We start from the raw sequence: 118,899 nt of genomic DNA, 5'->3' as shown, positions 1-118,899 counted from the left end.
ATTTTCTTACACAGAGCAAGAATACCCCATCAATCATGTGTTGTAATAATTTCTTACACAGAGCAAGAATACCCCATCATGTGTTGTAATAATTTCTCACACAGAGCAAGAATACTCCATCATGTGTTGTAATAATTTCTTACACAGAGCAAGAATACCCCATCATGTGTTGTAATAATTTCTTACACAGAGCAAGAATATCCCAACATGTGTTGTAATAATTTCTTACACAGAGCAAGAATACCCCATCATGTGTTGTAATAATTTCTTACACAGAGCAAGAATATCCCAACATGTGTAGTATTTTTCTACAAAGAGCAAGACTACTCCAACGTGTTTTCTTTATGAAAGAAACGTGTGACTTTACAACAGATTTTGCTACTATGATAGAATAAATCAAGGTTTATCATTGTTTGTATTTAGAGTAAATCATTCTCGATTTGAAACAACAGTTGTAGGTATTCATCAAATAGATTTTGTTTATATAAAACTGTGCCAAACATTAGACATACATCACTATATATTTCACTAAGAAAACTATAAACTAAATCTCAATTGTTGATGTTGTGAGCGATGCAATGAAATACCAGAAATAATGTCTTCAGTCGAGTTCAGCCGATAAAACAGGGAGGTATTTAATAAGAGTTATCTTTATTTCAAATGATAATAAATTTGAATTTGAATAACGTTTTTATAAATCTCTTAATCGAACTTCTGTGTGTTTTTGCTGACTGTACGTCTAAACCTTATAAATTGGACAGGAGTTAATATGCAGATAGACATACATGTTAGCAGACTAAACGACAGACAGATTAACAGACCGAAATACAGAAAGGAATGCAGATAGAATGTACAGATGTGAGTGTTTTCGAAAGTGACGCAAAAAGTTTACATCCAATACAAATATAAAAGAAAATCACAAAAATCTTGAACTCCTAGGAAAATTCAAAAAAGAAATTCCCTAACTAAATGGCAAAATCAACAGCTCAAACACATCAAACGATTGGATGACAACTGTCATATTCCTGACTTGGCACAGGCATTTTCTTATGAAGAAATGATGGAATAAATCTGGTTTTATAGCTAGCTAAACCTCTCACTTTTATGAATTAAAAACTTTCTGTATGTGCCTGCACCATGGTTTTCTTATGTTGTACATTTTTTTTCGTCCATTGTTTTGTATATAAATCAGTTCTTTGAGTTTTCTCATGTGTATTGTTTTACATTTGTCATATCAGGTTCTTTTATCATAAGATATGAAGCATGTGTTTTGATCATTGTTGAAGGCCGTAATAGTTACTACATATTGGAATTGACTCATTAGCAATCATGTAACATCTTTATAACAGAACGGAATAAAACAAAACTTCGACATTCCCATTTTAAAACTGAAGTCAAGAGTGTTGATATTTACATCCCCGATTTTGTGTTGAAGGCAAATTGTTGTATGTCTTTCATTCTTTTTATTTTTGGGGATTTCTTTCTTACTTCGCTTTTCGGTATTCGATACCCCCCAAAAAATCTTGTGTCTTATACTATAGTGCGCGTAGCTCCCTATACGCCAACACGCAGTTGCGTGCACATCGATTTGGCATGCAAAATAAAATTGCAAAATAAACATTTATAAATTAAATGTTTAAAGGAAACACATATGTTGTCACTTTTTTAATTGATGAAATGTCATTAAATAACGGCATTTGGTTTCAAAATAGAAGTTTTATTGAATATCATGACAAAATCGGACAGTAACTTGTATCTTTTCATGCTTTTACAAGATTTGAATTTGTTATACTCAGTCTAAGACATGTAATTTCGGAGCACATTTTACAGAGTACGGTTTATCTGTTTGGAATGAGATGTACCAATCGGCATTACATTTATCAGAACCATTCGATATCGTTAAAAATATAACACGGCGATGTGTTCGACAGACTACAGAGCCAATCACCCTGCAAACACGCCAAAACAGTATTGGAAAGTCTCATTATAATTTGCGTTTATAGACCATATGATAATGGAACTGGAGAGTGGAGTCGCGTCTGGTATTATCAGAAAATCGCTTCTTTGTACCGTATCTGCTGCTTCGTGTTGTAGGAAATATAACAAACTAACAAATTTCAACATTTTCTGAGACATACGTACCTGACCTGGTATGTAATTTGACGAATTCAATTGGGAGGTCGCTCGATGGCGAATACGTACGTTGCAGGTTTATAACATTTCGTAAGTGCTACAATGGAAATCTATCAGTGTACTACGTCTGTTGTACGATTAACAATGCACAGCTATCTAGCATTACTGCATATTCATCGGCGTTGCAGTGTAAATATTGACAAAGTAATAGAGAAGTTCGTTTTTGCCTAGACCCGAAGAGCAGATTTTGGACAATTTTTAGTAAATTCTGTATAAGAAAAATGTGTAGTTCATGTTTTCAACTAACCATGACTTACTCTATTCAGAAGCTTTATTAATAGTTTTACATTCATAAATTGTTTATAAGTCCTATCTACATGTAGCTCCTCTTTCAACTGTCCTATAACCGAAAAAACATTTTTCTGCGTAAAAGGGCCCCAAAAATTTTTCTTTCTAGCTACGCCCCTGTATACAAGTGTAACAGTAAAAGGATACCGTGCGAGGGCTGTGTAGCCAGTCAAGGTCGTTAAAAACTTCCATAATAATTACAAATTAGATAACCAATAACCATAAAACACCATAAAACACCATAAAACACCATAACTTGAAAGATTTTGTTTGAATCCATGATATCTCACACAGACGCCCTCTGTCGATATTTTAAGTAGACAAAATAAACCATCTTCTTGTAAACAAATCTAGTAAGATATGATGTAAGTAATCCCTGGATTTTTGTGACAGTATATTTGTACCTAGAATGATGAAAACGTGTAATTTAGGTCCAAATCTGTTCCTATGGACATTTGTGTCAGTTTTAACCAGTAGTTAAATACATTTTCTGGTCGTGATATATGTATATTTCATTTAATGTAATGTATTTTGTTTATTTCTCCGTAAAACATGCCAATTTATTAGTAAATCGTTTTTTTTAGACCCTAAGGGTTTCTAATTATTAAACCTTGCGTAACCCTATGGTATGACGTGTATTGTAAATTGACAATCCTGCTGAGCAAAACTAATTATATATTCTCCGTTTTTATTTAAAGGAATAATAGAAATATTTCAATTTCAATTCGCATGCAATAGAAATTAAATTTTTAGTGAATTAAAAACGTTTAAAGACTTTTTAATACGTATATGTTAGTTATATTGTGTATGTTTTGTAAACACATCTCCTTGTAACTTAATCTTGTATTACATTGCAATATTTAAAAGAAGAAAAAAAGACCTCTTGTGAATTATTACTTTTGTCAAAAATAAGAATTAATAGTTTCTTATAAAAAATGACATTTCATATCAAATAAACTTTATTGATAATACAATCTCACAGATTTTATCTTAATATTTTTTTCATCCTCGAAATTATATATCTGTTAGCAATTGCACACTTACTTAAGCAGTGGTGGTATACAGTCAGTAATCTGTTGACGTAGGTTGGCAAGGGGGCAAAACTCTTTCGTGGAGATGACTTCGACACAAATATTTTCCTTTAGAGAATTGCGTTTTTCTACGTTTGCGGTTTTTTTCTGTGAGACTTAGATTTAGAAATATTCCATTGGTATCTGTAAATTGTTGAAGGTCAATTTTGTTATTTTAAAACTTGATACATTCTGAAGTAAACATTTCATCTCGTAAAACGTTGTAGAATTTGTTAATTTACTACAGTATAAGACACAATTGAGAGATTCTACAGTATAATACACAATCGAGAGATTCTTGCATCATTTATTTAATTCATATCATGATCCAAGATTGTATTAAATTGCATTAATCGATAAAATTATCCAAGATTGTTGTAAATTGTATAAATTTTATTAAAGAAGTACTAAATTGTATTATGTGATTCCCACTAAAATATGTGTTGTTTTAATACCTACAAGCCATATTGCTTTCAAAATAAAAAAAGAATATTATGTTGTGTGCAAGTGTATTTTGTTTATGACGGATGAATAGATGAACTCTAAATACATAAATGTCTTTAAAAGAAAAATCAAAATAGATATAAGAAAATGTGGTATGAGTGGTACGAAACAACTCTCCATTCAAGTCATAATTTGTAAAAGTAGTCCATTATAAGTAAAGGTTCGTTATACATTTTACGTAATTTATACTTAATAGATGTGCTTGACGAAAACCAAAAATACTAGCTCATACGAGGATATGTTCAAATGAAGGTTAAATTTTTTGAATCCGAAAACCTTCAGTTTTATCTATGCACGTTCACCCCAAAATTATGGGGAATTCACGTGTCCCGTATGATTCAGCATTAAACTAAAACTGTTTTTGCAGTTCAGTACTGATGTTGGCCGTTCTTTCTAAGCAACCGGCATGCATGAGTAATGATAATGTTGCTAGGGTGTTATGGTGTGCCGTGAACAGATACTTTGTGAGATAGTACAATAAAACTTCGCCTAAACGCACAAATTTACTGGTACCAACAGTGTTCATACTTATATTTATTCTGGATCTTACCCTGTATACTAGTTTAAAGCTTATACCTTCTGCATGTTTAATGCCAATTCATGCACACTGTGAGATTGTTCCCTCAGTTTTAAGTAGGGTTCATATTGCTCAGGCTTTGTTTTCTATGTTTCGTTTTGTATACTATTGTTTGTCTTTATCTTTTTTAGCCATGGTGTAGTCAGCTGATTTTTTACTTCTGAATTTAAACACTCCGTTTAGTCCTCTTATTTTTGGTTCCGGTTATTTGGTGAGATAGTGTGTTCTTTTGTTGATGGTGAATCCCATCTTGCTTCCACTTACAACCATAAAACATTGTATTCTTAAATTTCAATCAGCCTGTACGAAAGAAACACAACGTTCAAATCTGCACGTAAATATAGAGTGCACGTGTTAAACGAAGGGATAACATTGTACATGCAAATGCACATGTTAATTATAACCGCATCTTACTCTAACGGAACCATATATCGATTGATTTTATGTTGCTTCCTTGATAAGTTCATGAATATTCAGGACGAGAACAAATTAACAATTAAAACAACAGGTGTGTTTTGCAAGATAAAAACCGGAAGAAAGGAAAGTAGAGCGAACTTGTCGCCCTATTCTAGACATGGTATGTAAATAAAGCTCTACATGCAAACTTCTTATACGTTCAGGTATTTCATATCCAATATTTTATGGAAATATTTGTTATAAAGCACAAAGGTGTCAGTATTCACCCCAGAAACTAACAAAACCTTTGAATAGACTTATTAAAAAGGGATATAGTTACGATACTGTTGTCAGGTCATTAAATATTGCATATTTTGGTGTTAATATTGATTCACTTATATAGGGTCTTTGCATCGGAACTAAACACATTTATTAAAAAAAAACAGTTGTTGGCATGACACGGGTTATGTTCCTCTCATATATGCTATGATGGTATGATACTAAAACCCTAACGGAAAGGATTGTGCCTGATGTTCATATGATGAAATTGTAATCTTTCAGTCAGTTTAATTGAAGTCTGGAGCTGGCATGTCAGTTAACTGCTAGTAGTCTGTTGTTATTTATGTATTATTGTCATTTTGTTTATTTTCTTTGGTTATATCTTCTGACATCAGACTTCTCTTAAACTGAATTTTAATTTGCGTATTGTTATGCGTTTACTTTTCTACATTGGCTAGGGATATAGGGGGACGGTTGAGATCTCACAAACATGTTTAACCCCGCCGCATTTTTGTGCATGTCCCAAGTAAAGAGCCTCTGGCCTTAAGTCTTGTATTATTTTAATTTTAGTTTCTTGTGTACAATTTGGAAATTAGTATGGCGTTCATTATCACTGAACTAGTATATATTTGTTTAGGGGACAGATGAAGGAGGCCTCCGGGTGCGGGAATTTTTCGCTACATTGAAGACCTGTTGGTGACCTTCTGCTGTTGTGTTTTTTTCTATGGTCGGGTTGTTGTCTCTTTGACACATTCCCCATTTCCATTCTCAATTTTATCATTTTTAACTTCACTATTCTGACCATACCTAAATACATATTTATACATTCTGCACAGTCAAATGGTCGCCCCAGTTTACCAACGGACAGAAGAAGTCAAATGATGGCCATATGTTTTATACCACAGTAAAGTCTTGGTGGTGTGGAACCTAAATAAAAGTTTTGTTTGAACTCATAATATTTTCGTTTAACCTATACACAAGACAAGTAAATATTATAACCAAGGCCGATGTCAAAGAATCTACGTCGACAACCACAAATATTTATTTTTCGCTGCAGTAATATAAATCATTATGAATTATGTTTTAAAAAGAACCTTGGTTTTATTTTTTACTGGTAAATATAATATAAAAAGGTGAATAAAATATCAGGACATTTCTTTAAACTTTTTATGTGGCACTATAATTGAGAGAAAGAAATTTTAATAGAGATGTACCCTTCACCCGGTTAAAGATTTGCGAGGATTTCACAAATAAAAATTAAGATATAAGCCATGAATCAGAAGCTTCATAAATTGTCGTTTATATAGTCAATAGACCAAAAACCACTTCAATATAGTTGTTATTTAATATTATTTAATATATTATTTAATAGCAAACGACTTTGAAAGCTTGGAAAGAAAGTTTGACAGCTGCTTCTCCCATCTAAATAAATTTATGATCGTTTTTATTGGCTGTTCGTTCAACTGTGAGCAAATGTAGACGTCTTGTTAGCTTTTTCATGTGAATTAATTTTGTCACCACGTTTTAGTTAAGTGTATATATTGCTATAACTGCTTTACGAACCATGAAAATAATTATTTACATAGTCCCTATATGATTTAATAACTTTTAAAATGAACATGATAATTTGCCTCTAAAAGTATGAGAAAGGCAGAGAGAAACATGACATTATGTTGTCGCTATTAATAAACAAAAAAGTTCAATGAAAGTCAAACGTGAAAATTATTTGTGGTACATGAAAGTAATTATGGAAATACGGTTTTTAACTTTGATAAAGAGGGTTATGAACTTAGTGGTCAAACCTTGTTGTATCATATCCTTTGTTGATATTTATAGACCCCGTTAGAGAGATATGAATCTGAAAGTAACAAAGCTTTTTAGAAAAAAGAACTTTGTTTTAACCCAGTTTGAGATCGAACCCACGATTTCCCGCACTCGGGGCGAGCACGCTACTACAACACCAACGAGTCGGTAATGGAGTTTTGACAATAATACTGATACTTGTCAATTATAAGATTTAGAGTAAAAAACCGGGAGAAATTACTACAATTAAGGACCATAAAACCCAACAGCCGAGGATCCCATCATAAATTGGAGTTCTACTAAGATTTTCATCAGTGAAGAATAAGAATTTCCTGTCTCCATTAATTACACCCATTTTCTTGCTCAATAAATGAAGATGAAAATGTCGTTCAGAAAAGAACACACAATATTTGGCAATGCGGTCATATACAAATGGAAGAATATGTTGTTGCACTAAATTTTTATCATGGCTCATTGTAAATTCGTCACACAAGTCGTGTTTTAGTGAATATATACGAATATAAATTAACACAGGCTTCACAAGTGAGCAGAGTGAAAGTTTAAAATTTGAAACAATTAACTTTTCTTATATATGAACACTTGAAATTTCAAAATAGCTTTCAAGTCAAATGAATGAGTAAAAGATAAATAGTGTGGTTTTTTTGGCAATGTCAAAATATCTAAGCCTCAGTCACACTGTCACGTTTTACTACGTTTTAAAATATTACGTTTCAACTACGTTTTGAATACATATGTCCCGTTGTTTTGATAGCTATGTTTTATTAGGTTTGTGCTACGTTCTTTTCACGTTTTGTTACGTATTGGTACGTGTAGACCCACGTTTCCACCGCGCATTGATACGTTTCGATACGAAGTAAGCACGTTGTGTTATGTTCTTTGATACGTCTTTACTATAGGTTTCTGACTTCGTTTAAATTTTCGCTACGTTTGTTATTGAATTTTCCTAACATACAGGGCAGATCCCGTTTTGAACAAGGGATCACTTCGTTTCGTTACGCTTCGTTACGTATATTCCCGTTTCGATAAGCTTTCAAAACTAAGTAAAACGTAGCTCTTAAAACGTGATAGTATAACTAGGGGTTTATACTTTACATGTTGACAGTATGACTAGGGCTGGGGTTTATACTCTACATGTTGACAGTATGACTAAAGGGTTTATACTACACATGTTGACAGTATGATTAGGAGTTTATACTTTATACATGTTGACAGTATGACTAGGGCTGGGGTTTTATGATATTCTACATGTTGACAGTATGACTAAAGGGTTTATACTATACATGTTGACAGTATGACTAGGGTTTTGTTAATACTTTACATGTTGACAGTATGACTAAGGGGTTTATACTATACATGTAGACAGTATGACTAGGGGTTTAAACTATACATGTTGACAGTATGACTAAGGGGTTTATACTATACATGTTGACAGTATGACTAGGGTTTTGTTTATACTATACATGTTGACAGTATGACTAAGGGGTTTATACTATACATGTTGACAGTATGACTAGGGTTTTGTTTATACTATACATGTTGACAGTATGACTAGGGGTTTATACTATACATGTTGACAGTATGCCTATGGGGTTTATACTATACATGTTGACAGTATGACTAGGGTTTTGTTTATACTATACATGTTGACAGTATGACTAGGGGTTAATACTATACATGTTGACAGTATGACTAAGGGGTTTATACTATACATGTTGACAGTATGACTAGGGTTTTGTTTATACTATACATGTTGACAGTATGACTAAGGAGTTTATACTATACATGTTGACAGTATGACTAAGGGGTTTATACTATACGTGTTGACAATATGACTAAGGGGTTTATACTATACATGTTGACAGTATGACAAGGGGTTTAAACTATACATGTTGACAGTATGACTAGGGGTTTATACTATACATGTTGTCAGTATGACTAGTGGTTTTTATTATACATGTTGACAGTATGACTAGGGGTTTATACTATACATATTGACAGTATCACTAGGGGTTTATACTATACATGTTGACGGTATGACTAGGGGTTTATACTATACATGATGACAGTATGACTAGGGGTTTATACTATACATGTTGACAGTATGACTAGGGGTTTATACTTAATACATGTCGACAGTATGACTAGGGGTTTAAACTATACATGTTGACAGTATGACTAGGGGTTTATACTATACATGTTGACAGCATGACTAGGGGTGTATACTATAAATGATGACAGTATGACTAGGGGTTTATACTATACATGTTGACAGTATGAATAGGTTTATACTATACATGATGACAGTACGACTAGGGGTTTATACTATACAGGCTAAGGGGTTTATACTATACATGTTGATAGTATGACTAAGGGGTTTATACTATACATGTCGACAATATGACTAAGGGGTTTATACTATACATGTTGACAGTATGACTAGGGGTTTAAACTATACATGTTGACAGTATGACTAAGGGGTTTATACTATACATGTTGACAGGATGACTATTGGTTTTTACTATACTTAATGACAGAATGACTAGGGTTAAATACTATACATAATGACAGTATGACTAGGGGTTTATACTATACATGTTGACGGTATGACTAGCGGTTTATACTATACATGTTGACAGTATGACTAAGGGGTTTATACTATACATGTTGACAGTATGACTAGGGGTTTATACTATACATGTTGACAGTATGACTAGGGGTTTATACTATAAATGTTGACAGTATGACTAGGGGTTTATACTTTATACATGTCGACAGTATGACTAGGGGTTTATACTATACATGTTGACAGTATGACTAGGTTTATACTATACATGATGACAGTATGACTAGGGGTTTATACTATACATGATGACAGTATGACAAGGGGTTTATACTATACATGTTGACAGTATGACTAGGGGTTTATACTATACTTGTTGACAATATGACTAGGTTCACTATACATGTTGACAGTATGACTAGGGGTTTATACTATACTTGTTGACAATATGACTAGGTTCACTATACATGTTGACAGTATGACTAGGGGTTTATACTATACATGATGACAGTATGACTAGGGGTTTATACTATACAGGCTAAGGGGTTTATACTATACATGTTGACAGTATGACTAGGGGTTTATACTATACTTGTTGACAATATGACTAGGTTCACTAAACATGTTGACAAAATGACTAAGGGGTTTATACTATACATTTTGACAGTATGACTAGGGGTATATACTATACATGTTGACAGTATGACTAGGGGTTTATACTTTACATGTTGTTAGTATGACTAGGGGTTTATTTTATACATGCTGAGGGGTTTATACTATACATGTGGACAGTATGACTAAGGCATTTATACTATACATGTTGACAGTATGACTAGGGGTTTATACTATACATGTACACAGTATGACAAAGGGGTTTACTATACATGTTGACAGTATGACTAGGGGTTTATACTATACATATTGACAATATGACTAAGGGGTTTATACTATACATGTCGACGGTATGACTAGGGGTTTAAACTTAACATGTTGACAGTATGACTAGGGGTTTATACCATACTGGTTGACAGTATGACTAAGGGGTTTAAACTATACATGTTGACAGTATGACTAGGGGTTTATACTATACATGTTGACAGTATGACTAGTGGTTTAAACTATACATGTTGACAGTATGACTAGGGGTTTATACTATACATGTTGTCAGTATGACTAGTGGTTTTTACTATTCATGTTGACAGTATGACTAGGGGTTTATACTATACATGTTGACAGTATGACTAGGGGTTTATACTATACATGTAGACAGTATGACTGAGGGGTTTACTATACGTGTTGACAGTATGACTAGGGGTTTGAACTATAATTGTTGACAGTATGACTAGGGGTTTATACTATACATGTTGAGAGTTTGGCTAGTGGTTTTTACTATACTTAATGACAGTATGACTAGTGGTTTATACTATACATGTTGACAATATGACTAGGGGTTTATACTATACATATTGACAGTATGACTAGGGGTTTATACTATACATGTTGACAGTATGACTAGTGGTTTTTAATATACTTAATGACAGTATGACTAGGGGTTTATACTATACATATTGACAATATGACTAGGGTTTATACTATACATATTGACAGTATGACTTAGGCATTTATACTACACATGTTGACAGTATGACTAGGGGTTTATACTATACATGTAGACAGTATGACTAAGGGGTTTACTATACATGCTGACATTAGACTAGGGGTTTAAACTATACATGTTGACAGTATGACTAGGGGTTTATACTATACATGTTGAGAGTTTGACTAGTGGTTTTTACTATACTTAATGACAGTATGACTAGTGGTTTATACTATACATGTTGACAATATGACTAGGGGTTTATACTATACATATTGACAGTATGACTAGGGTTTTATACTATACATGTTGAGAGTTTGACTAGTGGTTTTTAGTACTTTTTACTATACTTAATGACAGTATGACTAGTGGTTTATACTATTCATGTTGACAATATGACTAGGGGTTTATACTATACATATTGACAGTATGACTAGGGGTTTATAATATACATGTTGACAGTATGACTAGTGGTTTTTACTATACTGAATGACAGTATGACTAGGGGTTTATACTATACATATTGACAATATGACTAGGGTTTATACTATACATATTGACAGTATGACTAAGGCATTTATACTACACATGTTGACAGTATGACTAGGGGTTTATACTATACATGTAGACAGTATGACTAAGGGGTTTACTATACATGCTGACAGTATGACTAGGGGTTTAAACTATACATGTTGACAGTATGACTAGGGGTTTATACTATACAGGCTAAGGGGTTTATACTATACATGTTGACAGTATGACTAGGGGTTTATAGTATACATGTAGACAGTATGACTAAGGGGTTTACTATACATGTTGACAGTATGACTAGGGGCTTATACTATACATGTTGCCAGTATGACTAGTGGTTTTTACTATACTTAATGACAGTATGACCAGTAGTTTATACTATACATGTTGACAATATGACTAGGGGTTTATACTATACATATTGCCAGTATAACTAAGGCATTTATACTATACATGTTGACAGTATGACTAGGGGTTTAAACTATACATGTTGACAGTATGACTAGGGGTTTATACTATACATGTTGACAGTATGAATAGAGGTTTTTACTATACTTAATGACAGTATGACTAGTGGTTTAAACTATACATGTTGACAATATGACTAGGGGTTTATACTATACATATTGACAGTATGACTAAGGGTTTTATACTATACATGTTGACAGTATGACTAGGGGTTTATACTATACATGTTGACAGCATGACTAGGGGTTTATACTATACATGTTGACAGTATGACTAGGGGTTTATACTATACATGATGACAGTATGACTAGGGGTTTATACTATACTTTTTGACAATATGACTAGGTTTACTATACATGTTGACAGTATGACTAGGGTTTTATACTATACATGTTGGCAATATGACTGAGGGGTTTATACTATACATGTTGACAGCATTACTAGGGGTTTATACTATACTATACATGTTGACAGTATGACAAGGGGTTTATATTATACATGCTGAGGGGTTTATACTATACATGTTGACAGTATGACCAAGGGATTTATACTATACATGTTGACAGTATGACTAGGGGTTTATACTATACATGTAGCCAGTATGACTAGGGGTTTATACTATACATGTTGACAGCATGACTAGGGATTTATACTATACATGTTGACAGTATGACTAGGGGTTTATACTATACATGATGACAGTATGACTAGGGGTTTATACTATACATGATGACAGTATGACTAGGGGTTTATACTATACATGATGACAGTATGACTAGGGGTTTATACTATACTTTTTGACAATATGACTAGGTTTACTATACATGTTGACAGTATGACTAGGCATTTATACTACACATGTTGGCAATATGACTAAGGGATTGATACTATATATGTTGACAGCATTACTAGGGGTTTATACTATACTATACATGTTGACAGTATGACAAGGGGTTTATATTATACATGCTGAGGGGTTTATACTATACATGTTGACAGTATGACCAAGGGATTTATACTATACATGTTGACAGTATGACAAGGGGTTTATACTATACATGTTGACAGTATAACTAAGGGGTTTATACTATACATGATGACAGTATGACTAGGGATTTATACTATACATGTTGACAGTATGACTAGGGGTTTATACTTAACATGTTGACAGTATGACTAGGGTTTATACTATACATGTTGACAGTATGACTAGGTGTTTAATAATATACTATACATGTTGACATTATGACTAGTGGCTTATACTATACACTTTGACAGTATGACTAGAGGTTTATACTATACATGTTGACAGTATGACTAGGGGTTTATACTATACATGTTGACAGTATGACTAGGGGTTTATACTATACATGTTGACAGTATGACTAGGGGTTTATACCATACTGGTTAACAGTATGACTAAGGGGTTTATACTATACATGTTGACAGTATGACTAGAGGTTTATACTATACATGTTGACAGTATGACTAAGGAGTTTATACTATACATGTTGACAGTATGGCTAGGGGTTTATACTATACATGTTGACAGTATGACTAGAGGTTTATACTATACATATTGACAGTATGACTAGGGGTTTATACTATACATGTTGACAGTATGACTAGTATGACTAGGGGTTTATACTATACATGTTGACAGTATGACTCGAGGTTTATACTATACATGTTGCATCATTATTAATTCACAGAGTTCAGCATTGATACGCTCCAAAAGCTGAGAAATTGTAAATTTGTCGCACTAAAATTTTTCCCAGTCAGCTAACAATTATCATGCTTTAATTTATTTTTCAACGTTGTTCACTTCTATGTATGTTAGACTCACATCATATTTTTCAAGTTATCTAAAAGTTTGCTAAATAAATGCTATTAGTGTTAACAACATCTTTGCCTGATTAAACACAGTATCAGCGACCAGTACAAGATACCACTAGATTATATCTGCTTGTTATGGCAGAACAACACGCATTACTTAATGTCTTTCTCGTTAAAATATAAAATAAGGTGAAAATAAACATCAAATATATAGGAGAGACTGATTGGTCGGATACACTCATGATTAATCTAAGTTTTAAAGAAAAAATTGTGCATTTACAAAATTGCTTACAGATTATGGTTACATGTATATATATGGCTTTAGTGTCATTTAAAAGACGTTTCTTTTTTTTTTACAGACAGACGATGTATTTGCATTTCTTGTGATTTCGAGATAATCTGTAGCCTTTGAAAAATCATTGATATAAAATATAGGTCTGAGAGAAAGTCCATTTAAAACTGGAAGGATCTAAAGGGATTGCTCGAGATCTTTGTTAAAACAGATTTCAAGTGGAAATAACTTATAACTAAGATTCCTACTTCATTGACCGTACCTGCATGGTTAAGCTTTTGTGTTTTATGTCTGTGTTGATCATATAGCCATAGCGTTTCCTCGAATTAATACAACTGTGATTTTCGATTTGCTTTGGTGAGAGCGTTTCTGATGAAGGTTAATCCAGAAAAGCGTAGAAATTAATAAATACGTCTAACGTCACAAACGATTTCTATTCAAACATTTTGAAATCAAATAACCAAATGTATTCTTGCCGTAACACCATCTAACAATGTGAAACGAAGAAATCCGGAGAGGGCAACAGCAGAATTTATAGGGCAGTGATTACGGCCAAATCCAAGAGAAAAGCACAACAGTTAAATTAAGTTTGTCAAACAATTTATGTTAAATTCAATAACTGTTGCATAGAATTTTTTCTCTTTTTTTTTCTTGTTTTTTTCTTGTTTTTTGTTGTTGTTTTTTTTAAATATTATCGTCCCGTCTGTTTACATGAACATACAATAGGTTCAGACTAGATATAGTATGATTATGTTAGCTTTTTTTTCAATTTAGATAATTATCTTTCTTTCTATAAGTAATTTACCATCATACGACATCGTCAGGTTAAACTGAAAGAAACATGAGAGTAAATTTCTTCTCGGGTTTACTTCTCCAAATGAAATCTTTGATGCACATGTATGAAGGGTTCACGTTTCAATGTCTCAACTTCGTAATTATGTCAACATGAGTGCAATTACGTGTTTGAAAAAATGTAAATCATGGTTAATAACCAGTACAGACCAAATATCACATGGCTAATGATTTCTGAGCTCTGACCCAAGAGACACCAGAGATGTTCCGAATTTAACGTCTCAATTAGAATCTGGAATGTATATCTTTTACCACAATCATTTTCTTTGTTTTTACATATCACGTTTATTGAAATTACATTTTTTTTCTAATTAAGAAAGAATATTGATTTCTATCTAAACATGTTAAGTTAATTGAGACAAATGAAATCTGACGTATGATTTGGAATGATCATTCATTCGAAAATGTGTTAATTCTGAGGTTATGTTCGAACTGTACAATAGTATAACTTAGGGTGAACCGAAATAAAGAACAAGCCACTGAGGGGGCAATTCAAATATGAATGGAAGACAGAAAGATTTAAAAAAGGGGGGTAAGGTCAAATAAAATTCTATATTCATCACGTTGAAACTTAAACGATTGACAAACTCACTCCCACGTAATCATGATGTACCAAGAAAGGCTTGATATTTCCTTCTGTATTATTGACCTGTTTCTCATATGCTGTATAGTTTAATATAATTTTCGGTATAAATAAGGGTTGTTAGGTCACAGTCCTGGTATCTGCATCTGTCCGGAACCGGAAAGGGTTATTCCGTTTCCGGTTTGATAATAAATCTTTTTAATTTCTTGTGAATGCGGGTGGCGGACGTTAGAACATAAGTTTCCATGGAAACTAATAAAGGGCGTTATGTAAATGTTTACAGGTCATAACTGCATTTGTTGTATTTAAGGTAGCGCTATAGCTGTAGATGTAGTTTAATACGAATTCGATGATAACATACAAAGGACCAAAAATATTGTCTGCCAGGGGTATAGAAATAAAAATTTGGTGGGGTTGAAAAATATTTGTGGCCGCTCAACCTTCCCTAAACTTTAAACAGTGGTTAATTCAAAATATAAATACTATATAAATCAGTTCGGGAACGCTTGACTCATCAGATCGGCGCTTATAGTTTATTTGTTTTCCTGGATAAAGATATCTGCATATAGTATTTGATAGGATACTATACTTCATCTTGTTGTAGACCAAAAGTCCCCACGCGATGACGTAAACACAACTATCCTGCATTAATGAATGAAATTAAACAGAATCAATACAACTTTGAAAAAATATTTGAAAGTTTTAACATCTTTGTAATTAGCCACATAGATATAATAAGATGTGGTATGTATGAGTATTAATGAGACAACTATCCATCAAGTAACCATTTGTAATAGTAAACTATTATTGATCACAGTACGGCCTTCAACATTGAGACTTGGCTCAAACCGAACAGCGAGCTATAAAGCGGTTCCCAAAAATGACAAGAAAACAAAAACCATTTGAACAAGAAAAACAACGATCTAATCTATATTAAAAACGAGAAACGAGAAACACTTGTATGAACTTCGTAATTTAATATTATATTTATACATTAATTTTTACCTGTTTAGCAGTATTGATTTAGATTAACCCCTACAAACGAGAGGTTTGAAAGTGGAGTATTTCTCTGAAAGATGCATATAAGAAATTGCATAAGCTCTTTTTATATAAAAAATTCTTCAAACGTGACAGTATGACTAGGGGTTTAAACTAGACATGTTGCGTCATTATTGATTTACTAAAGTGGTCTGATTGTCATTGGGACAACTATTCAGCAGATTTTAAAATGACAAAGCCTAATAAATACAATGCCACCGTACGGCCTTCAACAATGAAAAAACCCATACCGTATAGTTAGATCAGGTTTAAGGTTTAGTCGCACGATACGTCTGTTCTGGCTAGTTCTGAAACGGTGTCGAAATTAAAGAACAAACCAAATAACAAAGAAATTGAAAATTATTCAGTCCCCAGTGATTGAAAAAATAAGAAACAGACGTGAGCTTGTTATAATTAGGGTCTTAGGCGAGTAGGCATGAGCCTTTTTGCTGGAAAGTACAAGAGGCGTTCTATGTCTGTCAGAACATGAGCCTTTTCGGTGGAAAGTTCAAGAGGCGTTCTGTGTCTGTAAGAGCATGAGTCTTTTCGCTGGAAAGTTCAAGAGACGTTCTATGTCTGTCAGTATTGTAACTGTTAAAGCTAACAGAAGTTATCATAGGTTTAAAAATTTACGAACATAGAAAAAAAGGACTTTCAGAACAATCATCTCAGAACAAAAACATTTATTGACACCAAGATGACATATCAAGTAGGACTTTAATGTGATTGTATATCCTGCAAATAGTATGTTCTTTCTTGATATATAAAGGACAAATTTATAGAAAAATCACAATTTATTATTTACATCTCAAATTTTGCATTATACATATTATTTTTCGTAAAAATTAGATACACCCAATCGCTATATCGACCCTTCATGTAAGTATCTGAAACGTAAATAGGAATATTTATGTTCTAAGCATGTGTTTTCATTGTAAGTGAGATTGATGACAGGCTTATCTTCTATGATGAATTGAATAACGTTGGTTGATTGGACACAATGAAAATATAGTGAAGCAAAGGTGCCGTTGATAGTTATGCACATCAGAGATTCAGCATGCCAAAACATGTTTGAAACTTGCATTATATTGTTTTGTGCTCAGTAAAGGTGAATAAAAAATGTTTAATTTGATGGAAGATTATGTGCAGAACAAAACAATTCTCATTAAATATTTCGCAAATCTGACTATAACTTGTAATTTTTTGGCATAAATAATCAAGAATCTCAACCGAAGCTAGGTCGTCAGCTCTGCGTTTAATTGTCGAGTATATGAGCTTTTTGTCTTTTTTTTATGGAAGTTGATACCTCATGTGTCATATGATTCCACAACCAACGAACATTGAAAAAAGATATGTTTTGTTTATTCAGCTTTTGCGACTTTGTGAACACCTCCAGTTTTTGGCAGGTTAAGTGTTGCTCAGTCGTTAGTTTTCTATCTTGTGTTTTGTATACTATTTCTTTGTCTTTGGCCGTCTTTTTTCTGTCATGGAGGTGTCAGTTTGTTTTCGACTTATACATTTAATGTCCCTTTGGTATCTTTCGCCTCTCTTTTAATATAGTTTGTTTGTCTGAAAGAACGTTTTATCCGATTTTGGTACAGCTTAATAAGGAGATAAAAGAATAATATCTGACAAAAGCAATAAATATTTGTCATTCATACTTTATCGGGATACATATCTCATTTACTACCATAATAATGGTTTCAGCTGTTAAGAAATTGGTGAATATAAATTTGTAAACCATGATTAATAAAATATCGTTCAGAAAGGCATTCCGAATGGCGACTACATACTGTTTAATAGCCGAGCTAAATATATTTACTTTGAACAAGGGGATTGAGAAAGGGAATAAAATAGAAAATCCTCTTAATACGATCTGTTGTAAATATTTTGATAGCTAAAGCAAATACGGCGTAAATTGTTGATCATAAATTTCTAAAGGAATGGAGGGGTCTTACAGACACTTAAACAAGGATTACTTAAATTGGTTTCGTTTCCCTGACCTACCTCGATACCGGGTTTTATATAATATTGGTGTTTCGAAGGATAGAATATCGAATAGGCTGTGTGGCAATATTTCAGTTTGACAGTCAATAACGTAGGGACCCTGCTAGGAATACGGCCATTAATAATGATGTTCTATACATCTATATTCAATGCAGTGATATTTGACATTACAGTCTACTGAAATGTCCTATTTAATGGTCTCATAAAATTAATTTATTGGCTAACCGCAAAAAACAGTATAATTTTAAGATGCAGAATACAATCAGTTTTGCTACACTATAAAAATATATGACATCATATTTTACGATTTTTATAAATTAATTTGATAATAATTTTGAATGTACATTCCACATGCTTCCCTTATTGTTACGTTTGTAGCATAAGAATGTAAGTTCCTTCTATAACTTTCATATATAAGTTTCCTTCACCTTTTCGTTTTTAAGATATAAAAGAGATCTTGTGTGATGCTTATGAGACAACTAGCAACCAGAAACCACAGTATGTGAATGTAAGCTACAATAGCACGTCTATCAAATAACAGAATCTATGTTCTGACAAAGGGTATTCAACAATGAGCAAAATCAATATCATTTAGTAGGCTATAATTAATTAATTTTTTTTACAATCTTTGCATGATATTTTAATTAAGCGTTGCAGTGCATTTACTTATCCCTGGCTTAAGCCTTTTTACTCGCTTATCTTTGAGCGTTCCTGGTGCGGCGGATGAATCCAACACACGAAAAATATGACTTATGCATATTACAGAAAGATGTAACTTTATTCATCAGCGGAATGTTAAACACAGACTATATTATTTAAAAGTAACGAAACATAGGCAAAATTTAAAAAATGTCATTGCAAATTAAATGTAAGCACACATTAACCCTTTCCATTCACGATAACGATGTTTCAGTGTTATCAATAATTTTAGAAAAAGTCAATATAAGATGCCATAATTGAAAAATAAACAAACTATTACAAGGAGGCTCCTATGATATTATGTTTGCAGTGTCTTCCTTATCAATCAAGCTATTCGTGTCAACATATTTCGACAGTAATGGGGCGCTTTAATCGGTTTGTTATTAAGGTGGTCGACATGCTATAGGTAGCAGTGTGTTAATACCTATATATTGTAAATACCAACCCATTTTAACCAACTGTGCGTTTAATTCAAACGAAACGTTAATTATCATTGAGAGAAGGGATTTTAACAGACGACAGGAGAAGTGACCGATTACAACGAGACATTTGATTGGTTGGAGTGCTCTTTCGGTTGATCTTTGACCTCTTGTCGTTTTTTTTATCATTCATTTATTTTTTCAAACGTTTGCACCTGTCCAATGATACACATATCTTTCGAATTTAGTAGTATATTGAATGTGGAAGTCCCACGCAACAAAATCGAGCTGTGGAGCATTTAAAGGATTAATTTAATTTATTTCGATGGATGTTTCGTTGCAGAACCTTTAAAACAGAGGCACATTTTCAAGTTATAATGTTTTTACTTTAAAGTGATTTTTAAAAAAGAAATAAAATGTGAATTTTATTTATATTAACTTGGGATGTTTATTTTCTCATTACAATGTTGGATTAATTGTTTACTATGATGATTCAAGAGATAATTTCCACAGTATTGTTACTAGCTGTGATAAAGGTATGGTAAAATTTATATTATTTATTTTCAATCAAAATAATACATTTATTTGATATTTTTTATTTTTAAATGTTTGAAATTATTTTTGTATTGGACGATAATTGGGAAAATATTTTCTCTTTTTACATGACTATTAAATGCATGCTAAAAGTACATTAGTTGAATGTCTGGTTAAATGCTTGAAGCTCAACTAAATAGGTCCGTGATGTTTAGGCATTTCGCTGTCGGTATTTGCGTGCAAAATAATAGTTCTTCCATTTTAATCAACTGAAAGATAATAGTATTTAGTTTCTATACAAGGATCTATTTGATTTCGCCTTAGCAAGTCTAATTATTATCAGTATGTTTTTTACATGTTTGCACAAAACTCTTTTTAATCAATATAACAGACTATAATATAGTTGACATTCTTGTGTGATTTGTTAAATAAAAAATCGACCTGCAGTTTAAATGTCTTGTAACTACACTTTTTTATTTCTCCAGTAAAATCATATTCCATGCATATCTATTGATTGTGCTAGATATCTAAGGGATAAATTAAATTGATAAGCATACCAAAATGAACAAATAGTGTCTGGGCAGCCAGTCTGCTAGCAACACTTTTAAAATCCAATCTGTAACCAAAGAGATCAACTTTAATGTACCTTTGGCGCATCTTACACACATATTTGCATTCATGACAGACAATACCAGAAATGCCAAACAACGAAATGCATGTATGAGAAAATAAATAGAAAAAAGATTAACATTTACTTGGCATTTTATGTTGATTCAATTGACATTTTCATTTGAAATACAGTTGAAGATTAATTGTCATTTAAATAGTGCAGGGATTGACATCTTTTCTTTCGTTTATGCAACTAAATGTCACGTTTGAACGACACTCTGCAGATTGTATGGTAAAAAATAAGGAAAACTAAAAATAATTAATGATATCGATAGCATGAAGAGGAAATGTAGTATGCTTGTCATTGAGACAACTATCCATCATAGTCTATATTTGCATTGATATAGTTATTTTATTTTCCTAATATTATGATAGAAAGTAAATGTGATCATATAATATACATACATATCAATTGTTATCTTTATTAGTCATAATTTTATTGTAGTCTTCTAATATGATTAGATTCTATGATTATGACTTCAGTAATCATAAGCAAATTATATTTTTATTGTAACGTGAAATCAGGGTTGATGCAGACTTAGTGTCAACAAGCCTAGAACTTTACCACAAAGCATAACCTTCTCATGCAATAAATTCAAATTGTTGCTGATTATATCAGTGGATAAATAAAAGTTACATGTAGTTGTTAAGACCACCCCATTTTCGCATCCAATGCAAATAAAATGCGCCATAATTTAAAACACCGAGTAGAATAAGATTAGCCAGGACCCCAGGCTAAATATTGTTCCAAATAATACTGTTGAGAAAAGAAGATTTGTTTACGAACACCACATTGAATAGTTAACCTTAAAAACCTTCATTGCCTTTTTTGTTTTTTTTACAATATACCGTATATTCACACTTTATTTATATATTAATTGATTTTTAGGTAGAAATATAGAGAAACCCTTTAACATATACTAGCATGCAAGGTTCGAGTTAATGTTCATTTGACAACTTGAGAAACAGGGGACAATATGAGAAAGAGTGTGACTTCTTAAAACTGAGAAGTGTCATTTAATTTTTAATTGCTCAATACATTGGTTATGTCAAATCGTCTGAAATCTAAGGTTGTACAGCCTTCTCGGGCAAAATTAAGTAAAGGTAGTTGTGGCTGATCAGTTTATATCCTTTAGCTGTTATGCCCCCATTGAAAATAAAACTGTATAGATGTATCTGAAGCGCTTTTCTGTGGTTGCTTTAGACAAAAAAAATGAAACTCTTTAAGATATTGAAGACTAGATAAACGTCTTACCAATCTTATGTGACAAACACATGGTGTCTAGGCCGAAACACATGAAGGTTATTTTACAAACACATGTTATTTGTAAGGAAATAAGTACTATACGAGTTCTTTAAATGTTCGTATAGTCTTACATATGTTTTTTTGCACAATAGTTATAAAGTATACGATTGTTTTTACCTTTTGACATAACATATAAATGAATTTCGTGTGTGTTCAATGGCATTTTGTCTTGTAAGAACAACTTGAACGAACTAGAAATGTGTTTGTAGTATTTACGTATAATGAAAGAATTTGTCAGTTGACGAAACCAATAACAAAAGTAAGAAGATGATAGCGGTAATGACAAAAACAGGCGCGTTTCACATGATTTATAATGGTAAGATGAAACGAAATGATTTATTTCCAACCAAAATATTCACTTTATCACTAGAGAATGGTAATAGAATTGAAGACTTTAATGACTTATTTCATCAATTATCGCCATAGATTATAGATGCCAAGTAGATTTTAATGAAGAAAAATTCATATTTTATCATGTAGATTATTTAAATGGGCAACACCAGAAATATGAAATATATATTTTGATTTTTATCACTTATGTGAATTTATCAATAAAAATTAAACATATGCAAGGAGTCCAATGCTATGAGTCCATCCTCAAACCTCGAAAAATATAACACATCTGGTACCAAATGGTCAATTTGGCCATGACAAAACGAGGAATTGATTGAAAATGTGTTATTCTCTACAAAATGTTTTCTCTTGAATATTTTGACCCTCTCAATAAACTGTCATATCTGCTTTCAATAATCGACTGTAGTGATACAATAAATTGAACGAATTTAGATAAAAAAAAATGCACTGTATTCCATTAAAATCGGAAATAGATGTTCAGTGTTCAAATTGAAAGAGAATAAATTATGTTATCCCTTTTACATCTAATTTTCTCTTTCATAAATTATCAACAGAAATATTTCTGAGCTTCAGTGATTTTAATCAAATTTCATACCTATAATTGATGTGCAATCTCATCGTTTCGCCACTTAAAATATTTTGAGTAAGTTAATTATCTTTCTGGATTACACTTTTACCAATCTGAAGTTGTACTTCTTGACCTTGTTTTTCTTTAAAACCGCGATATGAAGCCATTTAAAGATATTATATACTGTTGATTACGGTTTATTTTCATTTCTTATAAACTGCATATCATTCTGTATTATTAAGATAACAGATCTGTTTATTTTCATCAAAGATATGTATATACAAGCACTTTATAGACTGTCAACGTGTGACTCGACCGTCAAGTGTACTAAAAGGGTTTTGTGTATATAAAAAAAAGAGCCTTTGTTTTCCAACATGTTAATTAAAAGTCCAAATTAACTTTGTTGCATCTTCTTTATTGGGGGAAGGGTAAAATGGTGGTTGACGACATACACTGTTAATTTTAAAATCTCAGCCCTCTCATATGCTGTTGACAGTTCAAATTTAATCGGCTTTGATAGTTGATATTCCAATTATGCAATCAGTCATACTAATAGTTCATAATTATTCAGTGATACATCATAATATATATCATAACGGATGTTTTGAATTGTAAAAATATCCAATAAATTAAAATATGGTTTATTTTAAAATAATGAATGTACTAACTAACTCCGACTGTAACTTTTTCACATAGAAATGCCATGTTTGTAATATACATTCTTGTATCATATTCAACAATACAATTGTACCGAGTACGTGCTAAATTGACAAGAACCATATTGAAATAGTACAAGACTTTAGAAAAGCCCATCTCAGTTAACAAGATGACATTGCGATTCAGACAATAGTATGACTTCTTTTTAGTCAACATAACCAAAAGATTTCAATTCAAAGATTTAAACGATCTTTTAAATACCATATAAATCTTTTAATCCAATTTCATATTTTTTATACCTAGGTCAATTAAAAGTGAGAAATTTTCAACACCAAAATATAATCTTAAAGAATGCCAGTTTCTTCGCTTTGGTAAACTAACTTACGAACAAAAAATATTGAAAGCGTGTGAAAAGCATCGCTTAATTTAAGAGAACAATTGTGTCAAGTTTCAATTGAAAATGAACGCGAATGTTGTATGGCATTTTTCTTAAATTACGTGTTAAACGGTTTAGAATAATATTTACACAACCAAACGCGAATAAAAGGAAAGTAGAATGTAGGTATTTAATAAGACATTAAAAATAGTATGAATATTTAGATTAATAATGTTTGTCGTAATAATAGAAATTTACGTTATATCAATATGTACTGGTTATTATTCATTTACTACATATTTGTCATTATTTGTCAGATCTAGGAGATTTATTTCTATTTATTTAGACATAAAACTGTCCCGTCAATATTGTTTCTTGTTGAAACATACATTACATACTTAGTGCTAATTTGATTTGTAATAATACGTCGGTGTATTTGTCGACACCGTAATATACATTTTCCCTTTTATTATTCATGTGTAATAGACTTAAGAAAACCATTCTATTGGGCTGTTCAATGAAAATTCATAGCGTATTATTCTGTATAATTGGAGCTCTTGGTATAATGTGCAAGGTTCCAAGATGTTTATTGTTTTTAATTCCGTTTCAATTATATGTAAATTGTGTTTTTGTTCCTTGTAACAGAGCGCTGAAAGTACAGACAGTTAATGTACATTTATGTCGTCTTCGCAGCGGTAAGAGCGAAATGATTTATTTGAGGGATTGCATTGGATTTGTCCTTTTTGTAAATATCAGTATAATGTCTCTTTATAAAAAAAAAGTTTGACCAGAAGAGCAATCTTTTGATAACCAGTATCAAAGAAATGGTCACAGTTAATCATGCGTTATAGTCAGATTCGTGGTTTAAGTTTGAGAACGCCTGTTTATTAGTGTAGGTTTCTGTAAACCTCTTTAAACATCTCTCGTTTGAGTTGCAAGGTTGCTGTCTCATTGACGTATACACTGCATCTCCTTGTATTTTAATCCTAATCTTCATATATATGCAGTTTACTTTAACGTTATTAAGAAGATCCGGTTTCTCCTAATTCATTTACAAACTTCAAAACACACAACTGATCTGTTAATCACGTTCTCTTAATTCTGACAACATGCGTCTATTTATTGAATCAAGTTTATAATGCAAAATTTATCTGCAGATTCGCATCAGGGAGTAAAATTGTCAAAACTATCAAATGTGCAACACAGGATGTGTTTCATCTGTATACAACCGTATTTCACCTCTGTCTGCGGATAGTTTGGGTTCAAATCTAAACCTGTTCTTCATAAATAAAGTTCACGAGGTGACTAATTAATGGAACTGCATCAAAGCAGATTGTTCTGTTGTATCTTCCTTTAATCAAAAACTACTTGGCAAAAACATACGGCGAATCACATTTTATTGCTTCAAATAAAAATACTTAAATCTAAATGCATGCAGCTAAATCTCATTAAATGTGGAATATTGGTGATGTAACAATCACGAGTTATCTGGAGATTTGTGGCAAACTCAAATGTACTTTTAGTATATAGGTAAAAGACTTCAAAAAAGTAAAAGAACACAAAAGTTAGACAATATTTACATATCTTGATAAATAATCTATGATGCAGCTTTGCGTATGTTTGTTTATTGTTTCATTGCCATACTTATTGTGATATTTGTTTACTGTCTTTCTGCATGTCATTAGTGTAAATATTATTAACAGCAATTACTATTCCATTTGCTACTCTAAAATACTATTGGTATGAGCTTCAGTAGTTTTACAATGCAATACTCCTACTTTCTGAACCATTTCTAAAAAATTTCTAACAAGCATTTCCTTGAGTAAACTTGGAGGGCCAGGGAATTTGTAGTCAAGGTTTTTTCCATCCTGTAGAAAGGTTGCTGTCCTGAGCTTATTAATAATTCTGTCCAGGTTTGTTTTCGAAGTTGATGAGTTTTCTTACTGGGCTACGACTCTCATCTAACCGACTATTTACCCATTGAAACATATCATCCAATGTTAGTCGTAGCAGGAATACATACAATTTAGTAATATAAAGAGTATAAATGGCGGCTGAATTGGAATGTTTATATCGAAGGTCAATGTATCATGTATTGTTTATATATGAATTAGATAAGACAACATTAAGCTTATCTACAACACTGCTCCACCTGTCAGTGTGTCAGAATATATCGGAAGCCTTTTTACTTAGGGTCGTATTACGCCAATAACTTAGATCCATGTTACAGCATATACATAATGAAATAAAATAATATGATCTTCGTTATTTGGCTGTCATGATTGATGTGCATGTCTCTGATAACTGATTGCTGAACGTTTTTGTTGTAGCCAAAACTAGAATAGTATAGGTTTAGTGTGAATTAAAAGGTTCGGTTATACAAAGAAATGTCATTTGAATATTCAATTTGACTCGTGTATATGTACTCTTTCCTTTTATTACTTTTTCAACAGAGAAATTAAGTGTGACATGTAAATAAAAAAGTGTTTGAGATTATCAATCTCTCAGTTAAATTATTCATCGATTCTGTTACATTGAATATTAGCCCGAGTTCATGTTATATATACACCAAGCATAATAGCTGTATCATATAACCTCTTTGGGCAGACGAATAGTGCTCAAGATGTTCATCTCTTTCTCTCTTGGCTACTGTTTTGTCTGATTTTATTCCATGTATGGCATTAGGCCTCAAAGTACTGTCTTAACAAGTAGCCTCGTCTCACACCAAACAGCAAGCTATAAAAGGCTCCAATAATGACAAGTGTAAAACCATTCAAACGGTTTAAAATATACATAAGGAGAAACGAGAGACCCTAATATAATGAACCATACCAACAAACGACAACTACTGAAAATCAAGTGCAAACAAATGCAGCTTAATACACTAAAAATGTATATAACTATATAGCTTTTCTGTGATTGCTATGAATGGTTGCTGTCTGACCGACATATCTGCAATACCAATAGTTATGTAGTCTGCTTGTTCTTTTATCACTATTGGTGACAGGAAGGCAAAATAACTTGAAACCAAAATGTCAAGCAGTTTAATTTTTTTGACAAAACACCTTTAAACAATCCAGATGATATCAGATAGATGATAAAGTTACCAAACTGTGTATTTTATTACATCATAAAATACAAGCGCCAAACTTTGCAGTCATACTCAACTGTTTTATATCATTTTAATGAGAGTGTTGCGTTTCTGAAGACATTAAGTATACTTAATATGATATAATAAATGCATACTATCGACCATATTTGTTATAAAAAGCTCAAAGCTGGGATAGCAATGAAATCATCCTATCATACTTAAATGACAAATATAATACAATAAAGTGTGAAGAAACACTTGCAGTTTTAGACTTAAGAGTTTGATTGTCCCTTTGGTACCTTCTCTTTTTGTTTAAAAAATATAGATATCACATGTGTAATTGGAATAATAAAACAGAACATGAACAACACGCTACGTTTATCTGTATAAATGTAATTCACGGATATACACCACAATACTATGTCAGTTTGTATGGTCTTCCTCTCTTTGAATTTGCATTGGAGTACGGTTTTTCTATGTATAGATATATTATTTGTTACAAATAGAAATGATGGTCAACCAACACAGACAAGTAACTGAGGTCATCACTTCACGAATTCTATGGTCGTCAATTTGGTTGAGTGCTACATGTCCAAGTCCAATATTTAGGGACATGCTGAGATTTGTGCAATGCAGACTGTCTTCACAAATATTTAAACGTGTGATTTATGACCAGACTAGTGTAAATTAGACATATATATACTTATTCATACAGTTGGTTCAAGAAAGGTCTTTGATCGTATGGTTTCCTTTAACAATTAACACGAGAAGCAAACTTTCAGTTTTAATTGTCTGCGTTCATTGAAGTTTATCTTTAAAAGTCGAATCTACTGGTTAGAAGGGCAGGGGTATCGACTGTGTAATAATATAATTGGTCTAAAAAAGGAAACCATGTATTACCCTTCATCACTTTGCTCTTTGTACAATACATATTTTAAAGATAAACAAATGATATCCGTCTTTGAGATGAAAGCAGAACGAAGATAAACGTACAACAGCGTGATTGTTACACAACTGTAAGGGTCATTAACATGATCTAATTCGCTTTCATAAGATAAGATTTATGTGGAGTCAAATTGGAATACTCATTGTTTGGTGAAAAATATATAGCTCTCGGTAATTATGGTATAATTTCAATAAAACTCCCACTTTATATACTTATGACGAAATTTAGTTGTGATTGGTTTTTGTATATGAAAGTTTCTACATGTGAGTTGAAGGAATTAATATATTTCTGTTATATCTCTCTCCACTTAAACTATAAATTTTGTTGTATTTGATATCTACATTAATGATCCCCAAAATCGTACAATGACTAATCGATGAGTAAAATCGGGTATACGAGTATTCTATAAGTAAAAAAAAGAAGATATGGTATGATTGCCAAAGAGCCAACTCTCCACAAGAGACCAAAATGACACAGAAATTAACAATTATAGGTCACCGTACGGCTTTAACAATGAGCAAAGCCATTAGCGCCAATCAGCTATAAAAGGCCCCGAAATGACCGAAATGACAATGTAAAACAATTCAAACGAGAAAACTAAACACTTCATGTAATATCAAAATAAAGTCGAATCTTTTATATGCATATAGTGAACATATAAAGAGTTCATACGAGAAAATCAAAGCAATCTTTAAAATATTTGAACCCTATAATGTCAGTTTATGTATAATTATAGAATTTCTGTGATTAATTTGATAACCGTTTTGAATAAAACTTTTGATCTATAAACGTAAAAAATTACAACAAATTAACGATAAAATTCTTTCCGACAAGCCTTTTTAATAGGAATTTCACAACCATTTTTTTACAAAGAATATTAAATTGCAATGCATTCATTCACTAATCGTCGCTTTATAGAAGTCTTAGATAACGTCACGTTCCATTTTCTGCTTAGTTGATTCGATTTCTTTCATTTTATAAATGTTGGTAAATGTTTTATAATTTTATGAATGAAATCGCTGAAACCTAAGAAAATTGAAAGATATATTACGATAAAATGTAAAATGTCATAGTGCAAAAATTTGTACTTTTGATTCGGTATGCAGAAATCTATAAAATGAAAACATTGTGTACATGATTCAATGTGTATCAACCAGACATGTGTATGTTACAAAAGTCACAGCATTCATTTTAAGAACACGTACAAAACGGAAATGAATTGATTGAACTTGATCAAGGTTATTTGAAGGTTAATTTCAGAATTTTCAGACAGGTTAATTAAGCTACTCAGATATTAAGAAAAGCATACCATTTCAAAAATTAAAGGGATACAAACAGTAGTTTTCCACTGACGAATAACAATCCAACACAGGTTCAAGACTTCAAGATTCTGTATATAATTACTCATTTGATAGAAAATAGTTATTTGGTGTTTTGTAAATGTGAAGCGAAATGATACCTATTTTTTTTTTTACATATTTTGCTTTATGCTGACGGTTCGTAAATTAAAAGAAGATGTATAAGAACATTTGTCTGATTGTCGTGTCATATAACATCCAGATTGGTTACTAATCTATAAGATATAGAAATGAATTAGTTTCCCCAATACCTGCTTGTGTCTCTCATTACGTTTTCGTCCATGGAGAAATTATTTACCTTTTGTTCAAATGCGTTTGCACCTGGAAAATGTTTTCTTTCATTGAAAAGAACATACGAACTACATGTTTGCCATTGTAAATAAATCTCTTGGATGTTTATTTTGAGCAGTAATGAATAGGTTAGGTTACAGTAGATCGCCTTGCATTATACCGACGTCACATAAATTATAATCTCGTTTTCAATGTAATTTCACAAGGGGTGGTTTGTTTTTTTCTTGAGTATATCGGGTTACCTACACATCGAGGGTGAAATTTACAGTTCGGTTTGCTAAAAAATATATCGTTTTTATGTGTTTAAATTTTTTTAAGACTTCCAATATATTAACGTACAAACTATACCTTCCCAGATTGCTTTTAAAACATTTTTTATAGGCCAAGCATACAGCGTTTTAACTTTGTCCTTGGAAGTAAACCTACATGTAATATTCGTGAATTTTCTTTGCTACGTTTTCAAACACTAGATTTAAGATCAATAAACATTATAAACGCAAATATAGTAGTTTTTTTCTGGCTTTTGGAAAATTCATTCAGTATTTGATAGTGTTATATGCAATCCCTAGTTCAAAAACTTGAGTTTCCCAAAGAATATATGATTTGGTGCATAGCGACACATGCACCAAACTATTCATCTTTGTTTTTGCTTTGTTTTCAGTGTTTTTGTAACATTAAGTCTTCTTATAATATATTTCTTAAATAGTAAGTGATTAAATAAAGATAAGAACATTTATTGACATCTTATCACCTTTTGACATCATTCATCATACATCTATTCAATGGTTTATTTTATGTGTTTTGGTACTTATTCCTTATTGTTTCAAGTAACTCTTTACGATTAAAAAAAAAAGAACCGAAATAGTTTCATACTGAGCGTTAATATTCGAATTGCTATAATGTTTGTAAAGCATATGTAATGTTGATACTTACAGCAGCTCTTGACATTCTACATCTATTACGGATAAGTGTATCTAGGTTTTATTGGACAAAATTTGCAATTCCGGGCTGCAATCAATTTGCCTGTCTTCTTTTATCTCGCGTTAGAATACTTATCAGTAATTTGTTATTTAGGCATATCAGCAGGTTATAACGGAGAAATTAATAATTTTAAGCTTTTATAAATTACCCAGGTGTTCTTTAATTGTTAACGTTTATATAGATATTTTTTTTAAGATGCCACACACACAAGTTTATTTAATTTGTTTCTATGCTGTACGCATGCACGGGTTATGATCATAATGTGGTGATTATTATTATACAAGTACAAGTCAATAAAACGCATTCACTGCATAGAAGTCTGTAAGATACCAAATTATAAAAGTAGGAACATTGAATAAGGTGATGATGTCCGAATCGTGTCGCCTTCATTAATCTTCATATGGAAATGATGTTAATCCCAGTACTAAGTCAGAAATATAACAGTTGTTTTCCATTCGTTTGATGTTTTGATTTTGCTATTTGTTAATGAATTTTCTATTGTGACTGATTGTTGGTGTTTAACGCCACTTTAAAGCATCACTTTTGTGCTATTTCTGTGTTGGCATTTGCAATGGGTGGAGGACGCCGGAGTGCTTGGAGAAAACCACCGACCTCCGATGGGAAAACTGACAATACTAGTCAATTAAGATTAGAGTCGAGTGCACCCATACGAGCGGGGTTCGAACTCACACTTTTTTTTAATTTTCCTCGGATTTCGTTTCATTGCGATTGTGTTGATTATTTCCTTTTTTAACAAATTTCAAAGCTATATATCAGATCCGAGATTAAATTCAAGCTTGGATTTTATAATACTACTAATGAATTATAATGCAGGCACCTTATCATGTGTTTTACTTTATTCTTCATCGAACATGGAATATCAGCAATATAATCTGACGTTTTTAAATGAAGAAATAGGTTATTGGTTGCAAGGCTCGCAGCGTATACATAATATATTTTAAATTACCAGCTCTTGTGAAATGCATGCAAGTATGGTATTGTGCACAGCGATTTACTGTATTCCTGTCAATCAAAAGTATTAAGTTGTTCGTTGTAAACATTACTTATAAACATGAGCAAAACTGAAAAAAATGGTATTGAAAACAAATAGTGAAAACAACAACTTCGTGACACCCTTCTCCAAAATAAAAACAAATAACAACAATAACAAAACCAACTGTTTATGATTATAAAACTTCATTATAAATCAGAAAAACACAGTCTTACTTCTGTAATGTGAAATTATAAAGACACATTATTTGATTTAAAATTAAACTTTTTTCTGATTCCCTTTAGTTTTGATGTTTTATATCAAATAATCTGACTAACAATATTAAATTTGATGAAAACAATATCTTTGCTTGTAATGGAAGTCTAGACGAAACATTTCTAATCATTAGTATTCTTGTTGACTATGAATCAGCAGAACTTAATGTTTAAAATCAGTCTCTACTTTCAAATAAAAATGACTAAACAAAATAGTACAACTGATTGAATTAAAGACTGTTTAAAACCACATGTATTGTTACGTTTCGAGATAACAGTAAACTATTTAAACTATTCATTCAAATGAATTACATAGGCGTAAAAGAAATTTGTTAATTTTTGTATACTTTAAATCTGTAATTGAAAGGACAACTAGAAATCTATTCTCTTATATTATAAATTGACTTTTTAAATTGAAATTTTGTTTTTATGTTCTAAGGTATTGTAAAAAATCTAAATATTTTGTACACAATCAATACTAGTATATATGTATAGGACAAGTCAGGTTGTACAATAAAGATACCAACGTCACCTTAGTAAGTAAGAATTCAAGTTATATGCACACCAAGAGGGAAGATTTATAAAAGACCCTTTAAACCCAGAGTTTACAAAACATTTTACAGAAAACACAAAAAGTCAAGCTTGAACAACAAAAATACATATTTTCAAGAGCAAACATTCATGCATCGTGTCTTTAAAATACCTATACATAATACTTCAATACTAGTATGTTAAGGATTACCAGACTATGCCGATTTCAGTCACTCCAATGACCTATTTCATTCACTCCAATGTCTTTTCCAGACATTCCAAATTCAAGGTTGAAACACCATAAAGCAAGACAGAACTGCGCAAATTTTGCTTGATCCTTGCCTTTCAATAATCTGCATTAATCGATAATACTTTTGGTACCCAAGGTACTTGATGCAATGAAAATCTTATTATAACTTTATTGTTCGTCTTTCATAACACATCCCTGTCTTGGCTGAGCTTGTTTTCTTATACTCATGAGTTGTTTCAAATGACAAAATCATGTTTTGAATCAATATTAACAGTATAAAATTACGTTTAAATCAAATTTTATATCTAAGTTAGCTGTCTTCAATATAACAGAAGAAGGAAGATTATTTAACTGTTACTATTAAATAGATTGATTTTGTAATTGTTAGAGACTCCTGCCAAGTTTAACGTAGATCATATCAATTGTTTATGTTTAGACGATTACTCAAAACAAAGGAGAAGACATCATATGCTTGTTAGTGTTTATAATTAATGACTTAAGTGCGTGGACGGACATTCATATCAAATATATATGTTTTAGGAACAAGATAGTAATCAAATAAATTTATTAGAAGGTTACTCAAAGGTGACATTTTAAACAAGTCCCAAAAATTTATGTATACATAAACAAACGGTTGTAATTCGGAAATGTCATGTCCTGTACGAATCATTGTTAAGTTTAGGAGGCATGCAGTTTTCTTTATTTTTGCTGTGCGTCACTCTAAAAGATGTTTTCCTGTACAAATTATTGTCAAGTTCTGTCCGAAGACATGCATTTTTCTCTCTTTTTACTGTGTGTCACTCTTAAAGATGTTAGAATGTGTATGTTTGAAAAGAATCTATTTAATATCAGCTTACGTGTTCGCTTGAGAGTACACAGCTTTTAACTGAATAAATTGTCTTTACATCGTAGTCAAACAGCTAGTTCATCGAGTGATTTCATTCATAAAATAAATTGAAATTATGGTTTTCATTTTCGTTAGTACTTTGGTAGAGCAATGATTAAAAAACACTATACTTTCAATGTTTCATTAGAAAAAATGTCTTGATGACAGCATACAAGTTTCATAAGTAAAAAAGTCTTGATGACAGAATAAAAGTTTCAGAAGAAAAAAGTCTTGATGACAGCATAAAAGTTTCATAAGAAAAATGTCTTGATGACAGCATAAAAGTTTCATAAGAAAAATGTCTTGATGACAGCATAAAAGTTTCATAAGAAAAATGTCTTGATGACAGCATTAAAGAACAAACAGAAAGATCCAACATCAACACATTGTAGATTTAATCGCATTAACAAGGAGATAGCTGACATAGTCGACATGTGGTTGATTTCTTATATACCCTCCCTAATGGATTGTATACGTACTTAGTCAAAGTGATATAATTTGCCATATAATTTTGACAAAGTAGTCCAGAGGTCTGCCAAAATTTATTTTTCACTTAATACGAGTGGTATGTCAATACATAAATTTCAACTTTATCGAAAATGGAGATTTTTAAACAGCTTTTAATTCACCCTTCGGAACACTTGACTTTTCAATTTAAATAAATTGAAATTTTAACTTTAAGTTTTTATGACCATCATGGAATTTTAAAGGCACCTGATAAATATCTCACTTTTAAAATAGCAATGCACATTATATAATGCTTATTATTCACAACATTCGTTCATTTAATAATATTTCATAACTTTTTTCGATTTTAAGATATTATGAGGAAATAGATAAATAAATCACTTGCATCAATACATTTGGAATGTTTAAAAACGTAGCAATGTTTGAATATTTCGTAGGCGTTCAAAGAAATTTTGATTTATAAACTGTCATGGTCTTTATTAATATTCAACAATAAAATTATATTTCTTTGACGCACCTGTACAATCATTAAATTCAATGATTTATCAAATTTAACTAATTATTGAGTACTTTATTAACATAAATAAAATTAATTTGATTTCAAACATAACATGTGGTCTAATCGACTTTGACGTATCGGTGTCATCATCGGTACATGTAAAAGTCAGAGGTTAACCGAAAAGATCTATCGGTGTCATCATCAGTACAGTAAGAATCAGAAGTAAACCGAATCAGTGTCATCATCGGTACATGTAAAAGTCAGATGTAAACCGAATAGAGATCTATAATAACCTGATAACATGGCACACTGCTCGCTTTATAGCGACTCTAGGAAATAAGATAACAGTGTTCCCAGACTACTTTGATAACAGAGAAGCAAATACCGAAAACACACTTGACAATTCGAGATACAGAGCAGACAAAAACAATTACATATAAAAAAAGATTGCATTCTTTCAGCGGAGTGATTATGAAAAATATACATCTCAATGTTTCAAGCTTGGCATCCTTGGAAAATAAATTAACAAGCAAAGATGCTATGAAAACACGACAATTACAACAATGTACTAACAATTATACACAATTTTTTTTTGACAAATCCACCCCTTTTATTTGAAGTTTCTATTTAGGAGGCAAATTCATATAACTGATAACAAACATAGTTTTACATGATTTTGTAGTGTAGATATAGAGTACATACATTGCTGAAACATAACGAGCTTGACATAAATAGTAGCATAAACTAGAAAATTTCAATTAAAATTCATTACCATCACTTGTAAATCAGTTAAGTTAATGTGAAAACCTGATTCTTTAAGTTATGGCTGACTATATAATTTGACATTGTATTTAATAAATTGCTTTTTCGATGAAAGCAATTATTATTTTTTCTAATTTATGAATACAACAATGCAATGCATTCATAAAAAACATAGTTTATAAATACACTAGTTGCATATGTTTGAAAGGTTTAGAACTAGTGTCCAACAATCTAATTTGCACTAAAACGAAAATGTCATTTCCTATTAACTAACATTCTTGAGGAAATAATAAAATATGCATCAGTGCAATACAATTTACAATGAAATATATTGTCCGTCTATTAGCACATAGTAAAAAGCTTTCACGGAAGAAAAACGTTAAAAATAACAGTGAAACAAGAAGTAATGACAATAAACAAGACATAATGATGTATTCCATCTTTTGAGAGTTTGTTGTAATTACTTTTGTATGTTTAGATTATGCAACGTGTGATGTTAAAGGCAGACAAATATTTCACCATTTTAATGTAACAGAAAAACGTTTTTCAGACGTGTTGTTAGAAATTTGGAAAATGTACAGAATTATACTAACACTGAAATAAACAAAAAAAGCATGTAGTAAACGTATTTAAACTATGACAGAACATGGAGATGCAATTTAGCATCGGGACATGTATACAATTGAATTTTAGATATACCGCATGGCCGTTGTGTATCCTTTCGGCATTAACTTTGGATTTTTATAAGGTCCCATTATGATTTTTTTTGGATCCGCCACTGGTTTAGATGTTCATAATCGATTCATAATAATCTGAATTAGGTAAAACATATCCGATTCGTATTGACCTATTTGGTAAATGACGCCCTTTATTTATAAGTGAAACGAATATTATCTTTCCTTTTGCGTAACAAAAATATATTTTCCCATACTTCTTAATAATATTCCGGTGAAATATATAAATTACAAAATTTAGATCAAGTGATGTATAATAAAATTAAATCTTATAGCTGATTGATTTACACCGGGTTGTAGTTTCCTATACTATCAAAACCCATTTTCAAATTAGAATTAATACAAATATAGAAAGTGGCTTTAAACTTGAATAAAACCCAAGAGTACATATAATCTCCTTGATAAAACCAACGAAAAACACAATTAAGTAAATAATGTTGATCTTTTTCTGCAATAATGCATCTGTTACATGCAGCACAATTCGTACATCTTTTTGTACACTGTTGTACTGGACAACATATATTATAAGTATGATATCCAAGCATGGATGTGTTGTATACACGTAGATAATGTACATGTATTATAAGTATGCTATCCAAGCATGGATGTTTTGTATACACGTAGATAATAAATACGAGAGGATGTCAAATCTATAAATGATATAATCTGTCAACAATGGCCATTGTAAGAAAATCATCGGGAATAAAACTTTACAAAAGGATTCTTTCATTTAAAACAAATACAAAACCATTCTTAAATAATAAAAAATATATTTCAACACTTGAATTTTCTTATGAATAGAAAATGTTTTAATTTTACATTTATCCTCTAGAATACTACAGTAATATTGTTGATTTAGATTCTATATACCCACCGTTATTATAGTTTATGACATAACTATTATAAACCTCGAATTTTTCATTTATGTAAATTTTTCCCATAAAGCAAAATGCATTCCAAAGGATCAGATTTTATTTTTTTGTTTCATTTTTCTCTCCTTTATAAAAACTTTTTAGTGCGAAATATAACCTTGATAACAGGGTAAAGAGGGTGTTAAAGGGTTATTTTCGTGCAACGTGATTTCCGATTTTTATTTCACGTTCAGCCGTGAAAAAGGTTCGTGAAATCGGTAAAAAGATCAATGTGCAAGAAATTAAAAAAATTTCAGTCATCGTGAAAAGGCAATTTTATTTCGCGTTCTCCCGTGCAGATACCCCCTTTACGCCCCTCTGTAAAAAGATATGTTTGTCACAAGAGGTTAGTTGATACTAGACCACAATGTGATAAACATTCTAGTTACTGTCATCTTTGACAATGTTAAACAGACATTTTTACAGGAGATCAATAAAGATATAATCGAATTTCCCGAACGACACCCGACGACAAATTTTACACCAACCACAACATTAAACGCATTGAATCATATTTCTTTTTTGTACAAATTCTATTCCACCCATCTAGCTCACCTTTCCAAAACGACCATTGAAGATCATTGAAGTTTTTGTCATCACTTGGCGTCTGTCGTCCGAGTCGACTGTCTTACCAAACTATGAGCCTTATTGTTTTAGTTTTAATAGTTTTGTTAAAGTCAATAGTTTAAAAAAACTCATCTCAAAATGGAGAGCAAAACTAGCATCTACGATCCTACATAACCTATGCTTAATTCTTAGATATTCTGTTCAGAAAATCTGGAATAATTAGTTTTTGGTTTAAACTATCTTCATTGTCGTTTGCACTTCAGTGTTTCTGTTGTTTTGTTGTTTTCCTCTTAAAGTTGATGTCTTTTCCTCAGTTTTATTTTGTAACCCGGATTTGTTTTCTCTCAATCGATTGATGATTTTTCAAACAGCAGTATATTACTGTTGCCTTTATTGATATGGTCATACGTGGATTTGTTGCGATTGGAAATCCGAGATGGTCAAAAACATGTCCTGCATGCATGCAAGAAGGCGTTCATTATTTGAAAACTTTAATGCGGCGGAGAATTTTCTCGAGATCTGATCAATGTTGACTATGGCTTCATTTGTACTTTGATTGACAGTCACATTTTTGCTTGTCTTGTGTCCTATATTTTGTGTTGCGTTGATGCTTATATAGTTTAGAATGCAAATCCATAATTATAGGTCATTTGTCATCGAGAAGATATCATCCCCAGCCAAGACTTTTCTTTTTGATATTGATATTTTACAAAATTATCACAAGATTTTAAATAAATTAACAGAATAAAAGAATACTGAATAACGTGGGTACGTTCTGTACTTGCTGTGGTTACCAATACTAAGCCTATAGTTATGGTAGTGGTCACTGACATAAAAAAGAACACTCCTTAACGATTTACACCGGTAGTTAAAAATTGCCGTCTGCCCAGCGCGATGACCACAGTCTCCAGTAGAGTATTATTCGTTGACTTATATGTTTCGGTTTAAGGCTTATGTAACGTACTCTTTGACCTGGTTCTGTTCTTATCTTAGTCAGTCGTGCATATTTTAAGAAGCGACCATCTTTAAGTTCAGAGTAAACTCTTCATCTTTGTTCTTTTTGTTTTATTTCCTAGTTTGATTTTGGATACGAAAACTAAAAAAAAATGATAGTTTGCATTAAGAAATTTGTGTAATTTTACGCTTGCTTTGAGTGAAAAAAACTGACCTGGAGTTAAAAATGTAAAACCCCGCCCATTTTAAAGTTTAATTACATAAGTTTTGAAAAGAGCTTTTGTGCTCAACATTTTCTCTTTTATCAACATCTTGTCTCATTTGTTGCTGCACATTGATAACCATCTTACGACCAGGAATGTTGTGGTGAATATTTTTGGGTAGTTAGTTATTCTTTTATTAAGTCACCGAAGGAATTCCTTTTTACTTACAACAATACCTGTTTTAAACAAATTCACATGATCATAGTACCCTAGGTTTATACGTAACCACCATAACATTTACCCTTAATATTTAACTCATTCATAACAATTAAATGTGCCATGTCTGTCGATCGGAGATAAAAAGAAGATTTAAAATACTAAATGTGGAAAGTGCCTTTATTTTCGACTAAATACCCAAAAGAAGAACACTCCTTTTTTCTTTAGTCCCGTATTTAAGGTGACAATAAGAATGTATTACCACGTGATAAAAATCTTTTATTGTAGTTTTTCGATTGATTTACGAGAGAAGACGATCTTTAAGTGTAAAAATATCCCCCTGTTTCAACTTGTTAAATAAAGGGATCATTTAAAAATTCACGATTCATGCCATAAAAACTCGAGTAAAGTATAGAAATTTAAAGTTTAAAAATCTTTTAACTCATTAAGAAATCAGATTAATAATTTCAGATCGTGTGATTTTTATTTTTATGATAATAGAGATAATTTATCTCAAAGTTGTGTGATATAAAAAACAATATTGAAATTCGCACGATTTGTCGTATTCATTATTTTTCAATCGTATTGTTATTACTAATATTATTTAATTGTAATAAACATAAACATTTATCGTTCGTGATAATTTCATGTTTTTCTAATTTTTTAAAACCTGTGATATTATTTGTACTTATGTTCGGCAGAGATAAAATAATAATCTATGCTCGAGAATCTATGATGCATACATAAATGTTCAATCGGTTGATCATTAGTTTTTGACGAAAAGAACCGGAAGTAAATCTCAAAAAGAAAGAATACCACTGGAACTGGAAAGAAAATTTGCAGCTTCGTTTACCAAAAAATAAGATTCTTTGACGTAAAAATAAACACTGAATTCACCTAACAGTCACTATCTTGTTAAACGCAGGGAATATTCCCTAATAATTTACATGTTTTCTTCATAAATATTCATAAAAATTGGCCAATGAATGTTGAGCACACAATAACCAATCAGTTCGGACAACGCTGTTTTTAGTCTACTTATATACTGTTATGTGATCATATGTTACAAAAACTTGAAATTTGCTTTATCATTTAAAAATTAGAATACATGCATTGATATTGTCTCCTTGATTTTGTCAAAGTTGGTACAAGGGCATGGAATGATCTACCTTTTGGCTTTGTTATCGGAACCAGTAATTAAGCATATTATATATCAATGTTCGTGAGCATACTTCTGCACCAAACAGCGAGTTAAATTTGGGCTTTAAGATGACAATTAATAATTCGGATATCTTGTTCTTGCTTTCGAGAAGAAGTATTCCTATTGCATTTTTGAATCGCCTTTGTATTTTACTGTAGCGGTTGAACTGGTTACGAGTTTATATGTTTCTTTGCTTAAAGGATTCATCGTTGCAAAAATAAGCATAACTAGCAATATGTAGGAGTATCCATAATAACTAAGATAAATATTTATCTATATAGATATAATAGAATAGAAGGATCATGGCTTCTTTAAGCTAGTTTAGGATACTATCAAAAGCCATAAATATGCCAATGAAGAGCTGATAATATCAATTCTAAGTTAATGCTATAAAACCAGACTAATATAGTTTGCGTCAAATTAGGCAAATAAATGACGTGAATTATTAATTAAATCAACAGAAAGGACATAGTACTGTACTTTAAGAAAGTAAACATTGTTTATGAATGCATTTAAATGGATAAGATTTCATTCATGGTAGTAATTCTAAACAGAAATAGAGATCCATTTTAATATTCATTTGTAAACACATTCTCATGATACCAGCTTAAGTACCGCAGTTGGAGGTGTCTTTTGGGGGATATTTGTAATGTTGATTACACGATGCCAACATCTCTTTCAAACCAAAATGAGAACTTACGTGAATAAACGAATTGGAATCCAAGAATAGATCGAAAAACTAGTTGAAAACCTCGTTTTGAACTGTAATTAAACCTCCCTATAAAGAATGCTGTCGGTAATCGGCAATAAAGTGGTTCAGTATTATTCTTTCAACTGGATAAATTCTATATAAAGACATTGTAATTTACCTTCAATGTAGGGGATAAAAGTATTGAAAATTAAGTCACTTATGGTTGATCTATGTATTTATCCCCCACTGAGAAAGATATCTATCTTAACTACTTTTATTTTGCTACTTTATTTCAATTTTTATGTTTAGGAATGAAAATTGAGAAATAATTAGCAAATTCTCTCAAAGCGAATCACTGGAGATTAACGTATTGGCACGGGACCAGAGGTTAATTATTTTATACTTCTCATTAGGCTTAACTCATGTGTTGACTAAATATGACATAAACTCTATTACGGTTAAATGTTCATTGATTACGATCAAGCGATCAACCTATATATTTTGATATATATCGTCAAAGAAACGCGATCATCTTATCTTTAACATATATCACAATAGTTTTGATAGGTATAAGTGTATATTGATCAGTAAAAAAGATATATAGGAAAATATCGCATGTCTCCTTTTACTTATATTTTAGACAATAGATATCATCTTTAATTTAAATATTTTAACAATGAATAAGCACATTTATGGTTGCTCTTCACATTTCTGATGGTCACTTTTTCGTACACTGAAATAAAATTGCTTATTTATAAAAATAAACGTTTTGAATAACATTGGAGACATTCATAAAACGTTCGGAACTTTTGTAATGCAAAAACATAAAAACAAATACAGATTAAACAACAAACAACAAAACCATTTCCTTAAGAAGTTAAGAACACTACAATTTATATTTTTACATCTTTGAACAACATTTGATATGGATTTAGATATAGGGTTGAGTTATATATCTTTTGTTTTATTTGATGGCATATAAAAAAAACTTATAAAAACCCTCCGATGTAAGTGTAAAAGGAAGTGCATCTGATGATATACCAAGAATATTCTTCAGTATGTTTATATTTCTGACAGAGCATATTGTCTTTATCAAAACGTTGGCATATTTAAAAAAAAAACATTACAAGGATCTGTGTTTTCTTATTTAAATACAGATATGAGAAGATGAGATAAACTGTTTGTGTTGGAGTTTTTAAAATAATATGAGACGTGCCGAACGAACTCTAATACACACAAATACATATACATGTCTTATATAGTAACCTACGTCTACTTCTACCTCTAACTGACAATACAAGTGACATCTGGTTGACTTTCCTCGCACCACCTAAACTTTGCTTAGCATGCTGCTTTGGGGTTGATTTCAGAACTAGACGACCCTAGTAATGCACACATTTGTGTTTTCTTTTTCATACTCTCTTATATTTGCCTCTAGCGACATAATAGTGCTGCCTTTCATTGTGGTTGATTTCAGAACTAGACGACCCTAATGCTCATTTTTGTTTTCTTTTTTATACTCTCTTATATTTGCTTCTAGCGACATCGTAGATTTTAATGGGGACTTGTTGCATATTCTGAGTTAATTAAGTTCTAATAACTGATGAAGAAAATCAATTGACGTTCTATTACGTTTTAATACTGTAATCAAATAGCTACAAATGTCTAAGCTCCAAAGTTAGGTCGGACATGGAAATGATAGATTCCGTCACAGAGGAATAGTTAATTATGAATAAAAAGGGTCTTCTTACAAAGAGAGTGTATGACATTAATTCACCTAATAACAGTTAATAGGACATAAAACTGTAATCAATTTCACACTTTTCTCTGTGGTTCGTTTTTATATTAGCTTTCTATTGCTCGTCATTAATTCTAAAAATTCTTGGTTGCTTAAAATATGTTCTTTGAATTACGGAGTGCACTTGATCATAAACAATAAAGTAAAAATTTGAAGAATTTTAATTTCTTTTTGCTTATGAAAATATCAATGCACCAAATCGTAAAAGAGCACTTTTTTAGGAACAAACCATCTTCGCTGGCCAAGGAAAGTGGAGGGGAGTGGACCGTATTCCTTGGCTAGCGAAGATGGGACCACACATTAACCAATGGAAATTCTTCCTCCCACGCACATCGTTGAGAAAAATAGTGTATCAGAACAGAGCGGAATGCGCTCGGAAAATGTCTCCAAAGTTTTATTAAAATACATAACGGATTTTTCACTTTAAATTTTCCTTATTTGTATAATACATTATAACGTAGCTTAAACTTTGTTTGTATAACCATTGTCCATTATCAGTAAAAAGAAGACAATGAACAAGTTCCCGCTGTGTATTAAAGGTCATCGGGTGTTTAATACCCTCTTCAGTGGTACTAGATAGGCGTAATTAATGTATCCATTCAAAGTCCTCAGCGAGTGGTCTAAGGATACACTATAATTATGTGATAATTTAGGTACTTCAGACTAGTATTTAGACTACGATATGTTGACTTATATGATAGTATCAAACAAATAAAGTAGCCCAAAACATAGTGATTATGTCTTCTGAACATATGAATCGAGTAACGCAGGCTCTCTGTTAAATAGTCGGTCATCTCTAATACATTCAGATTTTTTTCGTATCTTGATTGTAAACAAACTGATTTATATCCTTATATAGATATAGGAAGATGTGGTTTGAGTGCCAATGCGACAACTCTTACTTATGAAAGTAAACCATTATAGGTCAAGGTATGCTACCTTATATGTTTGGTAGTATATATAAAGGCGTTTTTATGAGATTACCTACTTGTATATATAAATGTAGATTTCAGTGTTGAAAAATTAGTTCACTGGAAAAGTTAAATAAATACTGCTGAATGCAATTGTCAAATGAATGTAGAGTTCCAATGTTTTGCCCTATTGTCATCAAAGTAATTATGGAAGAATAAATCCTAAAAGAGAATTAATAACAAAGATATGAATGAACTGTGGATGTTTAGCTTATAGTAATGTGGGATGTATTTGTCGTTGAATAGATAGGTTCCTAAAGTTTTTCTTGGTTTTATCTTTGTGTCTTAAACAAAACATGTATAGCTGCCTATGTAACTGCAGCATATGTAGCAATAGAAGATTAGTCGGAGATCGACAATATATAATAACTAACCTTATTTTGGGCTATTATAAGACCCCCTTGTAATGCTGCAATGATTTTGAATTTTGAGAGTTGTCTCCCTTCTACATTTGACAGGTTTTTTTTGCGTGAAGTAGGTACATTTGAAAGGTGCCCGACAAAACTATCGTTTATATCCTATTGTTTTCGACAAAACTGCAAAATAAACTACAGGAATCTGATGTACAGTAGTTGTCGTCTGTTTATGTAGTCCATACGTGTTTCTAGTTTCTCGTTTTTATATAGAATAGGCCGTTGGTTTTGAATGGTTTAACACTAGTAATTTTTGGGGCCCTTCATAGCTTGCTGTTCGGTGTGAGCTAAGGCTTCGTGTTGAAGGTCGTACCTTTTATACGTATACTTTTATAACTTGATATTTGAATGGAGAGTTGTCTCGTTGGCACTCATACCACATCTTCCTATATTTATTATGAATCATGATGCATACGGTACGACTTTCCAGATATTTTTTTTACAAGAATGATTATTACATTTTGACACTCCGAATTTAAATTAAAATGTAATATGTTAGATAAATTATCATCCTTCTCCCGGAGACATTTTATAGGAACGGACTGAATTGATATTGGTAAAGTTAAACAAACACTGAGTTTGATTTGATAAAATTGCAACATTGTTGGAACAACCTCCAAGAAGAATATTACATTTTCTTGAAATAGACCATATTTTCATTCAAGAGATTGGTACGTCATGTTTTCTTATTCTAGATCCTGATTCATAATTATTTGCAAAATTAATGTACAAAAGGGAGTTTCTTGTAATTAAAGGGAAAGTAATTCACTATAAATTAGGAAATTCGTATTTATACATCATAGACATTGGCAAGTGTGGAGTCATATATATGTAAGCAACGATAAGTAAGGACAGGTGGGCCATACCTTCGCTAACTTTATTTATTCTCATTTATAGGTTTATAATTCATCTTAAATGTGTTTATCTTCAATGAAACGTTTGAAACTTTGAATATTTTTTTTCCTTCTAAAATATGTTTATGTTTTCGATAAACATATTCCTGCATTTGACGAAGTACCAACAAAGGTACACGATATCTGTAACAGTAGTATATATAGTTCCGTCAAAAAGACCATCAGATGAAATTGATCACTCTTAATTGTTTTATAAATGTTAATAAGAACTATGATCAAACAATATCATTAGGCGGATCAAACACTATATTGATGTAATTTCTTGTTAATATCATTAACAGACATGTCTAAGATGTAAACCATTGATAAAGAACAAGGCTAGGCATTGGTAAATGTTTGAACTCCGTGGCTTCACAACTACTTAACAGGTGCTTGAAGTAAATGTATAAACAATTTCGGTTCTAGTGCGTATGTCGTTACGGAAACTATTGTTTTAGTTGGTAAATTGGAGTCAACGCCCCCATTTGTGAAGCGGGGTTTGATGAGACTGAATGGCCGGTCCTTGTTGTGATACTCATGCCGATGTTCGTCATTTAGTCACCCCGAAACCCAAAAGTTGATATCATATTTTTATATTATTTTTTAGTAATAGATTGAGTTTAAGGTTCAGCATATAGCCTGTTGAAAAGCAGGTTGCATAAAGAAACTTGTTTTGCGTGTAAAATATCTCAGCTCATTCTGCAAGGTCTATTTAATCCCAGGTACTTGCTCCTTAATTCCTTCCTAAATCCTTTGTGGTCTTACTGCTGCTTCCAAATGTGATCGCGCCCATTTAAATGTGCGCTGATTTCCATAGATATTTGAAGCAGGGACCAATTTTTCTCTGCTTTTTACGTGTAGATTTCCAATCGTGTCTGCCCTTTTCAAAACAAGCCGGCAGGCGTTGCATTAAAACTTTAGCTCATGTTATGGTAACAAGTGAAATTATAATATAATAAACCGAAACGATTAATAAATTTGATTCAAAATATCTTACTTTGTCTCAGGTCCTTGTGATAAAAACAAGTTTGGCAGTACCAGGAATGATTTTGATATACTAGTATTTCAATTTTATATATTTTAAGTAGCTATATATCCATGTCTGCATATTCACTTGACGATCTAGAGATCAAACGTACGTCGTATTATTATATCAGACTAAATGTTTCAAATATACATTTTTTTAGCTATTTATGGGTAAAATTCCTTCTGCTCATGAATGCACTAGTAAATAAATCACTGATTTTTTTTGTGACATTAAATTTTCTTTTTATTGGATGTTTACGACAAGAATAATGGAAAACACAGAAAAATATGTACAAAACAGAGACATTTGTACATGTAAAAACATTTAGATATGTAAAAACATTCGTGTAAATTGATTTATTTGTTTGTTTTCAGGTAACTGGAGCAAACAGAATTACAATCGGTAAAGATGCAGAACTAAAATGCAAGGTATGTTTATACATTTATAATTGACTTACTTAAGTGTGAAGGACACATCACACTCTTGATACTAGGCCTAAATATAAAAGGAGAAGATCTGGTATGAATGCCAACGAGACAACTCTCCACAAGAGACAAAATGAAATTAAGAACTATAGGTTATTATTTAACAACGAGCAAAGCCTATACCGCATAGTCGGCTATTAAAGCACCGAAATGACAAATGTAAAACAATTCAAACCAGAAAAGTAACAGCCTAATTCATGTACAAAAAAAATGAATGAAAACCAAATATGTAACACATCAATAACCACTGAATCACAGGGACAACGGTGTAAGTTGTTACAGTACAACATAAGAACGAACTATATGGAAATCAGTTGAAAAAGGCTAAACTCATCAGATGAATACAAATAGAAATACATAACAAAACACAGAGTGGACGTGGCCGGGTAGCAGTATATCCCAACCACAACAAAAAAAAGTTTTATAACCTCGAAAAAGAGCCTAAATGATTACCAGCGTGTCCCAGTACCTATACCGTAGAGTTATTTAAAATAATTTAACTTTAGTGATTTATTACAATGATTATATTTTAATACACACAAGGAAGATTTAAAGATACTGGTACGTGCATGCAGCTGTCTTTATTGGATAGTATTTTAATAACTTTGCAATGTCTCTATATTTGTGTATTAATCGAACTATCTGCACTATGTTCGGAGAGTCATTAATGATCAGAACCTACCTGTGCTGAACAGACATAATCAAAGATCGTTCACTGCTATCCAGACTGAGTTAAGTTATGTCTTAGTCATAAACCTTACATACTTGGCCAAGTACCCGTCTGGTTCGGGAGATTATACGATTTTTGAGAAAAGTTAAGATTTTGTCAAAATTTGCAATTGAAGACAAATAAGTAAAATTCTGAGTTAATAGTTATCGATTATAATGCAAACTTTAAAAGATGCGCTGAGTTACAATAAGACTTTCTCAGATTGATGTGTCAAGTAAAATCCAGACGTTTCAGAAACGTTAGAGGTTAAACTCTACTTATATTAGCTAACTTGAAATATTTCTGTTACGCAATTTGGGCAGCATAACTCGAGGTTTTTTCAATAATATTTATATATTCAGGCTTTCAGATTTTTAATTGTGTTTTTATGTTTTTTTCATGGATTGAATACATAATCTTAATTATTTCATGAAAAAGTTTGAAGGAGTATCTTCTTATTTTTTTGTATGGATTAATGTAAACAAGAAAACAATGTTACATTCACCCTCATTGGGAAAAGCGTTACATTTTGATTTTTGTGTCTATGATGGCAAATAAGACAACTATCCACCAAAGTTCTAATAAAGCTGATGTAAGTAATTATAGGCAAGCGTGTAGTATTCAACAGTGAGAAAAACTCATACTGTATGAACATGATTCTTTGTTTACAACCACACAATTTACGAAAAACAAATATGACAGTCATGAACAAACGACAACAGCTGAACTACAGGCTCCTGACTAGGGACAGACACATACAGAATGTTGCTGGGTTAAACATGTTGTGAGCGCTTAACTATGGTCGTTTGTTATTATGATATCCTTTATTTCAGGAATGGAAGAAAAGCTGTACTGAAGGCAGTTTATGTGTAATACAACACCTATCATGGCCCATGAATATGTCATTTCCCATCTGTGTCCCGGAAAGTGAAATCTCGGGTATGTTGATACAAGGTAGCTAGAGTTTTTGTTTTATTTTATTTTATTTTCATTATTTAGTCATTATTTGTTACTTTTCAGTTATTTTTTTTTTCTTTAGTTGAGTTTTGTTTTATGTAATTTTAATACATTCTTGAAATTATTTTTTTCATTTAACAAGTATTTTACGTGTTGTTTCTGTTCTTTTTTCGTCTTTCTTCTTACGCTTTTTGCATGCTTCTCATATCTTATTTTTTTAGAATAACGCTAATCGTTCAAAGAAAAATAACTCTATATCTATCACAAGGACTTGAAAAGTTAAAGGATATAAAGAACTAAATGGTGGCCCCGTTGCCGGCAATGCTATTTTTAGCAATTATCTCCTAATACGTCGTTTTCATTAAACTAATTATGGAAAATCTGTTGTTGTCTAATTGAAGCTCTATATCTATTTGTGATTTTACCGCACTCAAATATATATGGTCCCATGGCTTTTCTTGGTGAATTTTGGGGTTTTTCACGATACCTGACGATTTCGAAGAAAATTTTCCCTAATTTTGAGCAACATAAAAAAATTATTTTCGGCATTTCATACTATACATTTTAGGACAAATTTGTGCTTGCATGAAACTTCATTCATAATGCTTTCCAGAAGAAAAATTTATAAAAGATATAACAACCAATCACAGAGAGCCATCTATTTTTATCTCTATGTCATGTTCCCTTCATAAAATGGCTGCGCCCATGTAATTTTATTTGGTACATTGTAACCTATAAGGCAAAACCAAGTAATATTAATGAATACACAATTTGTGATTTTGTACAAAATGAGATTTGACTGAGATGCTATGTATCTTGATTTTTTATAATCTGACCAATTCCTTCGTTGACATTACAGTGTAACCGAAAATTCTGGACAATCGTCGTTTACTTTATTTTTCTCCTTTATGTTCTCACTATATATTTATTTGATATTTCATTTTGTATTCTTTTATAGTGAAATTGAGAATTTGTCAAAAACCTCCTCAACCGGGAAACTGTGGCGCAAGATGGGTACGATGGTATTTTAATACTCACATTCAAAAATGTAGCTGGTTTTATTTTCAAGGTTGCAGAGGAAATGAAAATAACTTTAAATCAAAGACCGAATGTGAAAGTGAATGCATGCCTAATCAACAGACTAATGTTATACAGAAACCTATAATCGGCTTAGGTTCAAATGAACCTGTGGTTGTTACACAACCTATTAAGTCGCCTGACTACTCTAATTATATAGACAGAGGTTACTTAGTCAGATCACACAAAACTAGTGGTGATAACAGAGAAGTAAGGCGAAAACGCAGACTTGAAAAGAGGCGTCAAAAACGCATGCGCAAATTGATGCGGAAACGCCGCAAGAGTATGCGTAGTAAAAAGCGAAGACGCGAAGGTAAAGTAAAGCCAAAAGGAAATAAAAAACGCAAGAATAAAAATAAGAAAAAGAAGAATAAACGCGGAAGACGTGGCAAAAAAAACAAAAATCAAAAATCAAAAGGTGAAAAATCAAAAATTACAATCATTCCAGGAGAAGATGATGATATTACCACCACGAGTGATTTAATGAACAAACTTGTTTCACAAGAGATTTCTAAGAAGGACAAAAAGAAGGAGAGAAGAACAAAATCATAACATTAGTGACACTATTTATTATTGCATTACTGTGGTGTTTGTTTTATTGATGTCTTTTCAGTCTTTAACAGAGTTAAAACATAGCGGTAAAGCGGGTTCCTGCAATGTATAATAGCGTACTATGCTATAACGATGTTTCAATAACAATTCAATAATTCTGAAAGTGAAAATATAACAGTATTTCTTTCAGGAAACTGGAAATGCAACTTTGTTGCTTGGAAACTAAAAACAATATGAAATCATGACAAATGCTACTTACCACGTTTCCATTCAGTATTTAAGGTTTCATAGTTCCACAAACTTCAACCTTTACAATGTTTTTACATCGCGTTAGTTATTTCTAAATGCAATATTTTGTAGTTTAAGGGATAAAGTAGTTGTGGTACTTTTCAGCAACAACATGAGTGGCTCTATTGATTTTAATCAATAAATTGGCAAAGAGGCTCAACAAATAGTGATTGAAACACATATATGTTGTATCCATGCATTCGTTACGTGATGTTATCAATGCTTGCTTTTGTTATGAATACAAGAACAGTACAGACATGATTGATATTTACAGGTCTATAATGCACTAATAGTTTAAGCTATCATTGTATATAGATGTCAGCGGTCATTTAATTTTACTGTAAATATTTCATTTTTGAGTTATTCTTTTTTTTGTTACATAATGTATTTTCTTAAGAAGCCACTGAGTGTAAAATATCGTTGAGTAAAGCTGTGGCCAATATTGTGGCATATTTTGACCAAAAACTGTGCTCGGAATGCCTCTTTCAGGTTAGATATGTTGTTTCGATATGTTTATAGCGTCACTACTGACCTTTCTGCACTTCAGTGTTCAAATTATATTAACCTGTTCAGTTAATAATTAAATCAACATAATTTTGAGAGGCCTGATTACATTTACAATTTTTGCCATTTCAAGGGCCACAAAATTACCCTTATCGTACCTTCTTTTTTCCACTGTTTTGTTAATTTCAACTTTTTATTCTTTCACTTTATTTGTGACCCTTTAGAAACATATTAATGGCAGCAATGTATGGATTTTTCAATTTCGCAGTAAACCAGCTAATTTGCGCTAGGACAGATTGAATATGAATGAAAATATGGATAACATCTTATTACAACATTAGCGGTCTTTTATCAGATTTTTACAAAAAAAAGAAAACACGGTTTAAATTAATCTAAATAAAGAAATATGGTAATTGTAAATAAATCATCCACAAAAGCCAAAAGAAAGGAAATAAAGATATTTGAAGGGTAGCAAAATACCTTCAATAACCTACTCTTTATGTTAAACTCTATAAATATGTCTTGCGTTTCTATTGATGTCACAAAACAGTCTTTGTTTTGTTCTGAATAAGAAAATCATTTATATAATTTCTGTGAAAAGGAAATACTTTCTTTGAGGGATACACCTTTGTTGCTTTCAAATTAACAGATATTATCACAAAATATGATATGAAATTACAGCATTTAGGTATCTTATTTCTCTCTGTTTTCAATGTGAAACTATTATAACATTAATTTTGTAAAATTATAAATCAAGAGTTTTGTCAGTAAGGAGAAAATAAAGGAAATTTATCGGTTTTAATTTTTCTTTGTTACTTTTTGTTTATTCATTTTACATCAGCTTAAAACTAATCTCTCGTTTTCTGAACCAAGTTAAAACTTTCGTGGGAACATTAAAAGCATGTCTAGCTATTTTGTCCTTTAAAAAATATGACATTTTCTGGTATAATGGTAAACTTGTTTGAGTGAATGTTGCAAATACCTTAATGATATACTGGTAATGATGTTTGCACTTAAGGGCCTTTTACTTTTAAAAGGCCTTCACCTGCCCAGAAATCTTATTTATTTAAAATTTTCAGCATTTTGCTTACTATTGCTTGTATGTAAATAATATGTTTAAAAAGTTGACCTTTTTTGTCTGTTTTCAGGGTACATGTATTAATTAAATATCTGAATTTGTGATATGAAGTTTTGATTTGGATCATCTATGTTATAAAAATTATGAAACTTTGCATAATAATAATCAAAACAAAAATTTTCATTGTATACTATTTGAAATGTAAAATAAAAAAATTAAGCCAAAACTTTATCTTTTTTTCTATATATTTAAAATTAGCATTTGTTTTAAAAGGAAAAACAAGTAGTCTGATTCAATAAAACCTTACATGAAACAAAACAAGATATAATGACAAAAATAAGGATACTCCACATATGACGTCATTACTTGAGGTCAAACAAGTTCCCGCAAACAAAAACAAAATGTGCATGACGACAGAAGGTTATTCACAGACAGATTTAAGATATCTGACATTGGGTCGATGCTCACGAGGAATACTTACGAAAACATAAAGATAAAATAGTGACACACACATTCTGCTCTATATACCAATGTAAAGTCGAGAATGGAACAAAATGTAGCCGAGTTGGAATTTCAAGTCATTAACGATAGAAAATCTCAAGCAGTATATCATATTGCAGTGGTCAAGTAACAATTACACAATACGGGCGGAGCAGGATCTGCTTACCCTTCCGAATAACCTAAGATCACTTCCAGGTTTTGATGGGGTTCGTGTTGCTTAGAATTTAGTTTTCTATGTTATGCCTTGTGTGCTAAGGTTTATCTGTTTGTCTTTTCATTTTTGAACATGGCGTTGTCAGTTGATTTTTTATCTATGAGTTTGAATGTCCATCTGGTACATTTCGCCCCTCTTTATTACCTCTATAAGGAGTTATACCATAGTGTACCGTTTTAGGAAATCATTCACTGTACGCATATTAAAATATGTGAAGCATACAAATAATATGTGAAGCATACAAATAGACAAATTTGATTTTAGACTATAATAATAATTATTTGTAAAAGTAAAATGCAACATATGAATCATAACCATTCACAATTTTAGTTATATTCATAAACTATAGGCTCTTAAGAGCCTGTGTCGCTCACCTTGGTCTATGTGCATATACGTGTGGAGCAGGATCTGCTTACCCTTCCGGAGCACCTGAGATCACCCTTAGTTTTTGGTGGGGTTCGTGTTGTTTATTCTTTAGTTTTCTATGTTGTGTCATGTGTACTATTGTTTTTTTCATTTTTAGCCATGGCGTTGTCAGTTTGTTTTAGATTTATGAGTTTGACTGTCCCTTTGGTATCTTTTGTCCCTCTTTTAAACAAAGGACACAGATGGATTCATGACAAAATTGTGTTTTGGTGATGGTGACCATTTTGGTCATGTTGACTTATTTGTAGATCTTACTTTGCTGAACATAATTGCTGTTTACAGTTTATCTCTATCTATTATAGTATTCAAGGTAATAACAAAAACGGCAAAACTTCTTTAAAAATTTCCAATTGGGGGCATCAACCAACTAACTAGTTGTCCAATTCATCTGAAAAATTCACGGCAGATAGATAATGACTTGATAAACAAATTAAACCCCTACTCAGATTGCACTAAATGCTTTGGTTTCAGAGTTATAAGACAAAATCTACATTCCCCTTTGTTCTATTTTTAGACATGGCGGCCATCTTTGTGGTTGGCTGGGTCACCGCACACATTTTTAAAACTAAATACCCTAATAAAGATTACAAAAAATTACGACAAATTGGTATACAATGATTATAAAGGGCAATAACTCCGTAAGGGGTCAACTAACATTTTGGTCATGTTGACATATTTGTAGATCTTACTTTGCTGAACATTATTGCTGTCGACAGTTTATCGCTATCTATCATAAAATTCAAGATTATGACCAAAAACGGCAACATTTCCATAAAATTACCACTTCAGGGAGAGCAACCTAACAACTAGTTGTCCAATTCATCTGAAAATTTCAGGGCAGATATATCTTTCCTTAATAAACAATTTTACCCCATGCCATATTTACTCTTAATGCTTTGGTTTCAGAGTTATAAGTCAAAATCTACAATTTACCCCTATGTTCTATTTTTAGTCATGGCGGCCATCTTGGTTAGTTGGCCGAGTCTACGGACACATTTTTTAAACTAGATACCACAATGATGATTGTGGCCAAGTTTGGTTCAGTTGGCCTAGTAGTTTCAGAGGAGAAGATTATTTTAAAAGTTAACGACGACGGACCACGGACGACACCGGACGCCAAGTGATGAGAAAATATAGAAAAGAAGATGTGGTATGATTGCCAATGAGACAACTATCCACAAAAGACCAAAAAGACACAAACATTAACAACCCTTTGGGTCAGGTGAGCTAAACAGCATCGCGCGTAAAAAACCAAACAAGGAACGAATAACATACAAAGTATATATACAAACCGACAAATTAGAGAGAATCATCACATCACCTTCATTGTCACGTGCAAGATCTTTTAACGTAGGAATACAATCATCAAATATACTATGATAATAATTAAGTAAGACACAGGTTCGTTTCGTTTACGTACGTTTATTTTGTATCAGCTGGATAGATATTTCATTGGCAAAAGAGAGACGAACGATGCCAGAGGGACGTTCAAATTTACCAATATATTATAATAAATCTACAACGCCATGGCTCAAATAAGAAAAAGAAAAACAGGCGAACAATAGTACATATAACACAACATAGAAAACTAAAGACTTATTAACACGAACCACACTAAACACTGGATGTGATCTCAAGTGCTCCGGCAGAGACAAGATCCTGCTCAAAATATGGCAAAGTCGTGTTGCTCATGTAAGTAAAAATCCAGTAATAAATATAATTCGGTAATTCACATTCGAGAGAAGGGGACGGTATCGTAGTAACGAAATTATGAGCATATATGCTATCATCTAAAAAAAAAAGGATATTCCATTACGATTAACAAATTAATTAAGGGATAATTTCATTTTCACCATTTATTACTCTTGGTTTAATACCTTCTTTATGATAGGAAGTACTAGCCCGGGATATCGTATCAATTAAGATATATATTCTCCGTATGCTCGCGCTGCCTGGATATTGCTAAATAAAAATAGGAAGTTTACAATTGGGAATGCTGAAATCATCTCTATTGTCGTTAAGTTTTGTTTTCTACCGACCCTCATTGTCAATTTCTAGATTTAACACAAGATATTTTGCAAACTTAACTGTATCTGCTGTATCCTTATCTCAAGTTGGATGGGATATATTCGTTCAAAATAGTCACCAAAGTTTGAATTATGACATCGACCTCTAAAGAATAAAGGGACAAGTCGGTAAGAAGAGGGGCACAGTTGATTCCCATGGAAATGCAGATAGTTAGTTGAAAAAATGACAAATATATCGTCAATTAAGACATGAAGAATATTGATAATGTCAGTTTCAGAGAGTTCTTTAATGAATCAAAGTGATTTTGACAAAGTAAGATTTATCACTCCTCAATATCGGGTACTTTTAAACCATAAGTACATTCCTTGTAAAAGAGACAAATCATTATCAACTCTTTCCATTTGTCTTCCAGATAGGAATGGGGAATACTTGTTTAAAGTGTAGAAAAGTCAAATGTTTTAATACTACTGCAAAGATAAAAGAGTCTTAGATTGTGTGTACTCTAAAAGACCTTTGGATTTTTGAGTATCCACATCAGATTCACGACACCTCTAGGATAGTCAGTGTCACAACCACTGATCTAAAGTTTTTAGTTAGATACAAATATAAAAACAAATATAAAAACAAATCTAAATATATGATTAGAGAATATCTACATTTTATTGGAGTTATAATTAATGAAGTATAGGCATTCTTTTGAGTTAAATGAAACCCTATAACTCGTACAGTGTAAAACAAAACAGCAGTAGTTTATCGATGTTCAAATTTATAAATAGTTTTAACAATAAAAAACTGAGGAATTATCATAAAGCAGACATCTCGACAGGTAAACATATCACTGATCCCGGGCTTATAATTTTGTACGCTAAATACCACGACTAATCAATGACGAACGAATAAGAAATTCAAAAGACGAAATAGTCATTGAGAACCCAAATTCAGTTTTTCCAGATACAAATAAGGTAAGTAACTCCTTGGTAGCAGAACAAACCTACGCAAATCCATAAGGAGCAACAAGTTTACAAACGGATAAAAGATGATATATGTTGACACATACGGTAAAGATAATAGTTTTACTTTTGTTTGAAAAGTTTTTTTTCAACATATTGAATCCGTCAAAAGTGTAAAATTATTTAGCAAAACAAAAAGATGTAAAACAGTCTATGATAAATGTCATGTGTAATCCTAGATCACGGGGAATTTAAAAGAGAGCAATGTGGCACCGTTAAAGTCCACAATTCCTCTAAAGTCCACAACACGAGCAACTATTACAGTTTATATAATGTTGGTTTTTGAAACAAACTTTCAATACTATTAGAGAATTATTTGAAAAGGTTAAGATAGGATAATTTTAATACAAAATTGTCCTTAAATATTTTGAAATACTTTGAAATATGAACCGATCAACAAAATAGTGTACGAACACCCAAGAATAGACTTTATATTAACTGTACAAAGTTCTATAACCCTAATATTACTTAAACTCCAATTAATATATGTTCTTATAAAACTTAACATAAAATAAGCAAATTGAAGACGTGTCTAAATAAAGGCAGCAGTACTTTTCTGATGTTCAAATATCGTAAATCTATAAATAAGAAACATTTTAGGACGTACAAAGAAAAACAGAGGGAATTGTATAGTTTTAAAAGTGAGAATATAACACAATCAGTAAATCTACAGTTCAAATGACCTTTCTCTTGTCAAATATCTTTGAATGAAATTTTAGTGTTATATTTAACATTACCATAAAATCGCGAGGTGGTTTGGCTAGCCACAAAACCAGGTTCAACCCACCATTGTTTCTAAAAATGTCCTGTTCCTTTGTCAGGTACATGACAATTGTCATCTTGTGGTTCGTTTCAATGAGTGTTGCGATGTCGTTTGTTTTTGTTGCATTTCAGTGTTTCTGTATTTTCGTTGTTTTCCTTTTGTGGTTGATGTGTTTACATCCGTTTTGGTTTGTACCCGGAGATTTTTCTTTCAATTGATTAATAACTTTCAAACAGTGGTATACTACTGTTGCCTTTATGTAACATAATAAGAAAATGGGATAACACTATTTACTTCTATAGAACTAAAGACAAAACCGAGGGTAAGCATCGGGTGTTACCACAAAAAGATGATTGATTTTGTATCGAATCTGTTTTTTTAGAGATGGAACAACCTTCAAATTGAAAAAAAACATCTTTTTTTTTCATGAATGATGAAAAGTTGTCAAAATCTGTCAAGATTGCAGTTACGTGTAACGATGTAATCAATCCCAAAATGAGTAAGAAGCAACGAACTGATTTGATATATAACAAACCTTTCTACAATTGTTGGTTTACAAGCAATTAAGAAAATAATTTTCAGGTTTCAACTGCCTCAGCAAAAGATAGACCTGCAATGCACGACCAGTAAACATATAAATGAAACTTGAACTAATTACAAACAAAAAGGAACATAAAGATTTTATTTTTGTTTATTTTATCCTAATTACTCTGTATGTATTATGTTGTTGGTGGAGGTATCAGATGCACTCTTTTGGTAGACTATAATGGCACCTCCTTCTCGTCGACCGTTTACACGTGCAACTGTTACAACCACACTGGAAATGTGCATTTACCTTGTGCACTATACCGTCACGTATACAAGTACCTGCGAAAACAATACAAGTATTCATAGTTATCATACTACTGAAGTAAAACACTAAAGAAGGTATTTCTGGCACCATCTAAGATAAAAGATAGACGACTTCCACATTCGTGTATTCACTGTTCATTTTGAAGTCACAATGCGTATATCACAACGTCGCGATAAAAGTCATTTGTTCGATTGCGTTTTTACATCGATTGACCTTGTGTAAACCGATGCAACTAATTCATAAAACGGAACTGGAAATTGATCTATTTGTTGTCAACAAACTTTGCTCGATACTGTCATTGACAGATAAACAACATAAAAAACAAAAATATACTTATGCATGTTGAAATGAAAAGCTTCATAGAAATTAATGGCTGGATTCACATGCCTCTCATTTTGAGACCTACGTCACATATGAGACAAAGATGATAACTTAGATATAAGAACTGACAAGGCTTCCAACTTGGAAAAATACATAAACAAACTTGTTTCACATTCAAACTACATTCTTTTGCAAACAAATTGTATTGTTTATAAAATAAACTTTTTTTTTGTAACTTACCAGAAAAGATGAAATATTTTCATATGTAGTAGTTGAATTTCGAATTAAAAAAACTATTGAAATTAATATTCGATATAACGTGTGTTTGTGTACTTTTATATACCCACCTTTATACGATTAATTGTATTAATTTGACCGCACAAGATACACATTTCGAACCTTAATGACCATTCAGGTTCATGTACTTACCTTTACAGTAAGGGCAACCAGTACCTGGAATAATAGGATCCGAACAGTCAATTGGAGGACAATCCCATAACATGCAGAATTCTAATCCATTTGACACATAATGACATGTTCTACCATACCGGGCACCTTTTGGAATGGCTGATACACTTCCCTTATAAACGACACATCTTCTGCTCAGTACATCTGCAATCTCTAGGCCTGCAGGAAAATTGAAACAAAGGAATAAGGACATAATTTTGTAATGTACTCTCAAACAATAAACATATTTCAGTCATAAATATACAGTCAAACATGCTTTATAAGTTGTATTCTCGAAAACATCCAGGTTCATAGATATTAACTTATACATTCATGACAGATACAAACGTTTGTCTATCCTACTGACATTATCCTTACCTTTACATAACCTGTACGAATTAGGCAAAACACTGTTAAACTGATTATTGAATTGCAGATCCTTAAATTTAGCCCTCTTGGATATCATTAACATTTCAGCCGTCTGATATCATGTCTGAATCCCGATTGTGACATTTAAATCAACGTCGATTGATATGGCTGGTACTTCATGAACAACAACAGATGCTTAACATGTCGATGCGATCGGAATTGTGGTTTTTTTGCAGTTCATGCGAATCCTTCCTAGTTTGTGTTTATCTCGATTTGTATTATCTGAGTGGATGATATTTGATCATTGGTAAATTAAACGTTATTTTTTTTTCTTTGAAATAGAATTGTCAATGCATAAATATTTTAAACTCATGTAAATTTTATGAAAATATATCATACAAAGGTTTATATCCAACTAGAAGGAATAATGTACAAGACAATCAATAATCTCATTGGACATTAAGATTTGATAATTACCAAAAACAAAGATTCTTTATATACTAGTGAACCAACTTATTTTCGCGGATACTATATTTCACGTTTGATCCTTTCTAGTCCACTTCGCGGCTATTTAATTTCGCGATTTTCCAGCTGACTTGGTGTATTTTAATAAGGTTACAACAGAGTTTTACATATTCGCGACGATTTATTTTCGCGTTATTTTTCTACTCGCGAAAGTCGCGAAAATAAATCGCTCGCGAAAATAAGTTGGTTTACAGATATGGATTATATAAAATTGAGACAGTGTAATATATATAAAATCTAAATATATAACAATGAAAATTTCAATGTGCGTAATATTTAGCTATTTTTTAATTGTAACGTTACTAAGAGTAAAATTTATTTTAAAACATACATAATTTGTTATATCAGTATTATTAACAATCTCTAAAGCAACTTCTAATTTAAAAAATAAAAGACTCACCAACCAGGAAGCAAATAAACCAGATCTTCATTTTCTCAATTATTATTTTCTTCTATATCTGAAACGTGAATATATTAATATATAATTTTAACAAGTGTCGTGGCAACAAAAATCTTAATTTGTCTGTGTACTATGTTTCTTTTTATAGTTGGCTAGGATGTTGAAGATACCGCCTTCGGGATTTTGGATATGAGCGTTTCAAATTAGTCCAAAACAATCCGAACTCATGTTGTTTTTATTTTGTATACATTTGTATTTATATTTTACTCAATTTGGAAAGTGCATTTGCCTCATGTATAACATACTGTTCTATCAACAACACAATGTGTTTTGTTATCGTCTTTGTCAAAAATATATTTATGTTTGTTTGGATCTTTACAGATGGTCTTGTGGTATATCTATGATGCATGTTTAAACAAATTTGACAGCAGAATCAATAGATTATTGACATGTTAACCAAAGATCTCTGTTTGGGACTCGCCGCGAAATAGCCTTTTTGTGATAATTTGGCGTAAAGCAATCAACAATCAATCTGTTTGGGATTCAAACATTTTTAGCAATATATTTATACAATAAACAAATGTAATACATAAAATGTGTTAGCTACCTATGAAACCAAGTTTATCTATCGTTTTTCTCCGCAAATTCGTGTACCAATTTCGAATTATGACAGTTGTTTCACGATCGTTCTATTTGTTCATATAGTCGAGCGTTTTGTTTTGTTAGTTGTAATAGACGTTCTGCTCATTAGTTCACCTTGGAGTTTCCATATTGACTGAATGTTTAAACAAAATCTTTCCCTTTTTTGTTACTAACACTGTGACACAAAAAGAAAACTAATAGAACAAATTTTCGAAATTTTCACGTAATAGATCAACTACTGCTTACCACGTTTAATTCAATACATGCAGGCACTTCTCTTACGTAATCAATGTTTTTTCCGTAATTTTATTTCTAATTTGCGATAAAGGAAGAAACTGTTTTCACTTTCCATCTAAACAATAATTTTTTTAAAAAATTATAAAAAGAAGTAAAAAAATATTTCAAAGAAAAAATTTATCGCGCATATAAAACATGGATAATGCATGCTTAAAATCTTAAAATTGTCAAAACAAAAATATTCAAAACATTATAATTGTATTACCTGTTTTTAGAGACACTCCAAATGTTAGAGCTTTGAGAACTCTATAAGAAAAATGTTGAATACGTATATATACTAGTTAACAATGCATTTATCGATTAGAGCATCGACCAAATGTATTGGTTGAAGGAAGTAAAAGTATATATGAGTGCATGCTGAATAGTCGAGCTTAATGATGGCAGCTGTATAAAACATTGAAAATATGTGCACTCTTTGTTACATAATCCTATGAATATGTCGTTCTACAGGTTTAAAATCACTATACATGTACATATACATAATAATCAACAAGTACAGGGATTTACGACAATATGATTTTGTATAAATTCATGGGATTTCCGCATTGCAACAACAATGTAGGATCCCAATAAGGATAAATCTATTCAGTGGACAGTGGTCAACTTTAATTAGTAACTCTTTGTATTATCCGTATAAATAAAAAGGAGAATAGAAGTTTAATTACCGAAATAGTAACCCCGTAACAAAACTACCAAATAAAGGCAACAGTAGTATACCGCTGTTCAAAACTCATAAATCCATGGACAAAAAACAAAATCGGGGTAACAAACCAAAACCGAGCGAAACGCATTAAAAGTGAATGTAAGGTCTCGATAAACTATATCATGAACTGTGATAGGAAAAGGAAATATCTATTAACATGTGAAAGCTTTTCTAGATTTCGAAAGAACATATAACTAGAACCGCTTCAGTTATACGGAAGCGGGAGATAATGTAGATATATGCAAAGCCATGACACAATGGTAAAAAAACCCAACGTAAAACAACAAACGAGTCTACGATACATAAAGAACTGAAGATTACAGACCCTATCGTAAAACTAGAAATGAAACAAGGAAATTCCATTGGCTTAGCAGATCCTTCTCAACATGTGACAGTTGTTGTGTTGATATTGTATTTACACATGCTCATTCAGTGATGCCACATTCGATAAAAAGAGGACGGGATTGTGGAAACGACAAATTGAACATATAATTATGTCATCATTTGTGAAACATATAAACTAGAGGCTCTAAAGAGCATGTGTCGCTCACCTTGGTCTATGTGAATATTAAACAAAGGACGCAGATGGATTCATAACAAAATTGTGTTTTGGTGATGGTATTGTGTTTGTACATCTTAATTAACTGAACATTCTTGCTGCTTACAATTATCTCTATCTATAATTAACTTGGCCCAGTAGTTTCAGAGGAGAAGATTTTTGTAAAAGATTACTAAGATTTGCGAAAAAAAATGGTTAAAATTGACTATAAAGGGCAATAACCCCTAAAGGGGTCAACTGACAATTTCGGTCATGTTGACTTATTTGTAGATCTTACTTTGCCAACATTTATTGTTTTTTTTACAGTTTATCTCTATCTATAATATTATTCAAGATAATAACCAAAAACAGTAAAATTTCCTTAAAATTACCAATTCAGGGGCAGCAACCCCAACAACTAAATAAGGCCAATCTTTCTTCGATCTAGTAGATTTATTTCGACCCCCACTCATAAGTTATGAACGTGAAGCATCTTTCGCTGTCTTAGAAGTATTATGTATGCACTTACATTGTCGATTCATCTGAAAATTTCAAGGCAGATAGATCTTGACCTGATAAACAATTTTAACCCACGTCAGATTTGCTCTAAATGCTTTGGTTTTTGAGTTATAAGCCAAAAACTGCATTTTACCACTTTGTCCTATTTTTAGCCGTGGCAGCCATCTTGGTTGGTTGATCGGATTATCGGACACATTTTTCAAACTTGATACCCCAATGATGATTGTGGCCAAGTTTGGTTAAATTTGGCCAAGTAGTTTCAGAGGAGAAGATTTTTGTAAAAGTTAACGACGACGGACGCCGGACGCCGGACGACAAAGTGATGGGAAAAGCTCACTTGGCTCTTCGGGCCTGATGAGCTAAAAAGCAGATGTGTTATGATTGCCAATGAGACAACTATCCACAAAAGACCAAAATGACACAAACATTAACAATTATAGGTCACCGTACGGCCTTCAACAATGAGCAAAGCCCATACCGCATGTAGTCAGCTATAAAAGGCCCCGATAAGATATACTAGTACTCCATTATTTTAGCAATTTGGTGATGGAGTCAGTGAAATTTTCGAATATATCTTTAGATTTACTACTTTGCGCCCTTTATTTGATAGACTTTTCTTAATCAGAAATCCTGTATCAAGAATATTAGGATAAAAACCAAGCTCTGCAATATCGTATTTTCTGAAAGACGCCACATAACATTAGAAAGACAGAAACTGGTAGATTTAATAACACTTAATTCGATATTTTGTTTCCACAATGCCAATTTCTAGTCAATATATATGATGTAGGATAAATAATATTTGAATATCCTTATTTAAGTTCGATTGGATTGAATCAATCAACATAGCCAAAAAGTCAAAAGATAGCACAGCCTCATTTCATTCTTCATTATGAGCTTGTGTATGCATTCTGTCTCATATGAAAAAAATAACAAGTAGAAAATAAAAGCAGCACAGCTGGTTTCCTTAGGAATTCCATTTTTTGGATGGATGGATGGATGGTTGTTTAACGTCCAGTGGCAAGTCAGATGCATATTCAGGACGAGAACATGATAATGATAAATGAATATTAACCCCGCTTTGTACTAGACCGACACGCTAAGCCGGATTTTTAACGTGCTAGCTCACAAGGTCACAGTTCGCAGGAAGACATGTCACCTTACCCGGACACATTATTCTGACTCCGGGCCGACCAGTCTTTGCTCTAACTCCTTAATGCCGCGTGCTTGGCGGAGAAGCAGCAAATACCAATTTTCAAGTCTTTGGTGTGACCCGGCCGTTTTTTTTTTTTTTTTTTTTTTAGTTTTTTTTTAGTTTTTTTTTTTGGACGAAGAAAGAAGTTTTATATACGTAGACGTAAATGTTATCTAAAAATAAGAAAATCAAGCATAACACAATGTCAGTTTCATTTAAAATATTGTTTGAATCACAGCGATCTTTAAAAAGAATGTTTCATTGGTTTATGGAAATTAAAATCTCGTTATTCGATTAGGAGACGAGTCAAGATAACAAACTCAAACAAATGGAATCGGGTGATTGAAGATCCAGTTCTACATCTTTTGTTGAAAGGAGCTTAAAACAAATCTTTGATAATTAACATGTGAACCAATAGCTGCTTATCAATCCCGAGCACCTGAAATAACACCCTGTTCATTGTTGGAATTCGTGTTGCTAAGTCTAAAGATTCTTGTGTTTTGTTATTTTACGGCTCAAATTTGACTTTTGATTGTTTTCAAAGTTATGTTTCAAATAAATTGATTTGATTGATAAAGGTTTGTTTGGGCCATTTGATAACACGTTTTGCAGTGGTCCATAATGTGCTGCAATTCCTAGTTATCGACTATAACAGTCTTCTTTTTGTCTACGGCGAGGTGTTCTATATGCTGATCATTATTGAAGTTATGCATACAATTTTATGGAGATATAACAAAATACTCAATTAGATTTTTCCCCATGTTTAACGCTTAGAAAGCACCTTTGGTCGAAACTATTTTTCGTGGCAAAGGTTGTCGTGCTGTTGATTAAACATTAATGCATTAATGCACGATACATTAAAAGTCAAGTTTAGAGTTAAACTAAAACGAATGTGTTTTATCGGAATTGAAACATATCTTTAGAGGTTACCTACAGTACAACTACAATGTTCTGTTGGTCCAATCTCTTAAATAATAGAAAGAAACTTTCTTCAGAAGCTTTTCTTACATAAGGAGCAGTCACTAAAAACCTCACTTCTTTGAAAACATATGAATAACATACGTTGAGCACATGGCATCAATAATGGAATGCTTCTTAAAGAATTGCGAAGTTTTAATATAAATTTGCTGTCAGTTCCATTTGTATCCAAATTTATATCCATTGATTCCCAGCGGAAAGCGTATCATTCTTGTAACGAAATCACATTATCCGGTGAAAACAAGTTTCTAGGCCACCGAACTGAGGCGTATATATATTTACAAAAACTAGGTTTAGGTATTTGGGTGAAATAAGATAATATCAAATTTTTAATAAAATTCTTTACTTCCAAGTTTTACTAAATCTCGAAATTGAATCATTTTTTCTCCGGCAATGATCATCGCGATACCAATTTTGTACAAATAGGTTCCAGTTGATATGTAAACCTGTAGTAACCATTAATTACAAAATATCGTTGCCTGTATATTGCATATTGCATGAAGTTGATGCTTTTTTGTAAATGCTGTTTTGTTTTGAGATTGTAACACAGTGATGACTGCTGTAGCCATATTTTGACTATTTTACCCGTTGTGTCTGTTTTCTTCACGCATCGTTGGAAATATAACGGAATTTGATGCAACTGTCATACAAGTGAGATGTTAAGCGCTATAAACCCAGGTTCCATCCACCATTGTCTGCATATGGAAATGCAAAGTCAGGAATATGACAGATGTTATCAATTCGTTTGATGTGTTTGATCTTTTGATTTTGCCATTTGATGAAGGACTTATATCTAGAAATTGACTATGAGGGTCGGTTGAAAACTAAACGTTACGACTAAAGAGATAATTTAGGCTTCCCAATTGTGAATGTTTCATTTTTAAACTAAGAGTTTTCAAATTGTGAAGTTGAAATCATCACTTCGTAAATGTTATGGACGCCATCACGAGTTGGTTGCCCGTTATAGAATATACGTTATACATATGCTATCGGATATGTTCTCTTTGAAGTACAATCCCGTTCCCTTTTCACGAATGTGACCTACCGAATGAGACTAATTACTGCTTTTGCAATAACATGAGTAATTCGACAGGTGCTACATGTGATGCAGCATCCGTCCGGAGCACCTGAATTCGCCCACAGTTTCTAATGGGGTTCGTGTTGTTCTTGTACCCCTGTTTGTGACATTTTATTCACGTTTCATTGTCAACATAGTGGCATTTGATGCCACTGTCGTACAAGTCAGAGTTTTAGCGCTATACAAACCAGGTTCAACACACCATTTTCTACATTTGAAAATGTCTGTACCAAGTCAGGAATATGACATTTGTTGTCCATTCGTTTGATATCATTTGATTTTGCCATTTGATTAGGGACTTTCCGTTTTGAATTATCCTCGGAGGTTAGTATTTTTGTGATTTTACTCTTTGCAGTTCTTAATTCGAATGTGATGTTTAAAGTTCTAAAACTGTAGTTCGACTCGTGTAATTATGTTTAGTCTGCATATACAAAAAGAAAGTTGGAATAAGTAAAAGTTTAAATGATAAAGACCTAAATCACACATAGAACTATACTTTTTGTAAATGAGAAACTATGCTTTTACAGGAAAGTCCTTAAAATAAAATTAAATTCTTCTTAAATAAATGCTATTAAGATGTCGAAATCTGCTAGAATTACAGGTTTGGAACTACAAACAAACACTGTGGTCAATCATAATTTGATAATGCGTTCTTGGTAATTGTATATTCTTAAAATACTTCGATGATCACAATATTATTAACTGTATTAAATTGAAAAAAAAAGATGAGGATAGTGAAGAAGAATAAATGGACTACTAGTATCCATTTAAATCTAGGCTTTTTGAATGAATTTGCATGATTTATACAGTTGAAGTTGTACCAAGCACTTCAGCAAGATGCGTTTGGTTTTCTAAGTCGTTCAGAAAAAGTTATTTTATATACCTACAGTTTGCAAAAACAAATAATGGAACAAATAACACAAACACTTTGCGGACATTTGAAATATTAAACGTTTAACACAAAAATTTTACAAACAAACAATATAGAATTTTCAGGTTTTATTTTATTATAGCCAATATTCGGTATCATTTTGTTATCCAATGGTCGCCATGCACTCCTGTGGTGGTGTTTTGTCATAGCACATCATCATCGTTGATATTATCGGAGGGCGACACGAGCATCTATTACATCCACACTGCCATGACGCACCTTTTTGATACACTTTACCGCCATCTACACATGTTCCTGCAATAAAACATTTCAAAGGATCAGCAGTTTGAATAGAATTAAGGGAAAGAAATCCATAATCAGCATGTTAAATACTACTGAAGGAACATCTACAGTATAACGTTCTATGACAATATAAGACTGAGACTATTTATAATATTAAGCAAGTCGCAGAGTGCTAAAGTCTTTCACATCGAAATCTAATTTTTTAGTGCAATGTTGTCAACTTTCTGGATTGATATCGAATCAAATTATGCAATTTGCTTACTAATCGAACATGATCTTTTGGTTATGAGCAAGTCATGCCCAGTTTTTTCATTTCATAAATATAAAGCTTTATTCAAATATATTTTCTATATTGCAGCAGTAGGATATGCACGATTTCGCAGGCAATCTCTGTGATGTATCTACAGATGAGTTTTCCGATTTTGTTAAAGCCTACTTTTAATGGTTATCAAAGGTGCCAGGATTATAATTTAATAAGCCAGACGCGCGTTTCGTCTACATAAACCTCATAACTGACGCTCAGATTAAAATAGTTATAAAGCCAATAAAGTACAAAGTTGGAGAGCATTGAGGACCCAAAACATTATGCCGAATACGGCTTAGATAATATATTCCTGGGAAAAATTCAAAGTTTTGTAATAGAAAATTTATCAAAATGACCATATAATTGATATTAATGTCAACACCGAATCGCTGACTACTGGGCTGGAAAAATCGCCTTAGTATTGCTTAAAATAAGATTGTTTTTAATCGAACTTATCACTGAGTACCACAAATGAGTTCCAATTTGAAAAATCTTTTTGCTATGTTTGAGCGATATACAATGTGTTTATCACTTCTAATTGGAAAAGGAAACCATATTTACACATGTTTCAGTACTTCTCATTAAATTAAAACGCTGTTGATATTTCCAGAAATTTCCTCGATTAATAAGTTTTCCTGTTTGAATATTATGTTTACATCAGAGAATGTATAGTCTCCATCAGCATCATCTAGTACATACCTGTACAATGAGGACAGCCACTGTTTGGTTTAATAGGATAGGAACAGTCAGTCTTTGGACAAGTCCACTCAATGCAGTACTTATTTGTGTCATTTATCACGGAATGACACGTTCTATCATACCGGGCACCCTTTGGAATTGCTGGCATGGTTTCACCCTCTTTATAAATAACACATCCTCTACTCTGTCCACCTGCAGTCCCGAGACCTGCGTGAGAATAAAACAATTTCATCAGATCGTTAACTTGTCCTTTATTTTAAAACAACTTATCAAACAAATGTTAGCATCTCTAACCAAAGGTGATTAACAATATCTAATTTGCAAATAAAATTGAGAATGGAAATGGGGAGTGTGTCAAATAGACAACAACCCGACCATATAAAAAACAACAGCAGAAGGTCACCAACAGGTCTTCAATGTAGCGAGAAATTCCCTATGTAAGGTTCCCAAACATTTTCATAAGCTAATAATGGATAAAATATAACAAACGTGAATGTGTTGCTTACATATATTGTAACCACACGTTTTCATTACTTGAATCAAGTTGTGTGCATTGATAAGTCGGCCGTCTTAATTTTGATTTTTTTTTTTTATGATAAACAGTTTTCTCAGCTCGTTTTCATTACTTGGAGTTTTGACGTAATGCTGATTCACATGAATGGTAATGCAAGTAAATCAACAAACGCATTCCCTGTTGACACACCAGGCCTCACGGTCATAAAACTTTCGAGCATGATTTTTCAACCAATCAAATTGCTGGATTTCATGTTTCGAGCATGGTTATTGTGCTCCGAGCACTGCGCAAAGTTTTATGCCTTCAAGGCCTGGACTTGTTCCACAGGTCATGCAATTTCCTACAGGTTTTGTTTAGCGTGAATTTTATTTTCTAAACGGATTATGAGGATTGAACATCTTTAAACGAAATCTTTATTTTAGCCTTAGCTTATATTCAAATTCATGAATTTCAAATGTATGAACTGTTCCGATGAAAGTAAATGAAAGGCAACTTACATTGTGTTTTAGTATATACAAATTAGTGATTACTAGTATCCATTATCCAATGTGGCTAGCCAATAAAGCTAATGTACAAGACACTCTTAGATTGAGATTTGATAAAAAAAATTAAAAAAAAAAATTAGAATTGTTGATTAGTTTGTATATCTATTAAAACACTGACTTCATATTTAAAATCGATAATTGCAATCAAATAATGCTATTTGGCTAATGAAAATGATAACATGCAATAATGTCACTAAGCGTAATATCAATTGGTTTCAACGATGTTTTTTCAAAACATCTCTATAACCAGTATTATCATTAACCTTTAAGAGCGGCTCAAAACTAAAAATATCAGACTTACCAAACAAGAAGCAAGCAAATAGGATCTTCATATTCCTTTTTATTGTTTTCCTTTTTCTCTATAAAATAAGTTTACAAATTGAAGTTCGTTCTGTGACAAACGGAATGATTTTTTTTATTTATTCAAGTCAAATGACATACCAAGTCTGGGACTTGAATTTAAATTATATTACAAATTACATTACCTAAATGTATACTAATCAAAACCAGGAATTTGTTCAACATATGCGATGCAGTAAAGATGTGCTATACAAGTGTGTGTTTTTGTTTAAATATGTGTTTTTATCATGAAAAATATGTTTAAGATAAATAGTTTCGTATTGAAGTATGTAACTTTTGTATTCACTGCTTGTACTATAGTGCTTTCAATAAAATTTTGATCGCTAAAGGGTGTAGACCTTATTTCAGGTAGATACCTCTCTAAATCAGTGATGTGTTTGTAAAAGTCAAGTTTCATCAATATATTTAAAGCAAACATGAAACAGATTGATTATAATCTATGTAGCCTAGAAGCTTAGAATATATTTAAGAAAATGATTGACACAAACTAACTGATAATTTTAAAAGTTATTTCCCTTAACTTAGGTCTACCTCCTTAAATATTGATAAACCCAACCTGTGGACATTTAATATTTTGTTATATGCAGTGAAAATTAGCTGCTACTTTATTTGTACATAAGAAAAATTAGCCATTCATCCCGAACTTGCAAAATTTTGAATAGAAAGCAATGGAGCTGTGAATTAAGGTTTTTATACCTCACGTAAAATAATCCGATATCGGGAGCCATAAATAATGAGTCACGTCAGTTTATTTTACTTATGAATCTGAATGTCGCTTTAGGATCCTTTGCCATTTTAGAAGATGTTTTATTTAAAATGCGCATTTAGAAACGTACTTTTGTCATGATCTGTTGAAGTAAGACATCTTATAATTTACTCCTCAGTTTCCCTTTATTTGCCTTCATGTAATTGTTTTTCTTTAGTTCGTATGGCTGTTGACGTGACTCATTATTTATGACTCCCGATATCGGATTATTTTACTTTGTGCGTTCCTGGTGTTGATGATCCGTGAGGTATAAAAACCTTAATTCACAGCTCCATTGCTTTCTATTTAAAATTTTGCAAGTTCGGGATGAATGGCTAATTTTTCTTATGTACAAATAAAGTATTTGTCTAATGAAATGGTCCTATACCTTGAAGTTCGATTCGGACGAAGGGTGTTTTGAATTATTGTTTCTATTTTGTTTACCCTTGTTTTTATAGATTGACTTAATTTGTACTTTTCGAGAACTTTTATACAAAATACTAGAATGTCTACAAAAATAATTGTGTTGGCGGCTTTGTAAAATATACCGTAAGTTAACTTCTAATGTAACGTTTGCAATATGAAATTGGATGTAATATTAAAGAAGAAAATATAAAGAGTTCAAAATGAAATTTAAAACATCTCCTTTTTTTAGGATAGGCACAACTTTGGTATGCCAAAGCACAGATGTATGATTAAATTGATTAGTGCAATTTACTTTTGACTTGGTAGTTGTTGATACCTTATGCGTTCAAGAACATGAAGAAAATTAAGTAAGTTCTTGATGAATTATTTTCAATTCACTATTATCTGAAGCTTTGCTCTTGCAAACACATAAAGAAATACATAATCAAAGCTTTGCTTCAATATTGAATTAGCAATAAAAAAGTATAGAATTAGAATTTTTACTTACATGTAACTATAAGCTGAAGATGGTTATAATAATTTCTAATCTGTAATATGTTTTCTTATATAATACTGTTTTGAATCCTTGTTTTAAAAAAACAACAACCACAAAATGATTAACTTTGTCCTTGTGTTATAAAGAAACAAATTAGTCAAGAAACCACATAATTATTATTGCACCTGACGTTTCTCGTATAAAGTATGTTAGTATTAGAAAAAAAACCAATTAAATGAAAATGGAGTTTTTATTTTTTGTCGTCTTTATATCAGTGATAAACATGTTATTCACCTTACCACAAAATAAAAGAGTATGTTTGGTTTACATCAAACTTTGTACACTTGGTGAGAATGTAAACCTTCTGTGCGGAATAAATGATGTGAATTCATTTATTATCTCGTTATGTTTATGAAGTTAGAATGTAAGAAAAGGGCATAGTAGTTGAAAATACCCTTAGATTGGTACTTGCATTTTTGGCTTTTTGGTTGTTGCGTATTATGCTCTGTGTGTTTTTCGGTTATTGTTTTGTACATAAATCAGGACTTGTGTTTCAAATGTTTAACATTTTATCTTTTTCTAATATCTTGTATCTTACTATAGGTGGTGTATGCATGTTGCCTAATGTTAGGGTCTAAAGTTGCTTACATCTAAGTCGTATGAGGTTTTTTTCAACTGATTTTTGTAAAAAAAAAATCGAAAGTCCAGAGCCTGTTGTTTAGTGGTTGTCGTTGGTTTATGTCCGTCAAATTTTGTTTTATTAAATTAATCAACTGGTGATTGCTAACGTCATTTTATTACTACCACTGGGTCGATGCCTCTGATGGTGGACTATTAGTTTCCGAGGGTATCACCAGCCCAGTAGCCAGTACTTCGGTACTGGCATGAAAATACGATTTTTTTGTGTTATTAAAATTTGCTGTTACAAAATATTAGATTTTTTTTATAAATTAAGGATTGTATCTCCCTAATGCAAAGCCCTGATTCCTTACGCGGATTTGGATATACTTTTTGGACCTTTTGGATTATAGCTCTTCATCTTTTATATAAGCTTTGGATTTCAAATATTTTGGCCACGAGCATCACTGAAGAGACATTTATTGTCGAAATGCGCATCTGGTGCAAGAAAATTGGTACCTTTAATTTTATTACTACAACTGGGTCGATGCCTCTGCTGGTGGACTATTTGTCCCTCGAGGGTATCACCAGCCCAGTAGCCAGTACTGGCATGAAAATACGTTTTTTTGTGTTATTAAAATTTGCTGTTACAAAATATTAGAAATTATTATAAATTAATGAATGTATCTCCCTCATGCAGAGCTCTGATTCCTTTCGCGGATTTGGATATACTTTTTGGACCTTTTGGATTATAGCTCTTCATCTTTTATATAAGCTTTGGATTTCAAATATTTTGGCCACGAGCATCACTGGAGAGACATGTATTGTCGAAATGCGCATCTGGTGCAAGAAAATTGGTACCTTTAATTTTATAACTACCACTGGGTCGATGCCTCTGCTGGTGGACTATTAGTCCCCGAGGGTATCACCAGCCCAGTAGCCAGTACTTCGGTACTGGCATGAAAATACGTTTTTATTTGTTATTAAAATTTGCTGTAACAAAATATTAGAAATTATTATAAATTAAGGAATGTATCTCCCTCATGCAAAGCTCTGATTCCTTTTGCGGATTTGGATATATTTTTTGGACCATTTGGATTAAAGCTCTTCATCTTTTATATAAGCTTTTGATTTCAAATATTTTGGCCACGAACATCACTGAAGAGACATGTATTGTCGAAATGCGTATCTGGTGCAAGAAAATTGGTACCTTTAATTTTATTATAACTTGACTTGCAATTTGTATCTCTAATGGAAGTTAAAATTCACGGACAGTAAATGCATAGAATCTATTTGGAATGACATAGATAAAATATACGAAAATTTCAAATATTTTATGTTTAATTTTACAATAGTTTATCTCCGGGTTTTAAGCTGTTAGTTAATGCACTCAGTTGGCGGGGATTTCAAATAACACATCATCAATGTAGAAAACTGACATGTACATGTATTACACGTATCGTCACACTTAAACGATACACCTTCCTGATACACTCTACCTCCATTTATACATGTTCCTGCAATGAAAAATATTCAAAGCATCAGAATATTAATAAATTTTAAAGCAACATTCTTAGTTAGTGTATTACTTGAAGAAAAGGAGAAAGGCATTTCAGAGGCAATGTTAAAGGACAACAACAAAATCAAGCAAACCATTCTGTCATATTGATACGCCATTGATGTAAACCGGTCGTCACGCTGATACACCACTGAAGTACAATATGCGTAACACTAATACACAATCAATGTACATTGAAAATCACACCGAAATTAACAGTGTTAATCATAGATGTACATTGAGAGTTACAGCGTTGAACTTACTATTTATACTGCACGTCAAAGTAATACAACATTGATCAACCCAGACCGTCATAACAATAAACTAAGCAATGCATATTGAACATTACATTGATATATCATTGATACACAATGAACATTACAGTAATATACTATTGATGTATACTGAACGTCACAACTATACCATAATGATTCACCTGGACATAAAACTAACACACTTATCAATGTACATCAAAGATCACACTGATACAATATTGATGTACACTGAATGTCACAATGATACACAATTCATTAAAACTCATACCCTTTTGATGCGCACTTATAGTTATTAAAGGTACCAGGATTATAATTTAGTACGCCAGACGCGCGTTTCGTCTACATAAGACTCATCAGTGACGCTCACATCAAAATATTTATAAAGCCAAACAAGTAAAAATTCCAAAAAGTGGTGCCAATTACGGGTAAGGTAATCTATGCCTGGGATAAGAAAATCAATAGTTTTTTTTTCGAAAAATTCAAAGTTTTGTAAACAGGAAATTTATAAAAAAAAATGAGCACATTATTGATATTTATGTCAACACCGAAGTGTTGACTACTGGGCTGGTGTAACACTCGGGGACGAAACGTCCATTAGCATCGGCATCGACCCAGTGGTGTAAATAGTTATCAAAGGTACCAGGATTATAATTAAGTTCGCAATACGCGCGTTTCGTCTACATCGAACTCATCAGTGACGCTTACATCATAATATTTATAAAGCCAAACAAGTGCAAAGTTGAAGAGCATTGAGGATTTAAAATTCTAAAAAGTGGTGCCAAATACGGCTAAGGTAATTTATATAAAAAAGAAGATGTGGTATGATTGCCAATCAGACAACTGTCCACAAGAGACCAAAATGACACAGACATTAACAACTATATTAACACCAGTGGTTTAACTAGTTATCAAAGGTAACAGGATTATAATTTAGTACGCCAGCATGATAAACTGGTGATTCTACTGAACTTCATACCGGTACACGATTGATACTGAACATAACAATGGCCTACATCGTGAAACTACACTGGACATCACAATGATAGAGCACTACAACTGAACGACACCCTTATACAACAGTGACGCTATGATACTTACTAATCTGGACCACAGACCGACCTTTACAATTTTAAAACAATCATTCTTTGCAACTAATGAAGTTTATCTGGTACTTATAGTACTAGTACTGAGAAAAATTACTTAACAAGTTGACTATAATCAGTCTACAACATGATAGTTGACGCGATTCAGGCTAACGCTCTCTTACGGTTATACATATTTTGAAACGTTACTTAACAAATATAGTTTTTTATATTACCTATTTGAATGTTATGTGAAACAATTACCTACAAAAACAAATTATACAATATGTATAGCAGTGACTCGACCATGCCAATAAGAATTAAGATAACGGACATATTACAAACGATAAATATGTAAACAAAATATGGCAATGTATGGACAATACAGATCTTATACCGTATGAAAATACTGCTCACAATTGCCGTCATCGGATTAACATAAAATTATGTATATCTCACATTTTAACGACCTTTACTAAGGAATAGCTGAGATAAAACGACGGAGAACAAGCTATCGAAAGAAGGTAATCAACTTTATTTTGCCATAATCTTTTTTTATAAAAACGAACCCCGAGCGGTATTATACCTTGATTTGTCGTTGTTCTCCTCTTATATGTAATGCGTTTCCCTCGGTTTTGGTTTTTTACCCCGATTTTGTTTTTTCTCCATGAATTTCTGAGTTTTGACCAGCGGTATACTACTGTTGCATTTATTTTTGTAGCTATTAATATTTGGAAATGATGCAGTTGAATTACGAATCAAAGAACACTTTCGAAATTAAATACCGCTAACTTCCCTTAATAGTACGTGTTTGTGCCATATGTAAATATATTATAGAACAACATAGCCTCCCTCATATAAACAAATTTGTAGTTACCTTTACAGTAAGGACATCCAGTCTCTGGTATAATGGGATCAGAACAGTCCGTTGGGGGACAATCCCATTCAATGCAGTAATTATTTTGGTCAGTCATCACGGAATGGCATGTTCTACCTAAACGGGAACCCTTTGGAATGGCGGGTATTGTTTCACTCGGTGAATAAACAACACATCTTCTACCAATTACACCAGCAATTCCTATGCCTGCATGATGATAAAAACGTTGACATAATGCCATTCTCTCGTTTTGTATTTTCAAACAACTAATTCAGACAATGCAATTAAAAGAAGATAATTTACATAACGTTACATGTATATAATTTTTTTTAAAAACGTTTAGTTTTACAATCAATGATTGACCAAACGTTTGAAAAGTGACGAATCTACCAAACGTTTGTGAATTGCCTGCTGACATTGGAACAATATGTTAATGTTACATTTTTGTACTGAATCTATTTTTAAATATGTTTTTAATTAGAACATCAAACAGTGCATCTATAGAAGTTGACATCATGACTTTGTCTGTTGTAAGGGATAATCGTTTGACCTCGTGTCCTATAATCGATTATGACTGTTTTGGTTAATGTGGAATTGCATTGTTGCAAGAATATCTGGTGACGTTATAATGTTTTGTTCTTTGGTTTTTATATTGTGAATGGATTATTGGGACTTAATTCAATTAATTCATTGACATCTATATATTATATCATTATAAGTGTCTATCTGGTCTAAAATATAGATGATGCACATGAAAATCTCATAAGTTCTATTCTTTATACTTCTGTATGATTAAAACAGAACAAAAAGGACAAATATGTAAGATCTACAGAGTATGTGCCAAATATTACTAGAAAAAAACAGGCCAAATTCGTAGTTTTATTGTTAATAGTTATCAAAGGTACCAGGATTATAAGCATGGTGTTAGTATTTAATGTAAACCTTTTGTCAATTAAAATCAGAATTATCTTCAATCATTATAAACGATTTCAAATTATAAAAAAGAACTTACCAAACACTAAGCAAATAAGTAAGTTATTCATTTTCCTTTTATTCTTGTCCTCTAAGTCTAAAACGCAAATATATAATTTAAGCAGGTGTTGATCAACTGAAATCAGTATCTCTAGAAAGACAAAAATGTCCTAGATAGTTGACAGTATAGATAACAAACACACATTCTGAATATTTACCGTATGATGTTATAAAAATATCTTTGTAATCTAACAACGCATAATTCTTCTTCGATGTAAAATGTCGACACAGAAATAACCAAATAAAAATAAAACATCGATGCCAAAAACTATACAAATTTGATGTATGTTTAGTATATGATTTCTGTTTTTAGAAGATGAAACTCGAGTGAATTCGGGATGGATTCAGAAAAAAATGTTTTATAACTATTTATAACGTATACAATTCCCCATAAACTTCCTTGAAAAAGCTACTATTGCAGATTATTATTTGAATTCAATGAAAATTCTGACTCATGACTTAGTTAGGTGATGCCATGGTTAAGTTCTGACTTTCATGGAATGTTGCGAGATTTTGTTACATTTTGAATTTACAACTTTTTCACGGTCAAAAGTAGTAATAATGTTTGAGATGCATTATAACAGGAAAAGCGGCTCTATATGGGTTTCTTTCAATGTCAATTTATAAGCAGCGATATTGACGTAGTTTTCCACATATGTTAAAATTTACGTGGGTGGTGAGCTGTAAACCAATTAATATGTACATCTGTACGTGTTAAACATAGATTTAACTGAAACATTTCATGATTTTCATGATGTTGTTTTCAAAGCAAAAGCATCACCTTATAGTAGATTTACATGCAAAAGTTTACCAAATTATGTGATAAACAGTAGTTGTCGTTTGTTTATGTGATTTATACGTGTGTCTCGTTTCTCGTTATTTATATAGATTAGACCGTTGGTTTTCGCGTTTGAATGGTTTAACACTTGTAATTATGGGGCCCTTTATAGTTTGTTGTTCGGTGTGAGCCAAGGCTCCGCGATGAAGGCCGTACATTGACCTATAATGATTTACTTTTTTAATTTGTTATTTGGATGGAGAGTTGTCCCATTGGCACTCACACCACATCTTCCTTCATCTAGATAAAGCTCATTCACTGTCCCTTGTTCTGCAGTACAACGCATTGATCTCTAAGCAGAGGTTTGTTCTCAACGAGACTTTCGATTTATTATCAAACTTTCCTAACTCCCTTTCCAGTCTGTACAAGTCGGACATGAACAGTAATCATGGATGTATGTAATTATCTTTAAAAGTGAAACATTAACGTATATAGTTATCATCAAATATTCTACTTAATATGAATCAATAAAATAAATTGAAAAATGACGATTTTTAATAATCTTAGTTACATGATCAGATTTAACAAAATATAACAATCACACCATTTATCTAATTCTTACCCTATTTATCCATCTATGACCTATTGATTATTTTTTTTAATCAACGTGTGGTTCGTTTGAACTCAGTTCCTTATTGGTTAACATACGATTATGACGTTAAGTTTTTGCTTTCCTCTGAATTACCTATTGTGACGATATGAAAACTGCGACCATGCCAGATGGCGTCACAAAGAAAGAACACATACATTTGCATATCATTTAAAAGGAAGGACTGCATTTGTCTGCATATCGTTTCAAAATCAACAGTTAAACTTCTTTGCAAACCACATTTTGTGCAAACCGATACTTATTCACTCTCTGCAGTTAAATTTTAAATATATATAAACAATATCCGAAGGCCTCAGGGATGTCAAAATACTGCATGCACCTGTCTGGAATGTTCTTTGAACATTGCAAAAATGACAAATGAGAACTTGTGTTTATATCAAAGTGGAATAGTTGGATCGGAAGATCATCAGAATATACTGTTTTACATAATTTTTACATCGATTGCTAATTTTGGTCTGCTGTTTTCGTTATTGCCTTTATCTAGTTGGAAATTGAATTCAGAGGAAATAACTTTTGATGCACATACAATGTAGGTGAATTGTCAAAATATTTAAGCAATCTGATATTTTTCATGTTTTTGAATCTTAAGTTATTGATTATTTTTGAAATATTGAAATGGGGTAGGTAGTGATGGGTGTTTTAAGACATTTTGAACTATTTGCCATCGGTGTTTGTTTTTTTTGTATTTTGTAGAACTAAGAACAAAATTAAATACGAAAAATATTTCATTCTTTTATTTTCTACATTTACGAAGAACCAGGTTCTCAAACTTGCCGTAAAAATGGAATACATAAAATCTGTGCTTCATAAATAGCATCCTATATTATTTAAGAAATAATTCCTTCATGCTCATTTTAACATGGGTAGGCATCATATTTGTCGATATTTTACACTGAGCGTTAGCGAGGTGTAAAATGTGGTCAAATATAATGCCTACCCATGTTAAAATGAGCATAGAACATGACATGAAGGAATTATTTCGATTCTAATATGACAAATACAATATATTCATAGGTCGAAGCGTACGAAAATACCGTAAGAATGTGTGGCTGTTCCCGTGTCCTCCCCGAGGAGTCTGTATATTACATTTCATATTTTAAAACTACGAGCAGGGCAAATATTATATGTTGTTTGATAAAAATATATAATAAAATAATATAAGTTTATGTTAGCTGCTTAAGTGCAAATATTTAAAAGGATAACGATGGAAATAACGTTAATACATGTATAAACAGTAAGTCCGTGCGCATGTGTCAAACATATTTGTTGTGCCCATTAGAACACGACTTTGTTAACAAAGCGTTATAAGGACGTCATATAAGAATTCATTATATTGCTTTTCATAATCTACAATACAAATTTTAATCATATCATAAAACCAAAAATTAGGTGGAAATAACATTGGGTAATTTTAGAGGTCTCAAACATTACTTATTTTGAGTGGTGTTTCCGACCTTTAAAATTGAAATATGCAAATTCGTTTGTTATTATATACATATAGCCTCAACTGAATTATTTTATTCCTCAGACATCTATGAACTGGAAAAAAACTTAGGAGGAAAATTTCAAACCACCCTTCTGGACAATTTTTACAATTTTGCATGTTTTTTTTTATGTAAGACAAGAACTTAAAATGAAACAATAAATTATAATGATTTGCACGAATTTTCCCCTTGGTTTATTTACAAAATGGGTCAGCATTCACGATATTTGCTGTTGATACTATTGCAGTTCGAAATTTTCGTAATTCACATGACTACAGAAGGGGTCATCATCCTTTACTTACTGCAACGAGTGTTACATATTTACTTGCAACACTATTTACCTTGCTAAAGGTTGTCATTAGGTTTTCAGGAATTAACGTTTTGAATTGAAAAACTGACTGCCATTTAGAAATAATTATATAATTTGATGTATAGATCTGTCGTCTGTAAAACTGATATTGCTTCTTAATATGCATCAGTTTTCGATGATATATTTAGTTTTTATTAGCTCTTTAGCTTTTTTTTTTAATTAGAAGTTCAAATGTGTCTTTGGTATCTTGTATGCCTCTCCTCTTTAATAAAATTTAGATAAGAGCAGCAAAAGTATCAAATAAATTTGAAATTACTCAACTAAAAAAAAATGAAAATTGTGAATATTTTATCTTTTATTTTCAACAATCAAGAAATAAGCGTTATGCTGTTTCAAGTTTTTCACAAGCACTCATCTGGTGGTGTATTCAAAAAGCACGCCCTCATCGACGACTGGAGACACGTGCATGTATTACATCCATCGTCACATGGGAATGACACCCAATACTGATGCACTTTACCGCCAACTACACATGTACCTGAGATGAAAACGAAATAAAGAGAATAAGAGATTGCAATGAAATGTGAAAAAACGAATTCATTATCATCATAATATTGAAGGAAAACCGTCATTATGTAAGAGTAGTGCTATGAAAGACACTCACGATGCAACATTGGTGCATTAATTATGCAAACTGAGCGTTAGTTTGAGAAATGGGAGCACACTAACCGTCACACCAATTCATCTTTGATGTATACTGAATCTCACACTGTACATCCGTAACTTGCATTTAAAGTAACATTGCTACGCACTTACGGAAATTCGCTGCTCAGTTTCAAAATAAATAACTTTCCATACCACTAGTATATATGGCCGGCATGGGTTAAGTTTTTAAAGGCATTCAACATGTTCAAATGGATAAAATCAGAGGATTTCGAAAATCTGACTAAAATTATAAAACATGACAAGCAAACATCCTTAATGCACAGCACACTAAATATAACACAAATTACAGATACTGTACGTAAAAACGAGACACCGATGATGCTAACTGAACATAATCCTTATGCACAGATGATGCACACTATACATCATTTATCATACTGAACGTCAAATTGTTACTCCATTTTTTTACACAGAACATAACACTGAAACAACATTGATTCTTTCTGAACGGAAGACTGATAAAATGGTAACATACTGGGCGAAACACTGGTAAACCTTTGAACCATAAAACTCACACACAATTGGAGCACACTCAAACTTACAATCATACACCTTAAATGCACACAGAATGTCACTACGATACACCATTTAAGCACACTGCACGTTACATTTATAAATCGTGTTAAAAGTTTTTTTGAATTTCAGAAAACGGAAAACATTTATTACGAAAATAAATACGCAATTGAAAGAAAATTCCTGTTACATACTGTGTGTGTTTGTATTTTTATTAAAGAATAGAATCCATCAGAACATGTGTTCACCTACCTGGACAATAAGGACAACCACTATATGGTATGACGGGATAAGTGAAGTGCAATTATCTAGAGGACAATCCCACTCAATACAGTATTTATGTGTGTCAATAATCACGGAATGACACGTTCTACCATACCGGGCACTTTCAGGAATGGCTGGAATAGTTTCACCCGCTTTATAAACAACACATTTTCTACCAAGGACGCCAGCAATCCCTAGACCTGCGTGAGGATAAAAGCAATGCAATGAGGTATTCAACTTGTTATGTAGTTTCAAACAAAAAATGCCACTGCTGGTGGACGTTTCGTCCGCGAGGGTATCACCAGCCCAGTAGTCAACATTTCGGTGTTGACATGATTATCAATAATCATGTCATTTAAAAAAAAAATCCTGTTTTTTAAACTTTGAGATTTTCGAAAAACTAAGGATTTTCTTATCCCAGGTATAGATTACCTTAGTCGTATTTGGCACAACTTTTTGGAATTTTGGATCCTGAATGCTCTTCAATTTTGTACTTGTTTGTTTTTATAAATATTTTGATATGAGCGTCATAATGAGTCTTATGTAGACGAAACGCGCGTCTGGCGTACTAAATTATAATTCTGGTACCTTTGATAACTATTGGTTTCCTAAATATTGATTTATATATTTATATAACCACTAATTTTGATAATTATATCTATTTTTTTCTTCTGTTGGTTTTGTTCACACATTATTGTCCATGTAATGCAATTTTATGCCACTGTCATACAGTGAGAGGTTTGGCTAGCTGTAAAACATGGCTTAATCCAACATTTTTTCAACAGTTGCCTGCACAAAGTCAGGAATATGCCAGTTGTTATTCATTCATTTTATGTATTTCAGCCTTTAATGGGTTTCAGCTTTTGATTTGGACTTTGATTAGGGACTTTCCGTTTTGAATTTTCCTCGTTAAAGTAATTTTTGTCATTTCGCTTTAAGGGGGATCTCGGGTCTAAATCATTTTGTTTAATTTAATATAAGATTTCGCTATTTTTTTTCTATAAATAAACTTTATATTACAGCTAATAGAAAAATAAAATAAAAAAAGAGGGGTCACCGATCATTTACGTTCACAATCTGCCGTCGAAAGAAGCATACATTTTTGTAAAGCTACTTTTTCTGTTGAACTAATAGGAGAAAAAGCGGCAATATCGAATTAAAATAAGAACTTGATTATAGAAGCTTAAATTTTACAATTATTTAGTTAATGTATAGCTTATTTGAAAACAATAAAAAAAAATATAGGTCACCGATGAGTAAAAAAAGACATTTTAATTGTAATGCAAAAAAATAGCATTTTTGCACCAATGGGAGATAATTTTGAGCTTTTTCAACGATTTTAAACATTTGTTAGTCATCTGGGGCAAAACCGAATAGACTTTTTTGGGTCAATTTTTGTATCATAACATGAAGTTATAGCTTATTGTGTAATAAATAAAATTTGTTATGAAAATTTTTTTTTTTGGCTGAAATTTTGGTACCCGCGAGTCTCCTTAATTTAACCTGAATAATTTCGAAAAAAACGTTGAGGTCTATTAATCCGTTCTTTATGTATACATTATTTATCAAAAATGAGTGCATTGCACCTTAAAGTAAAGTTACGTGAAACAACTTCTATAAACATTGTCAAACTGAACATAATTGGGGAGGGGCGGGGTATGGTGGCAAAAAAGTCGATCGCCGTGGTATATTTATACATTTTACGTAAGTTCAATTTAAAATGAAATGAATTATGACTGCTGAATATTTTTTTAAGAATGTAACAATGAAATACTGAATAAATCTATGAATAAATCTATAAATAATAATGGCTCTCTAAAACAATGTATGAACTTTAAAATTTTCTATATTAAATATGAATGGGTAACCTTGGATATTTGAAATAGATAATTATCAATTTCAATTATATAATTTGTCCGAACAAAGCGATCTGTATAACCTATTTAGGAATTAATGTCCTTGTCAAAATATTTCGAATCTCACAACGTAGAAATACTTCAGCTATTTGGGAAAAAAAGATGTTATAAAAGTTGACAAACAATTTAAGGTCAACTTTGCCTTAAAAGTTATTGAAATAGAATCGAATAATTACGAACAAAAATGATTTTTTTTTAAATCATTGTGTTTAAACCTGTCAAAGTACTGTATATTTTATTTCAAAAAGTTTGTGGATACAACCCAAATGCCTTTAAAAACTCACATAAAGACACAAATATTTGCGTCGATAACCTGGTATTTCAACAATGGAATCAACTAAGTTATAAACACACAAGCTTTGTCATGGGAAATAATTCTCATAGTCTATTATACATATATATACAAATATTCTCCGGGTGCGGGAATTTCTCGCTACATTGAAGACCTGTTGGTGACCTTCTGCTGTTGTTTTTTTATTTGGTCGGGTTGTTGTCTCTTTGACACATTCCCCATTTCCATTCTCAATTTTAAATGTCTGTCCCGATCCAAGCGCACAAAGGTTTGTTTTCCAAATTTGGTATTTCCTATATTTGTGAGCCCGAAAGGAAGCCGCTAGAATACTTGAATGTGTCGCTTTAACATGACCTCTGGAAATAATTCAAAAGATCATCGGTTATCAAATTATGAAGAACCCGAAATGAATGAATGTATTACATTAGTAGAAAGTAGAGAGCTGCTATATGGTACAACTTTTACAGGATAAAAAAATCGCTTGAATACCTCAAAATCCCCCCTGGCAATAATTCCTTTAGCCATGTTGGCCATCAAACAAAAGAAGGTCCGAAATCATTTGAACAAGGTTATTACATAAAAGAATTATGAACAAATCATATTTTCAGAAACAATTTTACACGGAAGACTAAAAATTATAATTTTGAACTTTGAGAGAATCCATAAAAGTAATCGCCCTTATCTAATTCCGCTGTATATCTACTTTTTTTTTTTTATATATCTAGTTAAAGAAAATTATTTTAAAAACGGCAGATCATAGTTATTTAAAGAAAAAAGAGATCGATCGACTTTTCAGCCTTAAACCTTTAATTAGTATTTTCCGTATCAAGTTATTTAGGGAAGGCTGCACAACCATGTCAGAAGTTATAATATTTGTGACCCTGGAAACTGTTGGTGCTTTTAATTTGACATTTCCTTGTCCTATAAAACAACCGAATGCGTGTTTATTGCTTGTTTCGGCCCTTGGTGGTCTATAAATATATCACGGGGTTCCTTTACCTGGAAGATGTAAAAATGGCTACCTGTAGAGGATTGATACTCTGAATTTAAAATCAATGATGTACTCTTATCTACAAGAATAAAGCGTAAATATTCATGAATTTGTGCTTTTTATGCATAATGAACACAATTGTTTGGCGAAGTTTCCATTTTATTATATATTATGAGTTACATAATGAAATTTAACAAAATATAACGATATATATCTTAACGATTTCAACTTCGATCATCAGGGATATTGACGATGTCGTTGACGACATCGTCATTCCTTTATGACGTTTCTTTGAAAGTCTGTGACGCATTGATGATTGCCTGACAAAATATTTGTGTTATGTTCTGCTCAGTTGACGCTTTAAAGAATATATATATCGGGGAAAATAAAGTATTATGAAGTTTGATATTTGGCGCCATGTCTTACATGCACGATCAGATATATTTTTGAGGATAGTTGCTGATAAATTGCCAGGTTGTCCATTTTAACATTGCATAATGCCTCGTTCGCACGTACGTTTAATCGAATTGATTCGAATTAGCTAATTCGAATTATCTTATTTGCATTAGACATACGCTTTTGTCAATACGAATTAAAAGTTAACGTCGTTTGGAAAGTAAAACGAATTTGACGCGCATTGTAATTCGACGTTAGGACTTAAAACGTTTCGAATGAGAATAATCGAATTCGAATTACGTGTGAACTCAGCATTATTACGAACATTATTTTGTTGTATAATTCTAAAATCTCAAAAGTATCTAAGTATCTAAGTATCTAAATTTGAGCCTTCGTGTATAGTGATACGCAGCATTAATGAAATATACAGCTACAGTGGTTAGCACTGCGTGATTGAGCAACACGTGTTCGTCGTTCCTATTTGGTGGTTATGTTTTCAACGTTGTAATGCTTTCATTGCATGCTTCATACGGAATGATCTTTGATATTCTCTGTTGCATGTATTCCTAACTTGTTAGATTATTGGCAATTAAGATATTAACATACTAAATATACACATGTATATTGTTGAAAACTGTGTATACTGTAATAACATAAAAAGCAAAATCACAAAAATATTGAACTCCGAAAATTGGAAACGTAAAGTCCCTTATCAAATGGCAAAATCAAAAACTCAGACTCATCATAGAATATATATCAACTGTCATATTCCTGACTTGGTACAGGCATTGTCTTATATAGACAATGGTGGGTTAAACCTAGTTTTAAACTAAGCTATACCTCTCACTTGCTTGACAGTCGCATCACATTCCATTTTATTGACAAAGATGTGTAAACTACATCAACTTTTCTGAATCCGATAAGTATTTCAACCAATAAATATCTCTGCAGTGATGGTCGGTCCTAACTATTTGAAAAAACAAAAATCATCTTGTCTCGTTTATTTGACGTATCCTTTTATTCACTTTACTTGAAGTGCGCAATGATGATAATAGTGTAATAGTTTGCTAAATGCTATCGATTTGTCTATAGAAATAACTTAATTTGACTTACCGTTTTTTTTTGTCATAATCTATTTTTTTAGTAACCTTGTCCTTATTCGATTGCACGTACGGAAGCAAATCTAAAGTGTGGAATACTATTTATGTTCCTCGGAATAACAGTTATCTAGTATTTTAACTGTTAATTCTCAACATTATAAAATGAAAGTCAATCTAGATTCTAATGTATGCTATCAAGAGTACATTTTAGAACTTCGAGAACAGGCCGTCGGCTGTTCTTAATTGAGGTATACCTTGATTTTTTATTTGTTTTATTTTTATAAAATGATTTTAACTTATGTAATGTTTAAATGTATGGATATAAAAACATAAATTACATTTTTATTTTATCGTGAAATCAAGATTATCTTCAAAAACTTTTGGCAAATCAAATGTTTGTTTCACCATATCACACTTTCTGTTGTTAGAAAATATATTTAACATATAAAACTGTTACAGTGTAAACGAATTTTGATAATAAAAGAGCATGGTCTATTATAAACAGCTCGCGTAGTTCTATATAGTACGGTTAATGAAAAAAAAAGTAAAATCTCAAAAATACTGAATTCCGAGGAAAATTCAAAATGGAAAAGTTCCTGATCAAATGGCAAAATCAATTACTTGGTACAGGTATTTTCTTATGTAGAAAATGTTGGATTGGGCCTGGTTTTATAGCTATCTAAACCCCTCACTTGTATGACAGTCGCATCAAATTCCATTATTTTGACAGCAAACGTACGAAATATATTAGAAATTACATGTAAGCTATGAATATTTCATATTTTATTTTACAGCAATTGTCTTCTCGTTATATTGTTTGCAATGATTCACAGGCACTCTGCTGGTGGTTTATTCTTGAAGCATGCCCTCATAGTCGACATGAAACACGTACATGTATTACATCCACCGTCACATGGGAATGACACACCATACTGATACACATTACCATCACTTACACATGTACCTAATATAAAAAATATATTAAGAGAATCAGAAGCAAAAATGAAGTGAGAAATATTTATTTTATTATCAGCATACTATTGACGGAAAACTGCAAGTATGGAAAAGTGGTATCATTAAAGACACACACAATATAACATTAATAGATAAATGATGCAAACTGAACTTCAGGTTTGTGAAATGCATGATGTCCGTTATACTAAATCAACGTTGCTGTATAATGAATCTCAAACTTGCACACCAGTAACTTGCACTTCAAGTAACATAGATACGCACTTAATACACACTGAATATAATAACAATGATAGGTACTGTACGTACCAACGAAACACCAATTATGAAAACTTGACGTTACCCCAATACACAGATGATGCAAACTAAATTTTATTTGGTAGATCATCAATCATACTGAAAGTTCAAATGTCACAACCGTAACTTACACTGAACGTAACTGTTAAGAAAAATGATGCGTTCTGAAAGTAACATGGATATCAAATTGGTCAAATTGAGACTGGAAATGGGGAATGTGTCAAAGAGACAACAGCAGAAGTAACATACTTGGTAAACCATTGAACGTTAAACTCATTAATAATTGATGCAATTCGAACGTCAAACTCATACAACACTGATGAGCACAGAATATCACGCTCATACACCATTGATGTGCAATTTTGGTAAGGGTTTTCTTAATAAACTCATCTCAATTTATCAGAAAACGAAAAATATTGAATACGAAAATAAACAATAATTAAAGAAATGTTCGGATATTTCCTGTTATATACTCTGTGTGTTTGTATTTTCTGTTATTATTTGTGACTAAAATGAATATATGTGTACGAACCTTGGCAGTAAGGACAACCACTATATGGTATGATTGGATTAGAACAGTCAGTTTGGGGACAATCCCATTCAATGCAGTACCTTTTGGGGTCAAAAAGCACAGAATGGCACGTTCTTCCATACCGGGCACCCTTTGGAATTGCTGGAATAATTTCACCCGCCGAATAAACAACACATCTTCTACCAAGTACACCTGCAATCCCTAGGCCTGCATGCATATTTAAACAATGTCAAGAGGTATTTCACTCGTCATGTATTTTCAATCATATAATTATGCCAATTCAACATCTATTAACTAAACTGATTTTCATATTTAATTCGCATAAAACGCTTAGTCTCCCTAACATTGATTGTGCGTACATTCCTGAAAGATGTGATATAGAGTATTGCATTCTGATATTAAAAACATAGGTCTATATTAGTCTTATTGATTTAGTAAGATTCAGTTAAATTAAACAGTGCATCTACAGAAAGCGCCGCTTTAAATTTTTTGTTTGTTTTATGAAGAATAATCGTCTGATATCGTTTCCTATTATTGACTTCTGCCTCAGCATGCTGGAACCTATCGAATCATCCGTACTAATTTAGAATCCCATTTTGTTTTTACCTGATTTTTCTCCTATAAATGAATTGATGAGATTTGAACATTGAACACCTCAATTGGTAAATTTATTTTTAAAATACAATTTTGAATGTTCAACCATGTATTGCAGCAAATCTATCTAGTGTATAAATGAACGTGTCTATCACATTAAGATGATCTCTTGAACGAACAAAATCAATTACACGTGAACTTAAATTGTTCTAAATATGTTATTTGTGCACAATTTAATATGTAACTATTGTAACAGGCAAAATGCGTAATAGCTGCTCACTAGGAAGCTATTACACCAAGAGTTCCAAATGATGGAGTTAAATTTTACGGACGCCATTACGAGTTGATTTACCGTTATTGAATAATAGTTTCACAGATGATATCGGAGATGTTCCTTACGTCATAACGACAATTCCCTTCCTTTTCATGTGAACTACCGATTTAGACTATTTACCGGATGTGTTATAACATGAGAAACACGACGGCTGTCACATGTGGAGCAGGATCTGCTTACCCTTCCGGACCACCTGTGATCACCCCTAGATTTTGGTGGGATTCGTGTTGCTTATTATTTAGTTGTCTATTTTGTGCCATGTGTACTATTGTCTGTCTGTTTGTCTTTTTTATTTGTAGCCATGGTGGTGTCAGTTTTTTTTTCGATTTATGAGTTTGACTGTCCATCTGATATCTTTCGTCCCTCTTTCATTATTAAGCATTGAATTACTTCGTATCATTTGTGTTTGAAATAACCAAAATAACATTTGTCTTTCTTTTAAAATCAATTGTCTTCAAAAGATGTATCAAATTTAAAATTAATATCTTACCAAACACGAAACACACAAATAAGATCTTCATTATTCTTTTTATTTTTGTCCTCTATATCTAAAACGTAGAAATAGAACTACATGTAAAAACAGGTGTTGTTCCAACTGAAATCAATGAGTAAAATAGAAAAATGTCCTAGATTCTTGTCAGAATCGATAACAAACGCACATCACTTATTTGTACAATATTTCAAATCAAATGTTTCTGTAGCAAAAAATTCCGAAAATTGATAAATGTATATTTCCCAATAAAATGAAAACAACAATTTACAACTTTCAAGTGACCGAAGTGATTTTCTGGATTTGTCATCATCAGGACGGCAGATATTTCAATTGATAACAATGCGTTGACTATAAACTAAAGTTTGATACATATTAACTAAACATGTCTATAAATGTGTTATGCATGATACGTTTTAACTTGAAGGGAATACATCGATTCTAACAACAGCAACTACAGTTACAAGTTAGGTATAGGCACACACATAATGTTGCTGATTAAATGTGTTCATAGACCCTCTTCTACATATTGGATTGTGATACAAATGTCGATAGAGCAACAGTTAAACCAACTGTTCAAAACAATAAGACAATGAACAGCAACAAACGACAACCGCTCACAGTTTGCCAATAATTGTCTCATATTCTTGACTGGTTCAGATTTGAATATTTATAAAACTATATTTAAACTAATAAGGTTAGAACAATCTGGCGTACTATGTTATGATCCTGGTACCTTTGATAACTATTAACAGAGAATTTACCAATATGTTGGATGATTAGAAGTCTTCCAACCTTAGAAAAGTAAGCTCAAAACGAAACAAAATGTTTAAAAGAAAAGTGGAGTGCTTATTCGATTAGGTGTGTTGTGAACATTCTTGTCTCTTTTCACGATAGTATATTCAAACATTTTTAGTCAATGACCAAATGTATTGGAAAGTAGAAATATTAGACACATACCATTCATCCCCTTTTATAAACACAATATAAATCACTGGAGACTTAGGATATGTTTCACTTTACATTTTCCAGTCTTCGATATAACTTGATTATATTACGTGTTCACATAGACACTAAGGTTTCTGGAGAATTAATTAATTAAGGAGTTATATTCGAATGAGGAAGTAAACGCATACATGAACGCTTGCTGATTAATTGATTTATGTAATAACAGCTGTTAACGAAATATTTTTCCCCGTAAATTTGAAAAACAAACTGTACATGTACATGTATATATTGTTCACAGGAGTAGAAATGACAAAATAGAAATTATTGACTGGTTCAGCGTAAAATTCTATTCATAATCATATTTAAGATTTACAGGCCAGTTTCCGACATTGATGATAAAAAAAAACAATCCTCTTGAAAATTTGGTTTATTTAAAATCAAAATTTTGTTTTAAAGAAAACTGGTTAGCTTTTTTGTCCAGGAATAAACTTATAATAAAAATTAAAAGACAAGCTACCAACAATGTTGATGATTAGAAGTGTTCCAACCTTAGGGAATTATGCATTAGAAAAACAAAAGTTTCCAAAAAAATTGAAACGCTAATTCGCACAGGTGTGATTTGAACATTTTAGTCTCTTTTAAAGATAGTATATTCAAACATTTTTTTTTCATTTTAAGACGACGACCAAATGTATCGAAAAGTAGAAATATCAGACACATACCATTAATCCCCCTTATATACACACAATTTGAATGACCGGTACCTTATGATATGTTTCGCTTTATAGGTTCAGTCTACAAATTACTATATTTCTATCACCTTTTTTCAGAGACACTCAAGTTGCTGACGAATTGGAGAGCTATATTGAAATGAGGTATTAAAAGAATAAATAAACGCTTGCTTGTAAATTGATTTTAGTGATGTCAGTTGTTTACAAAATTATTTTTTTGTCTGTACGGGAAAATCCGTCTGCAAAGAGGATTTCTATAAAAAAAAAAATAACTACAATTAAAGTGTATCACTTTATTTTAAGCAAAACGTAAAATCACAAAACAACTGAACTACGAAGGAAATTAAAACGGAAATTTCCTTATCAAAAATAAATTTAGAAGATCCGACTGTACGGGAAAATCCGTCTGCAAAGATGATTTCTTTGAAAATAATACTAGTTACTACAAATTTTGTATCAATTTGGTTATGATATGACTACACACAAAAATTGCTCACCAGAAGTATCAAAGTTTTGTACCACTTTTATACAATATTATTCAGTGTCTATTACATCAAATTATTATTCATAACTTATATTTCCTGTTAAAGTGTCCGTAACAAAACTTCTACTATTAACCATAAATAATATTCATTACAGCATTAAAGAAATATAGTATTAAACTTGTTGTCACTAAACTAACGTTTTTTCATAGCTGTGATTATCAAACTATTGACATAAATGAGAAAATGCGGTACGATTGCCGATGACACAACTCTCAATTAGAGACCAACTCGCGTAGATGATGGCAACTTTAGTTCTCTTCACCACACGGTCTTCAACAATTAGCAAAACCCATTCCGCGTGCAACCTTTAAAAGGCTCCAAAATGAAACAGTACAGAAACCATGTGAACGAGAAAGAAAACTACTTGTCTGATTTATGTACGAAATAATGGACAAAAACAAAATGATACACAGCAACTAAAGACATCCAATAAATTATAGGTTCCTGGTACACACATAATGTACCGGATTAAACAACCCTCACCTAAATCAGGGACTGTGTTACAAGTGTATAACAGAGCAACAAAACAACCGCAAAAAAATTGCCAATAATGTCTCATATGCTTGTGTGGTTCATCGTTGAATATTTTAAAAATTACAATTCAACTTAACAGACAAACCATTAACAGTATGGATGATAGAAATTTCCAATCATTAAAGAATTATCAACAACAAAATAGCGTTTAAAAGAATAACTGGAACGCTCATTCGTTAAGTTTTGGTTTTGAAAATTCTGGTGTCTTTTCAAGATAGTAATTTCTAGCATTCGTCATTTTCAGTCGACGACCAAAAGTATCGGAAAGTAGAAATATGAGACACATACCATTCACTCCCTTTATAAACACAAAATGAATTACCGCAGCCTCATGATACGTTTCACTTTACATTTTCCCTGGCTTCAAAATAATACAATGATATTACCTGTTTTCAGAGACACTCGAGTTGCCGTGAAGAAATGAAAAATATATTCGAATGAGGAAGTATAAGTTTACAAAAACGCTTGCTGATAAATCGATTTATTTAAAGACAGCTGTTTACAAAATTTATTTTTTACACAAATTTTTAAAAAAGTATACATGAACATGTGCATATTGATCCGTTTAATCACAGGAGTAGAAATGACAAAAATGGAAATTTGTTAAAACAAATCAAGGAATTTACCTTTTGCTTTAACATTTCATTGTTCTAAAATGAAAAATTTCTGCAATACAATATGGCCAGTTTTATCAGTTAAGAACTTTACTCTTTGTATTATCAGTATAGTCAGTAGAAGAGCTGGGTAATAGTCAATGAGGCACCAAACCCATGAACGAAAATTATATTATAATAACTTTTTGTCCTCTTGCTAAATAATTCAATGTTTTGTTACTACAAGGATACAACAGACATAGTAACGTCTGCCACATGTATTGACCTAAGGCGAATTAAACATGACAATGGGCGCCACACCCTCCCCTAAATCTGGGACTGTTACTAAAGGGCAACACAAGATTCAAGGGAAAAAAAATTAAAATAATTTACATGTACATATTCATCCGTGATAGGAAATGAAATGATAATAATGTAAGTTTGTTAATAAAACTCATGGCATTTCCCATCTGCTTAAACAATGTATAGTCCCAAAGATGAAATGAAATGAATCCTACAATTGACAGCGACCAGATTTGTAAGATGAAATTGTCAGAATAAATAAAAGAAATTTAAACCGTAACGAAGAAGCAACCCGAGCAACAAAAATACCCAAAAATCTTTTTTTTTTCTAACCATCTTCAGGGAAGGGAAGCCATCATGCTTAATCTGTTGTTCATATTGACTGTTTTTAATAATTCAAAATTAAATAACCAGTAAAATTACATAACAATTAGCATATCAATGTTCTTTCCTTTCAGCAAAAAAGTACTTACAGGTGATATTTAAACCCAGATAGCAAAAATGTCCGACAAGAGTGGCATTGACCCTTTGATAGAAATTTATCATCAATGATAACAGGCTTATCATATGTATCATTCTGCAGAAATTAAATTGAGCATGGGAATGGGGAATGTGTGAAAGAGACAACAACTCGACAAAAGAGCAGACATCAGAAGTCCACCAATGGGTATTCAATGCAGCGAAAAACTACCGCACCCTGAGATACTTTAATCTTAAATTGAAAAATAATCTCTTTTAATCTGTTGTTCGTATTGAGAGTTTTTGATAATTCAACATTAAATAACCAGTAAATTATTATTAAAATGAGCATATCAATGTTCTTTCATTTCAGCAAACTTACTTACTTTTAAGCTGGTGATATTTTAACTCAGATGACAAATATCCGACACGAGTTGATTTGACCCAATGATGGAAACAAAACCCATCCTTTATGATCCTAGATAGCAGGCTAATCATGTGTTAGGAAATATAAATGTATTGTGTCCTGACTATTTGTCATTTTTTATGGAAGGGCATTCTCAGGAAAAGCTACTTTAAACTTGAATTATGAAAAAGTTGACAATAAAAATATTCATTTATAAAAAAAAAACATATAACAGAATTTTAACGATAAGTGTCTTAAACAATGAAGTTGTTCAGAGAAATTAAAACTTTACATGAACGCTTTCTGATTAATTGATTTAATGAATGACAGCTGTTAACAACATAGAACATTGAAAATAACTACATCATGTATTACAAAAATCCAATGAGTTCGCCTTTCTACGTGTTTAAAATAATTTTACAAGCATATCTTCATAATGCTCGTTATCGCAAAGGTTATACAACATTATTGTGATTGCTGTATTCCCTTTGCTACATCAATGAAGGGTCCCAAAAAGGAACAATTCCTATTATTAACAGCGGTCAGTTTTATTGACAAGGACAATCGATAATTTCATAATTTTTTTTGGATTTTGCATGGTTTTCTCGTAGACATCCATTTAATATACGTATAAAAAAAAACAATGCCAGTTTGGTTCAAGTCAATAACGCATCATCAAAATTAAATCATTGTCGTGACGTCATACCGTGGCTCATGGTTTCTTTTTCAAGAATCCACGCTTATCCATTGTATTATATGTAATATAACATAATCAAACGACAGCAACAATTTCAATGTTTCGACAAAAGTCATCATTGCATACAGGCGAAAGTATAAAAAAAAAGATGTGGTATGATTGCCAATGAGACAACTATCCACAAAAGACCAAAATGACACAGACATTAACAGCTATGGGTCACCTATAAGGTTCTGTTTGTTGCTTTATTGTCGATTTTTGTCATTTATTATAAAGACTTTTTATCTAAATATATTTTTCATCTTCTAAATTGACAAATCTGGTCAGAAACTGATAGAACACATGCGTTAAATGCATTATTTCACTCGGCAGATTAACTACATCATGTCATTGTTGCAGTTAGTGCGATCGTCTTGATACGTTAAACTACTGCTATCCGAACATGTATAGGGTAAGTTTCTGTGTATACTGTCTTTAAAATACATGCGCGTAGCTACGTTTACGCCAAAACGCCCGGGCGTACACTTGAATTTTGAAAATAAAACAAATAATGGACACAGAATAAGAAAAACTGGTCGAAAGCACATCAGCCTTGTGCTTCTTTTTTCAATAAATTGTAATTTTGAATAAAAAGGGAAGTACGTTTACTCAAAAAGATCATTTGATATTATTTGTTCGAATCTAACTTTTGTAAAAGTCTGAATCTACTATGAATTTTACCTGAGACTACTATGATATGTGTTATAGAAGTCTCAGATTCTACGTACTTTTCTTATATTTAAAGCAATTCACTATCTGCTCAGATTCGATATGCTGTTTGTATTTTTTGTCGAGCCTGTGATTTATGTCCCAAAAGCGATAGAAAGCGGCGTCAATATTTAGGTTCCGAATGTGGATAAAGTCTTTTGAATGACTCTCGTGTTTTTTTACGAAAGTTTTACAGAAACTGTTTATGATCAAAAGAGTATTCAGAGTAAAAGAATAGTGCAATTATATCTTTAATTTTCCCGCATTTTAAGGACAAAATGTATTTCTTTCAGCACTTAATAAGTGGTCGTAGTTTGGACTTGCATTTCGTTATTTCTCAATTACATTAACTACTTGTCGAACCTTCATCGAATTTTATGAAAATGCCGAAGAAGCTTTTTCTATGACTAATGTCTAAAGCTAAATTTTTGAAAGCATTTGTTTTCGCTCATTTTTCTGTTCTTTTCTGATAGACAGATAGCCGGACTCTTCTTTACGCAATTAATTGTTTTACATGCTCAATTTATAAACCTTCAAAGAATGTCATGAAATATTCCAGATCAAGAAAAAAAATCAACAGATTTTTTTTGTTTTTAAATTCCTTTAAAAGAATGAGAAATTGATTCACTTTTTGTGGGAAGAAATCCTAGGTGTTCCAGAATTTTTTTTATATTGCACCTCTTACAAATATTTTTTTTCGTGCTCAAGGTGCTTTTGTCGATTGTATGTTCACTTGCGGCACCCTTTAGGTGTAATACCACCAAATCATGATAAGTCACATCCGGTTACGAAAGTAGGTCTAAAAAAATATTCCCTTGAATTTGGCCGTTGTAGGTAGTTAATCCTACATTTTATTGCAGTAAAACTATTTCTGTGTCATAAACATATGTCTTGGGTATTTCAAAACACCATTATTTTTTATTTGTGATTTCTATAGAAAATTTTGTAATCTTGAATTTACATGGTGACTAAACCTTGTACACAGATAGAATAAGGGGAGAAGTTTGATTGGTTAACTTCCAATGATGGTTATTTTCTTATATGCAATGAAATGTTATGTGAAACTTTTTCTATAGATCTGGACAGGATAAAACTTTACTCATGCCAAGTATTTCTTTATTTGAAACAAAGATAAATTCTGCACAATTTTTTGAAAAGTGCAAATTTAACAAAGACTAATAGGGGAAAATCAATGGTGGTATTACACCTTTAAACTTATATAAAAGTAATGTTGGTTTGGACGTTTTCTCTAAAACCAATGACCATTAGGCTATCTTCCAGTTTAACACGATGAATATATAGTTAACATATGACATTTAACCAAAACAAACAAACCATTTAGATTCAAAAGTATGTTGCTATCAATGATTTTTTACTGACAGGAAACATTACGGAATCTCATTCTCGACAGCTTTCGGGGGCTTCGTCCCTTTCGAACCCACTACGAGCAGGTGCTTTAACATTGGGCTATCTAACATTGTCTAATAAATGAACATACACATAATTTGTGCATGTAATGTTCTACTACCGCTACCTTGAAGTTCTGCTGAGTACATTTTGACAATTGGTGTTGCCATCTCCCAAAAAAAATAGTTGTTTAATTCTATTAAATATTTTGTTTGTAATATCTGCGACTGATGTTTGTTTTGCAGATGATTTCTTTTATAATGCTGGTCGTTTCATGAACGGGAGGTTGATATGATTCCGGTTGTCTTGAATACATGCAAAATCTCAAAGTCAATTTAAATATGATTATTTTTTTAATAAATTCATTCGATTTCTCGTTAGTTGCATACCAAACCTCATATATCAAAGTAAAAATGTGTTTTTCTATGTTGTGATGTTATGCTATTGTTTCAGAAAAAGGGAGAAGGTTTGGGTCCATAAAAACGTTTAATCCCGCTGCAAATGTTTGCACCTGTCCAAAGTCAGGAATCTGATGTACAGTTATGTAATTTATACGTGTTTCTCGTTTCTCGTTTTTTTATATAGATTAAACCGTTGGTTTTCCCGGTTGAATGGTTTTACACTAGTAATGTTGGGGCCCTTTTTAGCTTGTTGTTCGGTGTGAACCAAGGCTCCGTGTTGAAGGCCGTACATTGACCTATAATGGTTTACTTTTTTTTAAATTGTTATTTGGATGGAGAGTTGTCTCATTGGCACTCACACCACATCTTCCTATATCTATTGTTTTGTAAATTAATTGATTCGGTGTTTGATTGACTTATAAACCAAATCTCATATCACAAAGAAGTCAAGATAGATATGTTTGGGCAATTTTGAGTTTGGGTATTATTTCATTGACGTATACCTCCCTTTTCCTTATTATCATATATATATTTGCGTTCATTAAAAGATAGATATACACAGAGAAGGCTGATACTTTGGCAGAAGGAACTAAATCAAAGTAATAAACCGGCATATCGTTTAGAAATACCTTGAAAAATCACTTAAACCAAGCATAGATATCATGTCAGACCTCCAACCAGAACACTCACTCAAGTTCAGCGTTATTTCCAATACTATTAAATACTGAAACACAATACACAGAAACATTTTCAAAAAATAAAGGCAGATCAGTTGCAGATATCGTTAGGGAGGAGTATTTGAATTAATTATGACATGATGTATGGACGGTGAAATAATGCCTATCGGAATCGGACATGTCATATTATCAGTGGCAGATCCAGGGAGACCCCTTTATTTTGGACGATCAATGCATTTAGGAAGCATATGGTTAGAATCACCCCTTTATCTTTTTACAAAATTTTTCATTCCCATATGTGTTCAAAAATCTTCCACGGAATCAACAACGAAACATGCTTAAGAAACTTTTTTTCTCATTCACGGTATTTTTCACATAGTTGATGTGTAGTTTATGTGTAAACTAAAACGATCAGGACCAATTTTGCTAAAAAAAAAAAACTGTCGAGAAAATTTAAAAAAGTCTTTGTTCTTGAAAAAGACATTGAGAGAAATCAAAATATAGACAACATGATTTTATGTAAAAAAAAAAAAATCAAAGTTGGTTAAACTTAATTATCACAAAACTAGACAATATACATATAATAATATCGGCCACTGTTCTTTATTTAACCAACAACAAAAATAACAACAAAAACGATTAAGGTATAGCTATTTTAATGTGAATTGATAATTATAAAAACAATCTTTGAAAATCAATGTAATATAAATTTTATCATTTTTTGTGAATAACCTTTTGGACAGCTAAAATAATTAGGATACTCGAGGACAATATCATACCTGCCAACTTTTCAAAATGCCCTTGGGGGTTTTACGTGCAAGATGTCTCTTATAATCCTTTAAAACCTTCAAGGGCTTCTCCATACTGTTACAAGTCTATAGCCATTGTTAAATTATTTGTTTTATTTAAAATTGTGGACAAAACTACTCTTACAAAATTTCCATGTATGAGCCTCAGAGTGACTGTTGGCAGGTATGCAATATCCTTAAATATTTACTTATAAAAAAAATTGACAGTCACTACTGAGTAACTCCAGAACATCAAACAATAAAATAATAGGAAATATTAAACGAATGAGAAAGGCTGTATATTCTAGACAGGATTAAACGTAACAATTACAATAGAAGTGGAAAATATGGATCACCAAATAATATGTCTGCTAAACTTTTATCTCCAATAGGGTCTACCAGTTTCTCCGTATGTGACTAGTACAAAAAGAAATCATATGCGTCTTCTTCATCTTCCAGTGAGTCCTGTAGTGACGCCAGTGAGTCTACAAGATCAAGATCTCGTGCTTTCCTGCATTTCTTCTTGCATTTACTATTTTTATTCCAACATTTATCAACACACTTCTGTACCTTTTTAATGCTGTTGTTTTTAATTTTACACTCTCTTTGACATACTGATGTTTTGTTATCGCAGCGCCCTCTGCAGGTCTGTTGGGCGTTCGTTAGGATGAGCACCATTGCTAGTACCAGAACAACTAACACCGCTTTGGTCTGCAAGAGATAACAATACTTCTAATCAAGAACGACAAATAAATATGCTTTGTTATATATATGAGGGTCTGAGTGGGTTTTACTTTAAAATTGATTCCTTCTTTTCAGTCTTATTTTTAAGTTGGTGTAAAGTAAACGCATTGACCGAAGTACATTTTGAATGAAGCGTTTCGTTCTTAAAATGTGAACACGGTCACCTGCTTTTACAACCCTATAAAATTACTAAATGAGGCATTCTATATTTATAACTACATTTTTTTGCAAGGATCATGAAAACACGATTTCTATCAAGTTTTTCTTTACATACATGTGCACTGCATTGTGGAAGTCGTGTTATCATGAACGGGAAGGGTTGTGCCTGATGTTCATATGATGAAATCATAATCTTTCAGTCAGTTTTATTGACGTCTGGAGCTGGCATGTCAGTTAACTGCTAGTAGTCTGTTGTTATTTATGTAATATTGTCATTTTGTTTATTTTCTTTGGTTACGTCTTCTGGCATTAACTTCAAAAATAACTCGAAATACAGTAACTGTTAGCCAATCAAAATAACGTATTATAATGAAACAATACATGTGAATTGCAATTACATTATAGAGAATAATCATCAAAACGAAAGAATTTAGAGCAAAAAATATAAAGAATCACGATAGAAAAAATAAAATAGTCTGAGATATTAAAGAATAAATAAAGAAAAGAGCCCAATTCAGACCTTCATTTATAGATGATACATTATATGGAATAATTTCAAATCAAATATCTTTATTCATAAATAATAACATTAGATGTATGTTTCATTATAATACGTTATTCTGATTGGCTTACTGCACATCACATGTTATTCCGTAGGCAATTGCATTAGACAATAAAATTTATCATTCATGATGACACGAGGTCCGACAATAATGTGCACAGGTGAATTAAATAAAACTTGATAAAAATCGTGTTTTCATGATCCTAGTTAAAAAATGTAATTATAAGTATTGAATGCTTCTTTTTGCAATTTTAAAGTATAGTAAAAGCGTTGACCGTGCGTACATTTTTAGAATGAAGCGCTTCCGCGCTTCATACAAAATGTACTTCGGTCAACGCTTTTACACCCCAATAAATTTACAAAAAAAAAGCATTCTATTCTTAATTAAAAGCCCCATTTAGAGCATATCGCATAAATGCAAATTAACATACACACTGATTATTTATAATTACAAATCAGCATAGAGGGGTTAGGAAAAGCGGCATAACATAAACATGTGTCATTTATAGTCGGATGGAGGAAAATCAAAACAAGACCACATAAAAAAGGAGATAGCTTTTTATTTTTCGTTTAAAATTTTATTTGGCAATCACACCTCATCTTCTCTTTGCTATCCATACAATAGTTGCCTGTTAACATTGTTATATATAGATATAAGAAGATGTGGTCTTATTCCGTCAAAATTCGTAAAATAAAGAAGGCTTTCCATAATGGTACTGCATTTTTACATATATGTTTATATTATTGTAGTGTCGGGTGCTGTCTCATTTACAAATACTCAAAGTTACTTAATATTAAGATGCTTACCTGCATTTTTCTTCTGTTAATGTAAAATTAATTATGAGCTACATGTAAGCGAGACGTATTTATATTCAGGAGAACATAGCTGCGAGCTCTATTAAAATCAATTATTTCAATGTACTGATACACGTATCATTTCCTCATCTCTTCGCCGTTTATATTTTTATTTCAATTTTTTGGCCTATAGCATCACTGAAGTGACATTAATTGTCACTTTCAAATGCGCATCTGCTGTATTAAAATTAGTACCGTTTAGTTTAAGGATTTGTTTATGAACCTATTTATCTTTATTATTAAACCTAAGGACAATAACTCTCGATTGCCATATGTGCTGCGATACATGTATCTACACGTAATCTAGTCTTTTTAACATTTTAACACCAACGCATCTTTGATGACGTCGTGATACGAACCCAAAGGCTATAGTTACAGTGTTCATGTACATTAAAATAAATATACGGTAGAACAGATGGTGTTTTCTAAAGTCCTACCCGTTTTATTTTACAGAAATAAGCAAGGCTAGTACATTTAAAAAGCAATCCGTTCAAAAGTCATGAATTGTACAATAAAATGTAAAATCCGTATTTGCAGCGGTCAACTGCCAAATATAGCATACCAAAGTGTTCCGATTATTTTTTTTAATCTGCTACAAAATAGTACAATATGCCATCTGTTTAAGTTATTTTTTATGAGATGGACTCTAGATACACAAGTAAAGTTCTCTAAAAAGAAATGTGAATATCGAAAACTGAAACTTATAAAAAAAAATAAAAAATAAAGATAGTACGTTCTGCTTTCTTCTCATGGTGCAGCGACATAAGATGTATAAGAAATCGGAAGGCTAACACATAACGATTTTTTATGATGGGTTTAATAATTAAATTTTAACTCGTTTTGTAGAATTATATAGCCTTTTGGAACCTCAATGTGTGTTTATCGTATATAGTCTCAAGAAGTTAAACAAATAGCCATTAGGGAAGTACATATGTTGGGATGCTTAAGTTTTCTTTGCCAAGAACATAGTTCTCATGATCTGAGATGCTATTATTTTTAAGTTCATTTGTCTTGTGAAATGGGAAGCTGTAATCATCCAAGCGCGTTATTTTTCATGTTTTATGTAGCTGATGTCTACTGAAACATTCTTAAAGACATTTCTGATTAATAGCAAAGATGCAAAAAAATTCAAATCGGTTGATCGTGATCTAGTGAGTAGGCGCCTTGAAAAGGTTAACAAATTGAGATGTACAGGCGGTCAACCAACTCGTGATGGCATCCGTAAAATGTTCGAAGGGATGAATTCAACTTCATCATTTGGAACTCTTGGTTTAATAGCGTCCGTGTAAGCAGCAACCCTCTATCAAGAAAGTCATGATAGGAAATACAAGCACGGAAGTATCGTATAAATTGGGAGATATCTACCCTGTATGCAGGTGCTGCTAGAATGTTGATACTTAGAAATGAAATGGAAAGTTCACAATTGGAAAGCTGAAATCATCTCCTTTGTCATAAAGTTTTGTTTTCAACCGACCCTCTGATTTTTCTAGATGTAAGTCAAGATATGAGGCCAACTGAACTGTATCTTTTGTATCCTGTATCTCTAGTTCGATTTGATAGAAGCGTTCAACATAGTCACCAAATTTTGAATTATTTAGTGAGACAACATCATCTATAAAGCGGAAAGTAAAGTTTAAGGATATTCCTAACTTCTTATCTTTCTTCCTAAGACGTTCCTGTATGAAGTCAGCCTCATAATAATAAAGAACAAGGTTTTGATTATGTTCCTTACGTCGTAACTACAATCCATTTCCCTTTCATGAATGTGACCTACCGAATAAGATCATTTACCGGAGTTGTTATCACATAAGCAACACGACAGGTGCCACATGTGGAGCAGGATCTGCTTACCCTTCCGGAGCACCTGAGAACACCCCTGGTTTTTGGTGGGGTTCGTGTTGTTTATTCTTTTGTTTTCTATGTTGTATCATGTGTATTATTGTTTGTCTGTTTGTCTTTTTCATTTTTAGCCATGTCGTTGTCAGTTTATTTTCGATTTATGAGTTTGACTGTCACTTTTGTATCTTTCGTCCCTCTTTTGCAGAAACAATGCTTACATTTTATTATTCTCGTAAAAAAAACAAAGAAGGTTGTTTACGTCCCTCTTTTTTGAAGCAACAACACGATACCATGACGAGCGTTTTCTGTTGAACGTGGCAATAGATATTTAAAATGATTAAAATGTGTATCTTAAAATCTAATACGGTGTAAATAAACAAATTATATAACATTCAATTAGAATCCAAATGAATTTTTTTTCTATATTATACCAATTGAGAAATATCTATTGAAAAGGAATTACGTGAAAAGTATTAATATAGCATTCAAATCGAAATAATGATTTGGATGCTTTGTCAAATGTATTCAGGATGTTTAAAATACTTCCTGTATAGCGTTACCAATACAAACAGAGTAAAGAGAATCTGTATTGTGCATTCTTTTTGGAATCGAAAGTAAAACTGATCAAGAGGTAACCATAAGTGCAACTTTGTATGTATTTTATTTTAATTTCATGTGCAGATGCATTATGCCATTTTATTTTTATATAATTCTGTGTGAAATAATCTAAATGCATATTTTCATTTAAAACTAGATCTACAATTATAAAAAAAAAAGGGTCGAAAGATACCAAAGGAACATTTAAACTCATTAGTCTAAAACTGACAATGACTTTGCAAAAGACGATTAAAAGACTCAGTCAGTATACCAAACACAACAGCTGATCAACAAGAGCACTACAATAGTTGATCCGATATTGTATGAGGTAAGTAAGTAAGTAAGTAAGTAATTTTTATTGGTTTAAAATCCAAAATTACAGGATTGATACCAAGACAATACAAATTTGTTATACACAAACATACAAACATATATATATATATATCATACCAAATTTATAAACATTATATGAGGAGGTGGTACCACAAAGTTATTTAGTGCTTAATAAAGCATTTCTAGAAATGTACATGTCGCTTATAAATTTAACAATAATTCTAATTATATCAGTCTCAACACACGTATACAAAAATTTAAATCTTGCTTCATTAGTCATATTGAAAAAAGAGGGAACTATTTCATTAATTCTGGAAAACAGTTGGTCTCTAATTATATTTAATTTTGTACATTTTAAAGTGAAATGAAATTCATCTTCTACTTCTAAGAGACACAAAGGACAAATTCTTTCTTCTACAGGGGTTTTAGTGTGACGCCCTTGTTCAATTCTAAGAACACTATTACTTATACGAATTTTAGCAAAATGCCCTATTACTTTTCTGTCTATATTTAACAATAAATAGGTTTCCAATTTAGAATTTTCTTTAAGCTGTCTATATGTTCTCAGCTTATTACCATGTACTGATTTATTATCACAAAATATATTTTCTTTCCAATAATTAAGATATCTATCATTAAGTTTGGTATGAATTGCATATAATAAACGCTTTTTTGAAATAGTATCATGATTTTTCCAAACATGTGAAAAATTTAATGTAGCAAGTAACTGTTCAATCTTTTTAGCAAATCCATTGGTTAATTGCAGGTTGGAACAATATACATCTTTTAGTAAACAATTGTTATCAGATTTTATGACATGCAACCAGAAGCCAATTGACAGTTTTAAAGCTTCTATAAAAACTGGATACATACCAAGTTCAGCTAGTACTGCTAAATTGACAGCTGATTTATTTACTCCAATTAAAGTTTTTGCAAATTTAATTTGGACTTTGATGGTAGCCAATGACCAATATTTTGACTCTAGATTTGTAATATCTTTTATCATATACAGAGACCAAACTTCGCTACAATAAAGAAGTATAGGTTTAACACAAGCATCAAAAAGCTTTAAGTGAGGTAATACATTGATATTTTCAGAAAATAACAGTTTTCTAATACAAAATATAGCTTTTGAGGCTTTTTTACATAGAAGTCTCACTGCCTCGGTAAAACTACCAGATGGTTTAAACAGTATACCCAAATATTTATATTCTGTACAGTGTTCCAGAATATTATCACTAAAAACAAACTTGTCTTTTATAAGTTTTTTACCTGATTTGTTAAAAATCATAACTTTGGTTTTGTCAAGATTTACTGTTAAATCCCAACTAGTGCAATATAAACTAAGCTTGTCAAGGCATTTTTGTAAGCCATTAGCCGATTCAGAAATAAGAACTAAATCATCAGCATATAACAGACATGATATATCATTATCATTTAACTTGGGTGGTTCACATGTTGAGTCAAAAATAGATGGTAAATCATTAATATATAAAGAAAATAATGTAGGGCTTAAAATACACCCTTGTTTTACCCCAACTGAGGAATTAAAAAAATCAGTGATACCTTCCGAGATCTTTACCGAGTACAAAACCTCTTTATACATATCTTTCATTATACTAAAAAAGGGACCATCTATGTTGTAATAAGACAATTTGTAAAAGAGGGCATCTCTATTAATAGTATCAAATGCCTTCTGAAATCAATGAAACAGGCATATATCTTTTTTGATGATTTAAATGCTTTATCAATTATAGTTTTTAGAGTTAAAACATGATCACTTGTTCGTCTTCCCTTTCTGAATCCAATTTGCTCACGACATATAAGTTCATTTCCTTCAAGATACTTTTCTAATCTGTTATGTAAAACTTTTAGAAAAAATTTTCCCAAACAACTTGAAAGGGCTATACCTCGATAATTAGATGGATCATTAAAACACCCACCCTTGAAAATGGGCTTAATAAAATTTTTTCTCCATAAAGTTGGGTAGATACCAGACTTAAGAATAAGATTAAACAATTTTACATACACATCAATATTCATATAACAAGATATTTGTAACATTTCATTCGTAATACAATCTGAACCACTTGCTTTATTATTCTTTAAAGATTTTGCTGCAATAACCACCTCCTCAGTTGTAATAGAACTGTTTAACATCTTAGTACATGTGTTACAATCTTTAAAAGTAGTATACTCTTTCTTGTCATTACATACATTTTTATCATAATCAATATTCATTAATTTATCAAAATATTTAAACCATTCTTTAGGTTGTATGTTAGAACTAGGATCCTTGAAGTTCTCCTTTTTTAGTTTCTTAATTGTTTTCCAAAAATCATTTGGACAGCTATTATTTGAATCTATAATCTGGTTTATCATTTTATGTCTAAATTGTCTATATTTTTTCCTTATAAGTTTATTCAGTTCCTTTTTATGATATAATACTTTGTGTCTAAGACTGTCATTCCAGGGCTCAGTACATAATTTTCTAGTCAGACTCTTTAGGGACCTATATTTAGATTCACATTCATTATCATAATATGGCTTTTTTATTTTTCTTCTTTTACTTCTCTTGTCTTTACCAGGGGTCTTATTAGTATTACTTAAAAAAGCAGCATTGTATAATATTGATGATATACTGGAGAGGTGTCATTAACACTTTGAGTTACATTGGAATTACATGTATTATTCGCATCTATATTTTGGGTTAAATTATCTACATCAGAATTTATGGTTCTAAAGTTCACTTTCAACATATTGGACTTAAAAATTTCTTCTCGTTTAATAGTCCATTTAACTCTTCTAAGAGTTGGATTAACATAATCATCACATGACTTATTCACTAATTGAGAATGTAAAGTTATCGAAATTGGACAGTGATCAGATATTGTTGGTTCAAATTGTCCTACACTAAAATTGACAATACTTGGTAAAAATTCAGATGAACATAAACAATAGTCATCAATTGACACACCATTATGATTATAGAAAGTGATTTTACCTTTTGAATCACCAAGAGTTCTTCCATTAAGGATTCTTAATTGAGATTCTGTGCATAAGTCAAGTATTAATTTTCCATAGTTATTAGTTTTTTGGTGTACTTGAGTATTTCTAACTTTGCATACATTATCTGCCACATAATTAGTGGGAAGAAAGTTGTCCAAACTGTCATCTACTTCATTTGTTATGAAATCTAACTCTTTACAGTTTATATGTGCATTTAGATCTCCCATAAGGATTATATCCCCTAATATACTATATTTCGCAATATCTGCTTCAAGTTTCTCAAAAATTTGTTTATCAAAATTTGTTCTTAATGTGTAAGATGAGTTTGAAGGAGGAATATATAAAAAACATAAAAATACATTTCTATCAAAACTGAAAAATGTCTTGTCTAGTTTAAACCACATTATATCATCCATTGATTTATCCATCAACTTTACACCTGATAATATTTCCTTCTTAAAAAATGTAGCTAAACCACCTCTAACTTTATTTGAATCAGATGATCTACAGTTTACAAAACATTTATAACCATCATAGTTTAAAATCTCATTGGCGGGAATATGAGTTTCTGAAAGACCAATAATGTCAGCAGTCATAATATGACAAATATTAGCATCATCTAGTTTACAAACTCTGTTACCACTTATTCTTTTAAATAATCCATTAACATTCCAAGAGCTGATAGATAATTGCTTTGAAACTTTTATACACATGATCAAAATTTAATTTGAATTAACCATTCAAAATGCACAGGGGTCGGTGAACTGTAAAACAGATAGAGAGAGAAATTAAAGTGAAAAATAAAATAGAGAAATACTATCACTGTTTAATTATTTTCAATTCTAAAATCTTACTTGCTTAAATTATTTGCCTTTATCCAGCTTTGATTATAATATGTGAAATTAAATAAAAGTGCTTGCCCTCTACTAGCATACAAGCTGGAAAGTTACTTTAAATGCAAGTATTTTTAAAACTATGATAAAGTGTAAGTATTAGAAATGTATTACAAAACTGTCTTTTGCCATCCTTGGCTTGATTTATCCCTAATCTACATACTAATAGTAAATACTGAGAAATATCACTTCTACAGAAGCTTTATATGACAATAATAATAATAATTAGAAACAATAATGAATTCTTAATATATATATACCAAAATGCATATTTTAATTAGGTAAAAAATAATAAATTCTGTTATAGTCTACATTTTGTACATTATGTTTATTTTTCTAGGATCCAAATTCATGATACTGATGAAAAACGCTGGCTACTGCTGATGCAATACTATCTGCTAGCTTTCTGTCATAGTACGTGTTGGTTGGCCCTTGATAGGTGTTTCCTGCTGGAGTTTCAAAGTTTTGTCCTTGATCACTTCGATTACTGCTCTTTCTGTTGGGTGTATTGTACTGATACTTGTAATCATTTCTATTGCTGATTGTGTCTTTTTGAGATTCTCTGTATGAATTCACATTTAGATTGTTTTGTGAATGTGGAAGCTGGTTCCTGGTTCGTGGGAATAAAGTGTTTCTTAGGTTCCCAGCTAAAACACGAACTCCTTCAAATTTGTTAAGTCTAAATGAATCCCAATAGAACTTTTTCACCACATTACCATTTGAAATGAAGTTGCTATTTCTACAAACTTTTATCTTATCAGCTGTGTCATATTTGTACAGAATTCTCTCATTAAACTCTTTGATTTTTTTACATTAAGCCTTTCTATTTGTGAAGGCAACACCAGTGAAATAACTACTGATTCTGACTTTTGTAAGGCCTTTTCTATTAAGTCAGTATATTTACAAAATGCTTCTTCTGCTGATTCATTTTTCAGGTTATTGATTCCTACATGTATAATGATTGTCTCTGCACAGGAGACCATGTCTACTTGTCCTAAAGCATCTCCAATTGTGTAGGTTGTAAATCTCATACCTTCTTTTCCTGATCTTAAAAGAAGCCTATCAATATCCACAAAACGACAAATAGAATCATGCATGAAGATGACATCTGTGTTGATTTTTTCAATGATGACGTCATTAGTTTTCTTATTTGCCATGTGAGAGTTTGAGTTAGGTTGAGCAACTTTTTCTGTAGGGCTAATAAGATTTTGTGTACTCTCTCGCAGTGGAATGTTTGAAACATTTGTATTGTTTTGTTGATTTACTGCATTTCTTGTTGTTTCACTTTGTTGATTTTGCCTTGCGTTTTGTTTTTTAATCCATGGCTGAATGGGGTTACCTTCACAGTCATATAAGAAGGACTGTATCCTATCTTGTAAGTCCTTGATGACTGCATCTTTTTCTTCAATTCTTTCTCTGGCATTACACTTTACTTTTTCCGCATCTTTTTTCGTGTTATCTATAATAAAAACTAGCTTTTCATTGTCCAAATCAGATTCTGTTTTTGACTTTCTAATTTGTGCAAGTTGGTTTTGCAGTTCTAAGTTTTTTTTCTCCAAATCCTTTTTTACGTTATTCAAATCTTTTTCTTTATTCGATATTAGGAGCTCGTTATCTTTTTTCAGTTTCTCTATTGTTAAATTTTTGTCCTTTAATTTTAACTCATACATTTTTGATTCAGGAGGAATGTGGGTACACTTTATTGACTTAATCTTTTGTAGCTCACCTACTATGTTAGTTTTTGAGTCACTTTGTAGTGTAAGCAATGTGGCCACAGATTTGGAAATTTTTACCAGTGACTCCTCGATGATATCAATTCTATTCTGGATGACAGTAAGGGTTTGTTCATTTATTTTCTCAGATTCATGAATCTTTTCTGGTTCTTTTTCCAAAAGTTGTGAATTAACTTTCACAGCTTTATTGGGGATATGAAATTGTTTTTGTACCTCTGCACTGGTTATGGACTTAGTTGTGTTTTCAAAAAGTTGAAGGTTTGAATTATCTATGTCATTATTGATACATTTTGGTGTAGTTTCTTCTGTTACGTCTCCAGATTGTGCCTCTGAAGTAACACTACCTGTATGTTCAGCAATTGATGTTGAAGATTTCATATGAAACTGTTCAGTCTTGTGAGAAACACATGTATCTGAGTTAAGAAGTGTGTTGACAAGTAATTTGCATTTGTCAAATTGATGTTTACAAAATGATTCCCATAATTTGCCTTGGGTTAGAATTTTTCCTGTTGTCAAATATATTATAACCTTGTACAAGAAATCATCTGAGTCAACTACTTTTGATTCAAGGGTATTACTGTCAGAAATGACAAACTCTGTTTGCACTATTTTATTGTTACTATCCGTTTTGTCTGTCCAAACAACGTTTTTGTTCCCTTTGCCTTCTTTTATATAAATAACTTCTGCAATGGCTGTAATCCATGCATGAATTCTACTGTTGGATGTGATGAAACAGGAACAGTTTGCATTGGGTTTGTATAGTTCTAAATCAATTTCTTCAAATGGGATTACTTTTCCTGAAGTGGTTTTCTGTTTTGATTTGAAAGTTTCGTTGATTGGATAAGTATTCTTCATTTTTTCCAAATTTATATCAATAACATCATTGACTTGTTCTGGTTTACTCATGTTTACGTTTTATTTTGGGTGATTGGTTGTATCATACAAATAAGATCGATTAAATGTAAATTAAATTCTTTGTCGTAATTAATTGTCACCTTCCCCTGAACATGATGATTGTTGTTCACAGTTTCATTGTCTATTGATTAAAATTATTTAGTTAATAAGCTTAAATAACGTTGTTTTGAGGGAAAATATTTTACCGCTTTTCCATTCTTCAAAACCGGAAGTCTATGAGGTGAAAAGGGTATTCAAATCTCAAGAAAACAATGCCATGCCAAACAACAAATACAGCGAAAAGTCAAACAGTTCACGAACACACTTTCAATAATGATGATCACCATGGTATAATATTACACTAGATTCAATAATTCGGCTCATCTCAAGACAAGCAACCATTTAAAAGCATTTCTATCATTCCATATTGACACGTTCATCACAGGAATTGTATATATCTCGTTCGATCTATAAAAAGTTAATTTTGTTGCGTCCTCAAATTATTGATCTAAATTGAATGCAGTTTGCTAGATAGTTACATGTACATTTCAAAGAAAAACAAAAATACTGAACTTAGAGGAAAAGTCAATCGGAAAGTCCCTAATCACATGGCAAAATCATATAACAAAACACATCAAACGAATGGACAACAACTGTCATATTCCTGAACTGGTACAGGCGTTTTCAAATGAAGAAAATGATGGATTGAAACTGGTTTTATAGCGCTATACCTCTCACTTTTACGACAGTCTCGTCAAATTATCACACAAGCTCATGGCAGCTTCTAGTTTGAAAATAATCATCCGTGTTGTTTTCCATATAAGAATGTTATTATCTATGATTTCCAGATTCTAGAATGTCAGATACATATTCAAATGAAATAACAGAAATTGAAGCAGATGAAGGTTTAAATGATTTCTTCTACTTTCTGGAAGGACACGGAATTGTTGATTTAATGAATGGAATGAGGGTAAGAACAAAACCAGAACTTTCAGAAAACTTAAAATGTTTTAAAGCTGAAAGATGGAAAGCTGAAGAAAGGAATATGTATCTAAATGAGTTAAGTTTCCCGTCTGGTTTTAAGCTTGTTACTGATATCTATAAAATATCAATCAAATTAGAGAACAGTGGTTTAGAAAAGGCAAGCGATCCCTCGGAAAGGAAACGTTTAGAAAAGGCAAGCGATCCCTCGGAAAGGAAACGTTTAGGAAAAAGACAATGTTTGTACTCACTTCGGGATTGTTATAAAGACCATAGTGATTTCCAAGTTCCAGTGGACGACACATATATCAAAGATGGTGATATAAACCATTACTGGGCATTAATTGAAGATGGTGAAAATCAGTGGAAAAAAATTCCCGCGAGGATAACGGTAAATTTGATATTAAGGATATTTAAGTCTTTTAATCTTTCAAATATTTTGCAATTAATTTCAATGATTTGTAGAACTTTTGAAATGATTCTAGAACTAGAACTATTAGAAATTATTGCAATGTTACCAATTCAACTTTTTAACTACCAATTTTCAATTTCTCAGCAGTAACATACCTTCTGCAACTATCTGCACATATTTTATTTGTTTTTCACAGTTTGATTTAGAATAAAACCCTACAAAGTTATATAATACAATTAATTACACAATTCTATATTAATATTCTTCTAATTGTTTTAAAATAATCAAATAACTTAATAACAAACCTATTCCCGATTTAGATTCATTTTTTTTTTAAATTTACCAGTGACGTAATTTTTTGTGGAGTTGAAACATTCGTGTGACACACAGTTGGAAATTATATTATGCCGTTTTTGTGTACTATCGTGAATTAATTTTAGGTGTTCGTTCTTATTCTGTGGTTAAAATGACGAATCTTACGAAAATATTTATTAAGTATTTATGTATTGTCTGTCCTGAGTGTTCTTGCATTTATTTGTAGTTTTGTCATTTTAGCGGTGTTTTTAACAATGCCATTAAGCACGAGGCTTGACTAACCATAAAACCAGGTTCAACTCAAGTTTTTTTTCTTGAAATGACCTGCACCACATCAGGAATATGGCAATTGTTATCAAATAGTTCGTTTCAATGCATGTTGCGTTGACATTTATTTTTTTGCACTGCAGCGTTTCTGTTTGCGTTTTTTTCTCTCTCATTCGATTCAAGACTTTTGAACAGCAGTATACTACTGTTGCCCTTTTTTCATTTGCTTTTATTACAACCTTGATAAAACTAATTAAATCGTCTGTTCCATATTCCAGTTATATTCTCCTTGTAGGACACCAGGACGTCATGACTTCAAACTATGTTCCTATTGTTCTTTATTGTAGTTGTATATTTAAATGTTGAAAATGTTAGGAAAAAAAACAATATTAGTAGAATGCAAATAACCATTTCAACAACTTTACTAAGAAAAATATTCACAAAAACCTCAATCCATGTCACCATAATCAATGTTAACAATCAATTCATCAAAACAAAAGAACTTTCAAATTCCTAATTCGAAAGGAAGCTGTTTACGCCATGACAAAAACAACCCGTGAAAAATCAAAATACAAACAACAGTCTGGTGTTTACGACGGATCACCAGCTTCAGCTCTATATGTGACACCCATCGTGTTGCTTGTGTATTTGCAAACCCAGTGACAAGTCTTATGCATGTTAAAATGGGGAAAATGTAAGAAAAAAAAAACAATATTAGTAGAATGCAAATAACCATTTCAACAACTTTACTAAGAGATAGTTATCAAAAGTACCAGGATTATAATTTCATACGCCAGACGCGCGTTTCGTCTACATAAGACTCATCAGTGACGCTCACATCAAAATAGTTAAAAAGCCAAATAAATACAAAGTTGAAGAGCATTAAGAGAAATATTCACAAAATTCTTAATCCATGTCACCATGTTACCAATCCTGTTACCTTTGATAACTACTAATTCAGTATTTGTTAACTTTTCAGATTAAAAATGCTTGTCGATAGAAACTTTTAAATTTATTTATTTCTCCTTTTCGATTACACATAATGTATATTTACGACGGGGAAAGATTTCAAGAGTATTATAAAGTTTGTTTTTGAATTTTTATAATTTGTTTAAAGAAATAAAACTTTTTTCAAATTTCCGAAACATTATCAGACATTTCGTGTGTTTGAATATGATATGAGTAATATATAATAAAAGGGTTTCTAGAAGTTGATTAATAAAAAGCCATATAGAAACAAGATGAATCAAATTTCTTTTATATGCATCTAATCAGTTATCATTGAGGATGCATTTGTTTATCATTACTCATCACACCGGCACGAGTAAAAGGTTTCTTATTTAATTCCCTGTTTCCATGTATTGGATTGCAGACACGTTTATTGGTAGTACCCTAAATGAAGGGAAAAAATGAATTGGTTGACATAATTTGAATATGAGGATGTTAGCCAATCACATTGCTTCAGATACATCTATAAAAGATATTTCCAAGATCTCATTAGATTTTGAAATGTCAAATTGAAAATTGATCTACCTATAGTTTTTTTTGACACGATTCCAATGGGTGATAGAAATGAACGAAATAAAAAGTAAGTGTACAAACAAGAGACGCAAAATATCTGAAACTTTATACTCGGTATTTACCTATATAATGGTTATAGTTGGTGTTAATTCATATTTTCAGTTTGATTTTATTGAATTCCCGTGTCGTCGACTTAACAGTTTCCTGATTGTTTCTAGCCCAAAGAAGCTCAAACATGTCGTTTGTCCAGAAGGATCAACAACAAACACTGGAAAAGACAATGGTATGACTGTCCAATTTGAAAAGGGTTGTGTTAATCAAGAACTTACGTTGGAATATACGGTAAATGTATTGCGAAATCAATTTTATGGCCACATTATTTTACTCAGCCGCGATAACAATTGTGTTGCATGTGCAAAAGTGTTTGAAAACAATTAAATGGTCACTAACACATGTTATCTTTCAGCTTTTTTAGATTTATCATAATGCCTTATTGGACTTTGCTACCAGATTCCTGCAAATTATCTAAAATGTAAAGAGTATTTGTTTTATTGTTTATTTTGATCGCTTTGATAACACTGCAAACTTCATTCTACATGCAAAACATATGAACATATAAAAGTATGTAATGGTAAAGTATGTATAGTAACCCATCCCTTAGAAAATAATGTGATGCATATTTTCTCTTTCATTTCTTAAATGCATTAGCTTACTTTATACTATTTATAGTAATCAAAGAATGACTTTATGTTCGTACGATACTACTTGGTATTTGTTTCGGCCTTCCATCTTTATTCATTCGTGTCCTTCTGATGAAGGATGTTTGTATGTTTTTTTACCTTGTAGCTTTACAGATCAATTCAAACAATTACATAAAGTATCTATATGACTTTTAGGTGCAAAGACCATGTGGAAAATACACATGCAACGATTCAAATTCAACAACACAAGTAAAAGCTGTCAGCCATAAATTAACCTTAGATTATAAGAATGCGAAATTAAAAAGGTCAATTAATATAAAAGCAAGACTTAACAATGACTCTAATGATACTGGAGACTCAGACTCTGTCGACGATTCCAGTGTTCAAATGATACTATTCAAGCAGGGCAAACTCACTTTTCAAAGTCCAACACGTCTGACTACTGGAGAATATACTGGACAAATAATAGATTCAGAGGAGTAAGTACTATCTAGAAACCCTAATTTTTTAAGAAAAGTAATTGATTTTCCTAGTAGTTTTTTACATATGAGTTTTCCTCTCTAATATGTCCTATCAGTGCGCTAACATGTCCTCCGCCGGACGGCTGTACCCTATTTTTGACATTTTTACCTAGTATGTCTGTGTGTTTTGTTCACAGATCTTTGTCAATATAGTTGAATTGTATGCGACGGGGAACATTTAAGTGCATTGACAGTGTGGCATTAATTGAATTGTATGCGACGGGGAACATTTAATTGCATTGACAGTGTGGCATAATCGTTATCACTATAAAAACAAACAACTATAAGACAATAAATAAAAACTTAAATGTATATAGACAAAGACCATTCACAATATAAAAGACAAGAATACAAAAATGTATCATAGCACAATAGCACAATAACCGGATGTATAAGAACCAGACCACGTCAAATGGATATTACCAAAAATAGACTATTTAACAGTAAAAGTTATAATTACCTAAAATTGAGCGTTATAAACTTTTGTTTACCAACAAATCAGATCATCTACCTTTTGTTGAATACTGAGTCGAACTTTTAACATACCTATACACTATTATTTTCTTATTTTTCTCTTTGTATTATATTTTGGGGTACTTTTTTAGTTCGTTATGAAGACTAACACTTAATATTTTTTTCATTAGAAGCGTACTGTTTGCAAGAATCAAACGACATAAAAATCTTACAGCAGAATTATCAGAGGAGCTGGAACTATTTTATGGTAACAGAATGCTTTGCAACATTTTGCTGTTCTACGAAAAGAAACAAGGAAAGACCATCCACTTGATCACAGAATGTTGTTTGAAACAACATGCGCAGTTTCTATGTGCAGAGCACCAAAAAGATGGGAAAGTTAGGGTTTTTGCTTCAAAAGATGTGTTTTTACCTCCTCATCAGAGAATTCGAATTCGCCCAGACGGATGTTTAAGACCGAGAACAACAAGAAAAAGTCATCCACACTCATTTTTGTATTTCATGTATATGGCAAAAGATAATTTTACAACCTTCTCAGTGGAGTTCTGGGGTACACTGGGAAATGCGATGAATGCAGTCATAGAGTTTTCTGCTGATAATCAGAAACGAGGTGATCTCGCGAAAGCAGATTTCAACATAAATGGTATCCTTGTTCCAAAATATTTTGAAAGAGCCAACACTATGATATAAAATAGTTAGTTTCGTTCGTGAATCAGAATGATGATTATTTCATCAGTATGATATTTTGATACATTTAATTGTAACAGTGGAGTACCTTTTATGCTCATTTTGTTTGAGTTCATGCGGTTTCAAATAAAATTTCAAAATGTAGTGATGTAATGATATATTCAAGGGATAAGAAAGGCTTTGTTATATTTTCATTATGAAGCATGAGATTTTAAGGAATAAACTTGTTTAAATACGTATTAAAAAAAATATTTTCCTATAAGTCTTGACAACAGAGTCTCTGTCTCCAATGCTGATCAAAGAGTTCCAAAATATGACAAATAACGCAGGTCTTCTATGAAAATGCCATTATATTTCACAGTAGATACTGTCCTTGATGACTACATATTTAACGTAGTCATCGAGGACAATATCTATTGTAATATATAATTCTCATATCTGTAAATTTATTACACCTGTTTTAAGTTTTTTGTGTTATGCTGCTGGCTTACCGAATAATAAACAAGGTGTGATATATTTGGTGCTAAAAAAAACAGTAAATCTCACGTTTTCCTATTGAAAAAATGCCTGAATCAATTTGAGGAAACTAATAGGATTAAATTCTATCAAAACAATCAATCAGTGTAGCTGTAAGTGTTAAAACATTCAGATTTGTTGTGGTCATAAACACCAAACGACTTCAAGCGGGTAATATACGGTCTTCAATAACAGACAAGTGTTCACAATATATGTCAAGCTAAAATGGGCCCCAAGACCAAAACAGATTTCAAGATTAAATATAGGTCACTAAAATATATCACTAGATATAGGAAGAAGTGGTGTGAGTGCCAATGAGACAACTCTCCATCCAAATAACAATTTAAAAATTAAACCATTATAGGTTAAAGTACGGCCTTCAACACGGAGCCTTGGCTCACACCGAACAACAAGCTATAAAGGGCCCCAAAATTACTAGTGTAAAACCATTCAAACGGGAAAACCAACGGTCTAATCTATGTTTATTTAGTCCAGTACTGCCGTTAAAGAAAGATGTCCGTTTTTATTATCCATGGATTAATATGCGGCTTACATGTTGAAATGTACTATGTATTTTATTATGCCTTTTTTCTGATCTGAGTGTTCTTGTGTTTGATTATAAAAGAGGGACGAAAGATACCAAAGGGACAGTCAAACTTATAAATCTAATATACCCTGACAACGCCATAGCTAAAAATGAAAAAGACAAACCGACAAACAATAATAGACATGACACAACATAGAAAGCTAAAGAATAAACAACACGAACCCCCACCAAATTACTAGGAGTGATCTCATGTGCTCCGGAAGGTTAAGCAGATCCTGCTCCACATGTGGCACCCGTCGTGTTGCTTATGTGATAACAAAGCCGGTAAAAAGTCAAATTTGGTAGGTCACATTCTTGAAAGGGAAGGGGATTTTAGTTACGACGTCTGGAACATATCCGATATCATTTGTGAAACGGATATTCCATAACGGTCAACCAAATCGTGATGGCGTCCGTAAAATTTACGAAGGGATGATTTCAACTTCACCATTTGGAACTCTTGGTTTAATAGCTTCCTTGCGAGCAGAAAGAAAATCATGATAGGAAATGAGAGCACGGGAATATCGTATAAATTGGAGATATATATCCCGTATGCCGGTGCTGCTGGAATGTTGCTACTTAGAAATGGAAAAGTCGTAAAGTAGTGTTTTCAATCGACCCTCATTGTCAATTTCTAGATGTAAGTCAAGATATGAGGTCGACTTCATTGTATCTGTAGTATCCTTTATCTCTAGTTCGATGGGATAGATGCGTTCCACATAGTCACCAAATTTTGAATTATTTAGTGAAAGAACATCATCTATGTAGCGGAAAGTGAAGTTAAAGGATATTGCTAACTTTTTGTCTTTCTTCCTAAGAAGTTCCTGCATGAAGTCAGCCTCATTATAGTAAAAAAAACAAGTCGGCAAGTAGAGGGCACAGTTTGTTCCCATTGGAATGCCGACAGTCTGTTGAAAAAACACGTCCTCCGAACTTTACAAACATGTCGCCAATCAAGAAATCAAGCATCTTGATAATATCAGTTTTAGAGAGTTTTTGGTTTGAATCAGAGTGATTCTTTACAAAGTAGGAGTTATACTAATATAATATAATGTATTCCTGTCACATAGTCTTGTCATTTTAGAGATATTTTGTAACATTGCCATATATTTTGTAGTATTTCATTGTTTCTGTTGTTTCGTTGTTTTCTTCAAGTTTTTAACATGGATATGTGTACTTTCGGTCGATTTAAGACTTTTAAACAGTGGTTTTACTATTGTTCCCTATGTTGACGAAATAAAAACCTGAAAGCAGGCCATCATTTCAAACATGGCCTTCATATTTCATAAAAGTAAATAAGTTTAAATCAGTAAACATGAAATTGATGAGCAAAGAATCTGAAAGTGTGTTGCACAGTATTGTGACCAGACATGGAGACTGTTAGCAAACTTAATGGCTGTAATGTTTAGAATATATATATAATTCGATAAACATACGAGTATGTAAATGAAATGATGTTACCACCTTTTGCATATAATGTTATAAAGGGACATAACTAAAGAACAGCAAAATAGAAACCACAGAAATTCAACTAGATCTCTGATTTGTTGACTGCCACTGGATGATGAGCATTGTGTATATGTTTCATAAATTTCGTTGAAGCAAACTAAAACATATTTCTAGTAGACGAACAAGGATGGGGGCATCAAAACAATCAGATATAACTAAGACAACTGACAGGAACCATGATCTGGGACAGCCAAGGAATACTATCAGTTCTTTACTATTGATCAACCAATAGATTGTTGGTCTGTTAATGCCCTTTTCAATCACACTTTGTTTTGTTATGGAAGAATTTCTTTCTGGTTTCAGAAGATTCACAAAACATTAACATGAAAGCTGTCAATCATAATCAGTTAAGAATCTTGCAGAGTTGTTG

At 31.8% G+C, this 118,899-nt stretch overlaps 5 protein-coding genes and 1 long non-coding RNA gene across 8 annotated transcripts; 2 read left to right on the top strand and 4 right to left on the bottom strand.

Annotated features, from left to right (window-relative positions):
- Window positions 1-19,965: 19,965 nt before the first annotated feature.
- LOC134708513 (amyloid-beta precursor protein-like) lies at window positions 19,966-52,253 on the top strand. Of its 2 annotated transcripts, none has more exons than XM_063569126.1 (4): window positions 19,966-20,549; window positions 46,760-46,813; window positions 48,413-48,533; window positions 49,495-52,253. In XM_063569126.1, exons 1-4 carry the CDS (start codon window positions 20,499-20,501, stop codon window positions 50,163-50,165), a joined length of 897 nt encoding a protein of 298 aa, XP_063425196.1. In that variant the 5' UTR covers window positions 19,966-20,498; the 3' UTR covers window positions 50,166-52,253. The 2 variants fall into 2 exon arrangements, with proteins under 2 accessions (XP_063425196.1, XP_063425197.1); XM_063569127.1 differs by having other exon boundaries at window positions 19,967-20,549; window positions 48,413-48,518.
- Window positions 52,254-57,645: 5,392 nt separating this feature from the next.
- Window positions 57,646-58,773, bottom strand: LOC134705583 (uncharacterized). Its single transcript, XR_010105596.1, has 2 exons — window positions 58,581-58,773; window positions 57,646-57,844 (listed from the first exon to the last, which is right to left on the bottom strand). It is a non-coding gene; the product is annotated as an uncharacterized LOC134705583 (long non-coding RNA).
- Window positions 58,774-66,826: 8,053 nt separating this feature from the next.
- On the bottom strand, window positions 66,827-71,177 carry LOC134705582 (kielin/chordin-like protein). Its single transcript, XM_063564304.1, has 4 exons — window positions 71,097-71,177; window positions 69,380-69,437; window positions 68,020-68,226; window positions 66,827-67,028 (listed from the first exon to the last, which is right to left on the bottom strand). Exons 2-4 carry the CDS (start codon window positions 69,408-69,410, stop codon window positions 66,877-66,879), a joined length of 390 nt encoding a protein of 129 aa, XP_063420374.1. The 5' UTR covers window positions 69,411-69,437; window positions 71,097-71,177; the 3' UTR covers window positions 66,827-66,876.
- A 1,799-nt stretch (window positions 71,178-72,976) lies between these two features.
- Window positions 72,977-76,757, bottom strand: LOC134705581 (kielin/chordin-like protein). The gene is made up of 3 exons (XM_063564303.1): window positions 76,507-76,757; window positions 75,495-75,701; window positions 72,977-73,219 (listed from the first exon to the last, which is right to left on the bottom strand). Exons 1-3 carry the CDS (start codon window positions 76,535-76,537, stop codon window positions 73,080-73,082), a joined length of 378 nt encoding a protein of 125 aa, XP_063420373.1. The 5' UTR covers window positions 76,538-76,757; the 3' UTR covers window positions 72,977-73,079.
- Window positions 76,758-86,774: 10,017 nt separating this feature from the next.
- On the bottom strand, window positions 86,775-89,285 carry LOC134705580 (kielin/chordin-like protein). The gene is made up of 3 exons (XM_063564302.1): window positions 89,186-89,285; window positions 87,768-87,974; window positions 86,775-86,930 (listed from the first exon to the last, which is right to left on the bottom strand). Exons 1-3 carry the CDS (start codon window positions 89,214-89,216, stop codon window positions 86,794-86,796), a joined length of 375 nt encoding a protein of 124 aa, XP_063420372.1. The 5' UTR covers window positions 89,217-89,285; the 3' UTR covers window positions 86,775-86,793.
- A 13,862-nt stretch (window positions 89,286-103,147) lies between these two features.
- LOC134705578 (uncharacterized) lies at window positions 103,148-116,113 on the top strand. 2 transcript variants are annotated; one of them, XM_063564301.1, is made up of 5 exons: window positions 103,148-103,211; window positions 110,888-111,411; window positions 113,698-113,877; window positions 114,432-114,715; window positions 115,402-116,113. In XM_063564301.1, the coding sequence occupies exons 2-5, from the start codon at window positions 110,896-110,898 to the stop codon at window positions 115,919-115,921; spliced, it is 1,500 nt and encodes a 499-aa protein (XP_063420371.1). In that variant the 5' UTR covers window positions 103,148-103,211; window positions 110,888-110,895; the 3' UTR covers window positions 115,922-116,113. The 2 variants fall into 2 exon arrangements, with proteins under 2 accessions (XP_063420371.1, XP_063420370.1); XM_063564300.1 differs by having other exon boundaries at window positions 103,150-103,231.
- Window positions 116,114-118,899: the final 2,786 nt, after the last annotated feature.

This window comes from Mytilus trossulus, chromosome 2 (genome assembly GCF_036588685.1).
Source record: "Mytilus trossulus isolate FHL-02 chromosome 2, PNRI_Mtr1.1.1.hap1, whole genome shotgun sequence".
Lineage (NCBI taxonomy): Eukaryota > Metazoa > Mollusca > Bivalvia > Mytilida > Mytilidae > Mytilus > Mytilus trossulus.
This window is presented reverse-complemented; position numbering and strand designations above follow the sequence as displayed.

Coding starts and splice junctions, on each gene's coding strand:
- LOC134708513 (XM_063569126.1), top strand. CDS start 20,499: ATGATGATTCAAGAGATAATTTCCACAGTATTGTTACTAGCTGTGATA. Junction 20,550..46,759: donor TGTTACTAGCTGTGATAAAG/GTATGGTAAAAT, acceptor GTTTGTTTTCAG/GTAACTGGAGCAAACAGAAT. Junction 48,534..49,494: donor CTCGGGTATGTTGATACAAG/GTAGCTAGAGTT, acceptor ATTCTTTTATAG/TGAAATTGAGAATTTGTCAA.
- LOC134705581 (XM_063564303.1), bottom strand. CDS start 76,537: ATGAATAACTTACTTATTTGCTTAGTGTTTG. Junction 75,702..76,506: donor ACTTATTTGCTTAGTGTTTG/GTAAGTTCTTTT, acceptor ATCATCATGCAG/GCATAGGAATTGCTGGTGTA. Junction 73,220..75,494: donor TGGATGTCCTTACTGTAAAG/GTAACTACAAAT, acceptor TTTTCATTGCAG/GAACATGTATAAATGGAGGT.
- LOC134705582 (XM_063564304.1), bottom strand. CDS start 69,410: ATGAAGATCCTATTTGCTTGCTTCTTGTTTG. Junction 68,227..69,379: donor ATTTGCTTGCTTCTTGTTTG/GTAAGTCTGATA, acceptor ATTCTCACGCAG/GTCTCGGGACTGCAGGTGGA. Junction 67,029..68,019: donor TGGCTGTCCTCATTGTACAG/GTATGTACTAGA, acceptor GTTTTATTGCAG/GAACATGTGTAGATGGCGGT.
- LOC134705580 (XM_063564302.1), bottom strand. CDS start 89,216: ATGAAGATCTTATTTGTGTGTTTCGTGTTTG. Junction 87,975..89,185: donor ATTTGTGTGTTTCGTGTTTG/GTAAGATATTAA, acceptor ATATGCATGCAG/GCCTAGGGATTGCAGGTGTA. Junction 86,931..87,767: donor TGGTTGTCCTTACTGCCAAG/GTTCGTACACAT, acceptor TTTTTATATTAG/GTACATGTGTAAGTGATGGT.
- LOC134705578 (XM_063564301.1), top strand. CDS start 110,896: ATGTCAGATACATATTCAAATGAAATAACAGAAATTGAAGCAGATGAA. Junction 113,878..114,431: donor AACTTACGTTGGAATATACG/GTAAATGTATTG, acceptor TATGACTTTTAG/GTGCAAAGACCATGTGGAAA. Junction 114,716..115,401: donor CAAATAATAGATTCAGAGGA/GTAAGTACTATC, acceptor TTTTTTCATTAG/AAGCGTACTGTTTGCAAGAA.